Here is a 144179-nt window from a genome sequence, read left to right on the forward strand (position 1 = left end):
ATCGAGATTTCGCTTAGCACCCACTCGACTCGACTCGAGTCAGCCACGTAGCCTGCAGCCGGACTAAAGCAATACCAAATGCCAGCAACAACAACCAACAATGGCAATATCTGCTTGAAAACTGAACTGAGCCTTTGGGCTGTGTTGCTGTTGCCATTGCGATGCCCGTTGCCGTTGCGATTGCGACTGCCTGGTCGCTATTGCTTTCACGTCGCTTTTATTATTTCACGCCATTTCAACAGCCGTGAGGCAACAAGATTATTTATGCGCTTCTCACAGCAGACGATGCTGCGAGACGCAGTCCCAAGCACGCTTTAAAATGCTCCAGACGCGTTCCCGGCCCCGGATACGGTTTGTAGTGAGTGAGTCGTGAGTGTGGCCAACGCGTTTTGTAGACGCGCGTGTTTGGACACAAGTTAGCGTATTGCCAGTATCCATGACTGTGGGAGGAATTTGGTAGATGCCACTTTATGTTGCCTACTTCGCGGCGCTGTTACAATGAGCATAGCGTCCCCATCCACACTTTGCAGCGCAGTTATTGTGATTTTTGGCAATGAATACGAAATACGCACTGCTCCTCGCTGGGTTCTCTCTTTGGTTCGTTGCTGCTTTTGACAAATGGCTTCGATGATGTTTTTTGTTGCCCAACTTGGTGTGTGTGTCTTTAACTTGTGACAGCACACACACGCATATAAACACTCAGAGAAAACAGCTGCAAACTCTTTGGTGAAAAATTGTATTTATTAATTTCTTAACAACTTTTTAAAGTACGAATACAAAATGCCTGCGATGTTCAATTTTATATTGTCAAGCTAATTATTGAATAAAATAGTATAAAGGTTTGCCATTATCTAATTGACTTTTCAATAAAATAACGCATTTGTAAATAATGGTGTCCTTCTTTGGAATTATAAGTCAAGAAATTTTATTTAAGTATTATAAATTTCCATTGTCTTCCTTATATTTGATGGTATTGATTGATTGATTGATTTGATTTGTCGCCACAAAAAATGGAAAACATTTATTGCTCTATTTAAGGCTTCATGGGAGTGCTATGTACATGATTATCTAAGACTTTATCTGGCTTAAGTATATTTTTCCCAGTGTAAACACACGTTATATACATATACCTACGCACATATATAACATTGTTGATTTATGTATGTATACTTATGTGTTGTATGTAGGACGCGTTGTGCATGCATAAATTGTTGGACTGTTCATCATTTGCGTCTTGTCTGACCAAATATTTGCTTTTTGTTTTGCAGTCAGACAAACAGTCTGTCTGTTGCATTGTTATTGTTTTGCTTTTCCTTTTGGTTTACTCTGTTTGTTTTTATTGTTGTCGTGTTGCTTTGGTCCGTAATGGCAGCTCGTAAAAATGTTTCATTTATGCTAAATTCCAGCAAAATCTGTTGCCGCGCCAAAGTAATAAAATGATTCCCTCTTTTCTTGCTTTTCCTTTTTTTCTTTTCCTGCTTCTATTTTGGTCTCTTCGCTTCGCATTTTTTGTTATCTAGCTGCGAATTTTTCACCCCTGTTTTGTGGCTTCCGCTCTCTTGGGCTCCGCTTGTTTGTTAAGGCCATATTACAGTAGCAGCGGGTAGGAGCCACGGGTAGGCGGCTATAGGGCTATACGACTGAATATAGCAAATTTATTGGGCTACAAATTATATTTGCTTTCTTCGCAGTTAATGAGTCTGTTAATGTTATGTGTTTGCATTTTGAGTGTTCATAAAAATGGCCGGTGCCCTTCTACATGGGCAAATAGACAGCCATAATACAAAGTTGGCACTGCCTGATGAATGGCTTACCTTCTGATGCCGCATAATTACTCCATAATGTGCTGCAAAATCGTAAAAGCTTAGAAGTGAAAAGGTGGAAACTGCGGCTCCGACTGTCACTGCGACGTTGCACTCCGGCAGGCTCTTATATTAAAATCAGGTGACTTTTATGCGGGAGTGAGTTAAGCACCGTAAGCTGCCTAAGACGACTTAACAATGAGTGAGAGCTAAAGTTAAGCTTCAAAAGAGCGAAATTCCTCAAAAATTATAGGACTGAAAGAATTTAGAGCCTATTTAATTCATAATTGAAAAGTTATGCTCACGTTGATGTACGCACAATTATTGTATTAATAAACGATTAATAAACGAAAAAGAAAAGACGAATTGGTCCAGAAGCATGTTAAATGCGCGTATAAGGCGCTAAAAGACTTCCGAGCGTAGGCCGCAGTCTTATAAAGTAATGCAATTTCAACTGTATTGGCGGCCTACCAGGCTTAGCGATCATTATGATTCCATTGTTTCATAAATATTCTGTTCAACTGTTCATTATTGTTGACGATCCTAACCGTCCACCAAGTGCCGCATTTTCATTAGTGAAAAATACAATTCGCCTTGGAGTCTTGGTTAAGCTAACTTTTAACGCTAATTAGTTGCAGTTATTCAAAACCAACCAATCGTAATTCCAGCATGAGTGCCAAGCAAAATATTAACAGCGAACTTTTATGCATCGATTTTCCGATTTTACAATCTCAGTTTTGCTCTGGCCACTCCTCCCCACACCTCTGATGAAGAGAAGTACGCACTTCGCACTTCGCATTTCACACACAAATCACAAACCCAACAAGCTGTGCAGCAATTTACACCCCAAGCTTCCAGCTAAGAAGTGGGGCAGGAGCCATGGACTTGGTAATCTTCAGCGAAGCGTTGGCTGAGGGTGAGTGGGAAGGAGGAATATAAACAGAGCACCGAAAGCGACATTGGTGCAGGAGCTGTAGCGGAGCAGCAACAGGAGCTGTAGTGGCAGCAGACAGCATGTCATTAAAAGCGAGAATCCATTAAAAGCCGAAAATCAAACCAACTTTATTGAATATCAAATTAACATGTTCATAAAAATGCGCACATTAAATTAAAAGCCAGTAGCGAGGCCAAGAAGAGAGTGAAAAAGACTGGACAATGTCAATTTCATTGGCCGTGCCGAGAAGAGGAAATAATAAAAATTAACTATCTGACCAAGGCGCACAGGAAAACAAGTAAAAGCAACGTTTATGCGAAAAGTTATATCGCGAAAAGTGTTTTTTTATAAAGCACCAATGATAACCGGAAAACGCCGAATGTCAAATTTTTAACATAAAATACATTTAAAAGGTGGTAAGACAAAGATGAGCACCAGGCAGCTCTCTAGAGGTAGGTTACGTAGCATTTAAGGATTTAAATGTATACCAACAGTAGGAAAAATTAAATAACCTAATTGAAGTGAATTTTATAGAAAACATTTTTCTAAACTTGGCATTTGTATTGTGCTTTTTTCAACTTTCTGAGTTTTTTTTGGTAGAATATATAATCGCGGTGATCATCGAGTAATTTACGCATAAGCCACATCAAAAACTGGGTGTCGAAAACTCATTGCGACTGCCCGTCAACATTTTACTTATTAATTTCGTTTGGGTGACAAGGACGCTAAGGATATTGCCACTTTATCACAGTTGCACGGCGACAAAGATCAACTTTCCCGAATGCTGTATTTGTGGGTGTGCTTGTGTATGTATGCGTGTAATTAAGTGAGGCATAAATAAAACGCCTTTTTAGTATTCATCACAATTTATGCTAAGCTCTCAAACCGTCAAGTCATATAGTCCTGGGTGTTGCGGCTGTTTCTTGTTACTGTTGCATAACTAAGTGCGCCTGGCGACAGCAACAAAAACAACAACAACAACAAAAACAGCAACAGTCTCAGCGAGGATTACAACAACGCAAAGGACTTTGGTGGTGCGCCTAGCCATCCATTTGGTCGTTGCCTCGCAGCTCATCAAATATGCAATTAAATCAGTTTCCGTTTAATTAAACCGGAAGTGCGTTGGTTTGAGCGCACACGCACACGCATACGCCATATTGGCTATGGATTGGTGGTACACACAAAAACACACCCACACACAAACACACGCAGCACACAAACACATACACGCATTGTGGTTTGCTTTTTAAGTGCTGCGCCGGGCGCAAAATTTTTACATTTTTATGAGCTGCTTCACAGTTTTCTTCTCGTTTTTCCTATTTTTTTCCACACAATACTTTTTCATTTTATTGAATTGAATGTGGCGCGATTTGTGAGTGTTTCTATGTATGTGTGTGTCAGTAGGTGCACATTCAAAAAATTCAGTCGGCAATATAAAAGCTTTCTGGAAAACTGGCAATTAAATTGCCAGGGACATTTTCAAAAGGCGGAAAAGTAGCTGTCTTAAGCCAAGCTAATTAAAACACGTGAATTGAGCGCCTTAAGTAATGCCACACTCAGCGACTACAGCAACAACTATAACAATAAAATTGTCGGCACTGCTGCCGGTTGTCATGCTTATTTCTTAATTATTAATTAAGAATGAAAACAAGCAAAAGTAAGCTGCATGCGCGCACTTTCGCTGCACAAAAGTCTAGCGAAATTGCCACAATTTCCTGAGACGCCCGTAGGCATAAGTCGATTTTATACTCTACACTCAGTTACTATGCGCCGCTATTTAGGGAACTGATAGACATTCTTATAAAGCTTTTCTATTAAGATTTATTTTTTTGAAATAGTAGACATTTCAAATATATTATATAAAAATATATTATAAGTACATACATTTTTTTTCATTAAACAAACCTTAAATTATTCCAATAAGCATTTTTTATTATTATATATTATTATATTATACGTTATTGATTAACTACTCAGCTATTTATAAGAAAGGGCATTTCCAGTTTGCAAATTTCTCGGTGTCTTCCTTATTGTTAGCAATTCCACTACTTGGCTGCGTTGTCAAGGCATTTGGATAATAACTGTGTCACTCGTTATATAGCCACAGCCACATAGAGCCTGCACATATGTAGGTGTATGTGCACACATTTTAGCTACATAGTATACCTAGCTATTATCCAGCGTCGTCAACGACAGCCAACGACAACAATGAAGACGGGGAGCTTGATGAGGATGATGAAGTTGTTGATGATGTGGGCAACGCCTGCGAGTCGCATTGTTGCCATAAGTTAATTTGCGTCTCATATATGCATATGTGTCAGGATGCATGTGTGTGTGCGTGCGTGTGTGGTTTTTGCATTAAAACTTGAAAATTTAAATGCCCCAAGTGATACATCTTCAACTGCCGCACAAGTACTTGCAGCTGACTGTCTAGATGCTGTAATTAGCATGCAAATAACTTTGAATATTTTTACACACACACACACATACTCGTACATACACTGAGTTATGAGGTAATTGAAATAAATGCTTATTTAATGGAATACCATAACTATTAATATGCCGGTTGTCAATAATTGAAATGCCGCATGGCCTAATAATTGATTTAGCGTATTTATCACACAAATTAATGTTAATTGTCAACTAATATGCAATGGAATTTATCAGAGCTTGCTCTGTCAAACCGTTGAAAGGCGTCGATGTCATACGTATTTCAAATTTCATAGCTAGCTATAAGTTAAAGTATTCAGTTTCACTGAGCTCTGTTCTTCAAATTGGCCAAGCAATTATGCTGCCCATGATAAATGCGGAAATTAGAAACACCAATTGCTAAATAAAGCTGCCATTCGCACTGTTGGCATGTCTGACACGCCACAGCAACTTGGCATCTGGCATATGTTATAGAAAGTGTTCCCCTTGCCAATCGTCGCTATTATTAACAAATAACGTTGAAAAGCTTCAATCATGCGGCAGTGGTCAATGGGAAGTCTGCACTGTGAAAACTGTTCCCAACAGCAGTTTCTCTTTAAAAACGCCAACCAACTTACTTAAAAAAAGTCCGTAACTAAAATCATTTGGCTGAACTTGGGAATTTACTTTTTAAAACCATCACGCTCCAATCATTCTCATTTCCCAATTTCATATAGTGTTTCACAAATCAATATCTCTGCCATTTCGCTTAAGTTACTATTATAATTGAAATGCTAACTAATATATTTTACTGTAAGTATTCGAGCTATTTTAGTTTTTTTCATGTATTCCAAAAAGCTAAGCACTTCCCTCCAAAAACGTAAAAAAAAGTACTTGTATCTAAGTATTATGTTCTAACATCTTATTTTTCATAGCTACTTCAATTACTCAAATGTCTATTGTGGATTCTACTTTATGTAGAACCACAAAATTGGGCATAATTTCGGAAATTTGATTTTGGGAATGCTCACTGATTATCTGCGCACACAGTGAGTGCAAGAAAGCATGCGCCACTCATTTTCTTTTTCCAATTTTAATTATAAAACTTTTCATTTTGCCGCGCTGCGAATCAGTTTGGTTTGTTGGGTAGTTGGCGTTGGGCTTGGATGGGGTCCTCGCCAGGGGTCTATGCTTGATTACAGGGCGTGCTTATGCGCTGATTGCTTGGCTATGAGTTCCACTTCTTTTCCCTCTCTCTCGCTCTCTCTTTCTGACTCTCTCTATCTACAGACACACATAGCCTGCTGCTGCTACTGACTTTGGCATCATTATTGAGCAATAGCTCTTTACTTTTTGTTTGATTTCGCATTGTTTTGCTTTGTTTTATTTAACAGTGCTCGCATAGTTGTCCTTTTTGTTGTTATTAATTTCGTTTTGGCCAGAACTTTTCTCGCTTGAACCTTTATCATTTGAGCTGAAAACATTTTTGGCAATGTTTTTATTACTTTTTAAATACTTAACGGTAAGGCCACGATTATTTGCGCAATGCCACAAGAAATACTTTTAAACAATCATCATAATGGATTTCATGACTGATTGCGCCAAAGGGTAGCGTTACCTTTTTACCTTTTCAACTCGAACTTATCCGCCAGATCTCTTATCTGTCCCTGGGATGACTGGCATTCTAGCTGCTTATTGATGCGTGCTCTCTAACCCGCTCGCTCTCTTTATTTTGACTTCAATTTGCGAAATTAATTTGAAAAGAGTAATGGCCAGTTTCTCGCTCGCACTCTCTCTTTATATAAATTTCCCTTTCTGTCCTCGCCATGCCTAAAAGTATGCAGATAAAACTTTTATATATCAAAATTCTAAATTTCTAAAATAAGGGCAACCTGACAAAATTTGCATATGTTACTGTAAAATATGCTGAATTTTGTAGTGTGACGGTTTTTTTTTTTTTTGTGACAGCAGACGGACAGTCAGACGGTCCGCTGTGAGCAAGACAGCTGCTTGTGCCAGAAAGAGAGAGATAGCTGCAGCCGTAGCCGACTACGAATTACAATTATGATGACACAAATTGGTTATGTTTTGCGTGTGTGTTTTTGTCTTTCGGCTTTACTGTGTACCCCTCTTCAAAACCATATTCCGACCCTTTCTTTTTTTTTGGGAGGATACTTGGTTTATTTTGGTTTTCTTGGATTTTACCAAGCTACAACCAAAAATGTCAGGCTACCTAGAGACAGGATACAGGACACATGGCCTGTCAGGCTTGTCGTCGTTCTCGTTACTTTTTGGCCATGTTATTTTTTATTTTCCTTGCTTCAAAAAGTTGTATGCAGCCAGAGTCTGCGTCTGCCTGTGCAAGTGTGCATGTTTTTATACTTCGTTCCCACATTGATGAAGGGTGTATTGGTTTGTATTTCCACATCAATGCAATTATATTCGACTCTATTAATTCTAAGGACTCTAGATGTGAACGTTCAGTGTCACAGCTTTTAAATAAAGTTTGCGAATCACAGTTTAAGAGTTAAAGTACGAATATAATTACACTTATATAGAAAGCCTTAAGTTCAGTAGATACAGTTTCTAAGTAAAAAAGTCAAGAAAAGCCATTTTCAAGCTTCAAGCGCTATTTGGAAAAAGTGTATTATGTCGTCGAAATATTCCGATTGCACAGTTCTTTTTTGGCTTGCTTTTAGGGCTGGTCAAAGTAAATAAAAAGCAAAATCGTAAAAAATCATAAAGTATAATGCTAAAATATTTATGCAAAATTGCTAGCTAACCTAGCTAGCTGGCTGGATGCCGGACCAAAATGTGCCCAAAAAGCATAAAACATCAAATTACATACGATATATGTAATAAAAAACAATCCAAGTCATAAAGTTGCTGACATTTCATAACGCGATTCTGTCGGAGGCTCCTCAAGGGTTGTGTAGCATGAGGGGGCTGATTTAATAATATAACTAAGAACAAATTGAAACTGATTTGTAGCAAATTTAAAGCTCAAGGTGACAAGGACACACAAGCTAAATATATGTATATATATTAAGTTTATCAGTCACTTAGCCTGATTCCCGGTAGTAGCTAATAGCTACTGGCAATGGCAACAATGCAGCAGATGTCCTGCGGCCACCGCTGGGGAAAACAATTTAAGGAGCAGCAGCAGCAGGCATACAAACGACTATTACCGCAGCTTCTCCTACCCCGAAAATCTTTCTTTCTGCCCCACGCCCCGCAAACTTTGCACCTGCTGGCCGCAAAACAACAAGAGGAGCAACAACAACAAGCTGTATACATAAATAACATTGTTGCCACTGCAAGAAAACTGTTGGTTGCCCTCACATACGCGGAGGGGGGTTGGGTTGTGGCAACAAATGAAAATTGTTCACGCTGCCAACGCGTGGCTTTTGCCTTTGGCAAGAAAAGTACAAAGAGCGGGCGGCAGCAAAAAAAGAAGACATTAACTTATTAAATTATTGTTTCGACCATAATTTCAACGACACTAAAATTAAAAAACCATTACCCAGCCAAAAGCATTATACGAGTATTTGCTAAAAGGACCAAATGGAGCGAGGCAGCAGCAGCAGCAACAGCCACAACAACAACAATGACCCCCGGCAATGGCTGGGAAAATATATTTCCGCTTAATTTATTAACGATTTTTGTTAGCTATGAGCTTTGCATGTATCTGTGTGGGTGTGTGTGTGTGTGCTTGTGTGTGTGTGTCTGGCACGAAGGCTAAGTGATTTTTTTTTATCTAAGGCGCAGAAGGTGGCTTCTTTTTTTTTACGATTTGCACATAATTATAATTGAAATTGCGACGCGTCGTAGCTGGCGCCAGCCGACATCCGACTTCCTCGACCCTGCATCCTCCAGCCACCCTCTATTCGAGTGCCAATAAATAATAGAATCAAGTCATAAACTGATAAATGATGTGCCAGGACGAGTCGCGTCCTTGCAACTTCCCTGCCACCGCCCAGCAACAGCAGCGTAATAAACAAAGTTAATCATTTAGGATAATTGAAATTTTTACGAGACACTCAAAAGTTATGTATAAAAAGGAAAAGCGCTTTCCTTTTCTTTTCCCGGCCTTGCTCGGCAGGTATCCCTCATTAGCGGCCAAGTCGCGTTGCGATTAGGGTTTGTTGGCCCTGCTAATGTTATTTATTGATACAAACTGTTGATTGAAATTATGTAAAGCAACAAATAAATGATTCCAAACAATGCCGCCAGACGGGGCAATAAACACGACGTGCACACGTGCCACATCAAAGAAGCACAAAAGTGTACTACAAACTGCCTGTCAGCTAAAATGGAGCAAGGCGTTTGCAAAGCTACACTGTACAAAATCATGTTTGAATACCAAATTTGAACATTGGGAAACTTTTTAAATTTTAAAAGAATTTTTAAATTTAGGAACATTTTGAGTTCATACAATTTAAACAAAATGTAACTTTTTTGTAAGCTACAATCATTTATTAAAACATGATTTTTTTTCAATTTAATTTGAACTAATAAATCTTAAATAGAGGTGAGCTTTATCTCGCACCTAAAATTCGCAGTATCACATACAAGATTTCACCTGAATTCAATAACTTTTTTTAATTTGAATATAATAATAGTTTGGAGTGTTTCTTAATATTCGACACAAGTTCAAGTTCTGATTGTTTATGCTTACTTTCTTACTGCAGTTGCTGTCAAAATACATTTAAATTAAATATTAAATTTAAGTGCATCAGAAACACAATACAATGAACCTCACCTCAGCCAGGCTCACAGACAGCTAGGAAGGCGAGCATCTAAGAAAGGTTACCTTCAAAAAGTGTTGACGGCTTAAAAAAAAAGGAAAACGAGCTTTAGCCACCTGGCAATATGTTAAATTAAATGGCGGCGTCAAGCGAAAACAAAAACTTCAGCGCGACTCAAAAAAGGGTGGCACATTGTTTGGTGGGGGAAGACAGCAGCTTTGCACTGGCGCTGGCGCTGGCGACGACATCTCGTAATGCCGCACTCGCAGTTGTCATCCTAAAAGATGACAGTGACGGCAATGTTTTACTCCGGCCTTGTCTGGCTGACGGTTGGGGGGCTTAGGGCTGTGCATATAGGGTTTGGGAAACTACCACACATATAACAACCCTTAGGTATTGGTGTCGATCAAACCAATTTGTGAGCGTGTGTGTTCGTTTGAGTGTGTGTGTCTGCCCAATGCAATTGAGGTCATGTCCATGCGGCATTCATGGTCCCTCGTATTGGTGACAACGTCGTCGATGGCTACGTCAGACGAAGCATTAACTCGACATTTGCTTCAAGCTGCTGCGGCGTCGGAGCGAGGCTGGGGAAAGTGAAATAACCCCTTCCCTGACAGATAGTTGGGTACGAGAGTTGCGACATATTGAAAATCATTGGCAGCGCACTTGCAGACAAACACGCCAAAATAAGTGGGGCGGGCCAGGGGCAGGAGCAGGAACAGGGGCAACGGATATGTATTTAAAGACAAACGGCGTTGGCATCAATTTTTATTTGCCAATGTGTGTGTGTATGTGTGGACACGAAGAAATTTTTATTACATTGAAAATTTGCATAAAATATTTAAGCCAAATGGTCGGTCGACTCTGTGGGTTGGCATGTGAAAAACGGTTGAATGGCTTTCTTATAGAGGTTCGGGCCTAGCCTAGTGGCTGCGTACGATGTGATCGGCTTGGCAGAACTGACAGCCTTAGGCTAGGCGAAAACGACAGCTCCTAGTATGCCTGGAATGGGCTTGAACTCGATTCAGAAACATGGAAGTGGAGACCACTTTTCCAAGTGTGTTTTCTTTGCATCTGATATTCAAAATATATTGGAGGCTAACGCACGGGCAAAATATATGCGTCGGTGACGTCAAATATACTTTAAAGCATAGGCTAGATTGCTTTTTTTTTTATTTTTGGGGCAGTCAGCGAAAGGTGAGCTTAACTTAATACTGGCTACTTTCATTTACATATATGCCGCCTCAAGCTCAAAGCCCGTGCTGAATTCTTGAATTGTTGTTTCATTTGTTTAAACCTATTTTTTTATGTTAAGCAAATATGAGCAATATACCTATTGAACAATTAGAGTGTTTTTATACCCTGAACCCATTAATAATGGGTATAAGGGTATATTGTATTTGTGCAAAATCCAAATGTAGGTAACAGACAGAAGGAAGCATATCCGACCCCATAAAGTATATATATTCTTGATCAGCATCAATAGCCGAGTCGATCTAGCCATGTCCGTCTGTCTGTCCGTTCGTCCGTCCGTATGTATGAACGCAAGGATCTCAGAACCTATAAGAGCTAGAGACTTGACATTTTAGATGAAGGTGCTCCCAGTGCCTGCGCAGATCGATTTTGTTTCCGATAATCGATAACTTACTCCGTTTCCGAGCAATCGATAAAAATCGATATCGATATCGATATCCTGTTTTTTGGGCAATTTTGGTAAATAATAAGAGCTAGAGTCACCAAACTTGACATATAGCTTCTAAAATAGAATATATATATATATATATATATATATAGATTCTTGCTCAGCAGCAGTCGATCTAGTCGATCTCCTAGTGCCCGCGCAGTACGAGTTTTCTCCAATAACCGATGACTTTCCCCGTTTGCAAGCAATCGATAAGAATCGATATCGTAATCCTATTTTGCTTAGCGAATCTCTTGGGTCACCAAATTTGAAATATAGCATCTACAATAGTAATTACAGAATAAGTGTCTTACATTTTATGGCTACCGTACATCCCTTTGGGGCAGGACATTTCGTAAGATGAGTAAGCGAATGCGTAGCGCGAACTGCATTTGGGGTTTTGCAAAAAGAAGGTACAGGGTATCCCCTTTCTCCCGACTCTTATTTGTTTTTATATGTTTCTTTATTTTCTTTCATATTGGTTATTTCTTTCAAGTTGTTTATTTCTTTCTCTCTCTCACTCATTCTCTCGCTATCTTGCTTTTGCTCTCTCTCTCTCTAGCATTTGTAATTCTTCTTCGCATCGCATTCCTGAGCGTTTTACTGTCTGCAAGGTAACAGCAAAAGGGGTTGAGCGTTTCTTTTACAAAATATTAAGAACCATACTTCACTACTTCTCCGCTCTGTTTTCTATTGTATATGTCGCGTCCGTAAGCGTTTCACGAGCACTAGCTCGGACTCTTCAACAGTCTTGGCTTTAAACGCAGTCGCCTAAACAGCGAATTGCACCACCCCATGAGCTGCTCACTACGGGTGTTGTAGCGGCATGTTTTTAGCGATGGAGAGGATGGACCAGCTGCCTGATTTGATATCCTTGCCGCATTAGCCAACAACTGGCGGCCTACTTTGGCGAGCGCAGCCGACACAGTCACCGAGATAAATGTACGCCCAATGCTGATGTGCATGCAAATGTACATTTTTGGGCGATTTTCAAGCGCTCGACTTTGGCGCTTGGGCCTGGCAGACAGATGTCAAGACAGCAGACGACTTCTTGTGTACTCGTTTATGTAAGGGTGTGCTTGTGTGTCTGTGTGGGTGTGCTTGTGTGTAGTTGTTTGTAGCCATAGCATATGTGGCTACCCATTCAAATGCGAGCAACAACATGGGAGCATTACAGGCACTACAGCAGCAAAGATGTGGCAGAAGACGAGCGAAAATAAATGAAAGTTTATGTTATAAAATGCCAAAGTGTGGCACACAATCTATTGGCAAAAAGGCGAGCAAAACAGCAGCCACAGCAACAACTTCAATAGCAAAACTGTTGAGGGCAGAAAGAACAAAAAAAGAAAGTAGACTAACGTCAGATTATCGAGAACTAAATACTCTTGCAGGCATTTAGCTGTTATGATACACCTGATCATTCCTATGTTGTGGCCTCCTTGTTGTCAATATAATTAATTTCTTGGTGAATTTGTCTAGAATATCTGCAAAAACAAAAAGTTGTTCCTACAAAAATTCAATAGTTCCTATGGCAACTAAACAATAAAGTGGTCTGTTGGAGAAAAGTTTCAGCCAAAAATGTAAGAGCAACATATAAAAAGCATTAAATTCTTGCATGCAAAGTTATAGTGTACAGTAGAAAACATTTTAAAATTAAATTAATACTGCGATATAAATATATATAATTTACAGGTCGAACTTAAATAGATAAAATAAGTAAAATATCATATACCATATATCAATTAAGCTGTTTACACTTATAGAACTTTATACAGTGTATGACGGACTATGCACCTTTTAATGCGTTACACAATTTGTAACAAAAAGGTAATATCCAAGCAAAAGGGTATCAAAAGTGAATGGAAGAAAGAGTAGGCCAACGGCAGGCGTTATCGTTGTTGTAGTTGTTGCCAACAGGCATAAAATAGCGCATATAAGATAAAGGAAATATGCAGGCCTGTGTGTGCGTGTGTTAGCAGAAGTCAACATATGGCGTTAAAGATGAGAACGTGCAGCGAATCCTTGAAGTTTCCTTTGTATATTTTGCAGCTTTTTTCACACCCTCAGCGTTTTGTCTAATTTAACAGCTAGCCCCGCCTTTAAGCGGTGCACATAGACATTAGTTTGGCAACAGGCTGGCGCATTTAATTTTCCTACCAACTGTTACCTAAACTCCCTACGCACAGCAACCCAACCACTCAACCCCACAAAAACTTATTTTGCAGTTGCCACAAATATTTGCCTGGCATTGCAAATAGAACTGAGATTCGATTACAAGCCGTACTGACGTCGACTAATAAAAAATTAATTGATGTGTTCAGTAGTCGATACAAACATTTTATGGCACTTTATTGCACAGCGGTAAATAACAATATTTTTATATCTGCCTCTCACACACTGAACCTGGCCGAAAAATATGCAAAGCAGAAAAGGAGTCAAGAGGCTGGCAAAAAAAATTTTAAATAAAATCCAAAAAGGCGAATAACGAATAAGTTGCTGTAGTGTCAACAGCCTGGCAAATCCGAAACGATCAAAAGTTAAAATTCGAAGACGAATAATATTGAAAATTGAATGAAATGCAACCGAGAAAGTTTCCCAGAAACAGGAGTAAGTGAATAAGTATGCTATTTACTTTTATTACATATTGGTTGACTATCAAGGCAACAGCCAATGGAATTTATTGAGGGCGTAGCTGTATACCCTGTATCCTGTACCCTGTATACCCTCTATCGAAATATATAACTGATTTTGTAAAAATTCGGGGCTAACATCAAGCCAAGCCAAGCCTCTAAAGATAAAGTATTGGTAAACGGCTAAGAATTGAAAATAGCAAAAGTGGATTGCTTTTAAGGATATACACATGAATTCATATGTTTGCAGGGTAGCCTTTAGTCTTAATCACGCAAGCAGCTCATTCTTACTGCTTCACAAAAGATTTTCATTTCGTTATTGCTATTTGGTATTTAAATGGAATTTTAAATGCATTTCTCTGCAGCTAACGATAGCTTTCTCTCTTTGTGTGTGTGCGTTGTGCGTGCACGTGTGTATACGTATGTTTGCCACCTTGCCCCTTGCAGCCTGATGTCACCTTCATATAATAAACGTAGCTAGAAGCCAACAGATTTCAGCAGACAGCAAAAACAATCAATTGACTTGGAAAAGATACGAATGGGTGGATGGGGTGTCAAGTCAGGCGAATGGTTTTGTCATTTGCAGAGATTCACATACATTTTTACAGTGGTGAGTGCTTCTCTATGCGATTCCCAGGGCGAGAGTTGTTAATTATTTAATATTTAATATAACAACGAGACAATACCCAAGATACTTATTGTACAATAAAAAAAATTAAACAACTAAGAGGTTCTAGTCGGGAGCTCCCGACTAGGGGATACCCTGAACCCTCTTCTTCCAACATCAAATATATATATATAGATATTCTATTTTGGAAGCTATATGTCAAGTTTGGTGACTCTAGCTCTTATTATTTACCAAAATTGCCCAAAAAAACAGGATATAGATATAGATTTCTATCGATTGCTTGCAAACGGAGCAAGTTATCGATTATCGGAAACAAACTCAATCTGCGAGGAAACTAGGAGCATCTACATCTAAAATTTCAAGTCTGTAGCTCTTATAGGTTCTGCGATCCTTGCGTTCATTCATAAGGACGGACGGAAAGACTGAAGGACATGGCTAGATCAACTCGAGTATTGATGCTGATCAAGAATGTATATACTTGATGGGGTCGGATATGCTTCCTTCTGCCTGTTACCTACATTTGGATTTTGCACAAATACAATATACCCTTATACATATTTTTAATAGGTTCAGGGTATAAAAAACTCCACTTATAAGAAACTGTAATGAGAACGATCTGATGTTCTACTCTGGAAATCCAAATCTAACATCAGTGCTGTCTATTCTTAATAATACTATATATTTCCATACAAGTTATTTAAACCCCTTAGCTAATGTAAGATCATTTGATTTATAAAATACTTTGAGTCTAACATTACGAAAACTTCGGTTGAGCTACACAAAGTTGATGTGAGAAAATTTGATGGCACCAAATCACAGTTGTTTGTTGTTTGACCAGAAAGTGTTAACACACAAATTTGCTTGATAATATAAGTTAACCGCAACATGACTTCTAAATGTTGCAACAAATACGTTCGCTCTACGGAATGAATTCGATGATTCCTTTGCTGATGTTTTGAGTATAAGTAATAATGCCATTTCGTTTGATACAAGAATACTAGATATTGAAGAGGTTTTACTTGCTCTTTATGTCACATGTCGTGATCTTGAAAATTGTGTACCCCTATATTAAATTATACATTATACCCAATTAAACACCCGAAGGGCTTTAAGTAGTACTGTGGAACAACTGCTCTGTGTGATTCTCGTTATTGCGTCTCGTTGAGGCAGACAATAGGCCTGCTGCAAAAGTGCGTACGTTTTGAAGACAAATTCGAATCCGTGCCAAAAATATGATAATAAACGAATTTTCGCTTTTAACAACAAAAGCCGGCCAAAAACCCAGTCACACCGGGCTCCAGTGTAGACAAACTGCGTGGAACCACATGCAATTTTGTGTGGACGTCTGTTGCAGGCACAATTGGTGGCATGTGGCAAGGTTCTGAGGCGTGCTGCAGCCGGGGCGCAGACCAATTGCCACAGAGAGCGGCGCAGCACGGCGGGCAGAGGTGTTGGCCACATGGAAACCGGGCAGGCGCTGCTATTTGTATTTTGTTACAGGACATGTCATTGGACATGGCTCCAATCCCCATGGAGAGAGGGAGGGCGGTATATAAATGAGGAAAACGAGCTGTCTGCAGGAAGGAGAATAATATTGAAAATTGTCTATGCGAAAAATTCATAACTGCACATTTGGGTTTCGGGTTTTAGCCAGGACCAGCATTAGTCCTTGCTTCAGGCCCAAACACAGAAAACGTTTTTGCTCTCTCCATAGGCAGCAATTCCGACAGAAAATTATTGAATTTCTGGTTCTTTTGCAACGGCAAAAATAGTCAAATTTTCAACTCAATTGTAATATGGTTATGAACCAGTTAACTAGCAATTGATATGGCGAATATCCGCCTAGTTGTTGTCGAGCGTATTGGTATTGTGTATAAACTTCGATTCGACTCAATTAGTATTGCATGCCATTGGCATCGCAGAGAGTTAAGCAAATCTTATCAGCTAAACGACTGGCCAGTTGTCTTGGCATTTTCAGTTTTCAGTCTTTGTCTGCACACAGGCAGCTCAACATGTCAGCGTGGGCAGTCTCCAATACAAACCTCTATGACGCCACGCCGAATGCCGGTGGCGCCACAGGACCCAGACATCGGCGGCTGCTGCGCCTGGCCTGGCAGACGCTCGCTGCCAGATGCCAGCAGCTGGGGGATTTTCTGAGGCGGGAGACGAATAAGCCGCTGCCCAAAGAGCTGCGCCGATCGTTGCGACTGAATAAATCGGCTAAACGGAAGGGCTATCAGCATTACGAGAGCGAGGCAGATAGACGGTAAGTGTATTGGCCAACAAAAAAGTTAGATAAGCCAATAGATTTTGTTTACCTGAAGGTGTGTAAATATTATATATATATTAAAATATTTTATTTTAGACGCATCAAGGACTATTTGAATGAGCCCATTAATATATCGATTCGAGTGGGACCTGCCTATGAATATAGGCCTTCGAGTTATTAGCCAAATAAGACGTAATTAGCCTTAAACTATAGAAATATTAGATAATTACATTAACTTTAAATTATAGTTGCCTTCGTATTTGTTAAATACTTTGAAAGTTTCAATTTGAGCATTTTAGACTGCATTCAAACCATTTAAAACTTTTAAAGCTTTTTAAAAAGTTTTAATTTGAAATGTAAGCGTTTACGACACTGTGCTGAGCTTTAAAGCATGCAGAAAGCTTGTCGAGCTCTTAAGCTCTTCAAAGCACATGTATATGCTGGCGCTGCTCTTTGCTTAGCCAAGCTAAACTCTTATTAAATATGCTTTCAAGTTCGCGAATACCGACTTCTCTTAAATGCGCCCACACAAAAGTTTATTGCCCCGCTCCCAGCAAGCGAATATGTCGACGTGCGCTACACTGGCTCAGCATTTAGATTTGCTGTAAGCTAGAGATTGGTGTTAACTAACAGAGTAAAATATTAGCACAAATAAACACACCATACGTTTTTTACATAAACGAGTCCACAAGTTATCCCAATATATGTATGTTGACAGTATTTACAAAAGCTTCAAATAACCGAACTTTGTGTAATTTACATATAATAAGGCCTAAAATAAACCTGAAACGAATATATAGAAATTATAATTGAAACTTACATTTATAACAATTTTGATTTGATTATAAGACCTACAATATACCTGAAATGAAAAATATATGTAAAAGTTCCGTTCTCAAGAGCATCAGCTCAACCAAAGCTTTGTAGCGCATTGACGAGTTGAAAAACTCTTCCAAAACCGCCGAAAGCACGAGCTAGCTTTTCCTTTCAACAGCTCTACTGTTCGCTTTGTGCTCACTCTTACTCTTTCTCTCCCTCTATATTTCACTTGCGCTTTGTCCGTATCCATGGCGCCACATACACACATACGTCACAGAAAGCGTAGTCGCCTCTTTTTTATGCCAGCTTAGTGTGAAAAACGTGCTCAACGCGGAAATGACATTGATAGTAAAATTTCAGCAAAGTGCATAAAGTTCAGCGGCTAGAAATACAGAAAAGAAAATCTAACTAGATACGAAACTATGAATTGTTAGATGAAATAACTAAAATTCTGTTATGCAAAGTGAAATTTTTTCTATTTAAACCTTTGGCTTGTTTATAGTTAACAGTGCATTTAGTAACACATGAATTTATAATTTAAATAAAAATCTCAAATATAATAAAAATGAAGCTAATTTCAACGCTTGTGTACATTCTAGTGGCATTTTATAAAGTCTTCACGAAATTTCTGTAAGTTGAATTTATTAAGGGCGTATGTTGATATCCAAATTTAATTATTGATAAAACAACAAATCACGCTACAAGGAGACTGTCAAACTACAACAAAAATATACAACTACGACGACGGAGACAATATGCATTTGCATGCAATCGGATTTTTCCGTTTTTATGGAATCCCACCAAACTGTATAATTCCTTTGTGCACTCATTATACCATTTAACGGTCACCTTCTTTGATTTTGTTTACGTCTGTGTGTGTATGTGTTTGCTTATGTGTGTGTAATTTGTAGTTTATTACACAAAATATTTTTGACTTGCATTTCAATGCGCCTGAAAGAGCAACTCAGTCTGTCAAAGAGTGAGAGTGCTTGCTGAGAGAGCAGCTGGCTGGATGGCTAGCCAGCTCTCCCGCTCACTCTCACTCTCTTGCTGCTTCTCGTCAGACTGTTTGTTTGGGTTTGAGGCCGCTAGCGAATTGGCTGCTGTCGACCCCCGCATGCTTAGTTACACTTGATTCAATGAAATTTACTCGAGTGCTGACAACAGAAATGGGCTTTTAATTAATATAACGGCACTTTGTGTATGCGTGTGCCAGAGTATCCATAGCCAGCACATTACATGGCTTTGTTGAGGGCGTTGCCTCCGCAGCTTAATAAGCTTTTGTTGTCGACAATGTGTCCCTTTTGTGGATCTCTGAGTTAAGTGAACTCGCCGGACTTGGGAGCTTTATGCTTACGACTGCGCAGGGACTTAATTTATTGTTATAAACTATTACATTTGATAATTGTTTTATACACGGTGTCAATGTTATAACATGCCATTTTTGAACAAAGAGCAAGAAGCTGTCAGTGGTCTTTAGTATTATCGTTTCCTTTCTAACGATATCAGATACCAAGGAGTCGAAAATGCGGTGAAGGTGAAAATCATGTATTTTCTGTTAGATATTACAATTCAGGATCAAATCAAAAAAAGTTAATAAGTATGGAAATGTATTTTTATTTAAGAGACATATTAAATATATAAAAACCACATTACCACATTACTTTCTGAATTCTCTATGAAGTTTAGGTGAGCTCAGAATATTAGTTACCCAGACAACTTTATCTATTTATATTTGATATCTGAATGTAATTTTACTTACGGTTATTCATCAATAGGCCTCTTTCCCACAATGAGTACGTGGCCATTCACATGACTACCGCTATATTCCTTACCTACCCCAAGTATATTAAATATTTTATTAAGTTACCCCGTATGGTATTCTGAACACCAAATTTCATAATAAAAATCCAGCCGTTGTGACAAACTTGTAATTACCTAGAGTAGGTAGAATGTACTCAACAGGGACCCACTTGAAGCTACTCTGTGCTACTAGAAAACACTTTCAGTGATAAGTGCATACAGCTCAAATTCCAAAATACATACTTAAATAAAAACCGACATATTTACGAAAATACATATACAATTACGCATGTTCATATAGTATGCAGTAGCGACACGCTTTCGTAAACAAAAATCAAATCAGCTGAAAGTATGTATATGTAGTGGGTATACTTGTGTGTACATATACACATACATATAGGGGTGTTACGGACCATTACAGATAAATGCGCTAATGTGCCGCATGCCACGTAGGATAAATTGAATTTTTTTGTGGAGGAAGCACTGCAGCAAGGCCGTCAGTAAATCTAGTCGCTATCTAATCGGTATGGCTAGACCACTGGCTGTGCGCAATAAAAAATAACCGTCTTCTAATCAGCTTAGACCCAATACCCTTGATAAAATCGCTTTTAATGGAACCGAACAGACCGGCCGGCCGGTTCACATGTATAAACATATAGTTTGCTGATCTGCTGCGCATATGCAACCGCCTGAAACTAATTCGGACCAATTAGTTCTGGAGCTCTCCTTTCATGCGTCACTTTTCGTATGCAATTGGCCTCTGGCCAGCCGTGTGGCTTATCGCGGTGCTGGGTCGTAAATATTACTGGGCCACTCTATGGCAAATAGTCGATAATGCCGATGACAAATTCCATTTGCAAATTTCAAGTGGCGCACTGCTAAGTTGCCGCTCGTGTGGTCCTTGATAAGATACGCGCCATGCCAGACATTAGAGCCTCAGGTCCAGACGCGCGAAACATCTTTAAGTGACTGTTATCAGGTGCAATTTGTTGATGCGGTTAATACCAGTGTTGTATTGTGGCGAAAAAGAGAGAAAAGAGAAGAGAATATATATTCCAGTTGTATTTCGAGATTGTCTTATATGTATATTTCAATAAAAAAAATGTGTTTATTTTGTTCCGATTGTTGGTTGATTATTTGTCAATAATAATTTATTTTAGTCAAAGACAGCGTTTTCTTAGCTATAGGCTATTTTAACTGTGTAAAATTTCTATGTTTTTATATCTAATATCTAGAGGTGTTTCAGCACACACTCAGCCTCAACCACCTAAGAGCGTATGAAAGGGCTGCCTCTTACAACATTTGTTTGTCTTACAGACGCTGAGAGAATGAGCTACTGAACTTAAACTAAATGTGTTGTTAGATAGTCGCACTAAGAGACAGAAAGAGAGAGTGAGAGAGACTGCGTTAAATGAGAGAATATTGTAAGCCCGCTGCTCACTGTTGAATTGTGCAATATATACATCGTATTGTAGCTGGCACAGCAACAATACCGCTCGGTACTCGGTACTCGGTACTCAATAGAGTATGAAGCACACTGTATCCTTATCAGCATGGCAATATGGCGAGCGGAGAGCGGGATCGATCGCCCTATAAATGGCGCAGAGCAACAATTGTTGCTTTTAGTTCTTTGAGGTTTGGCGGCGCGTTTGAATCGCTGACAGATCGCTAAATAGGGCCCCAAAAGAGCCAATTTGACAACAGTTTAACGCAAATCCTGTGAATCTCGCGAACGAACTGCATTCGCTTGCACTTAAACCAAATATTTATCCCCAATTTGGACAATGTTCTGTGGCGAGGTGCTGGCATAAAAATGGTGAGTTTAAGTTCTGCAAACTCAAAAAAACCAACCAGCTGCCCGAACCCGAACCACTTGCAAATGCGTTACGACCACCCGTGTATCGTACATGGCATAGTTAAAGTAGTTGCGGAGCCCACCAACTTCAGGCGGACAGTTTCAGTCTACGCCGGTACAGAACCAGTTTTTTCCAAATCGAGATATGTGCGTCCGACCATGTGCCCCAATGCTGCTGTTGTATAACGAAATATCTCGTTCGTTTCACTCGCGAAACAAGGGGTACTTACACACTGCGTATATATACTATAGGCGTCTAGTGCAGCTGTTGATCTTTTATATATATATATATGTATATTTATATATACACTTACTATCACCGTAAAGGGCATTAATTTGTTGTAATCGCAAAATCAAACTGAATATGCAACACATGAGATTAGCTTTTCTTATTCATAAACTATTTCATAGAACTACAATTCAAGGTCTTTTCTTCTTTTTGTAATTAATATTAAATATTTATACTTTTTAATCTTCTGCAGTAACTGTCTCACTTTTGTTTATATTATCTAATGCCCTAACATATAGGGTATCTCTAGTCAAGCTGCCCTATTGCCCAAGTGTTCCCACAGACCGTCTGCTGATAAGGCTATCAATTAAAGCTGACGACGATGCGTCGCATGGGAATTTATTTGTTTTTCTTTATTTTGTTTCCCAAACAAATCTACATAAAGTTCGGCAAAGTGAAGGACGATCGATCACCTCTCGCTTGGCGCAGGTGTCTAGGCTGTGCGCCCCGCCAACCGCTCTCCGTTGTTGTAATTGGGCGCACCCCCACACACCTTTATTAAGCTGCCGTGAGAATTGTCCGCTCACTGCCAAGTTCATGTAACATTTGTATGAAACAGTCGAAACATTTCAACATGTTGACGACTGCTAGACGTGCTAGACTTTACACATATGTATATATATATATATATATAGTAACATGCAAACATTATATTTGCACACATATATATTTGGGACATATAAATAAAACTCAATGACGGACGCTGCTCTTGTTAATTTTGCTTAGCTTTCCGTGCTAGATTGCCAAAAAAAAAAAAAAAAAAACAACGAAAGAAGAACAACATCAAAATAAAATAAGAAATGTGTTATCTGCAGTTAGCACCAGGCTGCTAAATGACTTAGGGCTGACTAATACCGCAGAGTAGGAAGTAAGGGTTTCACGTCCAGACCACCTTGGGGTATGTACATTACCTTAGCTAAACAAACATCGTAAACACCTAAAATATTTTGCCTAATATATTTGAGCGACTGCAAGAATAAGAATTTTTGATCGGCAGCCGCAAAGTAGACAACACATTTAGTAACTTATATTTATTTTTATTTTGAGACACGAAATCACTCTGAATTCTTTACATTTCGGGTGTTGTTAAATTCTACAAATTTAAATTGGTAAATATACGAAATAAAACAAGTAAGAGGCGATACCCTGAACCCTCCAAGCCAGCTCGCGCTACAAGCTCATTTGCCTTATCAGTAATATGAATCGAGAAAGAAAGGCTATCTTCGGCACGCCGAAGATCTAATACCCTTGCAGGCCCAACCTTTCCATAATGCTTATAGTGCTTTGCCCGTATCTAAGAAGCACAGGGGAAATAGTTAATGCCGAGTTTGGGCACGATATCTTGATAAACAAAATGTTTTTCATACAACAACTTAAATTTCGACCGACTGTTCCTATGGCAGCTATATGATCTAGTGGTCCGATCCAGGTTTTGACAGATGTGCTGCGTGCAACAGAAAGAGGGACTTCTGCAAAGTTTTAATAAGATAGCTTTAAAACTGAGAGACAAGTTCGCATAGAAACAGACAGACGGACATGGCTATATCGACTCGGCTGTTGATGCTGATCAAGAATATATATACTTTATGGGGTCGGAGATGCCTCCTTCTATGCGTACGCTTAAATTATAATATCCTCTGCAAGGGTATAATAAAATAATAATATGAAAGCCTTTGTTTCCGCAATATGCAATTGCAACATTTCTATTAATGTATGTGCTAATAAAACGAATGCACATATACAAGGGTATAAAAAGAAGAATAGCTCCCCTCACATGCCTACTGGCCGCACTACTAGAAACCGTGCGGTCAAAAAAAACGAACTGAAGCAGCAACACAGAGTCATAGCATAGAAAACAAACGATCGCAATTGCAATGCTGATTATAGAATTCAATAAATACGCGCATGAATGTGTGTATTTGTATACGAAAATTCTTGCAATTTGCACTAGCCGCCGCATACACGTGTCAATATAACATAAGCACACCTTATCATTTAAGATAGACTTCTGTATTGCATAACTGATCTTGATGAAAGTTTTTCAGTGCAATAGAATATATACTCTCAGGAGAACAATTGCATTAAAATTATGGCTTAAACGGTTGATAGTTAAAATTGGTATGTTTAATTGCGTTATAGCTTTGGAGTGGAGGTATCTGTAAAATAAAAGATACTTGATCTGTATATATTATTCTAGAAGCTAATATCAAGTTTGATCACTCCAGCCCTTAAAACCTAAGAGATGCTTTCTTCTGCCTGCTAAATACATTTGCACAAATATAATAATTGCTATAAAACTCCATTTGAATTCGAGATCATTTGCCTAATATTCGTACAGTATTTATATAGCCTAATTTTGAGAATCACTGTACATAAAAAGAATAATTTAGTTAAGGCAATTTTTTTTTATTTGTGGTCAGAATTCGCGAGGTCTTACTGTGCGTGTATATAAAAATATATGTACATTCTTTTTATAAGCACATACATTAATAGAAATGTTGCAATTGCATATTGCGGAAACAAAGGCTTTCATATTATAATTTTATTATAGCCTTGCAGGGGGTATTTTCATTTTGTCGTGAAATGTGTAACGCATAGAAGGAGAAATCTCCGACCCCATAAAGTAAATATATTCTTGATCAGCATCAACAGCCGATTGGATATAGCCATGTCCGTCTGTCCGTCTATCTGTTTCTATGCGAACTTGTCCCTCAGTTTTAAAGCTATCTTTATGAAACTTTGCAGAAGTCCCTCTTTCTGTTGAACGCAGCACATATGTTAAAACCAGCTGGATCGGACCACTATGTCATATAGCTGCCATAGGAACGATCTGTCGAAATAAAAGTTGTTGTAAGGAAAACTTTTTTGTAATTCAAGATATTTTGATTAAACACGGCATTTAAAGATTTCACTTAGCTCCCTTCATTTTTGCAAAATCTTATTTACATCGGACTACTATATCATATATCTGCCATAGGAACGATCGGTCGAAAACTAGATTTTTGATTAAAAACTTTTGTTGTTTATCAAGATATTTTGACCAAACTCGACATTAACTATTTTCCTTGTACTTCTTAGATACGAGCAAAGCACTATAAGCATTATGAAAAGGTTGGGTCTGCAAGGGTATTAGATCTTCGGCGTGCCGAAGATAGCCTTTCCTTCTCGTTTTTATTTGTGGTTAGAATTCGCGAGGTCTTACTGTGCTTGTATATATAAATATATGTACATTCGTTTTATTAGCACATGCATTCATAGAAATTTTGCAATTGCATATTGCGGAAACAAACGTTTTCATATTATTAGATCATATAAATTAAATTAAATATAAATATATTCAGAGTGATCAGACTCTCTGATATTGACTGCTTCATGTACATATCTACAAATTAATATTATAATATTTGCAACAATATTCTGAATAGAATTCGGGCTTATAACTATTATTTACGGTCTTTAAGGACAAATAAAATAATAGTATATTCGCATATATTACAATATTGAAATGATAGCCTATATTTTTATAAATTAGCCAGCATGCAGCAATAGCAGGTTGAGAAGTGAGGCTTGAAAATATAACAAGATTTATGAGCGTGGCAAATTAAACATGTGGGTCTACGGTTGGCAATTCGACGCACAAATGCACTTTACAAAACTTACAAAGTGTTAATTAAGTGAAACATTTATCATTAGCTAAGTGCAACAAAGTTGAACAGCTGTCAATCCGTCCTGATGCCTTGTTATCTTATATAGGCTGCATATAGTATATAGATGGATTAATCATCAGATAGTTGTAGATTTAAATCGTTGTGTTGTCAACTCAAGTCTAGGGCTTAGAGTCAATGTTATGAGATGCGATTGGCGAACGCCTCTACCGAAAATAATAATTTGTTTAAACCAAAGAAAGCAAGTGATATATAAAAATAGCAAATTAAAAATTGTAGGCAGCACTTTTGTTATTTTGTTTCACTTTATTTTATTGCTAATTTTGTGTTTTGACATTTTGGAAAGTGCGCGCACAAAATCTCGTTTGCCTTAACTAGAGGAGCGCACAGCCAGAGAGAAACAAAATCATGTACTTATGACTGTACAACATCGACAACAACAACAACAACAATAACAACAAGAGCAAGCAACAACAACAAGAAGCAACAACAGCAACATAAGCAACAACTGGCTCAATAAATGAGCAGCGGGGCAACTTGTAGCGAGACACTGAGGCAGCGAGGCAGCGTCCACTTGATTGCCTCGATCTGGCTAGAGCGGGCCAAAGATATATAAATAAGGAAAAGCAACGCACGCGCGTATTAACACATTGGATGTTCGGTTCTAAACGCGCAACGGTTGTTCGAAAATTGCGCATACGCCGCGTGGCCAATGAGTTAAAATAAAGTGTTGAAAAGTGTTAAGAAATATGAACAGTCACAATGATAAGCACGATCAGCGCCTGGGCCACCGTCGTCAGCCCGCGCTCGGCAAGGCCATGCCCGTGACAGCCTTGCTGCTCAATCTGAATCTCGCGGAGACCAACAAGGCGAGCCATGCACGCAGCGCAGCTGCTAATGCGGATGAGATTGAGAATGAGCCGCCGCCGCGTTACTTTAACATTGCAGAGGAGCTGCAGCCTCCACCCTCGCCCAATGACAACAATATGCCAGAGCCGCCGCACTACGCAGATCAAGAGCTGCTTGGCGATGCCAAGGCGGACATGCCCTGCCTCAACTGTAGCCAGCGTACGCCAGAGGGCTTATGTGGTCCAGGCCTGGCCATCAATGAGATGTGCCAGCGCTTGTGCAACGATGAGTGCCGACATGGCCTCAGTTTGTCTGGCCGCCTGGCCACACAGGATGCAGAGCAGCTGCGCCAGGATTTCCTGAAGCAATATGAAATTGCGGAAGCGCTGGCCAAGACCTCGGCAATGACCTCGACAACTCAAATGAAACAGCGTCTCGCCGCGCGCAAACTGGAAATGGAAATCGAGACCCAGGCGGCGGGCACTCAGCCAGCCTGGCTGACCACACCCAGCAACGAGGCTGCGGCTGCTGCTGCTGCTGCTGCTGCTGCTGGAGACACGTTGCCGCCAATCGCTGATTATGAGTCGCCGCCGCCGCGAGAATTGCTGTTGTATCTTGTGAGGTGAGAGATAAACGCGAGCGGGCGTGCTCCATACACAAACATTGACTGTCAAAACTTGTTGCTGATGTTGTTGTTGTTGCTGTTGTTGTTAGTTGTTTTTTTTTTGCTGTTGCTAAGTTGTTGCCGCTATTGGTAGCCAGCGGCAGTTGCGCTTATAAATCAAGTTCATGGCTAACACTGACAGAATGTCAAGTGTTCTTAGGCATTGTCAGGCCCCAGTAAACTTGGCTTCAATCAAAAAAAATAACTAACCTTGCTCAATTCATGCGAAAAATATTTATGAATAACATTTACAAGACTTGCCTTTCTTATCGATAAACTGGGCTAACTGAGTTAACGGTGCTTGAAATAAGCTTATTTGTCTTCTATCTACATATCTGAATTTATCTATAAATACTACACGGCTATAGTCAAACCTTTTATAATGATGAACATAGTTTGTTTTACCTGCGCCTTAAAAAGCTATGTAAAAAAAACATCAGACAAATCATTTCGTTTTGGTTTTTAGCGCAGCCCAATTAATTATTAATTAAATAAGAATATGCTCGTCTCTTCTCCTAATATTTTCCAAAGCATATACTTTATAATACACGTTCGTACGTGTATGAAAAATATTTAAACAGTGTTGACTCACGCCACGATACGAGTATTTTAAGGAGGACTTGTAAATAGCAGATATTAACTATTTATAGCAGCGGGTCTTATAAAAACTTTACACTTTAGACAGAACTTATATAATAAGGCTTTTTTTTTCATAGAACTCGACAGCTAGTTCTTAATTTAGAACTGGTTTTAGTGTTTTATTTCGGGCATTCTTCGACAAACTACGTATGATACTATATAATCTGAAATTAAAATGCAGCTACAGCTGCGTGTCAACATTCAAATTGGCAATTTCTAGAGCTAGTCACGTGGCTAATGATAACATTTGTTGTGGTATCTGTGGCGCATTGCAAGTGGTTTAGCAAGTGGCTCTACATAGCCAAGCGAAACCCGCCCCCGCTCCCGCCTGTCTTAAACTAACCGACTAATGCTTACATATTTTTCACTGTTCTATTCTAATCTATTCTTTTAGGAAATACAGCTTGAACCGCGTCTCTTTGACATTGCCATATTGACACTTAATATAAAACATTTCAAGTTAACCTAATACAAATCAAAATCAAACCAATCAATTAAAAATAAAAAAGACGCTTGCCTAATATTTAATCCAAGAAACAGAGAAACCACATCAAACAAAATGGAGTTTTTAATGAAAACATCGCGTTTGATTGTCACATCGAAGACGTTTGCGCGGCGTGTAGCGGTGCCTATACCCAGGTAAAAAGATACAGTATCTTTAAGTAACAGATACTTGGCGCATTTGCCAGCTGCCACTCATTACGCATGTAACTGCGCCGTTGCATAAATTGCGCTCGCCTATGCCATAAGATACGAATATGTATCTGTATCTTTGGCCTGCAGCATATGGGAGCAGATATGCCGAATATGCGCATTTCAGGCCGCCGAGTGTCTGCGAAATTTGCATGCGAAGAAAATTTGTTTAAGCATAAATCAGTCGAGCGATTCCCATGTCCAGCCGTACTTTTGTTTTCATTACAATACAAAACGAAAGCGAGACAATGGCGTGCAGCTCCATGTGAATGTATCTACATAAAGATTTTTACGCATAAATATTTAGCAAGCTGCCAGTTTGCGATGTATCCGAAGCTATTGTTGTTGTTCACGTTGCTGCTGTTGTTATTGTTACGCTGCTCATTTTTTGCCCAACTGAGCAACGCACGTGAGTAGAACATATTGATCTTGTTCTGTATCACTCAGATACATCTCACTGTGTGTGCGCTTGACTGGGTGTGCGTATGTGTGTGTGTATGCTGAAATACTCGTTCATGCGTCTTTGCTCTCTCTCTCTCTCTCTCTCTCTCTCTCTCTCTCTCTCTTTCCTTCTCTCCCTGCCTCGCTCACTCTCTTCTGTGTCTGTCTGGCCGATCTCTAATAAAACGCCGCATTTCAGTTGCCATTCAGTTTCGCAAATGTTGCTTACAAGCGCACTTCGCACAATTTTCGGCAAAACCCACAATCCAAACAAAGCTCACCCAAATCCCAACCACCATTACCACCACCACCACCAACCACAAACACAACCACAATAACAACTGGCTTCTGATCCTGCCGGCCACATGGAGCAAGCGATGCAATTGAATCGCAGCAATAAGGCGCCCTGCAAGAACGACCGCAAGGCCTTCCTGCAAAGGGTGATGCTGACCAGGTGAGACCCGAAATCACCAATCTATTGATTGATTGCGTTGCCAAACGCTTCCAACTGGTTTATAATCGTTATGCGCGCGCTGCCCGAAAACCAGCTAAACAGCTGTAAAGCTATTGACCGAGCGACTTTTTGTCTGTTTTTTTTTTAAGCCGCATGCGACGTCTCGGCATGTCCGAAGATTTTTGCGTGGGTGGGCATGAATCGAGTTCTCTAGCTTGTGAAAGCTGGTATCACACTCATGCGCACTTACTCAGTTTTTCCCAAATATATCGGCCACAAACTTGCTAACAAAATCATTTTATGGCATTTGATATTTTAAGCTCACAAATTATGATGTTCATAAAGTTTACGGTCCTATTGAACTTGGCGAAGCTTAACGTAAACACCAGAATAAAGTAAACTTTCTTCTTATTAATTTTTTTGATGAATTTAAAATCACATTGACCACATTCGACATAAATACTGTGCAGGGACGTATATTCAACATTTACAGTAACTAGTATTCTATTATAATTAATTGATTGAAAAAAATAAAAATTCCAGTTGATATACATTATTCATATAGCAGCCGCAATTAATAAAGTTTCAAAGAACGCTATAATAATATAATAATTATTATTTAGTTCACCAACTTGACAAAAAATTTGGAAATAATTTTTCCCGAATTTCTTCTACATTTGCATTTGGCAAAAATAATAACGATATTATACTTATTTTAAACTAGAATTTCCTGAAAGACTGGGGTTGTTTTACATAAGTTTCTTCCCACCTTCGTTCTTCAATTCCCCGATCAATATTTTGTGCCTGCTTCTAATGCTCCAAAGCTACATTTCAAACACATGCCACAAACCATTTCTGTTCTATAAATTTCCCAACTATTTAGCTAAAGATTCAATTAAATATTCTTTTCAGCAGAGTTCAAAGCTCTATGGCAAAGTTCTACGTCAGCCAAAGGCATAGTCATAGTTTGTTCATTTTCAGCATAATACTACGAAAAATTCTCTTTAGAAACCCGAATGAGTTGTGAGTATTTACGTAAGAAGGTTGATCAAATCTTTTCTACAAATGCTGTAAAAAAAGCCAATTGTTATTGTAATTGTTATTATTCATTTGATTCTTGTTTGCTGTCATGGTTATTGTTGCTACTATTCTTGTTATTGCTATAGGATTGTGAGCATTGTGTTCGTCGTGCATCATATTTTGAAGATTCGATTGAATTGCAAAGAAAATATAAAAATTATGAAAATACTGAAATATTTCTTCTTAATAATTTTCTTTTTTAATTGTACATTTAATATTTTTGCCTTAGCAAATAGATTCGAAAGGAGAATTTTTGAGCACGATCATTATCTTAATTTGAAGTTCAATCAAAATTAACAGTTTCTAAGTTTTATACTAAAAATACTAATCTTCATCTTAGGATGGGCTCCTTTAACTCGGCGCCCAAGATCAACAATGTGGACTCCCAGGATGATGGCCTGGAGTTGCCCAAGGGTCTGAGCACCGCCGCCCTGCTCGAGCATGTGCAGCAACTACGAGGCGGAGGCATCGATCAGCCCTCGCTGCTCAGCCGCTGCTTCCTAAAGCCATTGCCGCTTAGCGAGGATGTGACCGATGGTATGCGTTGTCTCAAGCTGAACTCCGTCTCACGTGGTAAGTGCTAATAGATCGCATGTCCTACATGGATTCTCTATGAATTTCGCTCACAGTTTGCAGTGCTCCAGATGAGAACGATGGCACGCAGAATATACGGTTGCTACAGTGGAACATTCTCTCGCAAAGTAAGTGAAATTGAAAAGTAATAATATATTTTAGTATTTTAAATATTTAAAAGTGGAAAATAAAATTCAAAAACTGATTAGTTTTTCACAACTTATATTCTAACAAGGAAAAATGTGAAGATAAATTGGAAAGCGTGTTTCATTTGCACTCCAAAAAACGAGATGTTCCAGGGGATATTTAATTGAAATATAGTAATAAATCATTTAATTAAAAATTAAAAAATTATTATAATTTGTGGCAATATCTTCTGTTTTTTTTTTTTTTTTGTAGCTCTCGGTCAGCACAACGACGGCTTTGTGCGGTGCCCCGAAGAGGCTTTGACCTGGCAGCATCGCAAGTATTTGATTGTCCAGGAGATTCTACAGAACCAGCCGGATGTGGTTTGTCTGCAAGTATTTATTCACGCCCATACTCAAACGTAATGCAGTCGCGCTTTAATATCAACATTTCTATGCAGGAGGTGGATCACTTCAAATTTCTGCAGACTGTGCTGGGCAGCCAGAACTATGCTGGCATCTTCTTTCCCAAGCCGGACTCGCCGTGTCTGTATATAGAGCAGAACAATGGACCCGATGGCTGTGCCATATTCTACAAGCGCGACAAGCTCCAGCTGCTCGGCTATGACACGCGCATCCTTGAGGTCTGGCGTGTCCAGAGCAACCAGGTGGCCATTGCCGCTCGGCTACAGCTGAAGTCCAGCGGCAATGAGTTTTGTGTTTGCACAACACATCTGAAGGCTCGCCATGGCGCCCTGTTGGCCAAGCTGCGCAACGAGCAGGGGCGCGATCTGATCCGCTTTGTCAAGCAGTTTGCCGGCGGGAGTCCGCTCCTGTTGTGCGGCGACTTCAACGCGGAGCCTGTTGAGCCCATCTATGCAACGATCCTAGGCTGCGATCTCTTCAAATTGAGCAGCGCCTATGCGGATATGCAGCTGGAACGGGAACGTGAACGGGAACAGGACCGGGAACAGCAGTTCACTTCGAGCTGTGAGGATCCGAACGAGTTCATTTCGCAGTCAATTAAGCGTGAGCCGCCATACACCACCTGGAAAATCCGCGAGGATGGTGAAGAATGCCACACCATTGACTATGTCTTCTACACGCCTCAGCAGCTTAAAGTAAGTGGACGTGACAGAAGTCAACATTAGTAACTCGAATTTTAATACATTTTTACGCAGATCAAAAACTGCCTGGAATTTCCAGCCGGAGAACAGATCGGCAAAAATCGTACGCCCAGTTTTCAATATCCATCGGATCATTTCTCACTAGTCTGTGACTTTGAGTTGCTGGATGAGCCCCGTTCGGAGGGCAACAACAAATCGCATGGCACCATACAGTAGTGAAGGAGCACAGGAGCACAGGAGCACATACTAAACGTACAGCAATTACATCATAAATTGTGATATTAGTTATTAGATACATTTTAGCCACTTGCATGTACATACAAAACTTTATGACTGTTGCACATCAAAACATTTTCTGACCTAAATGAATTCAAATTTCACAAATAAACGAGTGTAACTTTGTAGTATCCATTGTGTTTGTGACGCTATCTGATAATCCTTGCAAATATTTTTCATATTTTCTAATAAGTTTCTTATAGAAAGAACATGCAATCCTCGGTAGATAAAGTATCCAGTCATTCAAAGGGAAAGCTATGCTGTGCAAAGTTATTTGACAAACTTAAACAAAGTTTTTAGTTCCATTTTACAAAGATATTTGCAAATCAATTTGAAGTCTATTGAATTAAGAGCCAACATTTGGAATAAACGTTTTTCGTAATAATAATTAACTTTCGCTCGGAGAAGTGAATTTTTCGAAAGTGTCTCTTGAGTGAATTTGATGGTAAGCACAAATAAGTATACATCCGTTTACTATTTTCCACACTAGAGTTACGAAAAGTCAACTACAGCTAATATTGCCCAGTCAGCCAGGACAGTTTTATACAAATAGTTGATATATCGAGTGTAAGATTTTTCCTTTGTCACAATCTTGTAAAACGCTTTGCCAGGGTATTGTGAAACTATCTTACAAATGAAAAATCTGTGCAAATGCATAACAATTAGTAAATTCCACAATGACCTAGACCTGTTTGCTTTCAATAAATGTCTATATATTCCAATTTGAAATCTTATGAAAAAAATAAAACGTTTTCGGTTGACATTTCACACTGAACTTTTGCACGAAGTTTTCTATCGTCATTGTATATTGTGTTAATCATAAAACAGTTCGTTCTTGTCTTGAATAATAAACTAAGCCTTACAAATTCTATATAAACATATAAGTGTGAAGTTCATGCGAAACAGATAACTTTCTTTATACATAAACTCATTCAATTTATATAAAGATTCTGTTTATCTCACTGCAATGTAAATATTTGTATATCTGTGCCGAGCCAAGTATAATAATAATGCCCCATGCAAATGGTAGTGTATGTGTTTTTATAAGTTCTTACGATATCAAATTTCTAGCTGGGTAGCTAAATGGCTAACAAATTGAGCTGGCTATTAGCACAAAACACGATATCTACCAAATTGCAGGCACTGACAAATAAAAACGTACTAAACAGGTCGGCGACAGTTGTTGCATAACAGAGCAAAATGAAGATACATATAAATAAACTATACATGTATTATGTATGCATTTATCAAATAATAGACATGTTCGCACTAAAATTTAATTAAGGTCCACTAACACTTAGCTCCGATTGTTGGAGGAGCATTTACAACAGGGCCAAGATGGCAGTCAGCACAACGGAGGTGGCGACCATTACATAACCGGTGGAGTAGACCTCTTTAATCTTCAGGAAACGGCCCGTGTCCCAAATCAGATGGCGTATGCCGTTGGCCGAGTGATAGCCAACCGGATAAGCGATGATGAACTTGATGGCGGTCAAGGCGGCGCCGCTGAGCTGCAGACCCTCCACCATGGTCACATAATGGCCGATGTCTTGCGAGGCGATGAGTGCGCCCAGCCCCAAGCCCCAAACGCCTATGCCCAGAGCCAGGCCGGTGCCGCGGTGCATGATAGACAGCATGGAGGTGAGCTGCGGCTTGTAGATGGTCAGGTGAGGCGACATCTGGCGGCCCAGCCGCTCATTCTTCTCAAAGAAGCTCTCATCCTTGATGGTTGAGCCGACAGAGACGACTTTCAACGAAACCTGACGGGTAGCCGCGGCCACCTTGAGTCCTTGACGCAGCGCTGGTGAGCGCACAAGAGTGCTGGATAGTGCATACCTATGAAATTCCAATTAATTTTCTTCCAAATGTGCGTGCAAGTGATAAATTACGTACATTCTAAATTTTTTCCACCAAGACTTGTAAGCAGTGTGGCAGCAACTCACAAGCAACAAAATACCAAACCAACCAATTCAAAAATACAAAAAATTGAAAGTATCGATAATTTACTTGAGCTATTTTATTTTGCAAAGTTGAACACTAGCATTCTGTTAATTCCTGTTAATTTTTGTTACAGAATTTTATTATAAAATGTTTCTATATTTTTATTTAAACCGTACGCAAGCCTGCCGAGTGAGGAGTAAAGTGTGTTAGGTGGAGCAAGCCGCCTAAACGCTAATAACGCTCTGATGCTCTGTTTTGCGTTGCGTTCTGCTACGTGTCGCAGCCTGAGCGCTATGGAACGGCGGGCCATCTGAATAATCTACTTTAAAAATACTTAAATTGGTTCAAAATAATATATACTTCACTTAGCGCACACCGCAGCAATAAGTGCCGCACCGCGACCCGAGCCATCTTCGGATAAGACTAGCTCAAATTTGACTGAACCCTTTAGCAGCATATTCATATTTTCCGTTAACAGTCTATGGTAATGAGGATGATACCGATATACACTGCCATCAATGCCGACAGTCAACTCCTTGACATTCATTTTGTTGATCAGACAGACGAGCCCACAGGCAGCCAGCCTTGCGGAACGCGTGGATATAGTCTCGCATATAAAGCGCAGACACTCCAGATCCTTCTCATTATTCGTTCTGATGCCCAAGCGATCCATCACCATGGCGGCATTGCGATGCGAGCCCGGCTGATCGGACTCAATCTCAGTTATAAAGCTAGTATCAAACTTCCCCTTTATTAGAAAGCTCTGTGATGTTTGGCCCTTGAAAATGACTTGCTTTTCCATCAATTCCAATAAAACGAGGCGCACCAATTCGCCCATGTACATACCAGAGATGCACTTCTCAAAGATCTGCTTCTTTGGATTGATTGACTGCTTGTCGACTTGATGATCATAGGGAGTGCGTATGAAATCCAACACGCCATTGTCTCCAAAAGCACCCCACTCGCAATTGATGATCATATTGGGCTTTGTGGAGTTTTGATAGCCATCAAAGGTTTCGGTATTCGCCGTCTTCTCCACATAGCAAGCGTTGCTGCCCGTGCCAACAATCATGCCAATTTTGCAATTACGATGGTTAAATGCACAGGACATCAGGGTGCCCGTCGTATCGTTCAATATGGCCACGACATTGACCTTGAAGTCGCCTCGACGCTTGATTGCATCCCGGAGCAATTCTACCACGTTCTGATTAACAACTCCCTCGGCTTTGAAACCCTTCGTCCAAGCGACCAAGGTGCCGTTGTCAATACCAACTTGTTTGCATGGAAAGGAAAAGGTAAATCCCAATGGTGTATTAGACTGATCCATTTTATTCTCCTTGCAAAATTCCGCTAGGCAACTGGCAATAAAGTCGAACAGTTTTATGCCCGGACCCTCCTGTAATTCCTTGCTAATGGCATAGGTCTTTCCGGTAATATCAATATCTTTCTCATTAATCAGATTAACCAAGAGGACTCGAAAATTGGTACCGCCTAGATCCAGCGCTAGGTACTTTCCCCGCTCCTTTCCCGTGGGCAGCTCCTGTACGTAAGTGACAAAGCACTTAACGGTGGCCCTCGGATGTGTATCCCGCGTGAGACCCATATTGATTTCCTTGGTTAGACGATAAACAATCTCGTCCATGTGTTGTTTATTTAATATGAACTTCTCACATATTTCATAGGCCTCCGGATACTTCTTCTTTGGATCAGACATTACCAAGGAGCTTCCAAAGGGCGGGGCGCTAGGTTAGTAAATATAAATTTGGAATTTTATTAAGTCCGTTCCGACTTGATGTTAAAATTAAAATAACATTCAGATTCATCTCCATTTTCGAACACTAAGCATTTTCGAGCAACTAATGCGGAAGTAACTTGATTTGAAAAATGGTTACGAAACCTTTTCAGAAAAAAACCTTCTGTAGCGTTTTTCGTTTCAAAAGTTGCCCAATTGGCCTTGAAAATCGACATATCTAGTATCCACAGATTACATAGTTTATGTAGTCCTAATTCCATGCCCAGGGATCTTACGCCATAAGTAACTTTTAACCAAGAAATATTGGGAATTAAACAGAGCTTGAATTTCGAAACACGTATAGTCTGACCCGTGTTCATTTCCTCTGTTCAGACTCTGTCTGTGGGGATGCACGGGCAGTTGGTTCAGAAATCGATACTCCTTGCGAGACATTAATCAAAAAAGAATGTGGAATATGTAAGAACAATCTATATATACACATATAAGAAGATAATCAATATCGTAAATAGATTTGAAGGCTACGATTTAGATATATGTCTGAGGTTAAGAGTAGACGCTAGACCAGCTACGATGGCAGCACCCACGCCAGGACTATCCTGTGCGATGGTGATTTCAAACTTTAAGTCGGGATTGATTAAAGTTGCGGTATGCTTGTTGAGGACCTCCTGGTATCTGGGATACAGGCGGTAAATGCCACCATCGACAGCAATCGAAATATTTGCATAATTCATGCGATTGATCAGGCAGGCGACCCCGGCGGCTACCAGCTGGGCGGAGCGGGTGCTCACTGTTTGGCAGATGAAGCGGAGCGTGGCCAAATCGCGTTCCTGGCAGTTGCGCATGCGGAACTTGTCCATGACTTCCTGGGCCTTAACATAAACATCAGGCGGATCCGAATCGATGGCCATAATCGACTTCATTTCCATTTTCCACTGTATGCCCATATAATCAAGGTTGTGCTCCCGAAAAATGACGCCCATATTCATGAGGCGCACTATAATGAGGCGCACCAGCTCACCTAGGTATAGGGTGCTGATGCACTTCTCATAATACCTTTTGCCCGGATTACTGGACTCTGCATCGACAATCTTGTCGAAGTCGGTGCGTATAAAGTCCAAGTGGCCATTGGAACCAAAGTTGTTCCATTCGGTGTTGATGATCATCAGCGGGACGCTTGCATCGCCTTCATACAATTCGCACTCCACACTCTGCTCCACATAGGCGGCATTTGTGACGGTGCCTATGATAAGGCCCATCTTACAGTTGGTCTGCGACCAGGCGAGGGCCATGAGCGAGCCGGCAGCGATGTTGATAATGGAATTCAGATTTATAGAAATATCCTTGTACTCGTCTAGGGCATTACGCAGCAGCTGCACCACATTCTTGCCCACCGCTCCCTGGGCACCATATCCCTTGGTCCAGCTAACCAGAATGCCCACGTCCAGGGACAACTTGTTCAATGCAAAGGCGAAGGCAATGCCCATAGGCAGATTGTCCTTCTCAACCTTTTTCTCCCTTACAAAGACCGCAATGTTCTGGGCCAGAAAGTTGAATAGCGTTGTGCCACGCGATGCGGCGATCGTATGTGGCACAATGACGCACTTTGAGCTCATGTAGACGTCCTTCTCGCTGCCGAACTTGACTAGCATAATGCGGCAATTTGTGGGCCACATCTCAAGCGCAAGATATCGACCACGCTCACGTCCCGTTGGCAAATGCTGCACATAGCTCAGGTAACATGGTATCGACGAGCGGTCGTGCGTGTCCCTTACTAGACCGTTGAGTAGCTCACGGCTCATCGAATTCCGGATTGATAGCAGATGGTCGTCGGTGAGCATAAAGGGTTTGCATAGCTTCCACGCCTCGGGAAAGTCCGTTTCCGGATCATAAGGCATCTTGGGGGAAAAAATAAATAAATAAATAAATAACTAGAAATTCTAACTTAAAGTCGCTGAAAATTTATATAATATTTGCGGGCTCTGGGCCAGACTTTTCAGGGGAGTACAATTTTTTTGATTGAACAACATTTGTGATTTATTTACAGTTCGAAATTGTATTAAAGTGTAGAGTGTGAAAAAAATGCTTTAAAAATGCTTAGTTGACTAATTTGGTTATCGAGAGAAACATATGGACATGGACTGTCTGCTATGAGCATGAATGTGCAGTTGCCTGCCACTCTGCCTGCCTGACTGCTATGACACGATGAATTCCGCGGCTATTGCTTAAGTGAGGTTAGGTGATCGCGCAACTATAAAACTAGGTTAAACTTAAACGCAGCAAGTAACAAACTACAATTATCAGTAATTATTAATTATTTAATAAACTAACAGGCTGCCTGCTTTGCTGGTCACGTGAGAAATATATCCGGAAACTCGCTATGCAGCAGATCCGAGAATGGATGAAAGCTGTCCAGTGTGGCCAGAGGGCTGATGCATGCCGAGGGCTGCTGATCGCTGGCAAAGTCAAAGGAGTCCGTCGAGTGGTCCAACAGTCGCAAGCTTAGCTCTACATCTGGCTTGTCCAGTGGCAAGTTCATCGATATAGGCAAATCCCCACGTGAAGGCAGCACAGAGCCTGCAGACGTCAGCAGATCAGGATGGTAGCTACTATTGAGGCAGTGCAGCGAATCACTATCCGACTCCAGCAGCAATGTGTTGAGCTCGCTCAGCGCCTGCATGCCCAACAAGCTGTCCGCGTCCAGCGCCACGCTTCCATGGACGCTGCCGCTGCTGCTACAGCTACTAGAGGCGGCTGAGGACAGCGACGCATAGGCCGAGCTAGGCGAACAGGCGGCCACACAAAAAGTGGGCGAGCCCACGGAGGAGGAGGCATAACACGATTCCGGCGAGCTGCTGGGCGCGCTTGTAGTAGTTGCCGTTCTGGGCGTGGCTGCTGCAATGTCTGCCTTCGACTGTTTGCTTTGTCGCTTGGTGGGCGTTTTTTTGTTGGCCTTGGCTGGCTTCTTGGACTTGACTGCCGGCTTAGCTTCCACCTCTAGTTCGAAATCCAGCTCTGGTTCGGTATCTAGGCTAACATGCGCCTCCCGGTTAGCGCTCTCGCGCAAACACTCGACCAAAAACTCGCTCTCGTAGCTGGGATCCTGCAGCGATTCACTCAGCATGCCAATGTACTTCATGGCCAGACGCAGCGTCGTTATCTTGGTTAGCTTCTCGTTGGTATTGGCAGCATCCTCACCCGTAATAGACTGCGGCACGCAGTGACGCAGCTGCTCAAAGGCCATGTTGATCTCGCGCATGCGTGTGCGCTCCCTGGCGTTGGCCGTCTTGCGGCGATACTTGCTCAGCGGCGGCGCTTTCGTTTTGGTCGAGCTCTTCGCCTTGGCCTTGGCAGCGGGTGTCGCTGCCGACTGCAGCTCTGCGGCAGGCGCGGGCGTCGTCTCGAAAAGATCGCCGGGCAGGCGCTTCTGTCGCTTCTGACGCAACGAATACTTCTCGCCGCGTCGACTGCCCGGCGTTGTACCGGCCTTGCGCTTGCGCGAGTCCGCTTTAGGCTGAACGCTGTTTGGCTCCATATCCAAGTCCGCGTAGTTGTGCAGCTCGCATTTGCTGGATTTCATCTGCAAAGACGTTCAAGAGTGAAAGTTCGAATCAGTCATGGATTTCAATTGATTGGTTATGTTTTGGGCGGCTGCCTGCTTGGAAGCAGGCGTGGGCTGTGCCGCACCAGCAATCAAAAGCAATTAACAATTTGTTTGAATCGCCCAAAAATGCTGCTCCATCAAAATCCACTTGGGAACGGGCCAAACCAATGAAGCGTAACTTGTCTAACCCACCCGCTAACTTCCGTAAACGGTTCAAATTGCTGCGCATTGAAGTCGCAGTGGTGGTGCCGTGTGGTGGTGTGGTGTGGGCGCTTCCTTCATGTCGCCATCGTAAAACCCACTGAAGCCGAAAAACGCATCAACCAAAAAGTCATAAACAAATTTATTCTTGGGCAGGGTTCAGCTTTTCCAATTTGGACTTCATTAAATCCCAATATTTTCCAATTCTACAATTATTAGCTGCATTGTGCAATTTCAATCGAAACGCATCAAATATAAACTAACCATGAGCTTATCTGGCGAGTGGCCTAAATATTCATTCTCGAGCCTGACTCATGCGCAGTTCCCAGAAACGGACAAAGCGAAAATGATTCGTCAGTGGCTGGCGTTGCTAATCCTAATAAGGTTGCCTCAAGGTGCCAGCTGTGGCACTTGCAACGTGGCTGCAGCTCATTGCAAATATCTCACAAAACCAGACACATGCTCTTAATCTTAATCGTTGCGCAATTGACGAGTGCCTATCAAATTAGAGGCACAATCAATCTATTGGAAGAGGCGTGTCCAACAAACGATTTGGGTTAGTTAAGGCTAATATAATAATACAATGCCTACCGAAATAATTGGCAAAGAAACGCATTTTAATATTCATATTTAATTTCAAAACAATCAGGTGTTCTCTAGTCGCGCCGAGCTATCACATAAAGACACACCCATGACAAGTAAGAGCCTCTAGTCGGAAGTTCCCGACTAGGCGGGATCCTGAACCCTCTGCTGAGAACATTAGCTCGTTTGCTCTAGCAGTAATAAAATTAAATGAACAAAAAAATATAGTTCCCTTATTTTAACTTTTTAACTAATTCTAAGAAAGATAACAAATCGATATAAAATATGTAAAAATAAAAACATATAAAAAATGTAGTTTAAATTGCATATTATTCTAGAAAAAATGAAGTTTTCTCTTTGTCAAAACAGTTTCTTGACTTACTCTGTATAACCACAATTTTTCTTTAATAATTTATGTGTTTCTTAGCAGATCTTGATGCAATTTTTAACAAGAGATCTTAAATTGGTGGGCTATACAAATTGGTTTGGTGGAGAGCTTTAGCTACATTCCAAATTTCTCTAGCTCTTATAGGTTCTTAGATCCTTGCGTTCATACATAAGGACGGGCGGAAAGAGGGACGAGCATGGGTAGGTCGACTCAACTATTGATGCTGATCAAGAATATATATACTTTATCGGAGATGCTTCCCCTTGCCTGTTACATACATTGGCACAAATACATAATGCCCATTTTACCCATTTTAATCGTTGCAGGGTACAAAAAGCAACCGCTGGAGCTATGTTTCGTCACTTTGCTCCACACCTTAAGAGAATATTTCTGAATAGCGGTGTTTATGGTCTATATACAATTTGCAGGGCATAAATGTTGCAACCAAATGTGTGCATATACCAAAGGGCAAGGTTCTATCGAATATATGTATATATATAAATATATGTATATAGCGGGTATAACCCGTCCTTTCATACAAGCGTTTTCCGCCAATTTTCCACTGTTGCGGGTGGAATTTCCGAAATCGCTGAAACACGTATTCACCAAGTTCTTATGTAGAGCTTTGAAAATAGTTTGAAGCAAATTGGACAAAACTTAAATTTAATTTTTACCGGAGAAGTCTGGATTCTGCGAAAAGTGTGAAACACGTCCCAAATGATTATTTATATATATCTTTAGAAAATAATTTGAAACGGAATGTCACTCACCAAATCTTTGACACCCATTTCCACGAGGGTGGGATGAATTTTCAAAAAAATCCATGAATTTGAACAAAAAAAGTTTCATCCAAACGTTATTCGCGATTTTTCGATACTTGAGGAAGGAATTTCCCGAAACCTTCATCAAATAAGGTAACTACAGTGAAAAGTTCAGCTTCCTAGCTCTTACGGTTTGGGATGTGCGTTGATCAACAATCAGTCAGTCAGTCAGTTAGGACAAAAAGTTTTATATATAGAGATAAACTCGTTCTGTGTGTGGTATAAAATCATATATATTTCAATTTAGCAGTCTCGAGCCTTTATAGTTTCTGACATCGACGCTTTCACACAGAAGGCAAATCGACGCAGCTCGTCGTCCAGATCAAGGATATATATGTACTTTATGCTGTCCGACATTCCTCCTTCTAACTATTGTATACATTCGGACAAAACCGATACACCCTTTAATATGCTCAATTTTCAAAGGGGTACAGGGTATAAGGAGTATTGTCGCGCTAGTACAAAAAAGCAAGAAGTTTTGGATAACTTTTGAAAAGTGTCGTAAGAAAAATGGAATCATACCTTGGACATTTTCAACAATAAATAAAAGTTATTTCACAATGTAATTTAATCTGTTTGTAAACAATTAAAAATGATTCTTTTCAAGATATTTGCTGTCTACATTGAAAAAGCGAATCAAAAGATACAATGAGTAATTTTTTTAAATCTAGCAATCACTTTTTCCACGCTTGAATTACCAAATTAAAATCTTTCCACGAGACTCTCACATGTGATGTGTATTTGTTGGCTGAAGTGAACATTGAAAAGTTGTCTTTAAATGTTTGCCCAACAATCAACTCTAGCAACAATGTTGTTGAGAAAGTTTGTTGCTTTTATTTCTTGTTTGAATTTTTGCGGTAGGTTAACTGTACTAAATATTTTGCATGACTTTTTCCACAAGCTTTTCATTCTATTTATTTATTTATTTTGTTTTTCCTGCGGTTGCGGCCGAAACAAAAACAACAACAACAGCAATAAGAGACGTGAGTAACGGCAGGCAAATGACAGCTTTTAATGAATACATTTTAATGCAAGAATTAAGTTACATCAAATGTAACTTGAAGCCCGTCACGGCGTCATCAACAACAACAGCAGCAACAAGTTGCCACCGCCTAAACAAAATGTCGAATGCTAACGCCCTTGCCTGGTGCTTGGATTGCGCCTTGGCCTCATAAATAGCCAGCTCTGAGGCTGTGCAGAGGTGTAAATCTGCGGAGATTGATTGCAAACAACGTCTCAACGGAAAGAGACAGCAAGAAAGAGAGAGAGAGAGAGAGTGATAGAGATAGAGAGAGAGAGAGATCGTGTGTCCATGTCAGGTTCACATAAATGGACAATTTAGTGCAGATTGCCAAAATTGGCGACAGATTCTTGTACTGAGTCTTACCCGGCGCGGCCCAGTCTCAGTTGGAATCAACTTGGCCAATTGCTGGCACTTGTTGCATAGCTTTGACCATTCCAAGAGATTCGTGGCTTAAAACCAGTTGTTTTTGTTGTTGTTTACTGATTGTTGTCTGTCGCACATTAAGGCACTTTTCATCATTTACTGTTAATCGCGCTATAACAACCAGACTAGGCTGTGTGAGAGATCTGTTTCTAAGTTAATATATCGGACGAATTGGCAACTAACTAATGCTAATGCTAATGCCTAAACTACTCGCTTCCTATGTAATCTTCGTGTTTGAGTTGCAACATTGCCTTAGAGTTCGCCACTTTCAGCACGTTCTGAAAGGAATTCACTTTGCTCTGTTCGTGTCCGCTTTGATTTCTGTTTGCTGCCCTCGCGATTTACATGGCAATTAATTTTTGCCACGCGACGTTCGTTGCATGGAAACATTAAAGCCCAACAAAGAAAAACCAACGACTGCTGAATGATCTTTTGCAAAATTTCCCAAAGAAATAATAAATAATCTGGTTTTTGACCATTACACCAACTATTAAATCAAAACTGATATATATAAATATGTTTCCTATCTAGAGTAAAACCATTGCCTTAGAGTACACAGATGTAATAGAATGCCTGCCCAATTAACGGGGACTCGTTGAGATATGGCCAACAAATGAGTTTTAATTATGGTTAATTAATTATAAAGTAAATATTGTCGCGTTTCCGTAAAGCACTGATAAGTAGTATTAAAAGTTATTACTCATTAAGTTCGAGAATAGAAGAACGCTTTCCAAAGCTCTTAAACCTGAATAAAATGTATGAAAGTAAGAATGCAGGCTGAAATCTCAGGTTGGGAAATGTGTGTTTTGGAAATAAATCTGAGAGATTTTTTTTCATATTTTCTTAAAAACTCTCGTTTTGCCGCACTGGTAAAAAGCATACTGCGAGTTTATAAAGTTGATATACCCTCCAACTATAGGTCATGAGGCGTGTAATTGTAAGTAGGTGCACAAAAAGTTTACGCGACATGCAAGAAACAAGCTGCAATTAAGAGCACTGCACCTTCGCGGCTGACCCCCCTCCAACCTCTCCGGACAACCTGCCAACCTTCTGCCGAGAAGCGTTTGCTCGGCCGTTTCATGCGGTTGCTTTTGGCGCCAAAACGACGTGAAAATTAGCAAGTTCCGTGTGTTGGCTGTACAAATTGCATGCGATTAAAGATACTCGCAGCTAATGAATGTTCTGCAACACACTGCTAAATGTGGCCTGCGTGGGCGTGGCCGGCCACAGGATGTGTAGGCAGCGGCACAGGATGCGGCGCTGGCTTTTGTACTTTCTCGCTTGTTGATTGCCAAATTGGAAGCGCGCGTCGCTTTACGGTTGCTGCTTAAGTTTTCAATTACGCGCTGGCACAATGCGAAACCAATTGAAATGCGCAGACAACAAACATACACGGCCAACATTTCCTCCTTTTTCCGCTCACCCGGCCTAAATTTCCCATGCAACAACAGTACACTAGACAAAAGACGCGCCGTGCGTGCACCCAGCCATAAAGGGGCAGGGCGGGGTTATAAAATTGTTCTACGTTCGGTTTTCTGTGTGTGTATTTTTTTTTTTGATTTTGTTTTTTTGGGCGAGCAGTTGTCTGTCTAAAGTGCACTTGAAACTGCCGCCCAGCGGACTTCTGCCTGTCCCCCACTTGTAATAGCTGCATTTTCAGGGGGTAGTCAATGCATTCGGAACTGTTTTTTGCACGCATGTCTGCATGCCACAAAGTTTGGCTGGGGGCTGGAAGTTGGCACGAAATGGAAATGAAACGTTCGCATGGGTAAACAATGCCAAATATATAAGAAAATCTAAAAATGGTTTTATAGGAATTGGAAATTAAAAATGGAGCACATTTAATATCGTCTGGCTAATTGTCTTACATAAAACGAATACAGCTTTAATCTTTAAAAGATTAAACATGAAATTGTAATTAGTTAAATTAGTTCATTAGTTTATAAAAATATAATTTAACTTAAGTTAAGCTACACGTCCTAAGCGATTACCATGGACTCCCCGGGCTAAGTTCTAGCAGTGTCAAAAAAATAGTATGATTATTTTTAAGATCATTTATTTTTTATATTTTGTCAAAAAAAAAAAAAAAAAAATGTTAACTGGTTATTTCAGAAAATCAAGTTGAATGCATCATGTTGATAGTACTTGTTGAACATTTTTCAAATAAAGTGATATATCTGAAATTGGATCAATTTTACGATCCTTAATCGCTGTTAGGATCCTTAACAAATTTCTTTTTGAAATTCTCCATTTTATATAGATAAGCAGAGAACTAGAGCCCAACGCGCACCGAGCCGTCTTTGGCTCTTCACTTCATCATCACTTTAACATTTCCATATTCTCAATAAGCAGCTTATGGTAATTCGGATGATAACGTTTATACATTCCACCATCAATACCCACTGCCGAGTTGCAGACATTCATCTTTCTGATCAGCAGGCCACGAGCTGGGCGGAACGCGTTGTTATTGTCTCGCACATATGCCATAGGTTATTCGTGGCCATGGCGATGTTGCAGTACTGACCAAGCGGTTTTGAATCAATCTCTGCGGCCCTCGAACTTCTATTCTGTCTGAATGGCCTGTGACGGGATACCTCTGAAACATTTTGGTGTTCTCTGTTTTTTTCATATAGCAGGCATTGCCCACAATCAGGCCAATGCGGGATTTGGGTGGTCTGTGGGCGCAGGCAATCATTGTGATATTGATCTGCCCATTTCTACGATCATTAGCCGCTTAACGAAAAAGTTGTCGAAAATTGCAATTCATTTACATGAGTAGATGGCAGCTACTAGAGCCGCACCGCGCCCCGAGCCGTCCTCGGATAGAACTAGCTCGTATTCCGCTGAGCACTTAAGCAAAATGTTCATGTTCTCAATTAGCAGCTTATGGTAATTCGGATGATAACGATACATTCCACCATCAATACCTACTGACGACTTGCAGACATTCATCTTTCTGATCAGACAGACGAGACCGCAGGCCACGAGCTGAGCTGAACGCCTTGTTACTGTCTCGCAGATATACCGCAGACAGGCGAGATCCTTCTCGTTGCATGTTCTGATGCCCAGGTTATTCAGGACCATGGCGGTACTGCGGTACTGGCCAAGGGGCTCTGACTCAATCTCAGTTAGAAAGCGAGACTCGAATTTCCATTCCGTCTGGATGGCCTGTGACATGAGACCCTTGAAAATTACATCTTTCCTCATCAGGTCCAGTACGATTTGACGCACTATTTCGCCTAGATACACGCCAGAGATGCACTTGTCAAAGGTTTGCGTCATCGGATCGGGCGTCAGCTGGTCCATGGCCTTATCGTAGGATGTGCGTATGAAGTCCAATACGCCATTGTCTCCAAAGGATCCCCACTCACAGTTGACAATCATGTTCCGCTTACGGCTAGTCTGATACCTCTGAAACATTTCGGTATTCTCTGTTTTTTCTATATAGCAGGCATTGCAGACATTGCCCACAATCAGGCCAATGCGGCAGTTGGGCTGCCTTTGGGCGCAGGCCATCAGGGTTCCCGTCGTATCGCTTAGTATGGCAACAACCCTGACTCTGAGATCGAGACGGCTATCAATTGCCTGTTGCAGCATTTGGACAACATTATGGCCAACAACGTCTGGGCATTTGAAACCCTTTGTCCAGTTGACCAAAACGCCCTTGTTAATGGCCGTCTGTTTGCATGGAAACGAAAAGGTGAAGCCCAGTGGCAGATTATCCCATGCAATTCTATGCTCTATGCAAAATTCGGCCAGACACTCAGCGATATAATCAAAAAGTCTTTTACCCGAGCCAGTCAGTAGATTCTTGCCCAGGACAAAGCTCTTAGACTGGATATCAACATCTTTTTCGCTTTTAAGATCAACCAATAAAACACGAAAATTCGAACCGCCCAGATCCAGTGCTAGATACTTGCCCCGCTCCTTGCCTGAGGGTACATCCTGTACGTAAGTAATATAGCATTTCACCGTGGAACGCAAATTTGTTTCTTTCCGTAGGCCCATTTCGATTTCTTTGGTCAGGCGCTCAACAACCTCGAACATCTGATCTTCGGTTAGCGTGAACTGCTTGCAGATCTCATAGGCTTCTGGGAATTCTTGCTGTGGCGAAGCCATTCTTAAAAATCTGCCAAGGAGCGGGGCGCACAGCTGGCAAACAAAAATTTAGAATTTGTTGTTGAATCGAGTTTCGAGTTGTTTGGAAAACTGAATTAAAATTCAAGTTTTCAAATGGGCACAACAAAAGCCCAGATCCCTTGGGGCTTTCGCTTGCTGCGCCTGCGCGCCTGTCATGGCACAGTTACCGCCATATATGTGTGCACAAGCTACCTTCATTATATAAACACCTTAAACAATCATTTTTCAAATTAAATTCTGTTTTGACCGACTTACAAGGCCTAATATTCCCGTGCAACAACAACAAAAGGTAAACAAAGGCGCTCTGTGCGTGCGTTGAGTCGTGAAGGGGCAAAAGAGGGCACAATAGGCACAGGGTTACAATTCGAGTTTTTTTTTTGCCGTTTCAGGGAGTAGCAGTCTATTCAAAGTGCACTTGAAAATGCTGGGGAGCACCCGCGCGCCCCGGTTGCAGTCGCTGCATTTTTAGGTGTAGCCATTAAATTTAGAACTTTTTTCTGCACGCTTGTCTGCACGCCACAAAAGGTTGGATGGGGGGTATGTGGGAGCGGAGTTGTGAGAAAGAGGGCAGTCGGTAGTGATTAGATGGAAAATGAAGCGTCTGCTGGAAAAAAATGCAGCAAATATGCGAGAAAAACTGTAATTGTAAATAAGCTGGACAAGCAAAAAGCAATGAGATGAGGCAGAGAGTTGGTTGGATCTTTCTGCTTAGAAACATTTTTTTTATAGGCTTTAAATATATATAATAGAATGTAATGAGTCTGCAATGTCTTGTTTTCACAAGTTTCCATGCATCAATATATTGAATAATTTATATTTCGAAGTAAAGATTTAAACTTAAATAATAATGGAATATTAACTCGACATCAGGCTTCCTTGAAAAAAAACAAGCCTTTTATAAACCGAATATATTATAGTATTTTTTTTGAATAATAGGGAATAATTTATAATTCACTTGGATTTGATATTTAGATTAATGTTAGTAACAGCCCTCGCATTGTGCAAGTCTGTGACTGAGTCTGATTTTTTTTATTTTTTTTTGCCCCAGCTCTAAAATTAGTTTTTATTGTATGCAAGTTTCTTCTCTTTTTTTATTTTTTTTTTCGATTTGTGATTCCTTATTTGCTTTTTGTGGAAAGCATCAGAAATCTGCTGCTTCTTCTTGGACTTAATGCGACTGTTGTTGCTGTTGTTGTTGTTGTTGCTGTTGCTGTCTCGTGCTGTTGCCAGTTGCATGTGGCCGCTTTTATTGTTTCCCTTCAGCACTCTGCTTGCGTCTCTGCTTCCATTTGCACCTCGTGTGTGCTGCCGTTGGGCTGATTTTATTTTTAGTCTGCTTGCGGCGGGCTTCTGATTTTAAATCTTTGTTTTCTTTGCTGTTTTTTGCATCTCTCGATTTTTGTTTTATGGCTTTTGTTGTTATTGTGCTGGGTGGCTTGTTGCCATTTCTATTTTTTTTTTTATTTTGGCATGCTTCGCTTGAATTTGTTTGATTTTCCATTTAAGTTGAGTTTGTTTATTAAAATTGGCACACGTTACGTATGTGTGATATGCTTGTGTTCATATACGAGATGGCAATGTGTCTCCGCCTCTTTGTCTCTCTCTTTCTCTTTCTCTCCCTCTCTTTCTCTCACTCTCTCTCTATGCAAATATTTTGGTAGCACTGTATGGTTATATTACCAATTAATTTTTTTTATTTGTATGATTTTTGACAAATTTAGTATCATTTGTTTTGACCAATTTTCATTTGTTTTTTCATCGGGGTGAAGATAATAACAGCTATTCCCACGTCGAACAAATAATTGGGTCATGGTGCCATTTATCTAGGAATTTTTTTAATACCCTTGCAGAGGGAATTTTAATTTTGTCGTGAAATGTGTAAGTCATAGAAGAAGACATCTCCGACCCCATAAAGTATGTATTTTCTTGATCAGTATCAACAGCCGAGTTGATATAGCCATGCCCGTCTGTCTGTTTCTATGCGAATTAGTCTCTTAGTTTCAAAGCTTTCTAAATAAAACTTTGCATATGTCGGAGCCTGCTGGATCGGACCACTATATCATATAGCAGCCATAGGAACGATCGGTCGAAAATTAAGTTGTTGTATTAAAAACATTTTTGTTTATCAAGAGATCTTGACCAAACTTGACATTTAATAGATTTACTATGCGACTCATATAAATGCAAAATCCTATCAACATCGGAACACTATAACATATAGGTGCCATAGGAACGATCGGTAGAAAAGTGGGTTTTTGTATTGAAAACTTTTCCGGCATTACCTATTTTCCCTGTGCTTCTTAGATACGGCAAAGCATTATGAAAAGGTTGGGTCTGCGAAGATAGCTCTGCTTTCTCGTTTATATGTTTTTAACTTTTTACCAACAACTTATAAGAATAGAAAAAATACTTATGATTTTTAAATATAGGCATTAATTCGTTTGTGTTAAGATTAAAATAATGCGATAAAAATGATTTTGAGCATTTCCATTGAATATTTGTGATAAATGAAATGTTCATCAATAAATCGATTAATATAAATAACTTGAGGTGTTTATCATTCATACATCTCTTCATGAAAATCTTCATCTGTTATCTGTTTTTCTCTATAGTATATGTCTTCATGAAAATGCCTAAATGTTTGTTTACAAGCCGAAGAAAATCGAATAAAAGTCATTACTAAATCATGAGAAAATGAAAAAGAGCAGCGGCAAATCGAATAAATTTCTATTTACAAATAATGATTGATCTGACCAATTGGCAGAGGTGATGTGCAGTAAATAATGCTTAAAATAGTACAACAAAAATCGATATGCCTTGAGTCACAGCTGCTGATGCATTAATTGAAATTTATTGTCTTTGGACAATTCCTTGCCAAAATTATATTCAATTGAGTGGAAGTTTTCGCCTTGCGCCATGTTAACCCAATAAAGTTCATGAAGGGCACGCAAAACAAGAGTTCTGCTTGGGCGCAGAGGAGGGGGTGGTACATTTAAAACTGTTGACAAGTTGCCTGGCCCCAGCCCAACCTCAACGGACCAAAACTTTTCAACACCTTGGGCAAATAAATGCGTCGCTTGCTGCTGCGGCAAGCCCCGGGGTCGCCTCTCCGGGCAGCTCCCCCAGTTGCTGCCTGCTTCTTATTTCTTGTCTTGTCTATTTTTATTGATACAACAACGAAAACAACACTAACAACATATGAGATATGTACATATTTATTTACCTTTTTGATTTCATAAATCCAAAAATTGTGTGAGCTGCTCGCCTGCCGCTGTTAGCTGTTGGTTTTGTTGTAGTTTTGAGTTTTTTGAATATATTTTAAGTTTGGAACTGAGAAAACTTTAACACTTTTTAACACTTTTAATGGTATTTGTTTTTATTTTATTTGAATTTTTGCTTCATTAAAGTTAACCCACAGACATTGTGAGTATACGAAAACAAATTCGAATCAATTTAAATTCCACAGCATCAGCTAATTAGTCATACACTTTTGTTTTGCATTTTTTTGTCGGGTTTTTTTTTTTTTGTTTTGTGACTTTATTTTAAATTAACGCTTGCCTCATACATACATTTTGGCAGATTAACACAATAAAAGTGATATTATTTTGATTTTTGTTTTTTCCTCCGAATAAATTCTTTTTATTTCCTCAAACTTGCCTAGCAAGACTTGTTTTATATTGCTTATATTTAAAAAAAAATTATATCTTTAGTTTTTTGTTTGTTTTTTTTTTTTGTTTGTCAAAGTCAGCGGACTTTGAAGAATATCTGTTGGATACGCGCGCTGCAACTGTATGTAGGAAAAGCCTCGAAGAACAGTTTTTCCAAAACGTGCGAGCCGCGTGTGTCAGCAGCGTGCCTGCAACTGTGTATGGATGTGTGTGCGCGCGGTTGTTTGCGTGTGTGTGTGCGCGGCCGGCTGCTAAAAATATCCGTGAGTACGCGCGCTGCCGCTGTGTATCTATGTATCTGTATCCAATAACCCGAGATGGCGCACAAAAATACACGGCCCGCCGCCGTTGCTGCTGCTTGGAGAAAGGTGCGTCTGCGTCTCCGTATTCGACGTGCTGCGTCCGCTTGCTGCGCCTGTTCGTTATGCACTAAGCAGCATCGATTGTCGTCGTCGTCGTCGTCACCCGTCAATGTCGTCCACTCAGTTGTGTGCGTTTATGCTGGGCACCACTTAGCTTTGACTCCGTTAGCCAAGGCAACACGGCGTCTGAATAGGCTTACTGGGCCTGAGACGGGCTACAGTTGTTGTTGTTGTTGTGGCTGATATGCCCACACAGAACATGCTCCGGGAACCCGGGACCGGCACTTGTCTGATGCGCTGAGCGTGCGGCGCGCTATTGAAACGATCAATGAACGAAATGGAACATTAAAAAGCAGTACTTTACGTTTGTATCTTACAGATACGACTACGAGATGAAGCGAGCCAGCTCCACAGCCGACCAACAAACTGCTAAACCCACTGCCACCGTCGAGATCGTTGCTCGCCAACGCCAACACAGAGTCATTGAAGCCCAAATCCCGCTGAGCAACAGCAAACCAGTTCTTGGTACTCTCCACTCGTTCCACACTCGCACTCACCCACTCAAATCGCTCGGCTTGTGTGGGTGTCTCTGCGTTGGCAGGCCGGTCGGTTCGGTCGGATCTGCTGCTCTTGAGTGACTTTTTCGATTACACTTTTGATATTCGTGTTCAATTTTCGTTTTCATTTCGAGTTGAGTTTATTTCGTTTGAGTGCTCTCTGAGATTTGTCTGTTTGGGCAGCGCTCTGGTATGATCTAATATTGCCAGGCAGTTATTTATTTAAATTTATTACTAATTTTTTATTTATGTCGCTACTCTGCATTTATATATCAGTCAAACAATGTTATTTTTGACTATCTTTTACTCTTTTTCAGTCAGATTTTCAACTTAATACACACTGCTGATTTCTTTATAACCTAACTATTCAGAATGATGATCGCATAGATTCATCTCCACTATGTTAATGGAGTATCTTTGCTGTGTTATGCATTTTGAGTGCACAATGGGTCAGTCATTAACACTTATGTTTAATAATAGCATAAAAAGTAAATTTGTTGGGTTTAACTTAAAAATTCAATTATAGCTTACTTTTAAATAATAAAAATAATGATTCGAAATATGTATGTTCCTAATTGACTTTTGAAATATTTAAACAATTCAGGTTGCATAATAAAGAATTTGAGCAATATTTTTTAAAATTATTAAAATTAAATATGTTATATTGCCAGATGTATTAATACTAAATGCATGGCTAAGCTTAATAATTAATTTGATTTTGTCGGTAGAAAAAGTTTACTATTGCATTCAGAGCTGGCTGTTATTCTTTTACAAAGGCAGATCGCCCTTGTATGCGATTCTCAAAAGTTTGTTATAATTTTCCTCTATTTTTTACTATTAATGTATATTATTTTTAACGTCATGGATGATACGTTGATCCCGACCCAATCTTAATCTTTCTTTCGTTTCCAATCTATCTTTCCTTCTTTTCTTCTGTAGCTGTTTTAATGCCATAGATATGAATATGGGTTTGATTCTATCTCTTATTCTCTTCGTATTATTTGTTTGCCTTATTTTAAATTCATTTTTTCTTTTTACTTTCATCGGTAAATATATATTTCACACCACCTTCAACCTTCACTTTGGGACTGTTTTATTTATGGGTAATATATATTGTTAATTTTAGTTGTAATGCTTCAAAATTGTTTCTATTTACCTTTGTACTGAAATATCGTGTTGGCATTTAGATTTGTTGAGCTGCCTTTAAGATTGAATTTGTTTTGCTCGGCGTTCGGCTTATTAAAAGCCAAATGTGTTATGGTCATTTATTTAAGCAAATAATTATAATTACAATTGGCAACAGGCAATCGGTAATTGCAAAATGGATTTGCTCCTGCGGGCAAAACAAGTTGTATGACGACATTCATGTACTCATTCGAGATACTATATGAATACCCGTTGATAAATTGCTGGCTGACAAGGCGGAGCGGCTGATCGACTGAGCGACTGACTGACTGATCGACCGATCGACCCAACAGCAGCAGCAGCTGATTTGCTAGACTATTCATTTGTGTGTCGATCAGTTCGTCGTTGTTGTCTTTGGCTTTTATGTTCTGTGGCACACACATAAACAAATAAATCATGATGATAACAATTAATTTTGATTATAATTTTTCAGCAGCTCCGTCAGCTGTTCAAAAGTAAGCTGCATAAATTTGTTCATGTCGCAAGGTCAGCGAGTGAAAAATAAAAGCATGCAACATCAATTTGATTTGCGTGCGAATCGTGACGCTTTTGGGGAGTGACTGCTCTGTGGGGCCGTAAAAGGTACAAAGCATACATATTTAAAATGCTTATATAAGTCTACAAATTGGCCAATAGCATTCGGCCATAATATGCTGACAACTTAATCTATAGCCAAATCCAAAGACAGGAACATGACCAAACGCGCCATAATTAAAAAACAAACGTCACATTTTGATTATTTGTATGCTTTATTTTTTTTGTTTTATACTAGAGCTTAGAAGGTCAGAGGCTTAGGTAGAGGGGATTGTTTCAGATTAAAAAAAAATATTAATAATTTTATTATAGCTTATGACATTTCTTTGCCTCCATGTAGCTTTCGTTAACATTTGCTTCAATTAAAAGATATATATTTTAACTTTTGTAAATTTAGCTTTAAGTTTAATTTTGGAAGTATAAGTTGTTTTCTATTCAAAATCTTAGCTCAAACATGCAATACTTAGTAACGCCCATGGCTGCCAATTGCTTATGCAAATGTTCTAAGGCGGCTGGCCATACACACATTTGAATTTTCTACTCGCTTTGGCTTTTAATTACCAGCTTGCAAATCGCATTTACCTTAATATGGTCACAAAACGCGAGTCCAAGTCTATGAGTCGTTGGGGGTACTGAACGACGGCTATTCATACTACTCTCTTGACTGGTAGGAGGCCCGCTTAGGAAGTAGGAGAAGCGACGCAGACCTTTTATGGCCTGCTTTGGGAAAGCGGTGAGAAAGCCAAGTCTCAGTCTCCGCTAGATACTCAGCCGTGTTGGCTAATTGTGAGCATCGCTTTGGGCCAGCTTCTAGACAAGTTGTTGGCGTCGCTGTTAACTGCGCTTTGCGTTGGCGCTGGGTCGACTTTTGTGCGGGGGCGTCGCGACGTTAATTTTATTTATATTTTACGTAAATTTATTATTACAAATATTGTTATTGCCGCTTTCAAGCGGAAATACACTCGAAATGCCAGCAAAGCCGCCGCCCACGCGCCAATTCGATCTAAAACAACAACCACCTGCACTCTGGGCCGCTGCGCCGACTCATTCATTCATTCATTCATTCACTTGGGCAAGTGGAAGCTGGCGCATGAGTATGATCTTTGTCTATGGCTAAGATAACCACTTGTGTGGACTCGACTGGCAACTGTCGAGCGTAAATGCCAAGCGATTAAGTTGTTGTTTCTAATTAATTTTGTACGCATTTTCATTCAGTTTTTGCTTTTTTTGTCAAATATAATTTGCATAAGTGACGGCCGCCTAGAAAGTGTCCCTGGCTTTGGGCGTAGGCACGTGGGCTATTTTAATTAATTCGTAAACCAGCTTATGAATGGCGTAGTAGACTTTTTATTGATAATACATATGTGAAACACATTTTAGGAGAGTTTGACAAACTATCTAAATAATATAGTTGAATATATCAGGATTATGTATTTGAAATGAAATGCAAAATGGTTTATTGTATTCAAAGTAATAAATGATATGGCAAATTGTAGTTTATAGTAAACTATCAAACATTTTAAAAAATCAAAACAAATTAAATGAAAAACAATAGTTTTTTTTTGCTCGTGGTATTGAGTTATTGATTAAAGACTATGAAGACCAAAATGAATATGTGTGCCATCCATCAATTTTAATATCAAAAATAAGCTTCCAAGTAAACCATGATGAAAGATCTGCTTTATGTGAGTTTGATGCTAGTTTTATCACCCTGAGTGACATAATTACCGTGGGCACATAGATCACACATCTGAATGTCTAAGCTGATATGGAAATGGAAATGGATTTGTTGTAGGCGTGTTTTCATTATGTTGGCCAACACAAAAATTTAAATGCCTCAAGTTTACTCACACCGATTGCTCAATGGTCGAGTAATGTATATAGAGCTGGATTAATAGGTTGTAAAATCGGTCAGATTAACTAATGACAGCCAGAATGACTGACAATTCGAAATTAATTCCTGTCTAATTTTAACATGGCTGCGCTTAAAAAGACAGAAATAAATAAAATAATATGAGAACCATTATAATCTAAAACTAATCGTGTATTAATATTAATACGTATACGCTGCCTTGCTGACAAAGCATAACAAATCATGGGCAGGCACGAGAGGTGGCAAATGCAAAAGTCAAAGCACGGGCAGAGGCAGATCTTGGCCAAGTTAATCGTGAGCGATGGCTGTGACTGTGTAAGTGTGTGAGCGTGAGTGTTTGTGTGTGTGTGTGTGTTATGTCTGCTGCTCATTGAAACGTGATTTTGACTTGTGATTGCCCATTTGTTGCTGTTGTTGTATTTTTATACCCTGAATCCATTGAAAATGGTTAATAAGGGTATAATGTTTTTGTGCAAATGTATGTAACGGGCAGAATGAAGCATCTCCGACCCCATAAAGTATATATATTCTTGATCAGCATCAAGAGCCGAGTCGATTTAGTCGTCCGTTTTTTCGTCTGTCCGTCCTTCCGTATGTATGAACGCAAGGATCTCAGAACCTATAAGAGCTAGAGACTTGAAATTATAGCTTGAAGAATAGCTGTAGGTCCTCCTAGTTCCCGCGCAAATCAAGTTTGTTTGCCCAGCAATATTAGCCACAATTTAAATATAATAATAACCGAATATCTGATAGTACAATAATATGTACTGCTAAAAATTTCATCAAGATCGGCTAAGAAATACAAGAGAACATTTATTTTGGTCGTTTTCTTCTCATTGAGACCCAATTATTGGTGTGGCTGTTGAGAATAGGCGAGCACTGCCAAAGGAACATTTTTTTTAAATTTATCTTTATTATTACTAAAGCATAAGAGCGCGTAGCGCGAGCTGCATTTGGTGTTCGAATAAGAGAGTTCAGGGTATCCCCGCGTCGGGAGTTCCCGACTAGAACCCCTTGTTTGTTGTTGTTGTTTTTGGTTGACCGTCAACATTTAAGTCATTTAACATTATGTATCAGCTGTATGTTGCCAGCTGTAATCCCCCAGCAGCGCTGTCGTCATCGACTTGGCTTCTGCTGGTTCTGTTTGTGCCGTTGCTTTTATTAATTTGGCTTCAATTAATTACGCTACAAATTGGCAACAAAACGTAACCGCAGAGGCGCGCAAAACTGTTCCAATTGCCACCAGTAAATGGAAAATGCAAATCTCTATCGGCAACACACTGAAAATGACATCGGGTTAGGATGTGGCTGTGTGGGATGTGATTTGTGCAAATCCTTTGGATCGGTAAATGTCTGCCGGCGGCATTAACTCATCAGCAACAGCAATGATAATCCAAATCAGGACAAGCACGGTGGACAAATATTGATTTGTAACAGTAGAATCGGCCTACTCTCAGCCCGCACCAGCTGCCAATTCTAATTGCTGCCGTGAGGTGGGGAAATGGAAATGAGCTGCTGCCGGCTGACCCACTGAAGAGTGAATAAATGCGTATGCAAACTGACAGGCGGCAATAATTTCAGCAACTTGTCAATGCTGATGCTCATCAAAGCGACTTCTCATTGGTCTGCTTGGGGACTCTCTATGTCGTCGCCCCCGAAAAAGTTGACAAAACGCCAACCTCAACATTAACGCCAACGCCAAATGCTAGCCGACATTCTATATAGTCTGTATTTTCGATATGTGCGTGTCTGCTTTATAAATAAAGTGGCTGAAATAAAGAGGTAAGTGCGCATGCTGGCAGGTGAGGTGCCTACCTCGGGAGACAGCCGCTGGGCGAAGGCGTTGCGAATTGGGTTAGCTACGGCACGGACTATAAATTTGTATAGAACATTTTTTTTTTATTTTAACTTGTATTTTGTTTGTAATCTGTCTAAGGGCAATAAACAAATGGCTTAGCACGCAAAGGTATAATAACAGGATTGTTTAATCTCCAATGAGTTCAAACAATATATACATATTACATTATAGTTTGTGTATTCAACATAATTTACGTGTGGAAGATCCAGTGCGTGTAATGTATAAAATAAACATATATTTTAAGTAGTGACATATATCATCAAGTTGATACATATTCTAAAGTGATCAAAGGGCGAACAGTTCAATATTTATTGTTGAGTTAAAAAATAGTTTTGATTTGATATATAATCTGTTAGAATTGTACGAGCTTGGGGTAGATATAACTATATTTACCACCAATAAAATTAGTAAAATTTTCAATTTGCTTGTTAAAGTGTTAGTCTTCGAAAAAAGTTAATATATTATAATAATAATAATATATATTATAATATATAAGTAAATGGAAATATTCCGTATGTTAATGCATTTAAATCTAATTATAAATAACATAATCGTATATATTGGACTTATAGACCTCTTTAGTGTAACACTAATATTAAACTGGCTGGCTAGACCAAAATATTTAAACTGAGTTTGCCATATTTTTATATGAACTATTAATTATAATATTTGTTATTCGTTACAATTTATTTTTAGAGTTTGACATACTGCTGGTGAATTATTAAATATTTGCTTAAGTCATATTATACTAAAAAGTAGAAACACAAATTGGGCAAATAATTAACAAAATTTCAACAGCAGTTCGCAAGTATCTAAATCCGATTATTGTATAAGAACTTTGGAGATTGTTTTGGGTTGTCTGTTAATGGTTCTAAATATTTGAAATATGCTTCATAGAACAGGTACATGATGAACTACAGGCGATACGCTTTGAACTATGAACAAATTGGTCTGTCTTTGATCTTCCGATGTTGCAATTCCTTTGCAGTTACGCATATCAAAATGCAATCAAATGACAAAAAAAAAACACTCGAAATAAAAATAAGCATGAAATATGAAGAAATATGGTAAGGTGTTAAGAGGGCTATTAAATAATGACAGCATCTATTTTTATATGACTGAAGTCAGTTATTTAAAGATCATCAAGCTGCGAGCGGAGAGCGTCGGTGTTTGTCACATCACGAATGTCGCCTTGGGTTTCGGCCTGTAATTGCAAATAATCAGCGTCAATTGGCGTGGCCAAAACGCTGCGACGCTGGCGTCGAGGTTCACAACCAAAAGCCAGTCGAGCGGACAAGACAAAATAAAAAATATAAAACAAAAAATAAATAAAAATAAGAAAAGAAAAGACGCCAAATCAAGTGGCCTACGCACGGGTCCACACAATATAAGACACCTACCCAGGGCAATAAAAACGCGTTTCAATTTCAAATTGATTGCCAGTCGCTTATTATTATTATTATTTGCTTTTTTTGTGTATTTTATTGTTATTTCGAATTTAATGATTGTTGTTTCTGTTGGTGTTGTTGTTATTACAAGCGCTAAATACTCGTGCGAATTTTTTTGTTACTGGAGGCCACCGACGTTTCGGCTCCATTTGCTAGGCGCCACCCCCACTAAAATACACATTTTTGGCACGTTTTTCTATTTGTTTTTCTTGCTTTCTCGCCAAAATATCGCCAGCGGCGAGGTGAGACGCCGGCCATAAGACGCAGGCATAGCCCCCAACTGAAAATGCTCATTAGATAAACAAGCAATCGTGATCTTAGGTCGGCGCTAAGAGTTGGCCAAATCAATTAGAGTTTGCGGTAAATCAATGTAAATACCTTAATTATATTAATTGACCAGCTTGGCTAGCATGTTTTTAAGTTTTAAGCAGTATTCTATCAGTAAATCTCACTTTTATTAAATGTATTTTTACCATAGGAAACTATTAACGGCAATTATCCTATCTTAGATTGAAATATTCGTACATGCATCTAATAGTTCCTGAATTTGTATTATTATTTCCTCAACAATTTCTGAGCTTGACTTTGATTTTCATGATATAATTGCTACCCAAAAACGTTTTCGTAGTTTCGAAAATGATTAGTCCTTTTGTTATCGTTTCGTTCTCTATGAGTGACTGATTGACTGACACTGTGACTGACTAATCGGTGAGCATATTATTAAGTTGATGATGAAGCTGCACGCTAAGATGTCGTTATGGGAAATGCCACGGTTGTATGAAAATTGTTTCTTTAGCATCCGATCGGACTATAACTCAATTTCAAAGATCTTTTTTAAAAACTAATTGTGTGTTGTTTCTTAGCCATAGTGGAAATTGGCGTTTAATATTTCGTGGGCGGGCTTTAGCTCCTATTTCCAAGAAATCCCAAGAATTTGTATTTCAATTAATTTCAGACGTGTTCCACACTCCTGGCTGATAAAGAGAATTTATTACCAATTTGGTTGCTCTTCATATAACTTGTGTAAGCAGTTCCTATTTGCCCTAATATCCTAAATTGGCGTGAATATTCCAAAGTTTGTGCGGTATATTTTGGAGGGTTTGTTTTGGGTTGTTTTTCTTGCGTAGCGTCCAATTGGCTACCTTGGCTAAGCCGCTTTCCCACAAGCTGAACATTTGAAATTAATCAAAGTTGTAGCCTGTATTGGCCAGTTCTTATTGCCTTGTAGTTGCATATACGACGAATACTAGTAGTACACTCGTAGTCAATGTTAGTTTTGAGTTGTGAGCTGTACCCTTTCCAAATATGGGCAGGCCGCCATCACACACTTGTAAGCCAGATTGTGTGTGCCGCTTGTGCTGGCTTGTGCAACATATCCAATTGGAAATGAAAAACTCTGACCTACTAATCACCGAGCCAAAAAGCCAATAAGAGTCAACAACAGCAGCGGCAGCAGCAGCAGCAGCAGCAGCAAGTGCCGCAAAGCAGACACCGACAACAAACAACTTCGACAGCCCAAGAAATCAAAAGATGGACAATAACTTTAAACCAGTTTCGCACCGTTCGAGCCTTGTTGCAAGTTGGCCTAACGCTTTTCGCTTGTACTGAGAACTGTTTGCAGCACAAATTTGTTTTGAATTTGATTATATGAAGTTATTGGGCGCACAGGTTGCCCCAATGCGACAGAGACATAGACTGAGCCAGCCCCAATTGACATTTTATGCCGTATTAAACGACAACTCGTACATGGGACAGTTGGACAGGCGGACAGACAGACAAGCAGACAGACAGAGAGACGGTGAGGCCAATCGCAAATTACGGCGTTTCACAAAAATTATTATGTTAAATTTAACTGGAAATAGCACACAAGGACATTTGCGCATGCGCCCCAGACGGCGCCAGCTCGTCGACGACGGCGTCGCCGATTGTTGGTTAAATTGATGATGACGACGTTGTAGACGGGGCTGGGGCATTGGAAGACAAAGACGGAGTCGCACAGATTATCGTAGCTTTGTTTTGGTTACTTGCTTTGGCATAAATTTCAATTGCTCGCATTTAACAACAATTTAAAGCAAATTAAATTTTGTGCAGCCGCCGATGATTGGCTGCTGATAGGCGTGTGCGAATTGTGCCTAGCCAGCGACACAGAGCGCCATCTATTGGCGGTTGGCGGCGGACAGCGCTGCCATGTGCATATAAAGTAATTTTCTGCTACATTAGGTTTGCGTTTGGCGTTCATCGTCTGTACGAGAGCACATGAAGGCAGATCGGGAATGTCTAGTAGAACGACTTTTTAATACGCTGCCTTAACTGAAACATTGGACATCTGTTCAGTGGGCGTCAGCGTTTGATATATGAGCTATTTCTGTACATTAAATTTTGATCGATCGAATCTTTGGCAACCCTTTTTCGTATTGTTTATGGACCATAATCATAAAAGACGTTTAGATTAGCATTTTTGTCGTTTTGACCATAGTTGGTTTTCCTTAAAGTTAAGGTTTGTGGTTAAAATACGAACACATGAATGATTCATTTCTTTTGCACATATAATTTTTATTATTAATTCAATAAGAACATCCCGATTTTTAAATTTCTCTTAAGCTTATGAGGTAATTTCATTACTGAACATTTGTTGGCTATGTATGGCAACTTTATTTAATAAAATAATTTTAATACAAAATGTAAGCTTTCTTTAGTCTGGATGCTTTACATATACTTTTTAAATTTTACTCGATACTTACTTTTTCGATATTAGCAAAATTGCTAAGATAGGCTTAGAAGGAGGAAAGCTTATGTGATGTCATAAATAATATTAAAGACAGTCAATCTCAAGAGATTAATATAATAAATTACTTTAAAAAGATTCATGACCAGTATTCAATTATGTACATATTTAATATTAATTTTCTTAACTCTTTCATCTTTATGGCTTTTATATTTGAGTTAATATTCTTCAACTTACATTCTCTTAACATATTAATTAATATTAGTCTGTGGATTCAATCAACTCAATGGAAAATTTGGCTGCTATATTAGCTTTCGACTTGGGCGGTGAAAATAGTAGATAGATATAGGTAGATTATAATAGAATAGATCTCCGTTATAAGCTGTTTAGCCAATCTGTTATGCCCTAGTTTGTGAAGCGCAACAATTAAAAGAAATTATTATAGATTTGTTTTGGCGCAGCGACTGCTGCTTCTGCTGTTCGTTGGCTTCTTGGCTGCGTTCCACGCTGCCATTTGCCAAGTAAATCGCCCACCAGACAAAAGCAACCGGGCAATACGGCAGCTTCGGCAGCAACCCACATCAAATGCTCCACTTAGACGCGCTCCATTGTTTCCGCATTCGATTAAAAATGATAAATGCCTCATTGCGCTCAAGTGAAAAAATAAGAAAAGAAAAGAAAAAAAAAAAACAAATACCACAGAAGCAGTCACTGACTGGGCCCAGTTAGTTTGCCTTGGCTGGCTGCTTGGCTGCGGCAATTGCCTCCTTTCTTGACCATTTTTAATGTCTCGCTTATGGATGCTGATAAGTAAAGAGCACGTCTTTTCTTTATTTCCCATGCTCTAAGCATAGCATCTTCGATCTATGCAGTAATTATTTGATTAATTTTATTGCTTGCTCAGTTTTATGTGTGCGTTGGTTGTGCGTGTGTAAGCGTGTGCGTGTGTTTGCTTGAGGGCCTTTTTGGCGTTCTCAGTTAAATATATCGTTTATGCTTTTATTAAATTGCACGCATTAATTAACTGCCAGCACTTTGGGCAGTAGACAAAACCAAAGTCAAAGCACTGCCTCTAACAGACGCAGTGCCCTCACAGCCAGCACACCCCTCTTGTTTTCAGTTCAATTAATTGCTTAAAGCTCGGAAATTTGTGTTCTCACATGATTGTTTCAATTATATATGAGCCGTAATTGCCTTAAATTTCTGCCACATGAATGCCCATCATTTGAGCCAAATGAATGAAATGTGAATGAAACGTAATGCAACGTATGTAAATGCTAGACTCCTGGCTACATTCTAAAATTTCAACTCGACCACAAATGCAATTTTGCTATATATTTCACATTTTGCGGGCGTCAATGCGTCATTGAAATTGGCACATAACACAGGAAAATGCGCAAATCAACCGTGAATTGACTAAATATCAGGTGATTCCCTGCCCGGACTCTTTAACTGCCCCATTCTCAAAATAGTTTAGGGAATGTGCGGTGTGCTTGATAATGCGAACTGTTAAGAAGTTGTTTTATATTTTAATTTAATATCTAGGGGTTGAAATGCTGTCACTTGTTATTAAATAGTATACATATGAATGTATATTAGAGGCTATTTTATCCTATTCATGCTTAGTCAGGCTTTCTTTCTAAACAGGTTAAGCTTGTTCTAGTCGTTTTGACTGCTTACTGCGTTTTCAAGTAAATTTCATTTTCAAACTATTTCGATTTTCCAGAAGAAAAATATGTTAAATTTAAAGAATTTGCAAAAACCAGCAAACCAGCAAAAACCCATTAAAAATGGGTATAAGGGTTTATTGTATTTGTGCAAAATCCAAATGTATGTAACAGGCAGAAGGAAGCATCTCCGACCCCATAAAGTATATATATTCTTGATCAGCATCAATAGCCGAGTCTAGTCCGTCCGTCCGTCCGACCGTCCGTATGTATGAACGCAAGAACCTATAAGAGCCAGAGACTTGAAATTTTAGATGTAGGTGCTCCTAGTGCCCGCGCAGATCGAGTTTGTTTCCGATAATCGATAACTTACTCCGTTTCCGAGCAATCGATAAAAATCGATATCGATATCCTGTTTTATGGGCAATTTTGGTAAATAATAAGAGATAGAGTCACCAAACTTGACATATAGCTTCTAAAATAGAATATATATATGAATTTGATGTTGGAAGAAGAGGGTTCAGGGTATCCCCTAGTCGTGAGCTCCCGCCTAGAACCTCTTACTTGTTTTCATTTGTATATATTCTGTTTTTCAAAAGGTAAACATATTTTTGTAAAACAACTAAACTTAATCAAATGAAATTGAAATTTGAAACTAGAAAGAGGTTAGAATCGCAAATGCCTTTTGTCCCGCAGTTCTCAGAACTTGCCAAGTGCTTATCATCTGGCTAAAGTTTTTACTGCTTTAATGTCTGTGATTGGACAATTTATCCTCATTGCAACTAATTTGCCAAACTTTGGCAAAAAATGACTTCATTTTGCACAATGCGGCAGAAAAAGATTGTTGTTGTTGATGTTGCAGTCGGTGGCGTTGGCGGCTTTTGTTCATTTGGACAGTGGGCGCAGCGTGTCCAACTAATAAGCATAAAGAGTAAACAAGTCCATATAGGGTTATATCGGACAGCAGCAGTATTAAGTATTGCTTGCAGTGCCATTATTGTTTTGCTTTCCTTTGTTTATTTTTAAGTTTTTCTACCTTTTTTTCATGCATTTTTCATGTATCCATCCTTGGCTTTTGCTTTCGGTCGCTGGCATTGCAAATTGTCAAACCGTTATGTGCCGGGAGAAAGTGCCCGGGCCCTTGGGCCTTAGGTGAACTCCAATTGCAATGCGTTGGCGTTGCCATTTATTGTGAATTATTAAAATTATACAAGCAGCTCCTTAACAAGACGAAAACGTCGACGACGATCGCGGCGAGAAAATGAGCAATGCGACAGTTGGATCTGCATTTTATGCAGAAGAAACTGCATCACAAATCCCAGTTCCCAATTGCAGTCACCAGTCCCACTGCGGTTATCGCCATGACAGCTGTCAATCAATTGCTCTTGGCAAACAAAAAAATAAAATAAATAAATAAATAAACCAAACAAGAAGAAGGAAAGAAGTAAATTTTATATAAATAAAAAACTGATGCATTGCAGTACGAGAAAGTTGGCGACTTTAATTGCGCCGTCCGTTCAATTAGCGGTACAAGTGATTTTATAGCGCCCGCTACCAATTTATTAACAATACCAAAATACCACTGCTGAAATCAACTGGCAGTTAAGTGCTCTGAATGTGGTGGCCAAGACTTTGGTTACCTGACGCTGGGTGTTGGCCCAGAAATTAACAGCCATAAAAGGACGGCTGCAAGTGGTGCGGCATAAAAATGAGGCACATTTTGACAATTACTTTATTTACGCACTGTATTTACTTTGATTTATGCAGTCTCCAGTTGCCAGTCGACGGTCCTCGAGCCACATCGAATTGTTAATTGCACCAAAATGCAAATTTTGTTGTTTTTGTTGCCTCAGCTTCTTTTTCTGCAGTTCCAGTTTCAGTTTTGGTTGCTGCCAAAAAAAGATAAACAGCGACACTTTTTACACGGGCATCGATAAAGTGGGCGAGCGTGTTGGGCTCTGTCAGACCTTGTTGCCTGACTGCCCTGCCTGTCCTGCCAAACTCATTAAAACGAATCCTTTTAATGGCCAAAAGTTTGCCGCTGCTGCTGCCATAATCAGTAAAATTAAGGCCTTGGCAGCTGAAGGCAGAAAGCTGTTCGTTGCCAATGTCGTTACCATTGGGGCCAGAACATTATACAAAAATTGACATAAACAGAAGCCGGCTAGTTTTGTTATATTTTATCCCACACTTTCTATGAACATTAAATCATATTTTATATTATTTGCTTTTTTTTTATTAAAAACTATTTATCCATTTAATATATAATATCCACAAAGATAAAGTTTCATACATGATTTATTACCAGTAATTATATTCTGTGCTTATTTATATTTTATGTTTTCGATTTTTCGATGTAAAACTCAAATTATAGAGAGCTGGGAGATTTGTAATAATGAAATGAATTTGTAACTTTCTTTAGGCTTACAGATTATGTACCTCTGCAAAAAAATTTGTCTCGACTGACTGACCGACTGCTTGTTTGTCTAGGTAGCTGATTTTTGTATCTATTTTTTTTTGTATATCGAAATTAAGCACCCAGACGGGGTTACGGAAATATCGTCCTAAAAGTTGAATTGCAAAAATTTTTAGCGGCTTTGTATGTTCACAATTGCCGCACCAATTGGTGAACACATGCAAATTAAAACAATTTTTTACTATTGACTGCCTAGTGATTTTTCAAAAAGGTAATCGATATTATTATTACATTTTTTACATTTATTATTATAGTTAGATTACAAAATATTAATTTTGATATGTGTATGTATATCTCTTGGTTATTTTAGATTTTACAAAGGGAATGTTGGGCTAAGAATTCCTTGGAGAAAAGTGAGATAATTTAGTTAGGTTTATATAATGCATAAGGAGCATACTCTCACACACCCACAAAATCCCACACGCACAAAGCTACAGTTGGTTCCTCAGTTTTTGGATTTAATATTGGCAACAAGTACTCAGAGGAGCGGCTTAAAGGCGACAACTTGTGTGTCATACGCGACGGAACTAACAACTTACTTGAACCAACAAGCGAGCTGCAGAACACGCACACACACACATAGAGACACTGCCATGGCACACTCAAAAGCTCCAAAGCAGCAGCTGAGCGACATAAACGTGTAGTTGCCAGTCGCCTAAATAGGTTGAGATATGGGTTAGAGGGAGGGCTCGGGTTAGGGATAGGGGTAACACTTTCTGGCTGCTTCTTTACCAATAGAGACCCCCTACTCTCTCCATTCGCCAACTTCTAGTACGTGGGCAAGTTGCACTCCGGCGCACTAATTACGAAAACTCAGCACGTTTTGCCATGCTGTGTGCCTGGCTGCCCTACTGCCCCACCGTCACACCACTGCACCGGTGGCAAGACGAAGCGGGTGATTGGCTGGCTGCCTGAGTGGTTAAATGCTGCAGTAATAGCGGCAACATGCAACGCGACAGTTGGTTGGCGGTGGCACAAAAGTTAAAACATTGTGGCAGCAATAAAAACAGCATTCGCTTTGGTTGTAGCTTTGGCCTTAGCGCCACGAGCAGCCCAGCTGGGGGTTGCTGGGCTGTCCTGGCCATGGCTTTGGCTATGTAACTATGGATAACAGATGGCTATCAGATCTGTGCCAGCGGCAGTACCAGGCCACCGCATGCCACAGTTTCACCAAAGTCAATGTCTGCGGTTGGCATCAACCGCGTCCAGAGGCAGAATAAGCAACGTAATGAGAAATGCATCAGTGGCACAAAATAGTTTGGTTTAGTGGTTGCAACGGGGTGCAACAAGAACGCCAAGCTGCAGTTAATAATAATTACAACAGCAATCGCTAACAACGTGCAACATGTGTATCAACAGAGTTAAATGACAAGTAGCAACTAGCAATTCAAATATCAGTAGGGAATAACTGGAACAATGGGGATGATAGTCTGGGCTTTAAGCAGAGAAATTTAATATTTGGCTCAGATTAATTTAATTTGCTTATATAAGATTATATATTTTGTGAGGATATCTTGTACATATAGGACAACAGCAGTGCTAATCAAGAAACCAAGTGTGAGGCCAATCGTATATCAAATTAGGAAGCCAGCAGCAAAAGCTTTGTTGCGCAAAAATGTACGGTAATTAACTGGCAATTTTAATGATAGCTGAAGAGAGAAATTAAGAGTGAAAAGATACTGGCTGTATAAAAATAAGAAGAGGAAGACAGTGAGGACGGAAAGCTGAACAGCAAAGGTAGTTAAAAAGCTTAGGGAGAAGCAAGGTAAGAAACTAAGTAGCGGGATTAGAAGAAGTAAATAGTCAAGCGAAAAGTAAAATGAATCGCGAAGCGAGAAGCTAACAAAAGATACGCGATATGCAAAAAGATAAATAAAGGGAGAAGTTAACCAATCAAGTAATCAAAAACCCCTGTTATTATAATGAATTATGACAAACAAACCTTTAGTGTTTTTGACCGCTTTACTCCTTAAATCTTCCCGCTGTGCTGCCTGTTCTTTGCATTTTTTTCTTCTACTGCATCCAGCCTGAAGGCTTTCAGAAGTATAATATAAGCAGAAGTATAATATAAGAAGCTTATCGCTTCTCTAATTCTTCCGTACGTAGGTCTCAGCATTAGAAAGAGTGCTAAATCTCATGTATGACTTTGCTTTTCAAGCACTAACTTTTAGTTTTTCTGCCAAGTCTCTTTGTTGTTAGATTTCATATTAAATTTTAGTTTTGCACCAGCCTAAACCGACAGGAAAAAGTTTCTGCGCATTTCTTAAATTATAGATGGGTTAGCCCAACATTTGCGTTGCTTTCTTGGTCGTCGTCGTCGATTGTCATTCAGGTGTGTCCATTTAGCCGTGGCAGCACAGCACATTCCCAACTAGCAGTCATGCAATCCTTTCCACACACACACACACACACACATTCACGGACATATCCTGCATAAAAGGAATTGAGTGGGGTAGCTGTAAAAGGAGTTGCCTCCATGCCAGGACAAGCATTTGATTTGCAACTAACGACAAGAGATTCTCTTTTTTTGTATGTTATATAGCAAACGCCAACTACATATTTGCAATCTTTACGTCGACTACATGGCTATAAAAATAAATTACACTGAGCTTAAAACTTATGTGCATCAGGAAGAAAAATGGCTTATGGACGCGCAACGAAATAAACGAGTGAAACGAATGAATCGAATGGCAGAGGGACGCGACGCGACGGGACGCGAGGCGAGGCGACCAAATGACCAATCGACCTGACCCTCGAATGGCAACGTTGATGAACGTTATGGCTCTTCTTGTTGCTGGCGTTCAATTGGAGCGCTCCAAATCTACTACACTCACACACGTAGAGAGGGAAAGGGAGAGCGCGCTGAGGGGCCTGCTAAGAGCTAACGGTAAAGGTAAAGCTTTAAGCCGACAATGAAGACATTAACATGACCAACGACAACGACAGCGACGACGTCGACGTCGACAAAACTCTATGCCATGGCTCATCACATTAATCTTCTTAATACGCCCATCAATAATTCAAAGCCAAGGCATGACCAGTCGGCACCAGACCTGACCAGAGACCATGTGCTGGCCCAAAGCTGTTCAAAGTTGTTGCCTCTGTGCCCACATTGTTGTCCACTGTTTGGACACGCAACCATTTACCGAGTATTGAACACTAGCCAAGTGTTGAGTGAATTATGACGCTCTGTTCGGCTTCAGCTCGAGTGGCCACCTTCGAGACGTAGAAAGGAGACAGGCAGGGGGGTAAAGAACTGTTTGTCGTATATCAAAATCAAACTATAACATACAAATATTGAACTCACCCGCATGGCACTTCAAATGGGAACCGACAATGAAACTTTATGGCTCGTTAGCATTTGATTTATGCGCAGCTGCCGAAAAAGCATCTATTGTTCAATGCTGGCTCGACTAGGAGATATCCTGTGGCTTGGCTTAAAATATTTGAACAGCAAAATTCTGCTCACATTTTTTTTATTTATACCACGTACTTAGGAGAGAAATATTAGTGCATGCTGCAAGATACCTAAGAGTATTGACATTCAAGCAAAGTCATGTAGTTGCGTGTGGTTGACTTGACACTGTACTCTGTAAAACAATCTGTGTCTATCAACCGTCCCTTAGTATAAACGTAGGTTATAAAATAAAAATAGTTGGTTTTGATATTAGAAAACAGAGCGAAATTTGTTTTACTCGGTAAATACACTTCCGTATACCCATTTAATGTGCATTGAATGGATACAGGGTATACAAAAGTATTAAAAATGATTTCATATCGTGGTCATGTTGAACCGCTTCTTGCAGTCAGAGTGAATGCCTCCGAATGTAATTGTATTTGAATGACATATGCATGACCAATAGGCTTGGGCAGGCGTGGTTTCAGTTCTGTGGAGGCACATGTCCATTGTCAACGTGACAGTGACAGGCCCCCGGGCCAAAAGGCGCCAATCCACAATTCTCGACCTGTCCATTGTTTCGACTGGACAATGTGGCGCAGCATTTCACCTGTGCCGCACACACTTGACAATTTGGTTCCACTCGTTGGTATTTCTGGTGCAGATTTCGCTGATTTTGACGCCTACTTCGGCGCTCAAGTGCCCACCGCTGAGGCCATGTAAAGCGCTGAGGCCTTTTGTCCAGTTCAGCAATTGTTTCCCCATTCGGTGCATTGTTCAGGCATTTCATATGTGTCAAGCTTTCGTTTTACTTTTTGGCTCTTTGGATTTTTCAGAAGCCTTATCAATTTAAGCTTAAATGGCGCTGATTGTGTCAAAGGGTCGAGCCACGAGATAAGGCTTCAACGCCCAACCTCCTATAAAACATGCCGGCAGCAGTCGAAATATTTTAGTTTCAAGAATTGTTAAGCAGAGACAAAACGTAAGTGACAAAAGCTGTGCAAAAAACTTAAGGGGAAACAGAACTCCAAGAAATGCAACATGAGTGAAATTAAAAGCGTTGTTTTAGAATGCATAAAGTAAAATGCAGCAAATGTTTGATATTAAGCAAGGTGACAACTATAAACTAAATTGTTGCATATAAACAGATTACCAGCTCCAAGGAATGCAGAATCAACTGTTCATTTTTCGACTTAATAATATATTCTATATATATATTCTTATACGCATGCACATATGATTAAACTATGCTGTGCTATAAAATAACACTATAAATAGGAATTCTGCAACGTTTTTCAATATCCTTTAACAGAAGTAGACGTTTTTACAAATATTGCAACTCTTAATATCGGGAATGTATTCATTTATATATTGATAAAATATTGCATCTTTATAAAAATGATTACTATATTTTAATCTGTTCTATATTTATGCCAAGTAATCCTTTTTACTCTTTTAATGCAGCTTATAAAAAATGAACTTCTCGTGGTTGTGCCTGGTTATCTTTGCCCTGTTCGCTGCTGTCGTTTCGGCTGGCAAATGCCCCAAAGACTTTAGGAGCGAGAATGGCCAATGCATTAGCCAGCGCACTATTCGCGGCGATTGCCCCACGGGCTCCACCTATAAGATTGGCGTCAACGCCTGCGTTTACGGTGCATAGCTTGGAGCTTAACTAAATTGAATAAAATGTAATTGAAATCCATATAATAGACGTTGTTTTGATTTAATTAATCGCTGAATAGTCTTATTTTGCACACATTTCATTATCAATTTGCCCGACATTAACCCAATGATCGGCCGACCCTATTAGAACTAGGGATGATCTTTTCTTAGTCCGAAATGTAAACAGCTGCCGCTGATAAGTCGCGTGCCGGCTCTATATAAGCGCACAGCTGAGTGCAGATCCGTAAGTAGTTGCATTTTGCATTTACTACAGGTGGGAACTGCACTTGATTAAGGTGAAAGGTATTCAACTAACGTAACTGTAATTACTCCTCGTAGAAAACACACTCGGCAACTATGAACTGCGGTTGTACTTGGCTTGTGATGCTGCTTCTGGCACTGCTCGGTACCGCCTGGGGCTCCAGCTGTCCGACCGGCTTCAGCAGCGAGACGAATCTGTGTGTCAAGGAACGGCCCGTGCATGGCACCTGCCCGCCCGGTTCGACCTATCAGCTGAATATCAATAAGTGTGTGCATGCTTAAGGTCTCCGATATATGTGTATATATATTTTAAATATTCCTATACATTTTGTGCCCAAGGTAAAGACAACCGCGGCAAATAAATCCAAAGCAGAAAAGAAGATTTTAGATTTGGGAATTATGTGCAATAATTCATAATAAATTTCACATCATCGAGCCAATTATTTCGACGCTGGTGGGCGCATGCATTGGACCAAGAGTTCAACAATTACCGCAGATTAACGAACATGTCAAGCGGCTACGGCTTCGGCTACTGCTGATGGTCAAAAGACGGACAGACAGACAGGCAGACATTGGCCATTAGTTTATTACCATGTAATTGACTCAACGCTTGTCAGACAACGTTGACGTCGACATCAGCTCCTGTTGCTTTAATGTGCTGCATTTAATGACCAGACGGAGACCAACATCAACATCAACACCAATATCAACAGCGACACTATCGACACCGACACCAATAGCAGCAGTAGCAGCAGCAGCAACGTTGACAGCGCATCAAAGTCAAAGCGGGTTGTCTCTTTGTCCGTACATATGTCTATCAGTCTGGCGTGATTAGCGCGATTGTTTGCCTGCACTCTGGACCCCGCTTATCAACGTGCAATTGAAGCGCTTTAGCTTACGTAATCAAATGCTTCACAGATTTTGCTGTAGTTCAACACGGCTCAGTTGAGTTGTTTGCGGTTCAGTGGTTCGGCGGCTGCTATAAAATTCATTAAAAACTTTGCCCCGCTACTTTGGCCACTGGAAATGCCTAAAAAGCGCCTGCAACATTTAACAGCAACAGCAGTAGAAAAAGTTTGCCAAGTCCAAGCTGTCGACAGGATGTGCAGCAAACCCAATTGCATATGCCAATGCTGCAAAAGTTTTCCCAAGCAAAATGTCCACCCGAGCTAGCAGTACTGACAAACAAACTTAAAAAAAGTTAGATAGATAGCTCGAATATAGCCAAACAATTGTTTTTTCAAAATTTGGACAAAAATATTTAAAAAATCCGACTATCTTTAAATACATGAAATATAATTAAAAAAAAACTTAAAACAATCGCTGATCGAAATTATTTAATCGATAAATGAAATTATTTCATGCAACCTAAATTTGTGTACTCAAAGAGTCCCAAAACCAAAAAGGCGAATATTTTTTTAAATCTCAAATACATAAAATTTTTTTACTTATTTTTCTATAAAACGTTTATAAATTTATTTACTATATATGAAAATTTAAAGAACAGCAAAATAATTCTGGCTGAAAAATAGCTAGAACCAATTCGCTGTCATTACTGACACCATAAACTAACATTCTTGTCACTGGGGCTTGTAAATTTCTATGACTTGCATAAAAATGGCCCCCGAACGCTTCCGCCGCTCGGGGGTTTCCTTTTGGCCTAAAAGTTTTCCGTGCTATGTTGGCAGGCAGGCAGGAAATAAGGAAATGTTGCCAGCAGTAGTATTTGCTGCCTGGCCAGCGACATTTATCAGTCAGTTGTTGCGGTGCTGTCCATGGTGGCTAGTTGGACAATTTTAAAACTGTCACAAGTGGCTGCCACGGCATTGCCACTACCGCAACCTCATCCTGCCACGTGCAACGCCTTTTGCCAGGCAACAACTGGAGTTGCCTCTATAGCCGCATGTTTTCGTGTGCCCTGGCTGAGATAGGAACCGCTCCTTGCTGCCGTCGCCCGGCTTCCAGGGCCAGCGCCCTGCCTCCCCTGCCTAGCTGCTATGCAACTCACGCGTAAATATGACGAACGTAAGCAGTAAAGTTCTGGCCAACTGATAGCCAACACCAACGCAGCTCCTACTGGCCAAAACTTTTACAAGACGTTGTCGCAAGTTTATGGCCCACAATGCACTCTCTTTCACTCTTATTCTTGGCTTATGTTGTTGTTGTCATTGCCGTTCTTGTTGGCTGCAATTCAAGAATGTTGCAATGGCGTTTTCTTATCGCGCTCGGCTTTGTCCGGCGGTTGGCTGCAAAAAACGAAAGTGTGGCCATAATTTCTGGGTTTTCCGCTATGTTGCTGTTGTTGCGGCTGCTCCTTGGGCTACTCAAGCATTTCGTCTAGCGTCAAAGTTTATTGATGCTGACGTTGCGAACCTCTTTGCAACTGCAATTCATTCAACATTATAACTATGCCTTGCATTTCCGTTAATGCCTTTTCAGAACATCTTTCAAGTTTATTTGATAATTACATAATGCTGTACCCGAAGTAAGAATGTTTTCAATTATGCGAAAAATATTTCAGATTTACATCAATAAATAATTAATAAATTAATACAGCCTTAATGCTGTTTTGAATATTGAATGTATTCATTGATTTTAAAAATACGTGAATATATTTACTACTTAAGGATATTCACTCTCACAAATTTTCTTCGCATATAATTTTAAGATATTCAAATTTTGACAGCCAAAATAATTTGTATACCCTTGCAGAGGGTATTATAATTTTTCTTTAATATAATTTGAATTTTGTGCATATTTTAATATATCGTTACCTCACAGAATGCACCAATTTTGGATTTGTATATATTGTAAAGAACTCTTCACATTTACAAATCTATAATATGCTGCTCTAGTTTTGAAAATGTTTGTTTTGCTTAGCTTTTGAAATTTTTCCAATACGTTTTAGTCGCCAACTAAATTTTTAAACAAATTCCATTCTTTGCTTTGAATCATTTAAACTTTAGCATATCTGCTCTTGTCTGACGGATATGCTGTGTGTGTGCTTGTTTTGGGCGTGCGTTCAACATTTTCAAAAACTTGAAGCAAGATGGCTGCTTTCCTCAGTACTCATGTGTTTGTGTCTGAGTGTTTGTGTTTGCCCCGCAGGCACGAAAACTTTAATTTAAGCTTTTTGCACGAGTAATAGTTGAAATTATATTATAATTTTACCGCTAGAGCAAAAACAAAAACTTTAGAGCGATAAGATGGGTAAGAACAAGGGGAATTTTGTGTGTCTACTTGTCTCCTTCCTGCTGACTCTTTTTGTCTACTTCTGTCTCCATTTCTCATTTACATTTTACTCTGTCTGTCTCGCCTATCTATCGTAAATGCTTTTAATGTGATGTGCAATGGGCGGGCGGAGCTGTGGCCAAACTTCGCTCAAAAGCGACAACTAAATCCGGATCGAACATGTGTTTCATGAATGCAAAAACCATGTATCTCAATTTGAACGAGTGTATGTGTGTGTGTGTGTGTGTGTTTTTTGTGCGTTCGAAAGTTTGGGTTGCTAAAATTATCGCTGCTCGCGACATTTCAGCGAAATGGACGCTTTGTTAGTGGCGGCTGCTGATGAATATTGAATTATTTAGCACAACCTGCGCTTAGTTGAAAATATCAAATTTAAGCCACTTGGGTGTTGTATTTTGATCAGCATTTCTTAGTTCTTAGTTTTGTTGGGTTGTTTGATTGAAAATTCTCATCTTTAATTTAATAGACTTTAATTAAAGGGATGTATTTTATAAACTTTTGGAGTTGGTTTAGCGATATGATGAGCATGTGTGGCAGTCCATATTACATACGCAGAAATGAGCACAGCGGGTGGGCCAGGGCTTTGGTAATTAGTTCGTGTTCATCACCTGCGTCTTGTCTAGGAATATGATAAAATGTGGCTTAATTGTTCAAATAATCAACCTAGTCAAATAACAAAGACATTAACTTGAATACATTAAACTAAGAGAATAATCCGTGCTCATGGATATATTTTATTATATATATGCATACACAACCCAGAGTTTGGAGCTATTATAAGAGTGTAGTAAGTTTCATAACTTTCAAATCATTATTGTACCCTGAATCCATTGAAACTGTCTAAAAAGACTATACTGACTACTACTGTATATATATGTTTTAATAGCCGGGAAGGTCTAGTCTGCCTATTTGTACTTTTGTACTTTGAGTATATGACGATTGGCTCTACCTTTCCATAAACTTATCTATTCGAAATTTACAATTCTATTTTTGATTTTTGATGTGATTGCAACAATTCTTGCCTTGATTCCTTTAAGCCCCTTCACATTTTCTGTTCAGCGCGTTGCAACTCAAATGTGCATTGGACTAGCAATTACGTAACTCTGTAAGTGGTTGACGTTAACGTTAACGCAATTTGGCAACGTTGTTTTATAGTCCTTAGCTACTTAAAGTTTTTACGCGTTTGCTTACCCCAAGGTTATCGCGACATTCAGCACCTCTTGGCCTTGTGTATGACATTGTGTCTGTGTGCTTGTGGGGTGCTTGGTGTGTTTGTGTATGTATGCCTGTGTGTGTGTGTGTGTACTACCTTAATCCAGCAAATCAACAGAAGCTTCCTTTTAATTGCATTGCTGTTATTTCATTATTTCTGCAGTTTTGCTGCACTTCAAATTCGTTGTTGGCGCTGTTCGCCCTTCGTCCGTAGCTCGCTTTTTAGCACACTTTTATAGAAACTTATGTTGGCTTAAGTTTTATCTTTATTTCTTGCTCTGCGGATTAAAAGGCAAAAAAAACTGTGAATGCAACGGTAAGGCGAACGGTGGAGCGCAAAATGAAAAGGCAAAACTTTTTATTTGCTGTGACAAATTTTGAGCAGATAAAACTCAAAAACTTGTGCTCGGGCTTGTGGCCAAAATAAAATTCGGCATTCAGACCGACCCATACAAACTGCGCCCCAGAACCGGCCCATGCAACCCCCTGAAATTTCTTGTCCGGAACGTGAACCATTCGAGCAATGGCAACAGCAAAGCTAAATTAAGAAATTTTTGGCAGAACTAATGCGGAGCATTAGTCAAATGTCAAAATTATTTGGGGTAGAAAACAATTTCAGAAGAAGTTCAACTTAAGAAAATTACACTAGCTAACAGAAACTCTACAATATTAAATATTTTATTTGGTCAAACATTTTAGGATATCGTTCAAAGAAGAAATGTAATTTCGTAGGTAAGAGTAATCAGGATAGGGAGATTATTTCTCCAAAATTAATACAGCGAAGCTTAAATAAAGAGAACTAAAAAACTATATTATATTGGATAGAGGTAAATAAACAAATAAATATAGTGAAGCTATGATAAGGAAAGCTAAGGAACTATTAAATTGTCTCTTTCCTTTCGAAATCACCCAACTTATACAGGATGTAGCACAGTGCTATCGGTAAATTTTAGACTGGATAGTAAACTTAAGTTGCTTTTAGCGAATTTGACCTCTGCCTGCTTGTTGTCTCTGACTTTGCGTGCGTTTTAGCTCATTGGCTGGCATTTTGCATACGCCCCGTTGCACACGCTGACGTTTGCTAGCCAATGCATTTGACGGAAGTTGCTAAGGACGCGTTGAATTTATGAGCAATGGGCCAAAAATGTACACTGCTGTACCACTGACAACAGCCAACAGTGAGAAGCAGCATTTGACGTACACGATGTGTGGCATGAGTTATGGGCCGTCGGTTCGTGTTGGTTTTGTCATTTGGCTAATTGTGCCCGTAGGCCACGTTTTTTGACAGGCAAACATAAATTTGTTGCAATTAATTAAAGTCGTAGAAATAGAAACATCACAATGTCGCATTGGCTGCCCTCCAGCGGCCACTTCTTTTTCGTTTTGATTTATATTACACTAATTGATTTATTGACAGATTCTGCTGGCCAAGTGTGCAGACAGCCCCTGCAGTTTGTCGCTTCACGGCATCCATTTAAGGCGTCTCGGACAAGGCTTTTGATTTCTCTCGCACCTTATTTGATTAACGTTCGATTCTCACAATTTATGAAACTTCATTAAAAAGCGCAAAATACGCGGCCCACGTTGTCAATGTGCACGTGCAGCATGCGAAAAATGTTAATAAAGTTTTTCCCGCACCTGTTCGCAGCTCCTGGCCTCGCCATCTTCATCATCGCTGCCATTTTTCACTGTAAATTGAATTTATTTGCTGCGGGTGTAGTATGTATATGGCTGGGTGTCTGTATCTTTGAGTGCGGGCTTTAAGCCTCCCTCAGTCGAGGACTGTGTTTCATTTCGGCGTACGTGCAGACTTTTCTTTTATTTATATTTTAATTTTCACAATTTTCATGCCCTGCCCATTGGAAGAGTCAGTTTGAATTTGAACTTACGCAAATATATATTCATTTACAAAAGAAAGCATTGACATAGGGATCGACTGAAAGATATATGAAAATGGAGGTTTTAATATTCTTAATTAACTCTTTAAATAGAATGAATAAAACTAGAAACATTTATTAATGATCTGTTTTGACAAGCATATTGATTTCAATTTGTTGCAATGATGTTCAATAATGCTTTAAAATATTGCAAGCCTTACCAAACAAAAAACATTGGTGTACACATATCATTATCATTTGTTTCGTTTTACGACTGAAGTTGAATATACGCCCCATCGGCGGGCTATTTATGCGGGGAGGCCTTTAGGGGATGTGATGCAACTGCAGCAGCTGTCCAAAATGTTTGATTTTAAGCCAAATTTACATTAAAAAAATGCCAGTTAACATTATTTAAATTGCAAATATTTCATTGAATTTGTCGTAAAGCTGTGCGACTATAATTTATTTTATTTTACTTATTTTTTCGTTTTGCCTATGCAGTGGTGTTTTTTTTTGTTTTTGTTTTTTTTTTTTTTGGGTAACACATATACAATGCTGCTGCAAAAATTGCATAAAAATGCAGCATGTCGGTGTGGTTTCTTGGCCTGTCAACATGCTTTGCCTATCCAACGTCTGAGAGTCTTGTCAGCAGAAAAAAAATACATTTAAAAGGAAGTTTTTGTCAGCAGTATTTGTCAGAAATGTCGTGCGATTGTCAAGCGAACGAATCTTGAGGCAATCGCTACGGGTGAGGTCTTTCCACAAACTGCTCCCGTGACAGCTGTAGCTCAGCTCAACAGAGATGAAAGATTTGTGCTGCGAATTATTAAAGCCTATCTGCCAATGGCTCGCCCCACTTTCGGCGCATTGCACAATTTATTTACAAAATAAAAGTAAAAAAGTTGAAAACTCATTGGCATTTGCATAAAGGAAAAGCAAGCGAATGTAGCGAGTGACAGACAAACGAGCCTACACCTGACCAAACAAACCGAGACTATGACTGTGCCCACCTCCTACCGCAACAACAGACTGGCTGAGCGACTGCCTGGTGGATAAAGGCACGCCTGCCTGTTCCCGGCCAGTCAATAGCCACCGTTTTTTATTTATTTTTTGTTTCTGAAGCAAAAAAGAAACATTTGGCTGATAGCCAGGCGGGTCAGTCAAATGATTTTACCTAAACGGTTTCGAATTGACATTTTGACATTCCTGCAGTTGTGCCTGGGCCTGGCCAGGAAGCTGCTGTGGTGACAGCTGACCAAACGCGTTGATGGAACGGCAGCAGATGCCAGTAAGAATTATTTACATACATCCAACATCAGTTGGCATATTAAAAATGATTTAAAGACCCTATGCTGTGCTTTTTTATGACTATTAAAGGAATACTTTTACATTGCAGTTTTTAGCAAAAATAAAATAAATAGGAAGATAAAATATCTCCGTGTCATTTCAGCTCAGTTGATTGTAAATCGAGTAATTTAAACATTACTATTATACCACTTCTTAACCACGTTTGTGACAAATTTGTTGATATCAACTTTTTTAAATATAGTATTAATAATCATACTACTAATATTAATATTAATAATAATAGTATTAATAATTTTAGATAGATATTTAGTGCTTGGCAAATGACAGGGAAGGAGTACTATTATTTTGTATCCAAGAGACTGAAGCTGCTTATTTCTTGGAATGAGAAATTGTGGGTCAAATGGAGGAAACTTTACAAGTTTTGAACATGATTCCAGCAGCTGTTCAAGTGTAATAGCTTTGCATACCAGAAAAGGAAGGTCGAGCATAATGATTTTGACTTTGAGTCACACTTCCCAAACAGTTCAGTTCAGCTGAGGTAAGTTTTAAGTTATTATGCCAAGCGAAAACAAAAACAAAACTTGGTTCGTATCGAAAGACGACAGCTGCACTGAGTTCAGTTGGTGGCCCGCCATTTGCTATTGTCCAAATTAGCATTTTAAACACCTCTTACTTTGGGCAAATGATATGGCACATGGAAAGCAAATGCTGCAGCAGCGCCTCTGCTGGCGTCAGCTGCTGCTGCTTCTTTTGCTGCCACTGCTTGTGTTGCTTGTGCTGGCTCTGCTTCTGCTGCTGTTGGCAGTTTCCCAGGCAGGTAAGTTGGCGACGCGTGTGTGGCCTTTTATGGCTGTTGGCAGCAAGTTTTTTGGCTATCAGCAGACAACCAAATCGAACTCAAGTCTGTGTGCTTGTGTGTGTGTCTGTATGCGGCGGGATTCAGTTTTGGCTACCTTACTTATATGGTCAGTCAAACTTTCAATTAACACACGGCGCATCCTCAGCTGCCGCAAAACGTTTTCACGCTCCATGACTAAGTTTGGCCCGGCAGTTTGGTCGCGACAGTTGGCCAATGCACTGGAAGCATTAATTGCTGGAACTGGCCTGGGACTGGGACAGTTAGTTGGACGGTGACTGGGACAGGATTGGCGGCCAAGCGTTATTAACACCAAATTAATCAACAAGCGTTTGACAGCTGACTGATTTGTGCCGCCCAATTGCCGCGACTTTGCAACAGAATTGTGGCGCCAGCGTCCAGCCGGAAATTTCTAATTATGTTTAAGTCACAATCTACGAATTGAAGGCATGGCCACACGCCCACTTGTCGTTTGATTTGTTTGCATTTGAAACATGAACGCTTATGGCCAGTAGCCAAGAGTCTGAGCTCGTTAACCGGGTCGAAGTCACAGTTGCCGGCAACTTTGCTTTGATCTACTCGCAACTTTGTCTTTAAACGCGTGCCGCCAGCCAAGCTGTGGGCTTGATCATTCCACTGGAATTGGGCTTTGTGTTTAGCACATTAGCAGGAGGCACGCCCATAAATCTTCAATGCTAAATTGAATGCGCTGACGAGCTGAGTGATAGAGTGTGGTTTAGGGAGAGGGGCGTAGGCAGTGGGCGGTTGAGAACGTTGCATATCGTTAAAAAGCGCTGCTATAATTTGGCTTTAATTGGCTTGACGCGTTGCGAGCTGCTCGCTGTTCAGTGGGCTGTGTGCCACATATTAAGCAAACATGAGCATAATGGCAATTTACACTCTCTCAGACACACACGCGCGCGCACACACATACATACATATAGAGCGACGCAATTAACATGACATGCTGTTCACGTTGGCCTGATTGGGCCACGACGATTGGATTAACCACAAAACTCTGTTGTCGCACAGGCGGCAGGTAGCAGGTGAAAAGAAGCAAGAAAGTAAGAACGATAAACGACTATGTAATGCCCTTTACACTAATCAAAATATATACACATAACAGGATTACAGATGAAAAAACTATCACGAAGCCAAAATTGTATATTTATAATTATAAATTATTGTTGTGTGTTCCCATTCACTTTTTGTTTCTTCGCCGTTTTTAATTTATATTTATATTAATTAATATAAAAAATTTGACACTGTCGCTGAATTTGAACAGGCGACTATTTCCATATAAGTCCGATGCTCCGATATTTTCAAAGCACACTTACATGGCGGTGATGCTTTTTACGATTTTCCCCACTTGCAGGTCGACCAAGTCAGTCAAGACAAACGCATATATAAAAATATATATATGTATATAGATTTTGTTAGGGGGAATGCACGGGCCGAAAGCACGCTCATACTTTAGATTGAACAGAATTGATGCAGAATTGAAAAAAATTGCATTCTGGTACTCATAATACTTTAAGCACCATATAAAACTCAGCATTGCTAAAAAAGCTCCTTGAAATAAACCTGGATCTAAAACATATTGGTAGATTCGTGGGAAAAATTTAAATTAGAAATGATTAAACTAAAAAAATGTAAAATCATGCGACATTGCCTGGATATGCTAACTGACCTACTTGTGTCGTTGATACCCTTTCCGATGTACAGTAAATGATGAAAATTGTGCGTGCCTGCTATGCGACTACGATGGGAAGGCGGGCCGCAGTGCAAGTTGGCCATAACTTAGTCAGTGCTTTAATTTTAATTATCCATCCAGCCCAAAGGGGGCAAGTTGGTCTGACTAATTTGCCAACAACATGACACTGACGCCAGAGTGCAGAGTCGAGCTACCAAACACAAGCACACAACATATATAGACGCCAGCCATAGTGAAGAGCCTGATTAAGTTGAATACTTGGCCAGCTGCTTTACATGCTCATAGTCATTTGGTTTGGCGGATCGGCTCGATTCGGCTTGGCTTTTGGCATGCGTTCGCGTTAATTAAGCTACAGTGCAGCAGCGCCGCATGACGCTGGCTGCGTGTTGGCCATGTGGCCATCTGGTAATCTCCGCGGATTAATGCGACACTTTGCAGTTAACAGAAGTCGTGTTGTGCCGCCACCACCGCTGCTACTCCTGCTGCTCTTTGCTCTTTTGCACGCTTGTTAACAATATTTCGAGTTGTTGCACGCTGATGCGAGCACCGAACATGCGGCCTGCGGCCAAGTGGCAGCCACTATGCCACAGTGGGGCAGTTGCCCAGTGAATTGACTGAAATGCTGCTTAATGCACATGTATTTACTATGTGTATATGTCGATTATAAATTTTAACTTCCACAGGATCGGGAGCTTTTCGCGGCACTTGCTCCTCAGTAACTTATATCTGGGCAGGAATTCACATTTCATATGCATCGACTATCAATTTTTCGGCTCCCGCCGAGCCTTCAACTGAGCCAGGTACGTATTTTCCAATGCTGGCCAAACTGTTAGCCTGTTGAATAGGTAAAAGGAAGGTTCTGTAAGCTTGATCGAATTATGCACTTAATAAATTTATGGCTGATCTTCCTGATAGAATAATGAATTATATGAGCTTGAATTCCATCCGAGTATATAAAAAAAAAACAAGTAAGAGGTTCTAGTCGGGAGCTTCCGATTAGGGGATACCCTGAACCCTCTTCTTCCAACATCAAATGCATATATATAATCTCTTTTAGAAGCTATATGTCAAGTTTGGTGACTCTAGCTCTTATTATTTACCAAAATTTCCCAAAAAACAGAATATCGATATCGATTTTTATCGATTGCTTGGAAACGGAGTAAGTTATTGATTATCAAAACAAACTCGATCTGCGCAGGCACTAGGATCACCTACATCTAAACTTTCAGGTCTCTAGCTCTTATAGGTTCAGAGATCCTTGCGCTCATACATACGGACGGACGGACGGACGGACGGACAGACAGACGGGCATGGCTAGATCGACTCGGCTATTGATGCTGATCAAGTATATACTTTATGGGGTCGGAGATGCTTCCTTCTGCCTGTTACATACATTTGGATTTTGCACAAATACAATATACCCTTATACCCATTTTTAATGGGTGCAGGGTATAAAAATATCTGCCATTGAATTTTTAAAAAGACAGAATAATTGTGTTTCCCACTTTAAGTTATTAGCCCACAATCCAATAATTTTATGAAGACCTACCTTGGCGCGCTTAATAAGCTCACTTTGAGCTGTGAGAACGTTGTCCTTCTTGCCGCCCCAGGACCGCATGGCAGAGGCCTGCATAGCGCGTCCAAAGGAAAAGGTCAGAGCCCAGGGCTTGCACAGTGGCACATTGTTGGTGGCATTCAAGTTAACAGAGGCCTCTTCCTCCGACATGCCACCCGACAAGAACATAATGCCTGCAGGTTAAACACGGATGAAACAGTTCACATTTCTGCACCTCTTAGCTGAGCTCTTACCGGGCACAGCAGGTGGCACAGTGCGGCGCAGGGCCAAAATGGTAGCCATGCCAATTTCGGCGGGCGTATTGTTCTTGTTGCTGTTTTGACCGGCCGTCACCATGTTGGGTCTGAGCAGTATGCCCTCTAAGTAGATATGATGATCATTTAGCGACTTAAAGACAGCGGCCAGCAGGGCTTCGGTAACCTTTTGACAGCGATCCAGATCATGGTCACCGTTCACTAGCACCTCGGGCTCTATAATAGGCACCATGCGCTGTGATTGGCAGATGGCCGCATAGCGGGCCAGTACATTGGCGTTCTCCATGAGGGCCTGGTAGGAGGGCGTGTTCTTATCAATTTTAATTACACAGCGCCATTTGGCAAAGTCGCAGCCGTCCTTTTTGTACTGGGCGCAGCGCAAATGAAGGTCATCCAAGCCCTGGGTGGTGTACTCGTCCATTGAGCAGAAAAGCGGCACCGAATTCTTGTCTACCTTAATTCCCGGAATGATGCCCTTTTTGCGCAGCACCTCGGCAAAGGGCACTCCGCCGTCCGTCTTTTGGTAGAGCGCCTCATGGAACATAATTACACCAGATACGTTTTCCGATATCTTCGGATCTGTTGTGAAAAGAAGCTGACGGTACAGACGACGATTCTCCTCAGTATTTTCCACGCCAATCAATTGGAATCGCTTGCCCATAGTCGATGACGATTCGTCTGCGGTGATGACCCCCTTGCCAGGAGCGACAAGCGCTTTGGCAGTGCAGGACAATTCATCCTGCACTTCCTTAGTCGGATAGTAGAAGTAAGTTGTCATATTATTACACACAAAATTTCGATTATTTTTATTATAATTCACCAAATACGAATAATTTCAAATACATATATTTTGTTAATCTGACAGCAAAAAATGAGGAATGGAAAAGACAGTGTTCTCAATTCAAATTAGTATTACAAACAATTAAAATAGATTCAAATCGAATAAGTAACATTTAAATAGCTGAATTGGAACCAATTTATTTAGCTGTTGCCAGTCCTTCATATAAATAGACACCAAATTGTTCTGTGTTTAAATTTATCTCTTAATCGGTGAAATAAAATTGGCTGGACCCCAAATGTGATTACACTATTATCTTGTAACAGGAACATCGAATTTCTATATTTGTAAGGTTCGATCTCACGAGCCCGCCTCATCTGAGCGTCAGCCTAAAAAATTTCCACAATCCTTTTTATAATTGAATGTGGAGTTCTAATCGCAAGTGAACGTATATGATGTGGCACCTGCCGCCATACGAAAGTTGCCAAGACAACTGAAGGTATTTTAGGTAAGGGGGGTGGCTTTCAATTTAAGAAGTTAAGAACACCACCGTTTAAATAAGCTTTTGACCCTATTTAAGTGTATAATATTTATCGCCTTGTCAGATTTACTTTTGATTTATATTGCTTCCTTTTCTTTCAATTTATAAGTTCATAAATAAACCTTTGTTAATCTGTATGCTATTAACAAAATTATCCTTAATTTATGTGTTTAATATTTTGGTGCACCTATGGCGTTTATCACTTCTTAATTATTGACCGCCGTGACCGCAGTCGCAGGCCCAGCCCCGGCTTAATGATATTTTAATTGGACTTTTAATTGTTTTCTTTGTTAGGGCGCGAAGGTGCGGCTGCTTTTCATTTAAAATACTTACTTTTCGATAGCTGCAGATTAGAGAGCAATCTGGACAAAGTCATAGGAAAAAAAGTATACAGGATAAACTTGCCGCACATTAATTATATTTTATCCGCAATGAAAATTGCTGTGTAGCGTTGGCGGCTGCTCTTTTTTATGGCTTTCACACGCACATTTTATGGCAAAAGTTTTGTTAGAACAAATTATACGCAGCACCGTTGCCAATCTATGGTTTGCGTGCTATCTGGCAGGTTGGCTAACTTTTGTGATGAAAATTATAAGCGTTGGGGGGCAATTTGCACAGCATAAATTGAATTTTAAAAACACATTTTTTTCTCGAAATTTTCTTTTTTTGTGGCACAGACCAATTATTTTGCAGTTGCAAAGAAAATATCACTCATACGACTATAATTCTAATTGGCGTGGGAAACGCAACGAGTGCTCTGTTATTATTGTTATTTTATTTTATTTTTTTTTTGTTTGTATGATTTTTTATTGAAATTGAATTTTTTGAACCGAGTGCCTTAAAAGGATCGCTGGCGAGACACCTGCCTAATTTTGTGTAAATTATCGCACGAATTATGAGTCTCGAATGTGAAAAAGTTGCCAAAAATAGTCAGCGTCGGCTGTGATCGGCAACGAAATTAAATTCGATAAATATCAGACGGAGCCAATGTGCAGTCTATATGTCGATTGGACCCGATTGGAGTTGACTCGATTGATCTGGATGTGCATGTGTGAGTAGTAGTCAAGTAGTTTTTCAGTCCAGCAACAGTATCAATATTCAAGCGGTAAGCTCCGTGCGCCAGTCGAGCCGCCAATTAGGCCAGACACTGCTAACTACTTGCTGGTCGCACTGGCCAAAACGTCTGGCCAATAAATCTACTGTAAATCTTCGCAACAACCCGATGGCGGCTCAAAATGTCTTTGCACCTAATTGAGCGTGGCGCTGAGTCAGCCGTAGCAGCAGCCGTGGCGCTGTCACAGTAGCTTAAAAATTATTAATTGATTATCTTTAAACGTTTTAATTGAAAAGCGCGGCGCACACTAAACTGTACAAAATTGGCAACAGGTTAGTTGACTTTGCAATGCTCTAGGATTACTGAATACTTAAATTTAAGTATGTCTTAACTAATTGTACTATGGAATGAACTTACATTTTTGAATAGATATTCGTATGGTAATAATGGGTTATTAGAATTGAAATTATAAGAATAATTATAGTATATTTCATTAAGTAACATAGTTTTCTATGTTCATTTCATTTTACTGAATATCCTTTTAATAAACCCCCAATTGGAAGTCTGAAAGTATTTTTTATTTAATAACATCGTATGTATTCTCAAGTCTAATTTAATTTCACTACGTACCACACCCAATTAAAACTATCCCATATTAGGTAAACGTTACTTTGTAGCACATAAGGCACTTGAAGCCCCTGCGTACCTCCCATACTGACCATACTCAGGGCATTCAATGAACCGTCAATTGGCTATATCAAATTGGCGTTTTTTTTGCCGAAGCTGGAGCTGGTCTTGGCCAGGCAGGCAATGATGCCGCTGGTCAGCGTTTAGTCAGTCAGGCGTAATTATTGTTATTACCAAATTAAGTAGACAATTTTTTGTCATCGTTAATGTTAGCGTTGTTGTTGTCGTTGACTCTTTATCAGTCTGTCTGCCTGTAGTGGCTCAGTGGCTACTCGTAATCCGCCAACTACTTGCAGCTGCCGCCAGAAGTGCGAGTGCGAGTATCGTAAAAGTGGGTGTCTGTCTGACTTACTCACGCTGTTTCTGCATGGCATTTTTTTTTACGATTTTGGTTTCCAATTTTGAGCACAAAGTCGTTTTGACCAAAATAATACATACACAAACACACACACGCCACATATATGTATGGTGGCATAATTTTCAAGGAAAATCTCTTCATTTTTAATGTGCTTGGCAGCCACAGCAACTGGTCACATATGTTCGCTGACTGGGCTATTGCGTTGTCGTTTGTAAAAATCAATAAAAAATTATAAAAAAAAAGTTTTTCCGACGAGTATGGCAACGTCTTGAGTCTGGTCTGGCCTGGAGGGGTAGGCGGTGCTTATAAATCGACTGAGATTAAATCGAGCGCACATAATCATATTTAGCTTTTGGCCAGAGTTCAGTTGGTGGATGTCAACAACGGGCCAGCTCAAGATGGTTGGCCCCTCGGGGTTGGACCCCGCGTCGTGGATCGTGCAATGCATTTAACATGACCAAAACAATGGCTAAGCGCCACCATCTATGAATTAATCACGTTCATAATTTTGCATCGTGTTGTCTTGTCTTGTGTTTTCGCTGTTCATAACTTTTTTTTTCTCTCGCGCTTAATTTGCCTAAAAAAGGATTTGAACCAATCGAGTAAAAAGCCAAATCAGCCGTTAAATCGCCAAAAAGTTTTCGGCACTGTCCCCTGCTCGGCTGGCAGCCCAAGCAACTCTTATACATATTGCATAATTATGCAGCACTATTTGTTGTTCGTTTGCCTTGCTGTTTGTTTTTGCTGTTGTTTTGGGTGTTCGTTGTGGCATGTCTTGGCGCGAAAATGCTTGTGTGTGGCCATGTTGCAACAATGCATTGTTCATTGTGATTCTGTGCATATGTAGATGGGGTGTTTCAACTGACTGAATGGGCTGTTTTTATAGTTTAAGATAATAACATAGATAGCATTGGAGTCTGTTATCTCTGTTTAATCTAAGTATAGTTATTGTCCATATTCCACATACAGACCATTAACCACTTTTAAAAATTAACACTTTTTCCGTATTCGATTTTCTGTTTGAAAAGGGATGATTGCATATTAATGTTTTATAATATTTAACTTCTTCAGTGTTAAAATGTAGAATTCTTTCGTACAACCTTGTACCACTGATCCTAGATTTACCATGACTGAAAAGATATTTAAAAATGATCTTGTGACAAAGGAAACAACTTAAGTCAGTGAGATTTGGAATCATTCCAACTTTTGAAATCTTCTTAAGTGCTTTGCCCACACTGACACTGGTTCATTTGCCAACACTGTAACTAGGATTTACCTTGTCTGATACAACTGGCCATTTTTGTGAGCTGTCGAATCACAGGTGAGCAAATTTTTTGTACACTTGGTTGATAAGAAGGATGAGGCCTATGCAGGACGTATCGACAAGGGAGTTCTGGTCATTATCGTAGATTATGGTACGAATCAGAGCTAGGTTACGCGTGATGACGAGCTCTTCACCAAAGTTGTCGGCTTTTTTTATCGGCCTGTGCAATGCACATCTGCTAAAGCGCACTGCAAATATTTTGGCCATTCTAGGGTTTTCCAGTCACGCCATGTAAGTGATCGGGCAGGGCTTGTAATCTAACGGACAGTCGCTAACAGGAATAATATTCATCCATTCAGCAGTTGGAGCAGTTTGATATTGCCGAGAGCTTAACCAAGTTGCGACCTGTGCTGTATAAGGATCATGCGTCATGAATCTGGACAGGCTACCAACAAGTTGTCGGCTGCTCTACTACCTAGTGCTATGGGCATGGTCCTAACATATCCTAGTCTCTGTAAGCGTGACGTCCTAAAACATTTTGAAGCGCAATGGAAGCATACTTATTGTCAGCGGCTCGATGGAACCGTGCATACAATTCGCTAATAAGCACATGCATATTTTTCAGGCCGTTGACAAAATAGGCATGTTCATCGAAGTGTGCGCCTTCCAGCTGGATACGTCGTATATGCTGCGGCATGCAGCGGAAATAATTGGCGGCTTTTACTTGGGCACCAGCGACTTTGAGGGCTTGTGCATGAACCTGCTTTGTCAGTTACTAATGTCGCCACAGAGACGCTATCACTTGAATTACCCCAAGCAACCGCCGATGGATCTGCGCGGTCTTCGCTATTGCCACAATAAGCTCATCAAAATTGGATTCGCCTGTAGCAATTGCCTGTCGGGTGAGTTGTCTGTATATAAGCTTAAGCTTTATTATCTTCCGACGCTCGCAAGTACTCGCCTATTTGCGGTAACTGCGAGTGAGTTCTATGAGTATTTGTATTTTATACATTTTCTACCCTTGCAATATCCGTTATCCGCTATAATATTAGGTATAAGGCAACTTGATACAATTATCGAAACTATCATAAGCCTTATATGGGTTTTAAATGGTGGATGCGAGCCGCCTTTCAACCGAACCGTTTCAAACTCAAATTTCCAATTTCTTCTTTAAATAAACCTTTGAATGCTTGAAGGCTTATGAGCCTTGCGGTGAGGATCTGGTTTCATCAGTATACCGAAATAGCGATTTTTTTTTTTTTTGTTCGCCGACACTAACTTGAGTTACTATATAATAAAGACTGGTGCTTTTAAGATCAGAACATTTATTGTTTACACCCTTGAAATAATATGATGTCATGTGTCTGCAATGGTGTTTCTTTGAATATTTCTTTTACAGAAAAATCTTTAATCCTCCAGAGAAATTGAAGCTGTATATTAATAGGGAAGCCACAGATCAACGCCGGTGACAAATAGCTAATAAATCAAAGCTGCTGAAAAAGATATAAATAAATAAATATGCAATCTTTTCTTTCCCTTTACAATTGATTTCACTTATCTTCGGCTTTAATTTGGCGTCAGGTTCACTAAATTAAAACACCACCGGAACGCGCAACCACATGACTAGACCGCAACGCACGTGCGCACCACATAAATTCGCAGATTTCCACATGTCAGACACTTGACGGCGACGCCATTTTGTGAAATCCTCATTAAATCAACTTTCAGCCGATTGCACAGACGCGCTAAGGATGTCGCTGCTCGGGTGGCGGCATACTTTACGAGCCGCAAAGCAAATGTTTTGCTTTTTTCCTTTTGCTTTTCATTAAAATTTACGCATTATCGCATAAATACTTATGTACATGGCTGAGAGGTTGCCCGGCCGCCCCCTCACTCCTCTCCGCACCGCTCATTCCATCGCTTTGGTAAAGTTTGGCCAATTTTTGCCAATTAACAGAGGCGCAATCTCACGTACATCGGCCATGCGTTTGTCGCATTTTCATTTCGATAGCGGTTGGCGGAGGCTGCGTTGTTTGGGTTTCAATCTCGCGTTGCTTTTTATGGGCTTACGGGCAGCCGTAGCGTTGCCATATCGCCCAGCCCAGAGGCGCGTATCAGTGGCAGTCGTTAAAATGCTTGTCATAATTCCGCTTATATGCATGTGACATTTAGCGGCGATGGCCATTCAAGATTCCCATTGGGGTGCACTGGAGCACAACATTAATGGGGTGATGCGAAGCTGGGGTGTGGCGTTGCCATCCAGTGGCAATTATTTTAAACTGTATGGTGTCTGTTAACAAAATGCCGTCGCCACTCATGCACCGTGGGCGACAAATACTATGACATTGTTTGAAACGTTTTCAAGTTCATTTTAGGATTTATTAAATTTGAGAAAATGTCTAAAAAGGTTTAATAAAAAATTTATAATATACAAAAATATTCTTTTTATTATAAGCCTAACAGTTAAAATTCTTAAAGTTTAATTGAAATCAAAAATTGTATATATTTACATTTGTATTTTATTAATTTAATTTAAAATTAACATAAAAGTTGTTTTTATGATTAACAGCAAACTTAAAAGGCTTTTTGAATTTTAGAATAAAATTAAAGAAATGCGCAAAAACCTTCCATTAGCTCTTATATTTATTTTAATAATATTTTTTAAATCTTTATTTGATTACCACTGTCCGATATGGAGTCGTCAAAAGTAAGCCGCTTGGTCTGTATATTTCAATTTATTTTTTACACTCAGTAATTTCCTTTGTTTGAATTTGCCTGGGCGTACATTGCGTATGCGTAATGCAATGGTGTTTCTTTTTTGTTTGGCATGCCAAATATTTGTGTGGCTCTGGGCCATAACCTTGCCAGCGTTAAGTCAGCCATGCGGCCAGGCAGCCAGCAGCTGGTAATTGTCAATGGCGTTGGCGTTGGCGTTGACGTTGATGTCGTTCTTGCAGTCGCAGTCGCAGTCGCCGTCAAAGTTGGCTCTTTGGCGTTGGCGTGGCCGGCGCACGTTTCGATTTGCAGTCAATGAATGCGCTCGTAAGTCGTGTAACACTTTTTTGCACTTGCATTTGGCTTTGGCTTTGGAAATTTAATTTGCATTTTGAGTTGGCGACCACCCACGCGGTCTTCGGCTGCTGCCTGTTGCTGACTCAGTTTCCATTCATAAAGTCGAGCTTTTCGCTCAGGTGTTGAGTGCCGCATTTGGCATGCAAAGTGCAAGCGAATAAAACTTATTTTTGGCAAAAATTCAACCAAAAGACGTGCGCGTGTCTCAACAATTAACTCTCCCGACCAATCAGGCTCACAATTTCGGATAAACCTAAATTCAATTGGGCGTTGTGAAATGTATTTTTCTTAATTGCATGATTGGCATGATAAAACATTTATCAACGCTGGCTCCTGCTTGCTTTTATTGCTTGTTAATTGCCTAGCAGAATACACAAACACGACTTTTACGCCCCAAGACACGTTCCACAACCCGCCCACAGCCACGCCTATGCCATGCACTGCACCTGACCACGGACTTGGTCGGCCCCTTGGAGTTTTGTTGTCATTTCTGGAAATGTAATCAAAGTGGAAAACGCTTGGTGGTCAGACGACTGACCACACTTTGCAGCTGCACGGGTTATCTGCATGTTGTGCGAGCTAGAGATGTGCTCGAGCACGTGACACGAGGTCATGTACTCGATATATGCGTGATTTTACTGTTCTACATTTACACAAATGAACTGGCTTTAAATGTGGCGAGCACGCTCACACGCAAGGCACGCGCTCATCTCCAAAGCAAATATTTGCTGCCAGACGCTGTTAATACCTGCCTGGGCTGGTTGTGGGTGGTGGGCTTTGCTGTGCTATAAGCTGTAGGCGTGGCAAATATCGTTGTAAGTACAACACATTGCACATTTGCTTGGCCCCCAAAATGACGACAAATAACTTGAATGTGTGTGTGTACTGCAATGCTAATTGTGTTTCTATGTGTAACTGTAGCTGCACTTTGTGCGTTAAGAGATTTATGCGCTATGACAGGAAGCTCTTGATTAATAGAACTTTAATGAAAAGATTTATGTGGCTGCAATATTAAAACGCACTACGTTTTCGGATTTCAATATCGAGCTAATTGCTGTAATTGCTGTCACAGCTCAGACAAAACCAACGCGACAAATTAATTTAATATAAAGTAAGAAAGTGAGTAGAAGAGTAAGACATAGTTTTGGAATCATCGACTTGCAAATGGGAGAAAACTGTGTGAGAAACAATAAAGGCGCCTTTCAATAAAATTCACTTTAAAATTTATTCTTTATACAATTAGGCAAGAGAATTTATATGCAGGAGTATTAATAAAAGCTTAGCAAGCGTTCAATACGTAATATATTTTATGATCATTTTTGTAAGGTACACTAAGGGAACAATAAATAAAAAACTTCATTTTTGTATACACTTGTAGAGCCTATTGTATAATTCACCCACCAAATCTTTGACCCCCATTTCCACCAAGGAGGAATGGATTTTCAAAAAATTGCGAAGCAAATTTCATTGAAAATGTTGTACACGAACACTTTTCGCTAATTACCTACTGTTGTGGGTGGAATTTCCCAAATCGCTGAAACAAGTATTTATTAAGTTCTAATCTAGAGCTCTCTAAATAAGTTTGAAGCAAATCAGACAAAACTTAAACCTTCATCCACAAAGTCTTTGAATCACACTTTTTACCGAGGATACTTTAATTCTGAGAAAAAATGTGAAACACGTAAACACGTGAAAAACAAGTAAGAGGTTCTAGTCGGGAGCTCCCGACTAGGGAATACCTGAACCCTCTTATTCCAACACCAAATAAATTTAAAAAAAGTTCCCTTGGCAGGGTTCGAACTCGCAACTGACCGCATTACTTGCTGTTGACTCTACTCAAAAACCACACTAGCAAAAAAGGTATAAATTGAAAGATACTTGACATATATGTAATATTCAACATATCAAGGGAGTCTAGCTCTTAATATTTACCCAACTTGCTTGGAAACGGAGTAAGTTATCGAGCTAAAATTTCAAGTCCTTAGCTCTTATAGGTTCTGATATCCTTGTGTTCATATATACGGACAGACAGACGAATGGACAGACAGACGGACATGGCTAGATCGACTCTGCTATTGATGCTAATCAAGAATATATACACTTTATAGGGTCGGAGATGCTTCCTACTGAATTTTTTTTTGTTACATACATTTGCACAAAAACATCATACCCTTTTTACTCATTTTTAATGGGTTCAGGGTATAAAAAGTGCCATCCATGAGATACCCCGAACCCAGCGCCTAGCGATCACTTTTGGATACCCCAGTAGCTCGTCGGCAATTTGGCTCCGGATGAAATGGACCTGTTACCCGATAGAGTGGAGATTTCTAAAATCTAAATCGGACATTTAGTTCACTCGTTCAGTATTCAGTCGGTCATGAACAATGAATTCTGCTCAGCTATTAGGTCGGTAATACCCGACCATTGTAGGTGGAGATCGAGTTCGATAGCGTCATTTGGGACATACCGGTAACCTTGTTAGGTGCATCTAGGTCTTATAATTTTCGACTTATGCTTAAAAAAGCAAGTCACAATTGCGAAAAAGGTAAAATATATCAAGAAAATAATAATCAACTCGCCTTGTATATATTTCAAATTTTAAGTCTGTAGCTTCTGTAGTCTCTCACATCAACACACGGATAAAGGAAACGGCTATGGCTGGCAAGACTTGGCAGTTGAGCCTGAGATGCTTTATTTCCGCCTAATATAAGCACAAGCATAAAACCGCCTTTTCATCCATTTTCATTGGGCGTGAAGCAGACCCATTAACAGTATCTTACATAAAAATTTGTGCCGAGATTAATGTTGCAAAAATTATTAACAATCTTTGCGTTTGTTCGATCATTTTTAAAATGTTAAATAAGCCAAGCAAACAATTGACAAGTCACTTTTTTATATCTCTTCTCAACTTTCATGTTCATGGAAGCTCTCCTCATCCATCACTTGGCCATCGAATGCTAATGCACATTCGTTATTCAAACCGCAATGCTGAAATGCATCGTTAGCTTCGCCATAATTCATTCAATATAATCGCATGTGAATGACAATTCTATAACTCATTATGTGCGCCTGCTCCACATTAGACAATGGCTTGAGCAAAGCCCCAAAGCAAGCCATAGAAATGCGCGCAGCTAATTGATATTCTTCAGCGATAATCATGAAAATTTATGCCACAATATGTAAAATATTTCTTCGTCGGCGGCGTTGGCGGCGTCATCCTCATTGTTTCTTCAAGCGCTTACAACAAATTGCAATTGCAGCAGTTTCTGCATATTAATTTTCACAGCGCTGACGTCGACAAGTTGTTTGTTGTGGTTGTTTTTGTCGTTGTTGTTGTTGTGGCTGTTGCCGGCACGAGCTGTAGTTGCTGTCGAGTCTCGCATTGTCGTTGCTAGCTGCTGCTGCGGCCGTAGGAGCCACTTGAGCGCCGCTTCTGACAACTGTAACAATGCACTTTCAAATGATAATTGTTACAACTTTTATCGCTGATATTGCCAGCAACTGTTGCCACTGTTGCAGCAGAAACATTTGTGGGCAGCCTTTGGCTTGCAGTTGTTATTGTTATGATTATTGCATTGTTATTGGCATTTTATTGCTTCTGCGCTGCTTTCTTGTCTTTATCTGACTACTTTAATGCTTAAAGGCCGATTGGCGCAGCAGCATGCAAACTGGGTCCTAGTGCCTAGTTCGTAGTGCGGAGTTCGAGCCCCGGACCACAAGTAGATCCTATTTGGGCTGACAATCGTTTACGTGCCGTTGTCATAAGTCCCTGCCAAATGTTCATCGTAGTTTTTAGTGTTGTTGCCGTGTTTTTTTTTATGGGTGGGTGGGCATTTGTTTGTTGTTCTTTCAACGTTGACCGACATTGTTGCAATATTGTCAGCACATGTACAAAAAACAAAAAAAAAACAAACAACAACCACATTTTGTTTGCCCAATCGTGGCAGTCTTTTGAGGTAGGCGTGGGGGTGGTAGAATGGCAAAGGGCATGGCCCTAGCTGAACGACAGTTTGCAGCCACTGCCGCCCAGTCGATCAGGCGACGATACGTGGTACTTGAACACGATTTTTTGTTGCAATTTTTATTTTTTATATGTTTTTTTGGACACGCTTATTGTTTGTGGCTGTATATTATATTTGGGCATTCGTGTTTTACCTATCGCATTTTGAGTGTTATTGATTCTCTATTTGGTTTATTGCGGCTCCCCATTTTGGCTAGTTTCGCTGGTCAAAATCAATTTCATTCATTAGTTGAAATGTTTGCAAATTATGTGAGTTCAGCGCCGAGGGGCACATAACCGACATTCGTTTTAATCACTGACAGTATTTTGCACAACTTTTTATAAATTGAACCCATTAAAAATCGGTAGAAAGGGTAAAATATTTTTGTGCAAATGTACGTAACAGGCAGAAGTAAGCATCTTCGACCATATAAAGTGTATATATCGCTGATCAGCATCAAAAGACAAGTTGTTGCGAGTTCGAACCATGCCAAGGAAACCTTTTTTTAAATTTATCTTTATTACTTCAAGTGAGAGCGTTGCGCGAACTGCATTTGGTGTTGGAATGAGAGGGTTCAGGGTATTCCCAAGTAAGGAGCTTCCGACTAGAACCTCTTACTTGTTTAATAAAAGTACCTGTAACTTTTAAAAGTTTGTTAGCGTAGGGACGCAACGCATTGATCTTCCGTTTAACAAATATTCCAATATTTTGATTGATATTCTGGTACAAAAATCTTGTATAATCGTCAAATACCTCACGTTTTTCTGCAAATGGTAAATAATGTTTATTGATTACAGTTGGTTAATTTCGTATTCATGGCGCTGAGCTGATGCCAACTAATTGACACTTAACATGGCTTGAAGTATTTTCAAGTTAATTGTGTGTCGACATCAACAACAACCGCAGCCCCCCAACACTCCCTCTAACGAAGCACAGTTGACCATTAGCTAGCTCTATTCATGCACATGATAGTATTTAAATTGCCCTGTCGTTTGCTGTTGTCAATGCTGCTGTGACTGTTATTGCGCTTGACATTTTATCGATACACCTGCAAAATTGTTGCTGCTACGCAGCGAACTTCCATATGCAAGTAAACAACATAAAATCTGACTTCAAAACAACAGCCAAAAATGTGTCCCCACCAGACCGAAGAGTGCAGCTAAAACTTTCGACTCTCGTCTGGCTGCGTAGGCGGCCAAAACAACAATAAGTAAAACAATGGCAAACAAAAAATAGACGAGTCTCGTTCCACAAGTCAAATATCTCGCAAAATGCAAAACACTTTTACCCATCAAAGCAAGCTTAGGGGTATTCTGATTTTATGGAATCAATTTCTTTGGATATTGAAACCACTCTTTATTTACTTCAACCTTTCAGTTTCATGCATGTTAATGGCCGTATTTATATTTTCAATTCAAGATAATTAGTATGGATATCGATATTGTCGATAAGAGTTGGCATATGCATTTCATTTACATTTTTCCATTTTCGTTTTATTTAAATTTTTTTTAATTTTTGGCATTTATTGCATTATTTTTATAAAAACATTTAAAGAAGAAATATAATTGTTCGACATTTTTTCTCTTGTAAACGTAAATGTTAAAATATGGATTTACTTCAGGCTATTGAAAATGTTGTCGTGCTTAATATGAATCGTCGACAAAGGAAATCATTTAAATTCATAGTACTTCACAACTTGTTGCTGTTTATTGATTTCCCTTTTATTTATTTTAACATAAATATTTTGCATTTTGGTCTTATTTAAATGTCTTGTTTTCCGATTTGGCGACTTCAACAATGTGCAAAAAATATTTAACAACTTTATTGGACATTCAACGCAACTTGTGTCACACTGCCAGACAAAAAACCAGTTACTTCCAGTGCACAAATATGTTAATGGTATATGGGTATACAGAGTGGTTCGTTTAAATGATAAGTGTTGTTGTTTCATTGGGTGCGGGTAAAGCCCATATATGTGGTAAGCGAAATTATTGAGTTGGAATGTGTTACTAAAGAAATGAATAAAGTTTAAAATCATTACACCTCAAATATTTTGCTTTTACAGTCCATATAAGGAAAGCATTAATGAGGCTAAACTAATAAATATCGTTAATTTTTCTTAAAAAGAACTCAAAGTAGAAAAAAAAAAACACGTATAAAGGAAATCCAGCTCAAGAACAAATTTTAATTAAATACAATATGGGGAGACTTAGAAAATTTAAAATTTTTTTCAACAACAAATACTTTTACAATTTTTAACACGCATTGGCAATAATTTTATAAAAATTCTTAGCTCGTACGGCAATATATTAAAACCTTTCCCACTGCGACGGACCACAAAATACCTTAAATACTTTCGCGCGAATGCAACAAATTCCTTTTATTTATTTATTTTCATATTAAGGCAAAGGAAAAAAGTTCAATTGATGAAATAAAATGGCTTGTGGGTGTTGTTAACAATGCGTTTGTTAAATTATTGTTGCTGGACTCTGACAACCAAAAGAACTTAACTGCATGTTTGGGCGCATAAATAATTAAAAAGCTCGCAATAGTGTTGCATGGGCCATGATGCATGTTGCATGCTGTCATGCAGGCAACGTTCAAATTTCAATAAGCACTCTAATTGTTTTTAAGTGTTTTTCACCAGGCAGCAAACAACGTAAATGAGTCGTAATTGCATAATTCTAATTTAGCGTCGAGTTCTAAGCACCAAAAACATGTTGACTACATTTAATGCATGCCACGTTGAGTGTTTGAGTTTTGAGTTGAGTTTTACACGTGTGTGCTGATGGGTATGGGTGTGGGCGTGTGTCTGGCTGTTTGGTGTGAATGGGTCGCTTATTTAGTCATTTTGTCTAATAACTTACTGCATTGCTGCTGCTGCTGCCGCGCCTGCCTGACTGTCAGCCCACCTGCCTGGCGGTAGTAATTGGGCAGGAGTACTGTGTCGGTAGCGCCGCTAAAAACTTTACGAATTATGGCTTTGAAACCTGGCACAGGTGCCAGCAAATTCGTGTGCATTTTAACTTAAAAGCTGTGGAAAAATATGGATTTGATTGTTGGGAATTTAAGAGGACATTGTAAATTATATTTAGTAGTGTATATAGAGCATAAAGTGTATTTTAATATTATTATTACTTCAATTAAAGAAATATTTAAGAACTGATTTTTAGTCAAATCGGTTGTAGTAAATTTTTGTTTTGTCAATGTAAGTATTTTAAGTATTTTTATTACAAAAATAAACCTATTCAATTTGTAACTAATATAAAAATGTATACTTTTTATAATTATAAAATGGACCATTTATCAATTTTATTATGTTGTTCATTTACTCCATAGTATATATTAATATGTAAAATGCATATTTCATTTCTCTTCTTTAAATAATTTACTTATGTATAAATTTGACCAGTCCATTGTAAAATAAATACTGACATTCGAGCTGCTAAATGCAAAGTTGACGCATTTGTCGCCTGTTGTTAACCCACTCACACATAAATTAACCATTTATTTTGCTTCGAGTGTTTGTACCATATATAAGTACATATATTTATATATATTGACGCAACGAGCGTGTGCTCTGGGGGTCGACTTATATCCTTATTGCTACACCTGCACAAAGCAAATACCAATTAATAGCTTTTTGAATGCAGCGAACCTACCGACCAGTCTGCTACAAGAGTTGGCTCAAAGTGAGAGCAATCGAGACAGAGGCAAAGGCAGCGACGGAAAAGGATTTCAAGGCCAATGGCTGGTATAACCAGGCGCACATGCAATTAAGTTACCATAGGCCAACTACAAGCTCAAAGTATGGATTGCAGGAAAAGTGCCGTTTATATAAATGACATTGCAGGATAGCTCTACTCAGTTAGCAGGCGATTGGCGTATGAAACGGGCGGATATGAAGCTGGAAAAACACAATCAGTCCTGGAGTGTATTAGGCTGGAGATTTGTGGCCTACTTAAGGGATTACTGTCAAAATTGTAGTCTGGCAGGCTTTGCCTATATAGCCAATCATAAGTAAGGGTAAAAAAGACGCGTATATATGCACATAAACTTGATATTGTATTTGGCTGCAGTTTACATTTCACGGAGCGAATTTTTTGGCTGCTATGCATTATTGCTTCGACCATAGGCGTTTATAATCTGATCAGTCAATATCAGCGCGACTTCACCTCGCGCGCTGTCAGCATAGTCCACGAGAGTCTATCGCCATTTGCGATGCTAAAATTTCCATCGATTACCGTTTGCGAAACGCGATTTAATACGGATTTTCCGAAAAATGTGGAAGATTATATCCGGAGGTATGTGAAACAGTTCAATCATATAAATATGCTATGTACAGGCTGGAAGTTTCTTACAGCTTGGGTACAGGCTTGAATGAGCCCTACAACTGGGTGGTTGAGTCGTATGTATCCTTCATATTGTTTCCACATCAGTATGTGTCGGGCACATTTTTGCGCTGTCAACCATTCGAAAATTGTGAAGAATGCGCCAAGTGCCCCAAGAAAGATTTTCGAAAGATTGCCACAAGGGTATATTGAGAAGAGGTGTACTATGTCTGAAGAGGTCGATTTTAAAATGTGTATTGTTTTATATTTCAGTTTGGTTTCAATTGCTCGGATCTGTTTATCAGTTGCAAATTGTCGGATAACACCTTCGACTGCTGCAACTACTTTCTGCCGATGATCACGCCGTACGGACGCTGTTTTCTGCTCAACTCACTTCAGAACAATAAGCCCGAATCGAAGCATTGGCTGCCGGCCATTTTGGATCGGGGTAGCCAACCGGAAATGAAACTGCATCTGACACGCTCTGCTATCATTAAAGTGCTCAATGAGGAGGATGTCATAACCACGGCGCTGCCAACTGTAGAAGTCACTGTGAGGGAGGGACAGCAAAAGACATTACAGTTTCACAAGGAAGCCATGGTGAATGATCCCAATATGAAGGATATTCCAGTAGCCGCCCGCGATTGCTACTTTCCCGACGAGGTTACGCCATGGAGCATGTACAAGGCGTACAGTTTCAGTGCCTGCATCAGCGACTGCTTGAGACTGTATCAATATGAGCTGTGCAACTGCTCCGTGTACAATTTTATACCATATGAGAATGAACGCTATCCTGATTGTGACCTTAAGGGCTACTTGTGTCTGGAAAGTTTTTCCCTGGTCCTGCAGGATATCAAAAGACTATTCCGCGCTAGTTCACAGTCACTGCATTGCCATTGCCTGCCCTCCTGCACGGAGGGCGACTTGAAAGCCATCTATGAAGATCAAACCAGGTAAATTGGGAATCCCTTGTTCTGAACACACATCTTTAACGTGTTTTAATCGCTGGCAGCATAATTGCCAATGTTAGGGATACCAATGTAACAATTGTGATGCCAGTGTGGCCCACGGATCAATATCGCCGTCAGGTGCTTCGCACCAAACTGGATGTCGTTGTATCCATTGGTGGCATACTGGGTCTTTTTCTTGGCGCCAGCGTCCTGAGCGCCATCGAGTTTGTCTACTACTTTACTATGCGTGCTGGTAACAGTGCGCTGATGACACGTAAGAAATTGGTTAAGACAAATGCTTAATTGGCCGTCTGGCAAGCAGATGCAGAAGCATTCAAATCGTTGTCGAAGTCTTAAAAATTGCTTTATCATTTAAAGGAAATTTGTGTTTTGCAGAAAGTAAGCTTTTTAAGAATCAGTGTTTCATCATATATGCATAAAATAGTCTGTACGGAGACCAACGCTCCGCTCAAGCCGAAAGAACTTCATCGAAATTTAGCACGAAGATGGTGTTAGGATATATTCGCCACGCCAAACATCATAAGCAACCCATTTGCAGATACTGTGTGAATTTGGTGTCTGAGCTGTCTAGTATGCGAGATGTCGCCCGTTCAAGACCAGTAGCTGCTGGTAATATTTATATTTATTTAGTTAATTTGTCACTATTAAATAAATAAAACACAAATCATAATTATCTAAAAACCGCAAAGTAATGGCAAATGAATGGGAGTTCACAATAATTTATTTTTTTTTTTTTGACAAGACCGAATCAGTCTACAGATTGGCATATTTATCTAAGCCTCTTCGTATTGAGAGCGAGGCTTATAAGTATAATTGTTAAATATGAAAGTAGGAACATTTTGAATAAATGAAAATACATGTTTTTGTTCTCTTGTGCACTTGAGGGGAGACAATTTATATAAGTTTTATATGTGAGTTTTGTATCTCATTTTGCAGAAGAGGAACTGATGAAAAACCTGAGTAATGGCATAGAACGGAAGTGTGGGGAATGCGTAAATGTGTGGTGACCAACAGAGCTTTGTATTCAATATTTACTTGAACTGGGCGGCGCCGGGTTTTTTTTAGTTGTGTATGTAACACATATATGTGTGGCATGTACTGTGGTGAAGCTACTCTAGCAATACATATCGGGTAGCAACGGTGACGGCGGTTGGCAGCCAATCTTCACAAAATAATTCGGGAAGTAGTCACCGAGGCCCCTCGTGGTTGAGTTAGCATGGCAGGGCGGGATCCTCTTGTTCCCTAGCTCTTTCGGGTGGGGGGGTTCTTTTTGCCATGTCTCGACCTGCATACACAATTTTATTTTAGGATCCCTACAGAATCTAAATTGGAGACCGATACTCCGCAGAAACAAAATCTCAAACAGGCATAACTTAACGAGCACTTAAAGTGCCAATACAATGGTGATAGCTTTCATTAGGGCATATATATTCCGAAGAGGCGAAGTCTTGGATGTAAGCTGACTCTCGCGTTCGATACCCTCCCAACCATGATCTTCAGCGTTTAAGGTTTTGAAGATCCCAAAAAAAACATTCTTCTACTACATTATATCACCATGTCACCAGGAAAGAAAACTTAGCAATTCATAATCAAAATCCGTAATTAATATTTATTATAAACAAAAGCATTATTCAATGAAACTGAATCCTTCCGTTAGATAATCTGCATCTTATTACAAGTGGCATTAATGATTCAACAATAATTCAGTAACTAAAACTAGTCCGTTAATATTTTTACAATGTCTCAAAGATTCTTCAAAAATAATTCATTTTATAAACTATTCAGTTAATATTTTTTTTTCTTATTGATCAAAAAGAAACTCTCCAAATTTCGCTAAAGTGCATTTTAATAATTATAGAATATAGCTAGGTAAGAAAAAAATGACATTCGTAAATTGAACTAAAGTGTATTCGGCAAAAGCAAAAAAAAAAGTTATTATAATAGAGTCAATACAATTGTAGTTGATGGTTAATTGTATGGTCGAAAAAAATATGGGCAACAGAAGGTTAAGCTCAAAGCGCATGGGCAAATCGGAGCGCAGCGCAACCAGCTGATCGGTGAATACGATGATACATCTTTGTGTACATATATTTGATTCTGTTAAAAATCTTTTCTTTTAGGTTGCTTCTGTTTCAGCTAGTAATTGAGCGGGGTGTAGGTAGAATCAAAGATGATAAGCATTCACCAGACTGACACGGTCATAAACATATTGATCGGAGCTAAAGCGTAATGTGAAACAGAAAGTAAAAAAAACTCAGCAGGTGCGCATGTCAGTTTGGCTGTGCTTATCTGTGCCAAAATAAGAAAATATACTCAAAACAAAAGGTTAAAAACTTACATGTATTCCTCGATGAAAGGCCTTCCAGCGGAGAGTTTGCAGCAAATTTTATTTAATTTTTTTTTCATTTGTTTTCTTTTGTCTTCTGTGGGGCTTTAAATTGTTTTGATTATATTATTATGGCACAGGAGGGTTTTTAAATTGTGAGTACTAAGAAGATACTCTCCGAAAATAAGTGGGAAAAAAAATATAAAAAAAATTCTGAAATGACTTTGGACTCTACAAGAAGGGGGATAGATTTATACTAGTATTCCTTTCTATATATATAAAGCTATGTATATAGATGTCAATTTTTCTTTTTCACTGCACTTGCACGCGGTTTTTTGAGGGCCTAATAAATGCACTTTTCACAAACTTTTGGAAGTCTCTCACAAGATTTAGTTAACAATTTTTTTACTAAAAACATTTAACAGCAATTTTCATGCATCTGCACGCTCCGGCCAACTTAATTGGCGATGTCATCTGGGCTTCTGATCAGCGGCGCGTCAATGGGGCCCAGAAGGCTACTGCCTCTTCCGGATTCCAAACTGTGGAAACGGCGCCTGCCCTTGCTGGCATGAGCAAGGGTATGGCAGCTGATCCGCCGTTGAGGCTGACGTCTATTTAATGGGGGCAGAAATGTCATTGCCGTCCCAAGAAATTACAGTGCCGTCCAATTGGCACACGTGGCGGCTGCCTCAAAATAAGTGGGTTTTTCTGTCAGAGACGGCGGCGGCAAGATTTATTCCTCCAAAAATTACTTTCGGCAGGCAAGCAAGAACTGGTTAAAACTGTGACCAGATCTTGGCACAAAGAAATATATGCCGGTGAGGTGCTGGTGGCCGGGTGGCGGAGCGAAAGGTTATCATCAAATGAACAAAAAAAATTTATTTCGCCAATCGGTTACTTTTAGGGTTTTTCTTTTTATTTTTTTGTTGTTTTTGGTTCAATTTAGTTGGAATTTAAATTAAACGAATTAAACGACTGATGCCCGAACTTGTTGCTTTTAGATTAATATTTTGGTGGGGCTATGTCCGCACCGCCGTAGCCAGACCTTCGATGGTAAAGTAACTTTTGAAAAAAAAAAGGGTTATATCCGGGACCTGCAGGCTTATATAGGGTCTCAGAGCTTTTTTCTTTCCCGGATTAGAGGGAAGATAGCTGCGCTGCCAACGTGCACGCAGGCGGTTTATAGCAGCGGCTGACTCATTCGCAGCTGACCATGACAGACAAAAGCTGATCGCTATAGCGTCGTTACACAAACGCAAGCTGTTAGGATCGCTTACGCGGTTTAATTTAAATAGGAAAACTGCGACCATTACACCACCCGATAATATCCTACCGTTAGACGGGTATATTAGCGGGAATTAGACTCTAATGTCCTTGGCATGAAAAGTACCAATTTCTTTTCCTTGCTGATTTTCAAGGGAATAAAAACAATTTCCGAGTTTCTTTTTGACACGGCATTTAATAAACTGGGGAGCCAGTTTAGCATTAAAATTGTGTGAGAATTTACTAAGCGCAAAATTTCGACAGAACACCTCCTGTCCTTCACGAAAAGAAACAGGCTTGCTGCGTAAATTATATTGAGCCGCATTGCGCTCATAGGCTTTCCTGATGTTTTTCTGAATATCTGTCCTTAGCAATGCCAAATGGTCAGACCGCAACAGGGGGGCCTGCGGTTCTTCCAATAAGGACAACTCCTTCAATAATTTGTAATCGGTACCATGAGTGATCATATCCACCCCGAATAGGGCACGGTATGGAGAACACCCAATCGATTGGTGCAGAGCAGACCTTAAGGAGCATGAAATCCCTGTAATATGTTCATCCCAATGGGTCTGATCCTGTTTTAAATACGAGCGAATGGCGGCGAGTATTGAGCGGTTAACTCGTTCTGCAGCATTGCTCTGCGGTGAATATAGAGCTGTATACAGATGTTTAATGCCAAGTTCGGCTAAGAAGGCATTGAACTCACGAGCTTTGAACTGGGTGCCGTTGTCACTTATTATAGTTTGTGGCACACCAAAACAATGGAAAATTTGTTCAAGAAGAAATTTTTGTATCACAGCTGAGGTGAATTTCTTCAGGGGCTGCAACCAATGATACTTGCTAAAGTGATCTAAGACTATTAACAATCCCACATGACCGCTTTTGCTTCTAGGGTATGGCCCAAGCAGGTCAATATAAAGCCTTTGAAATGGTCTGCAAGTTGGGATGTGAGCACCCATAGGTGGCCGAAGGGTATAATTTGGAGCCTTAGTTTCTTTACATATCTCGCAATTTCGTATGTATTCACGTACATCTTTAACTAATCCTGGCCAGAACAAATGTCTGCGGATTCTCTCAATGGTTTTTTTGCATGCCGGCGTGAGACGACGTTATGCTGTCATGGGCTTGTTTGAGCACATCGACTTTAAGTCGATCAGGCACCCATAGTTTCCACGAAGGACTTTCTTGTGACGAGTCTCCCCTCGAATGTTCGGTGCGTACATACAAAAACTTATCAACTATTTTTATGTCCGGAAACTGAGTAAAATTTTGGGAAAATTTGTCTTTAATTTGTACATAGCTGGCGTCCATAAATGTATCGGACTCAAGATCTATTACAGGACCCATGTCTAATTGAGCGATTTCCTTCTCAGGCAACCGAGACAAAGCGTCGGGAACAATGTGGTCTTTGCCTTTCCGATGGGAGACGGAAAATTTAAATTGTTGCAGTCTAAAAACCCATCGTGCCAGTCTACCCGATATATTTTGCTGGCGCATAAGCCATAGCAAACTAGAATGGTCGGTAACCACTTCAAATTCCTGGAGTTCCAAATAACATCGGAACTTTTCGATGGCTAATATGACTGCTAGGCATTCACGCTCGGTAACACTATAGTTTCGCTGCGCACGGTTTAATTTTTTTGACATGAAAGCTATCGGTTGTTCTTCATTATCTTCAGACATCTGTACTAAAACGGCGCCAATGCCAAAATCACTAGCGTCACAATGTAAGAAAAATTTCTTCTTAAAGTCAGCATTTTTTAAAACCGGCGAGGATGTTAGCACTGTTTTTAAGTTGTCCATTGCGGTCTGTGCTTCAGGGGTCCACTCAAACTTTTTCTTTGTCGATAATACGTCCGTTATGGGGCAAGTGAGATCGGAAAAGTTGCATATAAACCGACGATACCAACCGCAAACTCCTAGAAATCCTCGAACTTGCTTCAAGTTTTTTGGCGGCGGCCAATTTACAATACAAGCTACTTTTTCCGGATCTGTGCAAATACCTCCGCTACCAATCACGTAACCAAGATAATTGATACTTGTTACACAGAATTGACTTTTCGAAATATTTAAAGTCAAGTTGGCTTTTCTAAACTGCTCAGCGATGCGAACCAATACCGCCAGATGTGAACTGAAATCTTCGGACACAATACACAGATCATCTAAATATCCAAACACGCAATAGCGCAGGTCAGAAGGAATTATCTCGTCCATTAACCGACACATGGTAGAAGGCGCGTTACAAAGGCCAAAGGGCATGACCTTAAACTGATATAGCGGTCTTCCGGGGACCGTAAAAGCAGTGAGAGGCTTTGAATCCTCGGAAAGTTCTATTTGCCAATAGGCGTCTTTCAAATCTAGTTTGGAAATTATATTCGCCTTAGGTAGCCGCGAAAAAATGCCATCGATGCTCGGCAAAGGATAAGCATCTTTTTTTGTGGCGTCATTCAGTCTTCGAGCATCCAGACAAAGGCGAACCTTGTTGGGCTTAAGGACGAGTCGCATAGGCGAGCTCCAGGCGCTTACCGACGGCTCAATAACTCCAAGCTGCAACATGCGATCAATTTCTGCATATAACAACTTTTCTACGGCCGGACTTACAGGATAGAATCTTTGTTTCACTGGACGTGCGTCTCCTATATCTATACGGTGTTGGATCAATGTTGTGCGGCCTAATCTATCAACAGCGTTGGGGAACAACTGCTTTACTACGTGCAGCTGTTGCGTTTGCTGGCTATCTAAAGGGTATGCAATCGACTCTGTTTCCTGCTCTTTTTCCATTGATTTTAGTTCTACAGAATTTATAATGCTTGGTGCGAGCTCAAAGGCTCTCCAAAAATCATGACCCAAAATTAGATTTTGGTTTATAGAAGGAATCACATACAGTTTCAAGGACTTGGTAGCCGATTTATACTGCATTTTAACTTCAAGCATTCCGATGACTTTCTGACTATGGCCATCTGCTGTTCTGACATGCGATTTAATAGGCTTAAATTCCGGCATTACGGTAAAATCTTGTTGCGCAAGCGTAGAACCTATGCAGCTAATATTCGCGCCTGTATCCAATAGACCAAGCTCGGTAAAGGTTAAAAACGACACTTCGGCATAGCTGCGCATATCGGTGGGATTGCAAAAAACGGTCGAAACTAAAAGCTTGCTATGTTGCTTGATTTTTGAATAATAATTTTTCAAGCGCTGCGTACGCTGAGAAATACGGGGTTTTTCTTCATAAAAAATCTTATTTCGGACATGCAAATAATTAGCTAACCGTTCATGATACGGTAAAAATCGTAATTTAATAGTTTTAGCTATTTCTAAATTGTTGGAATGTGACTTTAAAGTCGGTGTAGGGACCAAGCTTTTGCTTCGGTCCACAGTTACAAAGTTCGTATGGGAATTAATTAGATTTTTGGGGGCATCCGACTGCTGCTGGATGCACCCTTCTGTTGGTTTTCCGAAGCTTTACGGATACAGTTTTGGCACTGGGGCTTATAAATGTTGGGTGCCCCGCATCCGTAACAAAATATACGGCGGTCAGCAAGGCAATTTTCCCACAGATGCCCTTGCTCTTCGCAGTTCCAACATTTAAAGTTGGTATGACATCTACGAATTGCTGCGATGTCAAAGTTTGTATCTTCTGAATTTTCTACCTCCGGTTCATTAAAAGACTCTTCTAGTCCATATACTTGGCGACGGCCAATAGTTCTGGATTTATTCATACCATCAGTGCGACAACTGAGCTCATGAACTAAATTCTCGTTCATTTGGACCAATCTACGTAGATGGCCAACTGAACTTATTGGCTGGTATAGCAGTTTATGTCGGGTTTCGGGTAATAAATTATTTTTTAAAATTTCGATTAACTCCTCCTCGTCAATTTTAATTGCAAATTTATCGATCAGTGACGCTACAGCGTCATGGAACGACACAAATGATTCCCCAGGGTTTTGCTTTCTAGCTCTTACCAGTTCTTTGCTCATAAAATCGGACCGATAATCTTTGTACTGATGGCGAAGTGCAGTACAAAATTCAGTCCAGACTATGTGGTCTACCTGCTTGTGGTACCGCCAGTACCAGTCACGGGCTTTGCCTAAAAATAGCACATGTAAGTGCTTACAGAGACCCATAAAGTCGCTGTCCAAAGTTTCATCAGTCAATGTTTTGACTCTATACAGAAATTCTTCTACCCCTAATCCTTCGGTAGACCCATCAAAATGAAGATTCCATTTTTGCATGGTGTCAGCAATTTTCCCATTTCGGAATGACGAACTACTAGGCGACACCTGGATCGGGGTTGGCAACACTCTTGGAAAGGGTGGTGCTTGTATTTGCAGTGATGACATAACGCGAGTAATTGATTGTTCGATCATCTCCTGAATTATCCTATAGTCCACTCCCAGATTTTGGCGGGTATAATTGGACTGAGTGGGTCTTCCTCTTCTTCTTACACCAGGAGCTGGTCGTGCAGGAGCGATTTCAGGTGGATTCGTGCTATTGCTAGCGTCGAGTCCTGATTGTGGTACATCACTAACATCTAATAACCTTGCTGTTGGATTCTCGCCACTCTGGGTCGGACCAGGATTAAGAGATTTTGCTAGACTGCGCGTTACCGTTCTCCCTATGTTAGTAGGTGGAGGTGGGGCAGATTGTTTTCCTCTCGGCGAGCAATCTCCAACAACTAATTTAATTGAGGCTGGATCAATCACAGCACTACAACTGGGACATTTAGCATGGTTTACCAACCAACCTTCCAAGCAAAGTTTGTGGAAAACATGCCTACAAGGGGTGCAATAGCAAGACTGTGTATTGTCCATTACTAACTGGCATAGAACACAGTGGTTATCAGCGGTCTCTGACGACGGCTGTACATTTTGTGGGCTGCGTAAAGGCAACATGCTTCATTCATATTTTCCTGATTCGTGACATTGGTTTGGTAATATAATAAAGTAGAAGTTATTTGTTTTTTTTTTTTTTTTTTTTTTTTTTTTTTTTTTTAATTACGAAATATAATCGCCTCAATGAAAGTAGGTAATTTATCTGGTTTATTGAAACTACTATAGAAAGCGGTTTGTAATATTCAACATTTTAATCTAATCAGAAATGTTCGGCAAGGATATGCAAAGCAGCATATGGCCAAGTTCCGGGCAACATTCTAACTATCTTTGATAGTATCGTTAATACAAAACCATTCAATCTAACTTTATAACTTTTGGCTCCACGAAGACTGAGATTTACTTAACCATCAACAAGCTATCAAGTAGCAATCAGTACTGATATCTTAGCAAAATATGCAGTATTCTAAAATTGCATTTGAAAGTATTTCTACCTAAGCAAACCTAATCTGTTGTTTCTCCAAAATTATAAGAAAGAAAACGAGCAAATGTATGGGACCGATTGTATAGCTGGTGTTAATAACTATAGTCGTGTTTATATATAGGCACTCAACAATATAGTAAGGTCAGATTCTCGGCATAATTCAAGCTCTGAATTGTAAGCATCGTAGTCCTAATTACTATCTTGTATACTACCAGTATCTGCGCATGCGGAAGATAGACTAAACCAGTCACATCGACGTCAGCGTGCGTGGACAATAATATAAAGACTCATTTTTTTTTTTTTTTTTATTTTTTTTTTTTTTTATAGACAACCTCGGGCCCCATGATTGGGCGCCAAAAATTTATGTGGCAAGTACTGTGGTGAAGCTACTCTAGCAATACATATCGGGTAGCAACGGTGACGGCGGTTGGCAGCCAATCTTCACAAAATAATTCGGGAAGTAGTCACCGAGGCCCCTCGTGGTTGAGTTAGCATGGCAGGGCGGGATCCTCTTGTTCCCTAGCTCTTTCGGGTGGGGGGGTTCTTTTTGCCATGTCTCGACCTGCATACACAATTTTATTTTAGGATCCCTACAGAATCTAAATTGGAGACCGATACTCCGCAGAAACAAAATCTCAAACAGGCATAACTTAACGAGCACTTAAAGTGCCAATACAATGGTGATAGCTTTCATTAGGGCATATATATTCCGAAGAGGCGAAGTCTTGGATGTAAGCTGACTCTCGCGTTCGATACCCTCCCAACCATGATCTTCAGCGTTTAAGGTTTTGAAGATCCCAAAAAAAACATTCTTCTACTACATTATATCACCATGTCACCAGGAAAGAAAACTTAGCAATTCATAATCAAAATCCGTAATTAATATTTATTATAAACAAAAGCATTATTCAATGAAACTGAATCCTTCCGTTAGATAATCTGCATCTTATTACAAGTGGCATTAATGATTCAACAATAATTCAGTAACTAAAACTAGTCCGTTAATATTTTTACAATGTCTCAAAGATTCTTCAAAAATAATTCATTTTATAAACTATTCAGTTAATATTTTTTTTTCTTATTGATCAAAAAGAAACTCTCCAAATTTCGCTAAAGTGCATTTTAATAATTATAGAATATAGCTAGGTAAGAAAAAAATGACATTCGTAAATTGAACTAAAGTGTATTCGGCAAAAGCAAAAAAAAAAGTTATTATAATAGAGTCAATACAATTGTAGTTGATGGTTAATTGTATGGTCGAAAAAAATATGGGCAACAGAAGGTTAAGCTCAAAGCGCATGGGCAAATCGGAGCGCAGCGCAACCAGCTGATCGGTGAATACGATGATACATCTTTGTGTACATATATTTGATTCTGTTAAAAATCTTTTCTTTTAGGTTGCTTCTGTTTCAGCTAGTAATTGAGCGGGGTGTAGGTAGAATCAAAGATGATAAGCATTCACCAGACTGACACGGTCATAAACATATTGATCGGAGCTAAAGCGTAATGTGAAACAGAAAGTAAAAAAAACTCAGCAGGTGCGCATGTCAGTTTGGCTGTGCTTATCTGTGCCAAAATAAGAAAATATACTCAAAACAAAAGGTTAAAAACTTACATGTATTCCTCGATGAAAGGCCTTCCAGCGGAGAGTTTGCAGCAAATTTTATTTAATTTTTTTTTCATTTGTTTTCTTTTGTCTTCTGTGGGGCTTTAAATTGTTTTGATTATATTATTATGGCACAGGAGGGTTTTTAAATTGTGAGTACTAAGAAGATACTCTCCGAAAATAAGTGGGAAAAAAAATATAAAAAAAATTCTGAAATGACTTTGGACTCTACAAGAAGGGGGATAGATTTATACTAGTATTCCTTTCTATATATATAAAGCTATGTATATAGATGTCAATTTTTCTTTTTCACTGCACTTGCACGCGGTTTTTTGAGGGCCTAATAAATGCACTTTTCACAAACTTTTGGAAGTCTCTCACAAGATTTAGTTAACAATTTTTTTACTAAAAACATTTAACAGCAATTTTCATGCATCTGCACGCTCCGGCCAACTTAATTGGCGATGTCATCTGGGCTTCTGATCAGCGGCGCGTCAATGGGGCCCAGAAGGCTACTGCCTCTTCCGGATTCCAAACTGTGGAAACGGCGCCTGCCCTTGCTGGCATGAGCAAGGGTATGGCAGCTGATCCGCCGTTGAGGCTGACGTCTATTTAATGGGGGCAGAAATGTCATTGCCGTCCCAAGAAATTACAGTGCCGTCCAATTGGCACACGTGGCGGCTGCCTCAAAATAAGTGGGTTTTTCTGTCAGAGACGGCGGCGGCAAGATTTATTCCTCCAAAAATTACTTTCGGCAGGCAAGCAAGAACTGGTTAAAACTGTGACCAGATCTTGGCACAAAGAAATATATGCCGGTGAGGTGCTGGTGGCCGGGTGGCGGAGCGAAAGGTTATCATCAAATGAACAAAAAAAATTTATTTCGCCAATCGGTTACTTTTAGGGTTTTTCTTTTTATTTTTTTGTTGTTTTTGGTTCAATTTAGTTGGAATTTAAATTAAACGAATTAAACGACTGATGCCCGAACTTGTTGCTTTTAGATTAATATTTTGGTGGGGCTATGTCCGCACCGCCGTAGCCAGACCTTCGATGGTAAAGTAACTTTTGAAAAAAAAAAGGGTTATATCCGGGACCTGCAGGCTTATATAGGGTCTCAGAGCTTTTTTCTTTCCCGGATTAGAGGGAAGATAGCTGCGCTGCCAACGTGCACGCAGGCGGTTTATAGCAGCGGCTGACTCATTCGCAGCTGACCATGACAGACAAAAGCTGATCGCTATAGCGTCGTTACACAAACGCAAGCTGTTAGGATCGCTTACGCGGTTTAATTTAAATAGGAAAACTGCGACCATTACATATGTGAGCATCGTTGTTTGTTTGTACCTTATTCCCACTTAATTAAATGAAAAACTGACAGGCGTGGGGCTGGGGCGTGCAATTGAATAGATGGGCGATGAATATTTTACCGGCTCAGCCAAATTGTAAGTGGACAAGTCGTGGCGGGAAATTCCTCTTTTGTATGTATGGAGGATAAAGGACACATTAATGCATTAAAGCGATATAATTTGCAATAAAACTGATCAGCCAAAAAATAAAACAAGTAAAAGGTTCCAGTCAGGAGCTCCCGACCTGGGAATACCCTGCATCCTCTCTTTCCAACACCAAATGCAGCTCGCGCAATGCACTCGCTTGAAGTTATAAAGATAAATGAATAAAAAAATTTCCTTTGGCAGGGTTCGAAACCGCGACAGATCGCACCACTTGCTATGCCTTTACTCAACAGCCACACCAATATTTAAGTATATTTGAGAAAAAAAACCAAAAAAACAGTCGCAACTACCATGCTGTTAGAATGCGATAGAATGCGAAGCGAACGCACATGAATTTTTATGTGTACATGCATACGGAAATTCTTGAAGTATTCGCTAGCTGCCCCATCCAATTGCGCAGTTACATATAACTTTGGGTTTTTCTTAACCGATCATAATGAAATTTTCTACTGTATATCTTATTGTACCATAGAATATTTTTATATTCTCAGTTGGGTTACTTACTTCATTAATAGCTCTGTGGTGGTATCGGGGAGGTGGCGATAGATATAAAATGAAAGATACTTGATATATACAGAGTCACCAAAATTGATATGCTGCTTCTAGAATATATATATAATATTCTAAAAGCAGCGTATCAATTTTGGTGACTCTATTTCTTATTATTCCCCCAATTTACTCAAAAACAGGATGTTGATATCGTTTTTTACCGATTGCTTGGAAACGGAGTAAGTTATCGAGCTAAAATTACAAGTCTCTACCTCTTATAGATTCTGATATCCTTGCGTTCATACATACGGACAGACGGACAGGCAGACAGACGGACATGGTTAGATCGACTCGGCTATTGACGCTGATCAAGAATATATATAATAGATGCTTGCTTCTGCCTGTTACATACATTTACATTTTGTACAAATACAATATACCCTTTTTAACCAGTTTTCAGGGTATAAGCACGGTTGTACCGACTGAAAATGTTAAGATGCCTACTGCCGATTATTTATTTGATTCTAATTATTTTATCGCACTTATCTGTTTTCTTATTAAAAACTTGTACAGTTTACAACCTTTATTTAATCGAATCTTTAATCCCTATTCCGGTCGCATACAGAATATGTATATTTAACAATTTTTCATTAAATAGTTGGTTGGCCCGGCTGACTGCAATGCGGACTAAAAATTCATCCGTGGAATGCTGTCCTGCCAAGGATACGGGGAAGAATACCAAAGCCCAAGTGTGTGAGGAAAATCAATGAAACTTGCAATTTCCACAGTCAGCGGTTAGTGGCCAACGCCTGCAGTGACTTCATCTCGCATTTTGCCAGGTCCTTTTGCTCTGTTGCTACTGCTCTGGGCTTGCCTTGTTGCCGGCTTAATAAGAATTTCATTTGCTGTGTTTTAAATATTTAAAATTCCTCAACAATGCGAAAGGGAACGGTACAAAAAAGCTGAGCATATTAATTTTGTTGCCTTGTGTCCTTTTTGTGTGACTAAAAACAATGGTTAATTAATTACGCGCTACGTAAAGTGAATGTGCCACGAAATGGGCCTTTGCTTTTTGGCTTATTGTCTCAAACACTTAAGAGTATTTCCAAAATTACACCAAATAGCCAAAGACCTCAAGTATTAAACGCATATATATGTGCTTGGAAAAATGGAAGAGATTTTTATTATAAGACCTACTTAAATTATTTAAAGATTATTTGCGACAGCATTTGGTCTGCTAGTTTAAATTAATTTCTTTAGGTTTTCTCCTCTTAGGCCTTTCTCTTGAAAATGGTTGGCTACTCGTTTAACAATTTATATAAGGGTTTCACTTAATTATATTGGATAGCATTACCTAATATATTTTTGTTGGCAGAAGCTTTAATTAGGTATCTGCAAGGACAAATACGTAGCTTGTCTAAAGGAAGCAGCTGAGTTTTATTTTCATTATGATAAAATACATACAGTTTATATTAGAAAGCTCTTTTTGAGCCTATAAAAATGTAAATTAACTTTATTAATTGTGGCTTACTTGTATACCATGGAATTATAATTTGTGTATTATAATTTTGACATTTTTATTAGAAAAAGTATAGAGTTTGTACATTAATATTAATGAAAAAAATAAAATTAAAAAAAAAATTAAATTAAAAAAAAAATATTAAAGTTAAATTAATAAAATGAATATGAGTGAAACCCTTATATAGATAGATAATTATTTTTTTCAGCTCCTCCTAAAGAGTGCAGCGTACGGAGTTAGTTTCTTTTGGAAGCCTCGGCCATAAAGTAATAAATTATAATCTTGCCTTTATATACAATATTTGTTATATTATGTTTTTTTTTTGTTTTTTAATATTTTTCTGCCCGTTTCCTTTCTGTCCATTCATCATTCCACTTTATTTCATTCAGCGCTTGGCTGCATCGTCTGGGCTTTCCCTTTTCACTTGACCTTTTGCCTTTGCGCATTCATAGTCTTATTCATATTCATTGTGCATTTGTGTTTCGAGGTGTTGGCATATTTATGCCGGAAATCCTTTTTATTCACTCAAATGTTTGCCCACAAAGCTGGGTAGGCAGGAAAAAAATTGAAGCCGCAGTGAAAGTGTAGCACAAAAAGCTGTGCCCAGCAACAAAGTGTAGTCCAGCAAGTTTTTGGGGACACGCTGTCAACTTTGCTGTTGTTGTAGCTGCTTTTCTTCTTCTTGTTCTTGTTGCTGTCGCATTTGTTGTACTTGTCGCGCGTATCATTTATCAAGCTCAGCAAAAAAGGGAACATTTTTGTCATGTTAAACTGTCAGAGTGCGCATTTAGTCATTACTTACATTTTGCTAGCTCCGCTCTGCGCGCTCTGTTACCCTTTCTTCCCCTTTGTCATTCTGTTTCTGCTTGTCATACACATGCAAATGCAGCAGACACGCACGCATATACACACCTACGCACGTCACACACTTGCAAAATGTAATTAAAAGTTGCCATGCAAGTCTGCGGTTGAGTTTTCATTTTCATTTTCATGTTTATTTCCGCTGCCTTTTCCATGCCCCCGTTTGCTTTCGCTGGGCCATTAGCATAACGCTCGAAAGTATGCAACACTTTAATGAAACGCTCCATTTTCCATTTATCAAACTTGGACGGACATCGCAAATGTTAATTATTATGTTTTATTGCTCTAGACGGTGAAAGATTTGTATTTCTGTTCGCCGTGATTTGGTCGACACTGAAATATGAGCTCAGCGTGTGGTCAAAAGCTTGCCGCAAACTTATGACCAATTTATTGCCATCAAGGCATAATTAAATTTACAATAATTGAAATGGAGCTATAGCAGCTATTTATTGGATATATCATTCTAACCAAACAATTTCCTCTAAATTAAGAATGATTATAGGCAACCCGACTTTAATTACAATTTGGAGTAGAAAATTGCATATAAAATTAAGTTTAGACACTTGCAGCTTCTTAAATTGCATTTCAATTCCAATTGGCAACTGGCAGAGTATGCAATTGCAATTGCCGAAGAGGTGCTTGAGGAAAGGGATTGGCAAAGGCAATGGCAACGGGAAACGAAAACTATTTTTCAATTACCTTTTTCGCACGCACGTTTGCTTAGCATTTTACCTTTGTGCGAGACTTTCCGTTTGCCAGCCAATGCTAACCCAGCAACAGGCGCCTTTCTACACGCTTCTTACGGGAAACGCTAAACAGGAAAGCAAGAGGTGGGTAATTGGGCTTATCGATACACAATTGGATTCTAGCTCCAGTTAAAGAATTTAATCTTTGATTAAGAGCTTCAATTGAAGTTATTATGAACAATGGGCCATAGCTTATTTTGCATTGTATATCTTTATTAAACACAATTTAAAAATAATAAATATTTGAACAAAATTAATATAATGCATTGATTTACTTGCATGCAGCAACTGACAAGTTGTATGTGCACTTGATTTACATTCAGCAACACAACATTGTAAGGGAATCTGTATTTCGCCTTTAAAAGGCAAGTGTAAGACATCAGTTTTTTTCTTCAACTTTTCCGGATCCCTCTCATTTCAATGCATGACTGTTGCAATACCTTCACATACCCTTGGCCTGTGTGTGTTTGTGTGTACTAAGTGAATGTAGTTAGCAGTTTTTCAATCAACGTGCCACACTCACACTCTTACACGCACACACGCACAGACGCTCTCTCAGTAGGAAGAAGAGCAGCTTCAGTTTGCGTTAACAATTGCCTTTTGCTGCACTTTTAAATTTCCTCTAAGCGGAAATCTATTTAAATTGAATTCTATTCTTCGGCTGGCAATTCATGCTGCAGATATGCATTCTAGTCTGAATCAGACGATGCTGTTGCTACTGCAGCTTCTTCTTCTTCTTCTTCTTCTGCTGCGGCTGCTGCAGTGTGAAATTTTCACAGCGCACTTTACACATTGGAAATTATATTAAATCCTTGGCTGATATTTCCATTTCAATGGATAATCATTATGAGTGTATTTGCAGACGGCACTAGCTGATGCCATTGTTGTAGTTGTTGGAGTTGTTGTTGTTGTTGCTGCTGTTGTTATGTCAGCAGCCATTTTGTTGCAGACTGTACAAGCAAACGCACGTACACACATACATACACACAAACCCTCTTTTACACATATTTATGCATATTATGCATTTTTTTTACATTTATATAACATTTGATTGTGCTATATGTGGCAAGCTGCATTGTAGGTGTAAATACTTGCCTCTGGCATTTCAGAATGTTGCACAACAGCTCGTTTGAGTAATATTTATTCACGCTCTGCTTTTGTCCGCCTTGTAACACACACACGCTCCCAAACAAACACATACACGGACAGACTTCTACGAAGTGCAAGCAAGTCGAGTGAAGCATTCAACATATGCCAAGCATAAACATAAGCAGGAAATTCATTTTTCATTTGTTTGTTCAAACTTCTGAGCTGGGCTGCCAGAAAGAAGCTGCTGCTGCGGCTCTTGAATAATGAATATTCATCATACGGCAGCGTGACCGAGCAGCAGCACTTATTATGCTCAAATTAAGGCACCGTTTTCGGGGCATACATGAATACGAATATGCTTAGCAAGGATAGATAGATAGATCCCGACCTTAGACAACGCTTTAGTTCCAAAGGAAAATTTGAAATTCCAACTACCAAAGTTGAGAAGGCAAGAAAATAAGAGAAGAAACCAAAATTGAAGAAAAAAAAAAACATGAAATGCAATTTACTTTAGCAGCCAGTTCGATGTCCTTTCCAGGATGCCATAAAACATCAGTTGCTTAACGTGCGGCCTTTTACAGATTTATGTTCTGAAAATTGTTGCGCACATACATAAGCCAGCCAGTTCGTAAGACATCAAATGCTGCTAAAGTTGCTTTCGCAACTATCTTGAAGGGTCCTCTTGGCCTAATGTGAGGTCACAGGGTTAAATGGATTTGGCAGCACTTGATCTTATCCACATACATGGCCTCGGTATCGGTGCCAACTTGCTTTAAGCTGGTGTAATTTAATTTATTCATAGTATATTAAATTATAACATAATAATGGTTATATTTGGGATACTATTCATTCACTGAAACTTTGGCACCAGATTCCTTTTTTATAGCCAGAATATTGAATCTTCTTGATCCATTTATAATAGGTATTGAAGTCATAAAAATGTATTAATAAAATATATTTAAACAACAATTTTTGGTGTTTTTTGCTTATACGCTTCTATTAATTTAAATTTAAATCTGAAACTAAGATAAGGCACACACAAAATATTTATACAAAAAAACAAAAGCAAAAACAAAATTGCTGTACGACGTTATGGTCTTGCAGGATCTACACCTCCATTCCAATAAAGAAGGTAGACTGTCAGTATGAAGCAAATCTTATCGCCCGGACTATTAACGCAACAATCCAAAAAGCCAAGTTAAGACCAAGTGAGCGAACGCGTGGCCAATGCTGCTGACTGTCGGGCATTATCAGCGACAGTGCGGGCACATCAGCAGGTTGTAAGCTACGAGGGAGAGCGATTCAAATCCAAACGAAATAACCACGACAAATGTTTGCACGTGCTTACCTGGCCCATAAACCAGAGGCGCAGAGACAACACGAGCAACGCACAGCAGCAGCAGGAGGAGCACACAAATCCCTAGCAGCCGTTGATGTCGGGCCAATGTCCTGGCATTTAAGTTGCACAAAAAAGTTGGAGCGCATGAATATAAACGGTAAAAGTGGTTTTTAGGCCTTAAATTGGTTGTCCAATTTATGCGTTCCCCCGGGCAGAGGCCAGACGACAGGAGACGAAGCGAGGTCAGACCGAAGCTGCTTCAAATGAAAGAGTGTCTGTGAAATGTTGCTAGTGATATTGGCCAGCACCCGTTGCGAATTGGTAACAAGTAAGCAACATTTCTCTTGGCCAGCCTGCTGATAGCTGCCACGGACGACGATGTCTGGGCAGCGCTTACAAAACTTTTGGGATTAGAAATGATTTCTTATGGTTTCCCTTTACTCTAGCCCAGTTTTTGGCTACCATGGCCATTTGATTTATGCTGACATCCCGACGCTGCTTCAGTACATGCTGCTCGATGCTGCTGTTCTCGCGCCGACGTTCGATTGCCATGCCCAAGTGCACGCCTCACTGGTCAGGTGGCTGGCCGGCAAAAACCAAAAACTAAACATTTCTTGGCAAACACTTGGCAATTCTTCATGGGGTTCATTACATTTGAGTTGCTTTTTATAGCCAGCCACAGCAGTCGCACGGCTAGGCTATACAGTGGAGCCAAGCAATATGTTAAACAGGTGAAAAGCTTAATAAAAAAAAATCAAATAAGTCCTAACTGACCGACAGATTGATTGCCCGAATTATAAGAGCTGAAATGATAGAGGTTCACGCTAAGACTGGGTTTTTGAAAATTTCCATTCATAAGTGTGGTAAAAGCGCAGGAAAATACTGTACGATCGATGTTTTTATTATGTCTTTAAGCTTCATGGGACTTAAATGGACAGAATAGGTAAGTTCCTAATTGCATTATCTTAAAATTCATAAATTGACTATTTTTAAAGAGCGAAAATGCGGGATAGAAAAATCTCAGAGCGGGCAAAGCCAGGCTTAAAATTTTTCAAGTCACCTTAAGTCGATAAGAGAATTTAATTAAATATGGAATCCAACAAATATTGCCTATAAATTATTCACCATTTCAATTCTTATGCAATTATTCTTTTTATTACTCGAAATTTATTTACTTTGAAAATTGTTTGCCTAATTTTTAGAAACTTACAACACTGTGCGCCCAAGCTTAAGCTAACTTTTACGTGGGGCGTAAGCCTAAGTGGTCTTCGGCTCTGCGAATGCCTGGGAATTTGTCACACAACAGCCCTGTCGCAAGGGCAAGTCAAAATGGCGTCCGGATGTGGGCAACATTGTTGCCAGTCGCCAGTCCAAGCAGCAGCTGTCGTTGTTGCTGTCCTTGTTGTTGTTGTTGTTGTCAATCGTAACCGCATTACATGTCAATTACCGTATACTAAACTGTAAGAGCGCTTACGCCAAGTGCGTCCTGGAAATGGCGCCTGCCCTTTCGATTCGATATAATAGTCCCTTTTCACTTTGAAGTTTTCGACACATACTCTTTCGCAAGCACATACACACACACACATCCTGACACACACACACGTTGGGTGAAATAAATTTGTGGCACATGAGTTTAATTTATGGCGCTCGCAGCTATTTTGGCTGCCAAAGCGGAAGTGCTGCTGTCAATAAGGATTGGCAGGCAGCATGCGGGCTGAGTTGGTCTGGGCTGAGCTTACGGCTCAGCTTTTGGGTTTCTTTTTTTTAAACTTCTTTTTTTTTTTTTTTTTTTTTTTTTGCAGCCGCAATCCCCTTTTCATAGAGATTGACAAATGCGTGAGTGTTGGTGACTTTTAAAAAATGTTTAAGCTGCACAAAAACTCAAATGAAAATCTGAGTGGGGGCATGAATAAATGGCAGGGTGACTGGGTGAGTGTGTGTGTGCGGTTTTTGCTGGTAAAAAACCCGTAAATAATGCGCAAAATTTGTTAAAAGGACAAGCGCAATAAATCCTCTCAATGGCACACAATTTCTTGATAACTTTTTAGTGTCTAATATTTTGTAGTTTTGCGCTCGAGGGTCTTAGGAAAAATTAAAATTTATATCACTTGTTATTTGCTGCTGCTTTCCTAACGCTAACCCTAACCCAAATCCTAACCCCAACAAATTCATACCGATTATGATACGTGATTTGACTGATAGCTGCTAATAGTGCAATTTCCGGTTGACAAACGCAATCACACCCGGTTCCCTCCATCTGACTGAGTGGCGTTGAAACAAGTTGGGACCCATTTAATATTTTATGAGTTCTTTAGATTTTTATTTCGACAAGTTGCGGTTGACAGTGAGATTCATCAAGTGAGCAACGCATGCACATCTAGTTTTATGTTAGTTTTCAGTTCAATATTTCATGTCTCTATTTTGATGAGCAGCTTAAGCTGGGCCGTGCCTCAACGCAGACATGTAGCAAGGACTTTGTTATAAATTTATCAAATAATTTATTGCCGCATTTATGCAGATTTTTTAGATTTTATGCATTTACTGGCAAAAGGCGTTGACCTGGCAATTTTCTAAGAACATTAAATGCATTTAAAGTTGAATTTATTTACAATTATATTAAACTCATAGCAATGCTCTACGAGCATTAAAGTAAGTATCTACTGGCTTTCTGAGTGAATTCACTGGATATGCTTTGTTATTAAATTTGTCAGCTCCTTGCCCTGTGTCAACACTTGGAGACAGCCCTCAATTTACTAACCAAGCAGCTTCCTATACTAGTTGCATCCATCCTTGACAAGATTAAATGATTTCCATAGTAAATTAATTTCAGCTGACCTCCACAAAATTAAGAGCATTTACTTATTCATTGTCTTATTTTTGATAATAATGTTTTTATATGCTTTATCCAACATATATATACAAGAACGAGATAAAGTTTACAACGTAATAAAGCAATTAATTAACGAAATTAACGAAATTTGTAGGGCTTGTGTATGGAATTAAAAATTTTGTTAAATTAGCTGTAGATACAAATTTTTGGTAGCTTTGCAAAATACACTTTAACTAAAATAGACTAATTTTCTGTAAGATAAATGCATTGTTCTTTGAATGCCTTTAGTTTAAAATCTGATGCTAATTCAATCCTAAAATTCGACTACAGATTTTCTCGTATACAAATAGATGGGAGCAATTTCGAGCTGCTTAACTTTGTCCTAATTGAATCTGCCGTACATTTTGATACAAAGGCAGTTTCCAAGCTACAAATTTTACCAGCTGTTTTTATAAATTTGCTTGGAAAATATTTACAAAACTTTGCACACACGTGCAAAGACACACATCCACGCACTCACACAATTAATTGTCAGTTATTCAGAGAGCAACTAACTGGAAGCTGACAATTTCAGTCAGCCCTCGAAACTTGTGCACTTGAATAATGTCTTGGTTCGCAGCTAGAGTACCTCTTGGCCCGTTCCAGGTGGTGTGCAATTTGAGCACTTGGCCGAAAAAATGTGGTTTTTAAGCCGCAGGCACAAAATTTAAGAGCCAACTTGGTCCTTAACAACTAACTAACTGTCTAATGCATAATTTGTCTGAACTTGTATGCAACTAAGACGAGCGGCTTTAGTACCCCGAGACATAGACAAGACCCTCAGATTGCTGCTTCGGCTTTGTACACGTGTGGTAAGACCCTCTCCCTTCTCCCTTCTCCCACCCGACAGCTCAACACTCCCAAAACTTGTGCATTGAATTCATTGCATTTTGTGGCTGGATTCGTGAATGTGTTCATTTGATTTGAATGTGAATGAGGCGGTCACAGGCCAAAGCCACAAAACGGCATAAAAGTTTGCATATGAACTTTACGGACTAGTTGGGGGTGGTTGGCAGATTGTACGAAATCTGACTGTAAATTCAGGTGAGGTAGAAAATGGCTATGTGCCTCATATTAAGCCCCTTCGTGCCTTAATTTATGCGAATTTAATAGAGTTTTTATTGTTGCTTACAGTTCGCCGACGCAATAGTAACTAAAACCAAGTTTTATATCTGTGGTTCTCTAGCTCTGATTGAATATTTATACGATATTCTTGGGTACTTCTCTGCGAGACGGATCAGAGAGTTAACTTTTTGAACACACAAAAGCGTATGTCAACATTTTAAATATTTTATTATTTTATTTTTGTTTTCTTGCCAAATGAAGTGAATGACAATTGTCAAACTGGCTTAAAACTTTAGAAAGTATATTTAACGCTGTGAAATTATTCTTGAAAAAAAAACACCTTTTTCAACCTTGATTTGTTATCCTTTAAATTTTAATATTTTTAAAATTAAATTCCATAAATTTTAATTTGAAACTAAAGGAAGAAGTTTCATATTTTCCATTAGTTTTATTTATTACGGGGGCATTAAGTAGTTCGCATCAATGCATTGAAACCAGACTAATTGATTATAAATATTGATTATTTCAGAGTATATTAGTGTTATGGAATTAGTAAGACTGATCTTATGAGAACAAACTTAACTTAATCAAGTACATAATCCAAATAGACTATACATATAAAATGATCCCGAAATTTAGTAGTGTTTCAAAGCGTCAAACATATATGTATCATATCTCAGGTGCGACAATTTTGGTATACATTTCACAGGCTTGGCACACAGAGAATATTTGTACATTTTTTGTACTACAGCTTCTACATGCGAGAGCTGCTAGAACCCGGAATACACTCAATGTCAAATATCGCAAGCCTATCGGCTAGACTTAAGGCACCAGATGAAACGCCTTTCTCTTCTCTGTCTACATCCGAAAAAACGTTTCGTCAAGCCAGTTTGTGTCTCGCATGATAGATAATTTTTAATAAGGTTCTCACTGCAATTTTGAAATTAAAATACTATCTCTTAATATTTGCCTTGAGAGTCAAATAAACGATGTATGAAATTCGTTTAATTGATTGACTTTAAATTGTCAAGAGCCTTCAGTACTTACATTTTTACAGTCTGTAAGATTACCAAATTTAATTGAAAATTCTTCAAGAGTACACACACACACTTACACACGAACACATTACAATGATGTTCTCATTATGCACGTTTCTTTTGGCCTCTTCGGTTAGCAAGAAGTTGGAACGTAAAATGCGTAGGAGAAATTAAATTTGCTTTAGCGAAAATATTTGAAACTAATTATGCCCAATAGAGCGAGTGCCGAGCACTCTCGCTTCGCAGCTCGGCTGGCACGTAGGCGCATCCGCTCGTGATTTACGCGCCAGGAGTTGTTGCTGGATGTTACCCTACACATCCGCCACAGGGAATGACAGCAGCAGCAGCAGCAGCAGCAGCAGCAGCAACAACAATAACATGGCTACAGGCATTATGTTTAAGCATTAGACTTGGTTGCCAGTGAGAGTCAGGGCTCAGGTTATAAACAAAATACGCGTGACTTCCTTTTGGAGCCATTAAAGCGGCGTATCCGGTTGCGCAAAGAGTTCGCATGTGTGTGCATGCGAAGGTATGTATGTGTGTGCATGCGTGTGTGTGAGAATGATGGGCAGCCAAGCAAATTACCAGCGCCGACAAGAAGCAGGCAGGTAGACCCGGAAAATGGATTTAAATTGTTGATTAGTGCCCTCAACGATGAAGACAACAGCACCTAGCTTTCAAAATGGGGGTAACTGCTTCACTGTAAGTGTGAGTGTGAGTGTGAGTGTGAGTGCGAGTGCGGGTGTGTGTGTATTTCTCTGTGTCGGTGTGATTTTGAAAAATAATCATAATAATGACGGGCATTGTGCTGAAAATTCTAATGCAGCACAGCGAACCAAAAGAGAAGCTACAACAAAAGTAATTTTTAATAGTCTCTGTCTCATTCTGCCATTCTCTCTCTCTTTCGCTCTCACTCACTCTCTCTCTCGCTCTATTTCTTTCGTGACCCTGACACTTATGCCGCGCATTTTTCTTAAGCTTTATGTTACTTACGCACTTAAAAACTCGCTTTGCAATTGTTTTGTTTTGCTTTTCGTTGTTTTGTTTTACTTTTTTGAAAATTTCATGAACTCTGAATCGGGTTCACCTGTAATGTGAAAACTTTACAGACGGCAGTTCGTGCAGGATAATCTCGCCTTGTGCCGCACACAGATCAAAGGTCGGCTGCGGCTGTCGAGTCAGGTTGAGGGAGCGGTGCTAAGCAAATTGCGCTAAAAATGAATTATTAGCGCTCAAAAGACCAAATGAAAAATGTTGCCAGTCGGCTGTTTTCCTAAATTGCGCTAACAAAAAGCGAGCAACCGAGCAACCGAGCTACCGCGCAACCAGCCAAATGTGTTTTTGCGCTTTGTTAAGAATTATGGCTGTGAGAAATGAAAATTGTTTGGCTATTATGTTTTCAGTTGATTGCGCCGACAAATGCACTACAAACAATAAACATATGTGCGGAATATATGATGTCTTGAAAGGATTTGTAAAATACTAAGAGATCTTTGATACTATATTCAGAAAGTTTATTATTTCTCATGCACGGATATCTGAAGCTTAATTATTTAAACTGGTAATATACTTATTATTTATTTAATTTTCATTGCACTGTAGCAAATTACAAAATAATAAGCAACGAGCGATTTCCTTAGTGAGTTTTGAATTCGGCTAAATATTCATTGCGTACATTCACACTTTGCAGTAATATTCGAAATTATTTTGAGAGCTTAACTTTTCGAAAACAGCAACTGGAACAATCTCTTTCTGCACAATACAGAAAAGTTTTGTTACTTGTTGTGGCATATCATTCACTATAACGTACACATTTTTGACAGAAATGAATGAATATGTTGATGACGTCATTAACTTAATTGAATTTTAACAAAATGCGCGCACACACGCCAGCCGCCTCCAGACTCAGGCACACACACACGCAGACTCCTTTGCCTTGCTTCTGGCATCATTTGCAATGAATGAAAATTGGCTGCATTTTAAGCTAAGAGCGCAGCGTAAAGCATATGATGGGGTATCTTTTAAAAAGATAGCTCCTAGAAGTATGCAATGGAAAAGATTTAAATACTTGTCAAAGAAAATATTCGCGGGATGTTTCTAGGCGGGCACTGGAAATTAAATGCTTAGCTCGATTGCAGCGACTCGAGCTATATGAGTTGCACTCGCTTGACATAGCGGCACATTGAGTGCAAAAATACAGGGAAATTTTCTGAAGAGAGGAAGAGAGAGAGAGAGAATTAGAGAGCGCGCGTATTGCCGACACAATTCGCCGTAATTGGGCAGCGTCGTTTCCTGCTTGTGGTTTCTGTGTCAGTCGGTTAGCAGGCAATGTGCGCGACGGTTGACACTCGGTTGTCGGTCGTCGGGTGTTGGTCGCGACCACCGCCGCTGCCGTTGACGCTGCCGACGCCCCTTGCCAGCAAATAAAAAGTGTTGATGTTGTTGTTGGGGCTGGAACTGTCGCATATTAATGACACGCTAGGCAAATGTGTCATTTTGACATTTTAACAGTCTTTCATGCAGTCACCAAACCACACCATTTATGTATAGATATATATACTCTATACAAATATATAGATAGAAATACATATATTTATAGGCAAGCATGTTGTGAAGCTGCAGCTGTGACGTTGCCATATAGGCAAAACAAAAAAAAAAAAAAACAGAAAATGGCGCTGGCAACTTAAATGTGTGTCATTTGCTTATCACACACATTCTCATGCCCACATACACACACACACAGGCCGGCTGACGGTTTTGTGGCGCACAGATTTGTCATGCATGGATTTATGTTTATGTTTGTGCATAGTTTTTGGTGACACTCGCCACCTCCTCCATTTTTTTCACCCCCTGGCATCCAGCTGGCATATAATTGTTTGCAAATGGATTAAAAAGGCATTTGTCAAGCGGTCGGCCCTGTGTCTATGTGCGGCCATCAACCAGGGCCGACGGCTTCAATGTGCCGCATATTTAATTAAAACACAATTTAAACAAATGCAGCGAATCGCTGCAATCATCGCAGTTCAGATACACTTATATGTCAAATTTAGTTTTTTATTCGAAAACTGCATAGAAAATTAAAATATTTACATATTTTTCAAAAAGGCACGTGTTAAGTATGTGTTACAACGTTAAAGTAATTGGTCTAAGAATAATTTTATTATTTTTACAATACAAAACATTATTTTTGTATTACTTATTATTTAGATTTATAAATATTTGAAAGATATTTGTATTCAGTCCGGGAGAAAAATGAAAGAAATATATTGTAGGAACTAATAAAATAATAAATTAATAACAAATGAAATCTATTCTAAAAATAAAAAATATTCCTTGAGCTTGTATAAATAATTCAAATTGTAGATCATATCTCTCTTACATCTGTTCTTTCTTGCCACATTCCACTTGCTTCCATTCCACTTAGCAGTTGGCCCTAGCACCAAACCACACGAGCAAATCGTGATGCTCTTTACCACAGATACAGCAACATAGCGTATGATTTAGCGAATGCGCTCAGGGATTCGAATTTCAGCAGCTGTTTCCTTTGGGGAACCGCAACAATAACCTTATTTTTGGGGTCGTGGCTTATCGCTAATTGTGGCATACGCAGGGTGCACAAAGGTCTAATGTCCTTTCATGTTAATTGCTCGACTTGCGTTCCTTAAAAATTATGCACTCGGCAACGCCTCAGTCTTAGCCTCGGTCTTAGTGTTAGGCCCAGCCTCAGTCTCAGCTTTCATTATTCTGTTTTCAGCTCTTGAATTCTGGTTTGGTTTCGCTTTTCGGCGGCTGCCTAATTCGAAATTAATTTCTGCCCTTGTCTGCCCGCGGACTGAGTTTTCTTTATCTGGCTAATTAATTTATGCAGAGCACAGGCACAGCGGGTATGTGGGAGGGGGAAGGGGACTAATGGGTATTAGGTATGAATTCATAACTTTTGCATTAGGCCTGTGTGCGGGCCTAGTTTACCTTTGACAAATTTGAAAAATGATTTAACTTGAGTGTAGTAGTTGTTTCTGTTGTTGGTGTCGTTCGGTTTTGTCGTTTTCTGGGAAAGTGCAACAAAATAATAAGGGCGCCAAAAGGCAAATACAAAACAAGAGCAGAAAAGCAAAAAAAGCAGAAAGCGCAAAAAGCACAACAAAGTGTACAGCACAAAATAAACAGTGGACACGGCAAAGAGCAAAACAAAAAACCAAAAACAAAAGAAAAACAAAAAAAGGAAGCTGAAGGACACAAAACTAACTGACTGAACAGACGCCAGGACGATAACTCAGCCAGCTGTGGAGCCCAAGCCCGACAGCATAAACTGCCACCTGGTTGGGTCAGTGGGTGGATCGGAGGCGTTTGTCAGGTTTGGCGGGCTTGGCAGCGCTTTGTTTGCCGAAAGTGCCAAAACACTAATTTACTTTTTTTCGCACTTGGAATCTTTGTCTGTGCGTGTGTCTGTCTGTCAGTGTGTTTGTGTGTGGAAGGTCGCTGGGAAGACTAGTTCCCAGGCACCACCCTTTGGGTTCCGGTTGCTGGTTCCGCTTCGGCTCGATTATAAAACGCAGATGTGCCATGCTCGTAGACAACCTCATAGTCAAAGGGCAGTTGGGGGAAGAGATGGGAGCTTGGAGCAAATGAAAATATTTAGACAACACAGCATGGGTGTTGGGCTGTAAGCAAGGGGCCTAAACTGTGGCCCGAATTGCGTCTGAATGCGTATGTGGGCGCAAGCACTGCCAAGAGGCAATACCTTTGCGTTTCTCTGTACAAATCTTTATGTAATTCAAGAGCAGGTATATTGGACTCAATATTCTTCAATATAGGGTATCACTTAGTCGTGCCTTTTTGACTGTTATGCGTTTTATAACTTTTCTGTATTCGTTTCTTTTAAATTTTTCCGTAGCTTTGTCTTTATTACCGAAATGTGTTTACAAGAGCCAACAAACTTGGGCGTCGCATCGCAGGCAACTACTTGAAATTGTTGCGATGCCATAAATGGTTGCCGTGGGCGGTGCGGCATGTGGCATGTGGCGTTTGTGATTGGGGCTGTTCGCACTTTGAACGCCTTTGGCAGGGGTGAAAATTAAGTGCATAAATGCTTAATTGTGCTTATTGAATTGGAAATGCATATAATTGAAATAATTGATGTTGTCTAAGTGCGCGCTTAATATTTGAAAAATGTGTTCTAATTGTGAACTATATAAAAGGAAACTTGGAGTAAATTAATATTTATTTTAACGCATCAATAAATACTACATTGCAAAACGCATTTTTTGTGGCTTTTAAGTTGTATGATTTCTCAAATCTTATAATCTTTGCTCTGTTGCATATGTGATAAATTGGAAAAATAATACAATTCTTATACAATGTCTTTAGAACTTCCGCCAATCACCAAATTGCAAATATAATTGCCGTTTCCCTCAAAATGCGTAAGATTTCTGACCCAGACGGCAGCCCTTTCTATATTTATACATATACATTTTATGCGACAAGAGTATACCCTTGAAAATCTGACTTGCCTCGCTATCCCGCATTAAATTCATTAAAATTTCATTCGAAATTTCTACGAGAAGCATATTTGAAATTCTAAAAAAGCAAATGCTTTCGCAGGACGCAGAAAATTTCCATCGCCACGCTACAAAGACGAAAACATAGATAACAGTTAGGGCTAGCACCAGGAAAAAAAAAAAAAAACAAGAGAAAAAACAACAACGACATGAAAATACCGCACAATTTTATAGCTGAGGCAACACGAGAAATTCTGAAGTACACAAATATGGAGCATAAATTCTAATTTTCGGTAAATTTAAATTTTCAGCCTTGTCAAAATTTATGCAGCATGAGTGATAATATTTTAGAAATTTATAAACCAATTTTTAGCAAATTACAATGAGACGTCTGCGTGTTCAGCTGCTGTTTTTCGATGCCAGCGCTCTTTGCTGGTTTAATTAGGTTAAAGAGCCAGAGCGCAGTGCGCCAGAGCTAATGTCAATGGCCCTGACTTTAATTGCCAATCGCTGGCGCAGTTTGTTGTCCAAAGAGACACACAGATACAAAACAGACACAGATACACACACACATACAAATACATCACACACACATACACAGAACCACACAGAGAGACATACCCATCGGCAGGCACTCAGACAGATAAGAGCACGGCCACAAAGGGGACGCTCAGTGGGTAAACAAATTACGCGGCTTTAAAGCCGAACGTGCTTTTGTCCTTGTCGTCCTGGGACAGCACACAGGCTACAATTGTCACTGGGGACAGTTCGTAAACGTTTGCGAGCTGCTTGCGTTGTCTTTGTCGGGGCAAAAGCGTATTTATTCTCGGCACAAGCCCAAATAAAGTCAAAGCGATAATGTGCGACAGTTGCTTATCCCTTAGCCGGGCAGCGCCTGCTAACCCTTAAAACCCCGCCTTCCACAAATCACATGAACTCAAGTGTTTTGATACGTTACGAGGCTGGTGCTTCTCTGTGTAAATACTTTGTGCCATGTTCTCAAAACATTTTTCAATTGTGGTCCATTACATAGCAGGCACAGCTTGTTGCGGTTGCCTAAAGCCAACTTGCTAACACTTTCGGCTATGGATTGGGCTTGGATTCAAGTCGTTTAACAAATGAGACTCATTTTCGAACAAATAAACACTAAAGGGCTATGTGCCCCTTGTCCCATGGCCATTCGCAGCGAATCGATAATTATGCGAATTATCAGTATCAGTAGAGAGAGAAGCTAAGCAGCAAAAAAGTAATTAAGGGGGAGGATACTTTAAAAAATTTAAATATCCCGTCCATTACAAAAGCTTGTAAAAGCTAAATTCACCCAGTTAACCTTATGTAATTGAAAAACAATCTTTAAGCACCCATAGACATATTTTTTATACCCTGAACCCATTAGAAGTGGGTATAAGCGTATATATAACAGGCAGAAGGAAGCATCTCCGACCCCATAAAGTATATTTATAATCTTGATCAGCATCAATAGCCGAGTCGATCTAGTCATGTCCGTCTGTCTGTCCGTCCGTCCATCCGTCCGTCCGTCCGTATGTATGAACGCAAGGATCTCAGAACCTATAAGAGCTAGAGACTGAAATTTTAGATGTAGATGCTCCTAGTTCTCGCGCAGATCGAGTTTGTTTCCAATAATCGATAACTTACTTTGTTTCCAAGCAATCGATAAAAATCGATATCGATATTCTGTTTGTTGGGCAATTTTTGTAAATAATAAGAGCTAGAGTCACCTAAATTGACATATAGCTTCTAAAATATAATATATTTATGCATTTGATGTTGGAAGAAGAGGGTTCAGGGTATCCCCTAGTCGGGAGCTCCCGACTAGAACCTTTTACTTGTTATGATTTAAGTACAACAGCACGACCAAAGAATAGGCTCATCTATACCAATTATAATTTATTTATTTATTTATTAATGGCCGACAGATCCATGGTCAACCTAAACAAAGGCCTTACAAGAATACAATTTCTAATAACATCACCATTACATGATGGGATATTTTATTTGCTTTTTCAGTCAGCTGTGCCCCTCTTTACAACTAATTTTGTCAGGGACATTATTAGACTCTATATCTAAGAAGGAAGCAGTTAGTCAAGAAAGTAAAAGTAAGTTAAATTTAGAATTAATCCAAATTAGCTATTTTTATTTAGAAGATATAACAAATTGAAAAAAGAAGAGAGACAGAAGTTTTTTTTCACAAGAGTTTACTCTTCGCAGTAGAATATAAAGTAGATAGGGTAGAGTAAATGATGAGAAATCACTGACCTGATGAGGTTCTTCCCATTGAGATTTTATTAGGAGGAGAAGTTTAGTCGAGAAAAATATGGAACGAGCTATTCCAACTTATGCATTAAATAATTGTTGTTCATTGCGTTGTGCAGGCAGGTAGGAATAAAAGGCGGTAATTCCTGGTACGCCTGGAGGAAGTAGTGGATTAAGGACGACCCTAAAGAAAAGAAGAATCTATTTCGCTAACAGTCACCTTATGCTGGTAGACAACACCAAGAATTTTTCTACGGTTGGCATACGATGGAAGATTAAGAAACTGCTGGAGTATGATGTCAACGGAAGCTAAACAGCTTAAGCCCCGTAAGGCAAAGAGCAGAAATTGTTTCTGAACTGATTCAATTCGATATATGAGCAATATTCAAGGATAGGGCGTACAAGCCTGATGCACAGAAGACTCCTTTGACCAACGTTTAATGAATCCAAATACACCATTGACCAACAGAGATTGAAGCAGAAACGTTCTGGGTTTCGTTTCAACGTAAATGCTTATAGATACTCTTATTGTATTATTATGAATGTGATCACGAGAGAGAACTGATTTGCAAAAATACTGCAAACTCCAAATGATTATTATTATATTCCAAAAATCAAGTCATAAATATTAAAATAGTTTTATTGGAATTTTTTTCTCTTTTTAGTGCTCATCTGCTATTTAGAACACAAACAATCACAGTTCAAAGCCAATCGACATTGTTTAATTTGTTTGTTTGTTTAGTTTTGAAAAAATGTAGATGAAGAGTGTGTGATTTAAATGCTTGGATTAAAATTAAATTTCGCATTAAGTTTCACTAATAATGTAAACAAATATTGGCAATGCATTTTTACTTGTGCTTAGCGATGGTTTTGCCATTTAAAGTAACATCCTTTTATGCACCCTCACAAGCGGCGGCCGCAGTATTAGCCCAGACAAATGTCAAAGCCAACAAGCGCAACGGTCAGCAGCCACTTACTGCAGTAAAGCAAGGGAGATGCGATGCCGGGTGGCAGGTGGATGGTGGAGTGTGGAGGGCAGTGTGTGGCCAAGCGTGGAATTGCCATTAAGCTGCAAATTTAAAGCAACTAAAATGACAGCAAATAAACAGCCAGGCGAGCAGAAGCAAGAGCACCAGCTTCAGCTTCAGCAGAAGCAGACGCTTGAATGAGCGTCCAGGCGACGGAAATAGCTGGCATTACACATACGCTACGTCAGCGAACAGCAGTTAAGCTGTCGATGGCCTCAGCTGGCTCATTCAGTGTGTGTGTGTTGTGGTGTGTATGTAGTATGTGTGTGAGTGTGTGTGTTACGTGCATGTGAGTCATAAGCAAATGCTGTGCGCAAAAGATGTGCTAGGATATGATTGCCTTCCATGTGTTGGCTTTTGAAAGCTGCCAGTTTTAACAACGAAATGTGTCAATAGTAGCCAAACTGCCAAGTCCGAGTCCAGCACTGAAATTTAAGGCCACTCCACCACGCTATGCCACAAACATATATGCTATGTGTGTGCGTCTGTTTGTGTCTCCTGTACCCTGCCAAATTTTACAAGCACGTCTTCGGTCGCGTCGACATGCTTGTTACCTGGCTGGCTGCTTGGCACAGTTCCTGCTCCCGGCCAAGGGTGACTCACATTAATGCCCAAACCAACGAGGGGTGACGACTTACGGAGCCACAGCGATGGATAGCACATTAAACTGATGAGCTTAATTGGAGGTTACCTGCACAGTGACCCCAAAGAACTCAACGACAACTACAGTAATTAAAGCACGTTGTGAAATGGCAAGGCCTTCATAGAGCAGATGCGCTAATGCTCAAATTAAAGCTTAAGTGAAAGTGTAGAGACATGCTGAAAAAACTTAATAATAGTAGAATATATAGAGATTTTATATTTATAAATAAATCTGCAAATACTACTCATGAATAGTTGATTGCCATCTGTTAGTGAAAGGAAAACATGCGTTCAAGCTAAAAATTAAGGTAGCTAGAGTGAGACACATGAGCACACATGTTTACAATACTCTATAAGTGTATGAGCAAGAGACAGGATCGTTATACTCCTTAGAACAACTTTAATGAATCCAAGACATCTTTGGCCTCATTATCGATGGTAGCTATATAAAGATTCAAGCAGAAGTTAGAATCAAAAAGAACGCCTAGATTCTTAGGTGTGCGTTTAGTATACGCTGCAATGGAGTATTAGTCTATTGTATAACTGACAAGATAAGGTATAGTGCGATTATAAAGGTTTATAAGCTAACCACCATACACCAGAAGATACATGAACCTGTTTATTTAAGGTCACTTTCTCATGGATCGTTTAATTTTTTTCTGATCTTGTGCAGTCACTGTCACCCAATTCAGCAACCGAAGGCAGTATAAAGTCAGTTTTGGTCACATATCACGAAAAGTGCTACTTTTGTGGTAAACAACCATAACAACTGGAAAACTGTCAGGTCGCAGTTTTTATTTCCGTTTCACGACGCTTTGTGCGATTGTCATGCGTTAGCGTACCTTCACGTGCGATGACTGTCCTGCTGCTCCGTCGCACCTCTGCCATCTCGCGTCTCCTGCTGCCACAAATAAAATGGCTGGCGGTGCTGCTGCCCGAGGTGCTTAGCTGGAGCAGCTCACGTGTGCTTGTGCTTACAAAGTCTCCTTAATTAAGGAACATTCATTTATAACAAATATTAGCTGCCTGTACTATAACTGGGACAAAATAACAGCAGGCACCAGCCCCGAACTCATTCCGACTGCGGCTTGGCTTAAACATTTCCGTTGTACAATTTACGTACATATATATATATATTTTTATTGTTTGTTTCTCTATTTTTCTTTTTTTTCTGCTTTTATTTACACTTTCTATTTTTTGCTTTGTCGACTTCATTAAGCGCGCAAAATAAAGCGGAATGAAGCAAGTCGTCAGAAAAAAACAAGTAGAAAAATATGCAAATTTGTTACCGCGATGAAAAACTATGGTCGAATATGCAAATATAAATATTTTACTCCGCTCTCGTGTGATATTCACATTTTTTAATGGCACACACACACACGCACGGAACACACAGCAGGTGCTCCAGTTTTGAGTGCAATTATAAAGCTGCCAAAAAGCAAAAGACGACCAACAGCTATGTGCATAAAAAACGTCAAACCAAATCCACAAAATGTTGGGCTAATTCGAGCTGCTTGTAGGCCAAACTTCATTAGAGCGCAAACTGTAGCTTGTGTGGTGTGTGTGTGTCAGGTCAAGGTGTGGGGCCTAATGAAATCTAAAGCAATTAACAGGTGGCGAACATTTAAACAAATTGAAACATAATTTTTTATCTTCTTCTAGCAGCTAGGCCAAGCGCTAGCGGACAGATGTTTTTGGATCGAATGGTATAGCTTAGTAAGATATAAAACAATACAAATTGTAAGCAATGTCATTGCCATATTGTTAACTTTTAGCAATTTACAAAAACAATAACTTAATTTTCTGCGCCAAAAGCGCTAAGCTAATCATTCAATGTATCACACATTTTCACAAAAGTGTACAAATGATAAGTAATGTTACTTGATTTGTATTGGAGCGTGCGCAAATGACACACATTTAATAAATTAAACAAGAGGTTTTAGTTGGGAGTCCCGACTAGGGGATACCCTGAACCCTCTTCTTCCAACATCAAATGCATATACATATTTTTTTTTAGAAGCTATATGTCGAGTTTGGTGACTCTAGCTCTTATTTTTACCAAAATTGCCCAAAAAACAGGATATCGATATCGATTTTTATCGATTGCTTGGAAACGGAGTAAGTTATCGATTTTCGGAAACAACTCGATCTGCGCGGGACTAGGAGCATCTACAACTAAAATTTCAAGTCTCTATCTCTTATAGGTTCTGAGATCCTTGCGTTCATACATACGGACGGACGGACGGACGGACGGACGGACGGACAGACAGACGGACATGACTAGATCGACTCGCTATTGATGCTGATCAAGAATATATATACTTTATGGGGTCGGAGATGCTTCCTCTGCCTGTTACATACATTTGGATTTTGCACAAATACAATATACCCTTATACCCATTTTTAATGGTTCAGGGTATAAAAAAAACCTATTAATTCCGCAATGCATCTTTTTTCTGTTCCCATTAAAGTAGGACTTTATTTACGCAAATATATTCTTATGTAAATGTACATATGGTAGCTGCTCGGTTAAAATTAGATAGTTATATATGACCTGGGGTAACTTACAGTTCATTTCACTGAAGCTCGAAGTCCTGGTACGGTGAAATGCCTAAGGTTAACATTTTTGAAACCCTTTGAATTCCATTTTAAAATGTATATGTGTTTATCTGAAACACTAACAATACCTAATGCTACTTAGCTTGTACACTAAACAATAGATGCTTTGGCATATAAATCTGCGTATTTTGTCATTGTTTTGTCGCCTTGTCAACGCACATTTTGCACTTTCAATGGTCGCCTAATTGCACACATAAATAAATTGTTACTAATTTGTGCCAAATCATTGCAGCCAGCAGCAAGCAGCGGCAACAAACAAAGCCTCGTGCAGCAGGAGCTTAAGAGAGAGTGTGACAGAGAGAGAGAGAGAGAGAGAGAGAGAGAGAGAGAGAGAGAGAGAGAGAGTGAGAGGGAGAAAGAGAGAGAGAGAGGGAGAGAGTGAGAGAATGGGAAAGACAGAGATGGTTGGAGAAAATGAATATGGGTTGCGGCTTAGCATGACATTAATGGCTATGGCTGCCATACACCAGAGGGAAACCGAATGAACTGATATGTGTGAAGGGTTTCAGGCGCAAAGCCCGGCAATGTGTTGTAAAAGGTGTGTTAAAAAATTCAAAAGGATTTCGACAAATAAAGGGCCTTTTTCCCATCGTGTTTTTTTGTATTTGCTTGGGCAGCGTTTATAAAATGAATCAGCTTATAATTTTATATAAGCGGATATTGTCAAGTAATGGCTAAAAAAAGATGCAATAAAGTACAAAAGAATGGCTTATAAAATAAGCAAACATGGTTGACACATATTTGTATTAAATTATAATTGTTATCGATGAAATGGCTGAACATTACCTGTAACGTATACGCCACATTGGACGGCAGAAAACTTTATATTCATTTCCTTTCCAACAGCAGCCGTTCCACTTGCTTGTTTTCTTTCATCTGAAAACCTTTTATGGGTTTCATTGTCATTTCATTGTGTGGAAGTAACGAATAATTAAAAACTCAGTTAGGTCTTACTGCCTCGCACAATGCGAAATGGCAATTCGTATTGTTTGACCAGCAACTTTTAGAAGCTGACGAAAACATGAAAAAACATGGAATCAAAAAATCCACATGGCAAAAAGAAGCATATCAACCAAGTGACTAACTGAGTAGCTGAGTGCCTGAAGTTGAATGTCGCCTGTTTGACTGAGTTGTTTTAAAGTACAGCAACGTTTTATTGTTGGCTTCTGGAAAAAGATTTTTCATATTTATGTCTGTGTATGGTAGAAAATATAAGCACATAAGTTTTGTCTGCTTGTTAGCTGAACAATGTTATACAGCACTAGAGCATCACAGTTGGGTGATAATGCTGGCAATATTTAAAATTGTTATATTTAAATGTTTTTTCTAGTAGATATATTTTAATTACTTTTTTACGAAATATTCTTAGAAATTCGAATTTTATATTTTGAAATTGAAATTGTGTTGATAAAGATTACATTACAAATTGAATGTATCTGTCCAAATTTTCATGTTTTTATATCAGGAATATTTGTTTTAAACGAACTTAGAGATTTACATATATACATGTTATTTATTGTATATCATTTAAATATATTTATATAGTTGTGTTTTTTATCCCATAAAATATCTTAGAAATCGATGCATGATGATAAATCTCTATGGAATATTTATATACAATCATAATTCTAGGGTATTTCTTATTTCTCTAGACATATTTCGGTTTTTCTATGTTTCTTAAGCTCTTTTTGTGGATGTAAGTCAACGCGATATTCGCGCTAATCTGGCCAACTTCAAAGCTACTTAACTTTTATCCATTTAAGCCATCAGCGCAGGCAGGCAAGCAGGCTGAAAGACTGGAAGGCGGCTACGAACAAATGGCAAAGTAAAAGAAAAGGCTGCCAGTACATAGACAGCGTGATAGATAAGAGAAAAGCAAGTAAGAGGGGTGAGTGCGAGTTTTTGTATTGTCTGTGGCTTGGCGACATTTTTGCTTGACTGCACAGGGCCTTAAGATGTCTCGGTCGACTTTCGGACTGCTGCTGTGATTCTGATTGCGGCAGCTGTTTATGACATTACGCACTCGCCTCGTTGACCTTTGGTATTGTCAGAGAGTGAGCGGTGCACCTCTCTCAATTTAGTGAGGCCTTTGTATAATGTGCAAGCGGCCCAAACTCGAACGTATGCAGGCAGGAGGACTGATGAACATGTTCTATCGCAGTATGTTGTTGTTTTGTTGTTGTAGCTGTTGCAGCTAGTTGTAGATGTATGCCACTTCCGCTTCCGTTGCGGCACAAAACAAAAGCAATTGCAATGCACTTTTTGCCCCGTCTCTTGTATCCGCATCCCTTACACATTTGCCACAACGTCAACAATGTTGTTCACTGCCTGGCGGGCGGCCCTGCTTGCCTGCCTGTCTGCCTGATTCCCTGCCTGACAGGCGGGTCTGCTTAGAAATGCAAAGCAGCGCACGACGCAGCAGCGCGGCAAACACAACACACAAGTGATTTTTATATTAAGACCACAAGTGCCTGCATCCGTCCACCTCCTAACCAGCTCCCATCTCCCTTCGCCTTATAATGTCCTGGCCGCCGCTTTGTTGCCATTATGATGACTGCCAAGGCACGTTGATTGCTGCGGCGCCTCTGTGCTGCAGCTGAAGCTGCTTCTTTGTCAGTGTGTGGGTTGTGTATGTCTGTGTGTGTGTTTGGAATGCGCGTTGCATGAGATAATCTCTTGCAATGTGCGTGCTGCACGCCAACCAACCATCGTGGCCGGAACTTAACTTAACTTGCGTCATGCGACTATTGGTAAGGGCGTAGGTGCGGTATAATCACAGAGAGCAGGACCGAAAGAAAGGGAAATATGGAAAGGGAGAGACAGCACGCGGATTTTGATGGTTAATAAAATTCCAACATTGTCTCGTGCAGTTCATCATGGCCACATATGAGCAGCGGAAGAGAGCGACCGAAGCTAGCGCTGACAACATTCATACACTGATCAATTTTCGTTGATAATTGCATGAAATTTACCAAATGCAATAAGCGATATTAAAAATAAATTGGAACTATGGGAAGTAGTAAGTTTATTTGTTATAAAGTTTAATTATCCTTTAAATGCCATATTAAATTCAATTTACCTATTTTGTGTGTATGGTATGCTTCCAAAGCATTCTAATTTCAGAAAAAAACTTGGTAATGCAAATAAATTAAAAAGTAAACTGAACTCTGATATGCTACCTGTACAATATTTTTGAACTATTTCAAAATCGTGTGTAAAGATTTGTAGAAAAAAATGTTATAGCATTTATCATTTCAATCATTTTATTATTTGTAAAATGTTATTTTTTGTTGTATCCCAATAATTGTACACATTTGTTGTTTCCAGTGTAATGTTGCTGTTGCCGTAATCTTATTGGGCTGCATGTGTGTAAATGTTAAAATGCAACATCTCGAGCGCTTTACAACTCAACTTGGGCGGTGAGAGCTCAACGCACGCTCGTTGCCTGCCTCATAAATGACACGAATTTCAAATTATGTGCCAGAGCTCAAGTTTTCTTCACGCTCAACGCTGAGGAAATAATAACAAAGCCATATAGTTGTTCATTTCTAGTCGAATCGCTCAGTTGATTCTGAAGGCATTTAAACGGAAATCTAATCAGCCTGTCACAGCATTCAGCAGATCAGCGAAAGAAAAAGCCGAAGCAAAAAATGTTGCGTACTTGGCAGCGTGCAGAGTTTTTAATTAAAAATGGCATAAGGAAGTGCATCGCGTGCATGTGCATGCTTGTGTCATTTGCTCATTGAAATGCTCTCAATAGATGGCAATGCATAAGTATAGTTCATAAATGAGAATGCGAAGCAATCACCTGCAGGTATTTTCCAATCAAGCAACTTCAGTGACTCCTCCAATAAAATCCCCGCCACGCATTTGAGCTAAGCTTAACTTTATGACCGAAAAGCGGCACCCCCACAGGATCAACATGCCCACAGCTGCAGCGCCCGCCTGCAAACTCGTCAGCATGAACTTCATCATCATTATAGCTAGCAGCCATCGGAATTTAGATTTTCAATAATCAGCCATCATTGAAAAACAAATACGCGCTGGATTTTCAACTTCAATTGAATTGCCGTAGCTGCTGCACAGAAGAGCAATCAGGCGATGTTTGGGATTTGGCACATAGAACGTGATTGGCTTTGCTGAGTGCGTAAACTGAGCAGGTGATGAGCCACTGGATCGGGTTGAACTTGCACCCACACACTTCAAATGTGCGTGTAATGCAGCGAGAAAGTTTATCGTATCGAAACCCGATTCTGTGATGCGGTAAACATATTGAGGGATACATATATTATACCTTGCATTCATTAAATTTTTCAGACTAGTGAGCATTGAAAGAGGATGTGCTCTCAGATGTCTACCCGTTTGTATGACTGTTCTGATTTCTGCTAAAGTAAACTTTATATCTCTATACATAAAATTGTTTGTCCTGACTTACTGACTGATGATTTTCTACCGTAGATATCTTATGGATGGAGGATGCACGCTAAGGCAGGGAGGATAAATCACAAAAAAACGGTTGCTAGAAACTTTTTTGTTACTATAAGATCGACCTCAAACTCATTTACTAAGGTCTTCAAATTCAATTGAGGGTTGTTTCACGCTTTCAATTATCCATTTCTCCTTGGAATAAATGGGGGCCAATATATCGTAGCTTCAAGAGTCGGCTTCAAGATGCTTACCACAGGACTAACATTGGTGGAAAGCCGTTGATTCAACTTTTGAAACTTTATTCGATGGACTTCAAACATATTTTTAAATAGTCGGTCACTTCAAGATAGTACGGGCAGAATTAAATTTTCCACATGCGGAAACAGGGTGAGAAAGTTATACATCCAATATAAAGCCCAAAATTTGCCAAGACCAGGGCCGGGAAATGCCCGCTTATGTATGAATCTTAAAATGATAGTTTCCAAATTTAGATCCAAATTAAGATTCAATTTTCAGAGCTGTCCCTAATCCGTCAAATCTTTAACATCAGTGTCGAACCGGATTCTTCTGAAGTTATTTAAAAAATTCCCTCTTTCGCATTTAAACCGAATAAATGTATAATCTGATGTAATACTTTTACACTTGACCTCAGTGTTATAGGGTTTCCGATAGTCGACTTCAGATTACATGCTTCTTGCCCCAGTACCTTTATACCATGAAATTTGTAGCTACATCGAGTATTTACCAAGTAAATTGAATCATTTTTAAAGCCAAGCAACCTCTTGGCGGTGACTTCCACTCAATTGCTAAGCAAATGCACAGGCAGTTCAATAAAATAAAATCAAGCACATACTTGAATGTTCTTGGCAAATCCTAGAATCCATGTTTGACAAGTGAAATCCCATCGAATATCAGGCTAGTAACTGTCATAGTTAAAATATGTTGACTAATCGGCTTTAGAAGATAAAGAAGCCCCTAAAATTGATTGAACTATGTGAAAGGAAACTGCTGAATGTAAGCCAATCAATTAACTTTCACTTTAGATAATTTGGACACACTTGAGGCCTTGGATGAGATACTCACTTGCTCCTTTTTGTGGCATATGCAGGACAATTCTGCATTGGAAGTTTCTAAAAAAAATTACATAATTCAATAAGCACACAAATCAATAACCCGCGCTGTAGGTCCGCTCGTGGGCTAGACGACCAAAACAAAATTAAATAAAATAAAAATAAGCCAGAACGGACCAAAGCTAGAGAATTTTATTCAAGCAATTTGGTGCGATTAACTGCTCAATTATTTAGGCATCCCGTGTCGCAATGCAACAAAAAAAAAAAAACGAGAACAAACACGTTTCGTCAGAATGTCGAAGCAGGATTACCCTTACAAATAATTGGTACGTTTACAATATTGTATTCCTAATTCATTCAATGGCTTTTGGAATTTCATAGTTGAATATTTGTTTAGATGCCTCATAAATCGGAACCGAAATTTTTGATATTTCGATAGACATTGCTCTAGTTGTATAGTAATAAGTAATTTTGACAAAATCGAAAAAGAGTTTCAGCAAATAACAATGTTAAGCGTCGGTACCTATGTTATTTGTAATAGCTATAAGTATTATCACTTATTTGTATACATTTGTGTTTGCATATTTGCAAACATTGTAAGTGTCTGCATTTATTTTCTAAGCTTCTGGAAATTGCTTAACAAGCAATCCGTGGTGTGGCTTAAATTACAGACCGTACAAAGTTTTAAGAATGTCAATTGTCCTCATTTATTTAAATTTGCAAAATCATATTTTAGTCTTGGCATTTCAAGACATTATAATATGTTTAGGTGTGTAGGTAATTTATAATACACAATGTGCTGAGCAAGCTAAAAGTTCTATAACTTAATAGTACAAATACATATCATAGCTACGATACCCTCGCTGAGAGTATAAAAAAATCGGAGCCTGTGCTACACGCTCGACTTGTTTTCAAATGAAATGGGAGCAACAGCGACGATTGCTGGTCAAACACAAACACTTAGCCTGCAATACTGACGGTGCTGTTGTGCCTTTGGTGGGCAGATGGCGGGTTAAAAGGGTTGTAATCAATTGACATTGATGTGTGCCAGACCAAAAACTATTTCAATGCCCCAGCTGGACCGAGCGAAAGTCAACCAACTAGCCAGAAAGTCAGACAGACGTACCACACAGCTGAAGGTCCTCTCGCTTATATCTGTACAACTTCTCCTTGACGCCGACCGCCAGAATCATAAAAACAAACATTTATTGGTGCGGTTGACGTTGACTTTGGTTGCCTTTGGCTCTGCCTACTTCACGGCTAGTTTTGCTTACTTTTAACGGCCTGTCGACGTCTCTGTGTGTGTGTTTGTGTGTGAATGTGTTTTTTGTGTGTCATTATAATCCGTGCCCATTTACTAGCGCTATTTGTCGTAGAGCTGACTCCCTTTATGGGTCGCCATCCTTGGCTTTGCTGCATGCAAAGTGCGCCACTTGTATGGCAGCATCATAAAAATACGTTTTATTTCCCCAGAGGATCTGCCTCAAGAATGTCCACGCACTCACTCTGCTGTCGTTCTGTGTGTAGGTGGCGAATCGCAACTAATTTATATTGAGCGTGTAGGCGTGGGCGTAGCAACCTGCTCGTTAATTCACGACATGAAAACTAAAGTGGAAAGTATGCGGCACGACCTACAGCGAAATACCAGCAACAATACAACAACAGCAGCATACGGCCGGCCATCAAATTTAATGTTTATGTCAACACTGACAATACACACGCCAGGTCGTTTTACAACACTGCGTGTGTGACCCTTAAAGTTGTCGCCATCGTTGTCGTTGTCGTTCCCGTTGCTACATTGATTTTTATATCATTTTCACACTAATATCTTGTAATATGTAATTTTATGCATGGGACGCAAACAGATAACAAACACACGCACACACATGTGGTGCGTGCACTGCTCGTTGAATGGCCTTGATTGCCGTGTCTGTGGCGCACACATATTACGTATACGTTATTTTTGATTTTTATTACCATTTTGCCTCCTTTTTGGCGCCAGCAAACAAAACAATTTTCAATCAAATTTTCAACGCCATTCTTGTGTCGTTAATTAAGTTAATTTTTGATTACCCTTTAATAATCAAATTTATTATTTCAAAGTTTTCCCCATCGGCACGTCCTCCAATGCACGCACACACTCATGGCCCTGATTGCGAACATTTGTGTTGCCCTTTCCTGTTGATTATTTAAAAGTACTTTGCATTCGCTTCATGTGCATCGATAAGCGCCATCATTTCAACGGCTTGCGTTCCTATCCACCACCTTGTTACCCCCTTGCTTCCATGGTGCCATTTAAATTACATTTGTAAATTGCATACAAAATAAAAACGTACGTCGAGTTTCAGCATTTTGTAGGCTTAACATTGCGTAGAGCATGGCTGGAGTACATGCAATTCGTTGCAGCTCAACCGGTGAACCTTTGGTTATCGTATCTACAAAAGTTTCGTACTTAATTTTTAATAACATAACTAGAGACTTACGCTCTCAAAGAAAATTAAATGGCTATTTTGCTATTAGATTGAAATTTATTAGCGTAACAAATTCCAGCTTTGTACATTAAAATTTGTATTGAAGAGCATTTGAATGTTTTAATATGTTTAAATATTAAATTATCTTTATAGTCTATTCTGAAGCCTTTCTTTTTCAATTCGTTTTCACAAAGTGAACAATCAGAATTCTGGCAGCTATTTATCTGCGTTATGCCATAAATTATTCATTTCGATGCGCTGATTAATTAATGTCCCACGCACATACGATAATACCAATATGGTGAATGCGCCCTTTTAAGAGGACGCTTTCGTTTAATTTATGAGATTATTAATTGTTACGTGGGTTATTAAACTCTTGCCAGACTGATGCAATGCAGCGTCAAGTTCCACGTGGTGTATCTGTGATGCTATCAGGACATTGCAAGGCATTTTTTGATTGGGTGGCGATTGCGCATGCAGGGAACAATTGAAGTAAAAGGAGCTTGAAAAAAAAATATATATATATATATATTCCTTGGTAATGGAGCATTTTTTGTTCAACCAACATTTTGAGATCTTACTAAAAATATGCCAATACAATAATAGAAATACACAGAGAAGAAATACTCTATATGGTGTATGCGTAGGAGCTGCAGTCGGTTGAAAAAAATTATAATGCAAATCTTAATTAGAATAACTTTATGTTAAGCAAAATAATAAAAAAAGAGTTACAATAGTTGGATGTAGCACTAAAACTTATCAATATTTAAAAGATATAATACTGATCCATTTATCATGGAACAATAAATTTCCTTTATTCAAGATTTTAGCAAAATGTTCAGTAGTCTTTGTAAACATTCTGCAAACTTTGTAACATTTCCAAAGTATCCAAATACTTATTGAGGGTAATAAATATGCCGAGTGCCAAGTGCGCTTTGGCATTTCAAAAATCGTAAATATTAGAAAAAGATGACTGGAAATATGGACTGACCGGGGGGTTAAGGGCTGGTCGACTG

General features: G+C 39.5%; 11 protein-coding genes and 1 long non-coding RNA gene across 23 annotated transcripts; 5 read left to right on the forward strand and 7 right to left on the reverse strand.

The window, feature by feature from the left end:
- Positions 1-16841: 16841 nt before the first annotated feature.
- Positions 16842-17341, forward strand: LOC115770568. Its single transcript, XM_030715882.1, has 2 exons — positions 16842-17098; positions 17198-17341. Exons 1-2 carry the CDS (start codon positions 16845-16847, stop codon positions 17280-17282), a joined length of 339 nt encoding a protein of 112 aa, XP_030571742.1. The 5' UTR covers positions 16842-16844; the 3' UTR covers positions 17283-17341.
- A 223-nt stretch (positions 17342-17564) lies between these two features.
- On the reverse strand, positions 17565-18470 carry LOC115770559. Its single transcript, XR_004018869.1, has 3 exons — positions 18406-18470; positions 17964-18302; positions 17565-17884 (listed from the first exon to the last, which is right to left on the reverse strand). It is a non-coding gene; the product is annotated as an uncharacterized LOC115770559 (long non-coding RNA).
- Positions 18471-33675, forward strand: LOC115770552 (nocturnin). Of its 8 annotated transcripts, none has more exons than XM_030715857.1 (8): positions 21367-21539; positions 28079-28323; positions 30185-30295; positions 30693-30925; positions 30982-31053; positions 31325-31446; positions 31512-32171; positions 32232-33675. In XM_030715857.1, the coding sequence occupies exons 2-8, from the start codon at positions 28244-28246 to the stop codon at positions 32391-32393; spliced, it is 1440 nt and encodes a 479-aa protein (XP_030571717.1). In that variant the 5' UTR covers positions 21367-21539; positions 28079-28243; the 3' UTR covers positions 32394-33675. The 8 variants fall into 8 exon arrangements, with proteins under 8 accessions (XP_030571719.1, XP_030571722.1, XP_030571717.1 ...); XM_030715858.1 differs by having other exon boundaries at positions 30188-30295; XM_030715859.1 differs by lacking the exons at positions 21367-21539; positions 28079-28323 and adding an exon at positions 18471-18550 and having other exon boundaries at positions 30188-30295.
- Positions 33671-34415, reverse strand: LOC115770558 (succinate dehydrogenase cytochrome b560 subunit, mitochondrial). The gene is made up of 2 exons (XM_030715871.1): positions 34347-34415; positions 33671-34289 (listed from the first exon to the last, which is right to left on the reverse strand). Coding segments are annotated over exons 1-2 (516 nt in total). The 5' UTR covers positions 34349-34415; the 3' UTR covers positions 33671-33775.
- Positions 34416-34488: 73 nt separating this feature from the next.
- Positions 34489-36129, reverse strand: LOC115770556 (hexokinase type 2). The gene has a single exon (XM_030715867.1). It carries the CDS (start codon positions 36106-36108, stop codon positions 34756-34758), a length of 1353 nt encoding a protein of 450 aa, XP_030571727.1. The 5' UTR covers positions 36109-36129; the 3' UTR covers positions 34489-34755.
- A 527-nt stretch (positions 36130-36656) lies between these two features.
- LOC115770554 (hexokinase type 1) lies at positions 36657-38178 on the reverse strand. The gene has a single exon (XM_030715864.1). It carries the CDS (start codon positions 38040-38042, stop codon positions 36666-36668), a length of 1377 nt encoding a protein of 458 aa, XP_030571724.1. The 5' UTR covers positions 38043-38178; the 3' UTR covers positions 36657-36665.
- A 137-nt stretch (positions 38179-38315) lies between these two features.
- LOC115770557 (helix-loop-helix protein delilah) lies at positions 38316-51769 on the reverse strand. 3 transcript variants are annotated; one of them, XM_030715868.1, is made up of 2 exons: positions 50551-51769; positions 38316-39724 (listed from the first exon to the last, which is right to left on the reverse strand). In XM_030715868.1, exon 2 carries the CDS (start codon positions 39722-39724, stop codon positions 38495-38497), a length of 1230 nt encoding a protein of 409 aa, XP_030571728.1. In that variant the 5' UTR covers positions 50551-51769; the 3' UTR covers positions 38316-38494. The 3 variants fall into 3 exon arrangements, with proteins under 3 accessions (XP_030571728.1, XP_030571729.1, XP_030571730.1); XM_030715869.1 differs by lacking the exon at positions 50551-51769 and adding an exon at positions 41459-41480; XM_030715870.1 differs by lacking the exon at positions 50551-51769 and adding an exon at positions 40914-41108.
- Positions 45282-47386, reverse strand: LOC115770555 (hexokinase type 2-like). The gene has a single exon (XM_030715866.1). It carries the CDS (start codon positions 47304-47306, stop codon positions 45951-45953), a length of 1356 nt encoding a protein of 451 aa, XP_030571726.1. The 5' UTR covers positions 47307-47386; the 3' UTR covers positions 45282-45950.
- Positions 51770-57454: 5685 nt separating the features above from the next.
- On the forward strand, positions 57455-70779 carry LOC115770567. Of its 2 annotated transcripts, none has more exons than XM_030715880.1 (2): positions 57455-57472; positions 70542-70779. In XM_030715880.1, the coding sequence occupies exon 2, from the start codon at positions 70552-70554 to the stop codon at positions 70735-70737; it is 186 nt and encodes a 61-aa protein (XP_030571740.1). In that variant the 5' UTR covers positions 57455-57472; positions 70542-70551; the 3' UTR covers positions 70738-70779. The 2 variants fall into 2 exon arrangements, with proteins under 2 accessions (XP_030571740.1, XP_030571741.1); XM_030715881.1 differs by lacking the exon at positions 57455-57472 and adding an exon at positions 70046-70059.
- A 186-nt stretch (positions 70780-70965) lies between these two features.
- On the forward strand, positions 70966-71380 carry LOC115770564. Its single transcript, XM_030715876.1, has 2 exons — positions 70966-71013; positions 71079-71380. Exon 2 carries the CDS (start codon positions 71097-71099, stop codon positions 71280-71282), a length of 186 nt encoding a protein of 61 aa, XP_030571736.1. The 5' UTR covers positions 70966-71013; positions 71079-71096; the 3' UTR covers positions 71283-71380.
- A 10460-nt stretch (positions 71381-81840) lies between these two features.
- Positions 81841-83899, reverse strand: LOC115770569 (fructose-bisphosphate aldolase). 2 transcript variants are annotated; one of them, XM_030715883.1, is made up of 3 exons: positions 83026-83896; positions 82766-82965; positions 81841-82050 (listed from the first exon to the last, which is right to left on the reverse strand). In XM_030715883.1, exons 1-3 carry the CDS (start codon positions 83822-83824, stop codon positions 81955-81957), a joined length of 1095 nt encoding a protein of 364 aa, XP_030571743.1. In that variant the 5' UTR covers positions 83825-83896; the 3' UTR covers positions 81841-81954. The 2 variants fall into 2 exon arrangements, with proteins under 2 accessions (XP_030571743.1, XP_030571744.1); XM_030715884.1 differs by lacking the exons at positions 81841-82050; positions 82766-82965 and having other exon boundaries at positions 83037-83151; positions 83213-83899.
- Positions 83900-98642: 14743 nt separating this feature from the next.
- LOC115770566 (pickpocket protein 28) lies at positions 98643-100726 on the forward strand. The gene is made up of 5 exons (XM_030715878.1): positions 98643-98821; positions 98881-99105; positions 99165-99336; positions 99406-100085; positions 100145-100726. The coding sequence occupies exons 1-5, from the start codon at positions 98643-98645 to the stop codon at positions 100383-100385; spliced, it is 1497 nt and encodes a 498-aa protein (XP_030571738.1). The 3' UTR covers positions 100386-100726.
- Positions 100727-144179: the final 43453 nt, after the last annotated feature.

The sequence above is a fragment of the Drosophila novamexicana genome, unplaced genomic scaffold, assembly GCF_003285875.2.
Source record: "Drosophila novamexicana strain 15010-1031.04,08,12 unplaced genomic scaffold, DnovRS2.1 tig00004557-arrow-arrow-pilon, whole genome shotgun sequence".
In the NCBI taxonomy this organism is placed as follows: Eukaryota; Metazoa; Arthropoda; class Insecta; order Diptera; family Drosophilidae; genus Drosophila; species Drosophila novamexicana.

Coding starts and splice junctions, on each gene's coding strand:
- LOC115770557 (XM_030715868.1), bottom strand. CDS start 39,724: ATGAAATCCAGCAAATGCGAGCTGCACAACTACGCGGACTTGGATATG.
- LOC115770564 (XM_030715876.1), top strand. CDS start 71,097: ATGAACTGCGGTTGTACTTGGCTTGTGATGCTGCTTCTGGCACTGCTC.
- LOC115770555 (XM_030715866.1), bottom strand. CDS start 47,306: ATGGCTTCGCCACAGCAAGAATTCCCAGAAGCCTATGAGATCTGCAAG.
- LOC115770566 (XM_030715878.1), top strand. CDS start 98,643: ATGACATTGCAGGATAGCTCTACTCAGTTAGCAGGCGATTGGCGTATG. Junction 98,822..98,880: donor GCCTATATAGCCAATCATAA/GTAAGGGTAAAA, acceptor ATTTGGCTGCAG/TTTACATTTCACGGAGCGAA. Junction 99,337..99,405: donor TTCGAAAGATTGCCACAAGG/GTATATTGAGAA, acceptor TTTATATTTCAG/TTTGGTTTCAATTGCTCGGA.
- LOC115770554 (XM_030715864.1), bottom strand. CDS start 38,042: ATGCCTTATGATCCGGAAACGGACTTTCCCGAGGCGTGGAAGCTATGC.
- LOC115770552 (XM_030715856.1), top strand. CDS start 29,184: ATGGAGCAAGCGATGCAATTGAATCGCAGCAATAAGGCGCCCTGCAAG. Junction 29,273..30,187: donor CAAAGGGTGATGCTGACCAG/GTGAGACCCGAA, acceptor TCTTTTCAGCAG/AGTTCAAAGCTCTATGGCAA. Junction 31,054..31,324: donor GTGGAACATTCTCTCGCAAA/GTAAGTGAAATT, acceptor TTTTTTTTGTAG/CTCTCGGTCAGCACAACGAC.
- LOC115770569 (XM_030715883.1), bottom strand. CDS start 83,824: ATGACAACTTACTTCTACTATCCGACTAAGGAAGTGCAGGATGAATTG. Junction 82,966..83,025: donor TGTGCCACCTGCTGTGCCCG/GTAAGAGCTCAG, acceptor TTTAACCTGCAG/GCATTATGTTCTTGTCGGGT. Junction 82,051..82,765: donor AGCTTATTAAGCGCGCCAAG/GTAGGTCTTCAT, acceptor CCTATTCAACAG/GCTAACAGTTTGGCCAGCAT.
- LOC115770568 (XM_030715882.1), top strand. CDS start 16,845: ATGTCAGCGTGGGCAGTCTCCAATACAAACCTCTATGACGCCACGCCG. Junction 17,099..17,197: donor GAGAGCGAGGCAGATAGACG/GTAAGTGTATTG, acceptor ATTTTATTTTAG/ACGCATCAAGGACTATTTGA.
- LOC115770556 (XM_030715867.1), bottom strand. CDS start 36,108: ATGTCTGATCCAAAGAAGAAGTATCCGGAGGCCTATGAAATATGTGAG.
- LOC115770567 (XM_030715880.1), top strand. CDS start 70,552: ATGAACTTCTCGTGGTTGTGCCTGGTTATCTTTGCCCTGTTCGCTGCT.